This window comes from Camponotus floridanus, unplaced genomic scaffold (genome assembly GCF_003227725.1).
Source record: "Camponotus floridanus strain SB8 unplaced genomic scaffold, Cflo_v7.5 scaffold15, whole genome shotgun sequence".
Classification (NCBI taxonomy): Eukaryota; Metazoa; Arthropoda; class Insecta; order Hymenoptera; family Formicidae; genus Camponotus; species Camponotus floridanus.
Genome location: NW_020229270.1, coordinates 2,070,049 through 2,186,884, shown reverse-complemented (window position 1 = coordinate 2,186,884; position 116,836 = coordinate 2,070,049). Strand labels below are relative to the sequence as shown.

The 116,836-nt window shown below is 36.3% G+C and overlaps 1 protein-coding gene across 4 annotated transcripts; it reads left to right on the top strand.

Moving 5' to 3' along the window:
* The first annotated feature begins 13,625 nt into the window (after positions 1-13,625).
* Positions 13,626-94,640, top strand: LOC105252820 (T-lymphocyte activation antigen CD86). Of its 4 annotated transcripts, none has more exons than XM_025406618.1 (7): positions 13,626-14,821; positions 65,344-65,513; positions 67,994-68,204; positions 68,619-68,730; positions 69,183-69,365; positions 88,877-89,078; positions 94,417-94,640. In XM_025406618.1, exons 1-7 carry the CDS (start codon positions 14,755-14,757, stop codon positions 94,417-94,419), a joined length of 948 nt encoding a protein of 315 aa, XP_025262403.1. In that variant the 5' UTR covers positions 13,626-14,754; the 3' UTR covers positions 94,420-94,640. The 4 variants fall into 4 exon arrangements, 3 of the variants coding, with proteins under 3 accessions (XP_025262403.1, XP_025262402.1, XP_011258710.1); XR_002192621.2 differs by having other exon boundaries at positions 13,629-14,821; positions 69,183-69,361; XM_025406617.1 differs by lacking the exon at positions 94,417-94,640 and having other exon boundaries at positions 88,877-90,117.
* The last annotated feature ends 22,196 nt before the right edge of the window (positions 94,641-116,836 follow it).

The window sequence follows — 116,836 nt, the reverse complement described above, 5'->3', positions numbered from 1 at the left end:
GCTATCGCGCGCGAACGTAATCACGTACCGCTCCTAGAATTTGCCGTATCGCGCGTGTGAAAATTACTATAATCGAAGTCCCGACATAAAAAGGGTTGTGTAACTGCCATATTTTTCGAAAATTATTTCTTCATTCCAAAGGACTATATAGAGGCTGACGTACGATAAGAGACGCACGTCATGAATATTTATACGCTACTTGAATTATTTATGAAGCTGAAAACAAACGCTGATACAATAAAAAAAACATACATAATTAAAACACAATATTTTTTCCCTCGAATAAGTCGACTATTTTCTAGGGATGTGTAATTTTGCAGATGCGTGTAAGAAGGCACGTTTTATTTTTGACAATAAGAAAAGCAGAGTGCGACATTGTTATCGTATCCGCAATAATTCGCGAGAGAGACTTGGCTGTACAGAATAACTTTCTTTCCACTCGAGACACAACATCGAACAGTCACGCCTTTTGCCCATTAATAAATTTACTTAGCGAATAATCGAGAGAGGATCGAGGTTGCACCGTACTGTCTTCGAATATATACGGCGACCTTTGTATTCCTGGATCCGGCGTATATATTCGTGGTCGTGTATATAAAGGATTCTAGGGGAAAAAATTGAAACATTACTCACGCGGTACCATTGTTCTCTTCCTTTCGTGCGTCCCCACATGCAAATGGTAGAATTTTCCATCCGCCATGTATTTCACGTTGAATTTCATGCTGAAGCGCTCTCGATGTAACTTATCTATTATCCGCGTCGAGAATCTCTTTCGTTCCGTTAATGGGCCGCCTAATAGCAATTTGCTTTATTGACTTATCGACAAAACAAAATTAGGATCTCTTTTACTTTTCTCATTCACGGTCATTTATTTAATCGAATTATTTGTAAGAATAGGTGTTTTCAAATAACCAACATCCTATATTTATATAATTAAATTATATTAAATTATATTATTAAATTTTATATATATATATATATATATAAAATTTAATAATATAATTTAATATAATTTAATTATATAAATATTATATATATATATATATATATATATATATATTATTCTTTATTAAATTCGAGATTATTTTTTTGTAATTCTGATGCTATTTCTAGAATTGTTGATTGTTCTTTGTAAGTATAAAAGTGATTATTGTTAATTCAAGTTTTTTAAAATTAATGTTATATTTGAATAAAATTTTTATACTTTATAATATTAAAATAATTTTTTAAATATATATTCTCGAAATAATTTTCAGTTGAGCTATAAATTTAAATTGAGTTAAAAGTTGTTTGAGATTATTTTTAAATTATCGTATTTTTATACTTGCATTAATATAAAATTTAATTAATTTTTTATTTTAAAATTTATTAGAAACTGTTGATATTTACAATTAAGGTTGTTTTAAAATTTATTTTTCAACATTTATATAAAACTCTTGTTGTACATGACTGTATATAAAAATTTGTATGTTACCGTAGAGAAACTATGTAATGAAAAAAAAATAGTAATTGCCGCGCGAAGCAAAACTTTACGATCGTGTAACACGCTGATACTCGAGATTCACGGATATGAGATTCCGGATAAATCGACGATTAAACTTCATATGTCGGTGGTAGTCTCGTCGCTTAGGGTTTAACTCGGTAATAATAACGTCGTCCAAGCCCAAAGTCCCAAAAGTTAACGACGATGTTACACACGCCTGCAAACAGAACGACAGACTTCGCTCGTTTTAAAATTAATCGACCGACCGATGTTCATCGGGGAACGACCGAACTTCCGGACAACGTTCTCAGGGAGGCACTTTCGGAGAATTCCCCGAGGAGAAATGATGGAGATACGGAGAAACGGTGTGATGCGAAACGTGCGACCGAGTAGAATCGTTCAAATTTTCATCAACAACGTTAGGGAGAAAAGGACGAGAGAGAGAGAGAGAGAGAGAGAGAAAGAGAGTGTGTATATGTGTGTGTGTGTGTCGCACTTTCTAAAAGTTCGTCTTCGCTTCGTTCATGCTGCATGGCCGGATCTTGCACCTTGAGAAGCGTCAAGGAGCGCACGCAACGAATCTTTATGTCCTCGGCTATCGCGTTTCCCCTTCATAACATCTCGGAACATTTGTCTTCATTTCTTGCGCCACTCTAAGCAGCGGTACGTAGTTATGATTTAAAGCTGTAGTTTTGCGGCGAAGATGAAGAAGAGCCAGCGGTGGATGCGGGCTTTTGTCGTCGACGACGACGACGACGGGGACGCACGAAGGGAGCCGTTTACGTTGCCGACAAATCGCGAGAGCGTCGACGTAATCACTTTTCGCCCGCTGAAACCACAGCACGTTCCAGCGGGCAGGTCGATGATAATTAGACTATAGCGTGACACGGGAGCCGACAAAAAGTAGAAATCTTAGAATGTAGACTCCTGTCGCTCCTGTATTCCATCTCGATTACAAATTACAAACTCGCGGTCTTTCATTTCGACTAACAATAAGCCGCGAATACAAAAGTGCCGCTTATCCGCGATCTCGCTAGAAGAGACTCACCAGCTTCGGGAGACGCGGATGGAGCTTAAAGAACAGGATCGATCGTCCAGAGATCCTTTATCTCGCGACTTTGGCCGGCGCGATACTTTGTCTCACGTATAGATGCGAGTTAACGAAGGTTTGTCGTTTAGTGTACCCGGGAATCTCGTCGTCGTTATCATACTTGGTATGCTGTTTACAACTTTCCAGTCACGACATGCCTTATTATCGCCCGGGTGATTCCATATGCCGCCTATCGCCCATGCGCGCTGCTTCGCAGGAAAATAACAACCGACACGTAATTCCGTGCATGACACCACGCCTGCTGCCACTCGAGCGTTAATAAATGCATCGTATGCAGTGTGCAACCGTTGTTAAGTCGTAACTAGTTGTTTGCATCGCGACTTTGCGACCTGCAAGGTGACCGTTGCAAACGATGACACGTTTCTCGTAACACGTGAGTTATATAGCTATATACGTGTATGTAAAAATGTATATTGATCATTACCTTATCAATTATTATATATAAAAATGGTAAAGTCTGTAATCTTGCATCTTATAGAGCGGTTGTACAATATATCTTTCAGCAGATTTATAAATTTCAGAGATTCGTAGCTTCGGATTATTTCGAATTGCTATTTAAAATGCTAGTTACTAGAAGATTTAATTAAATTCAATATTATTCGAAAGATTTGAAAATGTTTAAATTAATTGAATTTTTTACGTACATTCAATAAATAAACGCGATTTAGCGCGATTATCTTTGATTATTCTTTATTAATCGTGAAATTCGATAAATTTATATTTTAACGAAAGTAAACTGTTATATAAAATTCGCTATTTATTAAATCATCGATTGAAACGCTGCAGGACATTCGATGCAGGATAAATGCATGTACAACAATTCATTTATCTTGTCACAATGATAAATTTGCGTCAAAGTTACAACGCGATATTATCGAGCATAATTTAATTAAACTGCAGATATCTCGTGACACAAATGACTCGACGTGATATAAAAATAGATACTATTACGGCGACTTAATGATTACTCGAAGAAAATGAATTTCCCGAGTTGTGCGACTAATGGAGATTACAAAATGTATATTCGGACTAAACGACGAGACGAGAGATAGCGGCAAAGTCATCTTGGCGTAGATTTCTCGTCAGCATTGGCGCATTTTTTTTTTCTTTTTTTTTGTGAATCGTCCTTAGCACCCCGACGATCCTGCGAGAAATGCGGTACTTAACGCTGTATTAAAGGCCCGATAACATGATGCTCGAGGAAAGTTGTGATGCCATTAAGATAATCTCTCGCGGTGGTATTATGTGGCGCCGCAGAAGCAGAACGACAGGGCTCTGTGGGATTGGGACATACAGCAGGGAAAGGGAGGTATGGGGAAGAGAATATAACGAGAAGAAACGAGAAGAGGCGAAGAAAGTCCGATTACGAAACGACTAACTCGCAATTCTGAGAAAATTGGAAATTTAGAACGCAATTAGAAATAAAATGTAGAATGTCGAAAGGAGATTTTTTCGCGAGTTTAATTATTCAACTGTGTATCATTCTCTGAACCGCGCAGTCCATTTATTTGTTGTAAATGTCCATGAATAAAACAGGCCAGATGCAAGCATCAAACATTGTAAAAGAGAAAAGTATCTCTTTAGGAATTATATATATCCAATTCATATTTTAATATTTTGAAAATAATAGTTTAATGGAACATGTGGCCAAATGATATATGTATAGTCTTAATTGAATAGTTTAAATTCAAGGATGGATTGATACATAAAGCGTATACGCATTAATATTACTAATGTATACATTAGCGATAATATCGTTTTTCTGATTTAAGCAGGATAATTACATTTCTTATATTTTGTATAATGTTCTTATACATAAAGTATAATTATAGAAATTTTATCGACAAATGAGCTCTAAAAATCTCTTTTATATCATGTAGCTTTATATATCACTGCCATAATTTTCTGCAGTAATATTACTGATGCTTAACGAGCATCTGTTTTTAGTCTGTAGAAGTGGCTTAAATGGCAAACAAGGGAATTAACTTATCCGTTCCGCTACAATTTGCAGTAAGACGGATAAGAAATAAATGGAAAAAAGAACGTGGATAATTGAACAGCTTGCGTGAGGAGCGCGATTGTAGGTCAAACAAAATCGAAGATTAAATTATACCTTTGCAATCTTTACAATCCTTTACATAATTCCAGGTTTACTCGCAAACATCACTTGTGCATTTTCAAACGGCATATTCTTGAAATACCTCGTTGGAGAGATAAGTTTTTTAACATGAAAGATTAATATAAAGACTTAGTTAAAGATTATCGCATGCAATTTATTACTATTTGTTTGAAAAATAAATAGTAACAGTATGATTCAAAGTTGTATAATTGAAGTTAAGAGAAATCTTTACTCGCTGGGAGTTTAATCTGTTACTATAGAAAACACGGCGTGATATCGTTGCTTTATCAAGCCAAGAAAATCTCATATCGGAAATTGTCTGTTGCAAAATGAATTATACGGTACGGGGTTGAGGATAATGAAAGAGGTACGTGAATCGAATTATCCACGAACGAAACGATGCAATTAACACTTAAATGGTATTTTCTAATTATTGTATCTATTTAAAAAACAGGATTAACTTTGAGAACTAATTTTATATATATAAATATATTTATTTTTTTATTTATCTATCTATCTATTTATTTATTTATTTTTATTTTTTTAGAAAGCATACATTACAAAAATGAATAAAAAATAAACAATTAAGGTTAATGTAACACATGAATAATTTCAATTATGATGATTGTTTAATTTAATTTATTAATCATTTCAATTATTCAATTCAGAGAATATTACTGTTATATGAATTAATTATTGAATTTAAAAAATTATATATTGAAAAATTATGATAGTTTGAATCGATAATTGTTTAGATTTGGAATAAAAAAATTGTTCACGCGCTCCATTGACCTTTTATCTTATACGATTTTATATTAAATCAACGAACCGCAAATTTCATTAAAATTTATTATTTTTCTTGTTTATTAAAATATTTTATTAAAATCATTAGTACTTTTTCGTCATAAAAATGATAGTAATGTTATACATATATACGTATATTATATTGAAGTGGTGCGTTATTCGATGTAATATAGAAATATCGTATCGCGATTGTGTATTTATAGTAGAGGCAATAAAATATAATTCATTTATCGCACGTAAAACATGTGCTTTCAGGCGATATAATATTTGGCACATAAATTATTCTTATATAAAATATTACAGAGAAAGAGAGAATACGTACTCACGATTTTACATAATACAAACGTTAAGTGAAACACGTTAGTGCCTCGAAGTAAATTGCTTTCAACCGGAAACGCGCATCGAATTATCAATACAAAGGACAGATTATTATACGGGTCAATAATTACGGGCGTGAAATCTCATCTAATCGACTGCTATTTGATTGGTAACCGTTTATCTTGCGCGATTGAAATGCGATTGCAAGGATTGAATATCTGTATGAAACATTTAACAATACGAAACGTTCATTCAAAATAAAATCTAAATATAGCTCATGGTGCAATTTTAGAATGGTGAAATTTTAAAACTTTGCATACGTGTGTGAGTGAGTGCAAGATGCATTTAATCCGATTAGTGAACATTCAATTCATCATTAAATCTCTACGTGTACACGTTTATTTCCATTTCTACATTAAAATTTTTATTCTTTTTGAGCATATGATATTTATAACATATATTAACATGTCATTTATTGTAACATATGAAACGAGAGAAATCTATTCACGAGAGAAATGTAGAAAGAGTTAAATCACTATCATTCAAACCGAACGAAAAATGGAGTCTTCTTCATCGAGTCGACGACTCTCGACCTCAATTAATCGATTGAATTTTTGTTTTTTAACCGGCACAAAGGCGTGCCAGCTTGGAAAGAATATCATGTATCTAACGCATGCCGATAATTACATGCGCTTGGGAGTACGAGCACTTTAATGGTTTGTTGTCCGTTGAAAATTAATTATTTTACGCCAGGAGCTGGTCGAGGCGTCGGTGAGTATATCGAAATACCTGTAGGACGGGCAGGCTCAGCAGACCGGTGGAAGGAAGGGCAAGGGGCAACAAGTCAGAGGCAGGTAGGGTGAGTCGTACGGGGGTGGCGTGTAGTTGACGCTTTATCGGAAGAGCGCTTTTGTTAGAAAGTCAATACCTGTGAAGAGAGACCTGGGCGCTCACTTCCTGATACGGTCGTGTTAAAAAGTACACTTTAGAGCACGCATAAAGCGCCCGTTTGATTTTTCTGGCGGAAATGCTCTCTTCGGGAAAATTGCGAGCGTCCTCGGGATCTAAGACGACGCTGGAACGACGTAAAAGTTGGAGCGTTCGATTATCGATTTAAGCGACCGCGATTCCGTTGCGTTCTCTTCTTTTTTTATGATGGTAATATATAGGAAAACGATGCGAATCAAATTATCTCGGTACGAAACATTCTACGACCGATCTCGTCGTACGAAACGTACAACATTTCATCCTTGGTATCTCTCAGTGACCGTTCTCAACGGAATCAAACGAATAAATCACAGCTGTCAGCAGCGAGATATTCACTGCTAATGCATTATGTATTTTCTGTTGCCGATTCAATTTCGAAAAAAATATTCCTCTCAAGAATCGCCCTAAGAGGGATTACTCGTGTCTCGCATCGGATCTTTTGCCGGCATCATGTATTCTAAATTCGTCGATGTGATTCGCTATTTAAATTTTTCGAAGAATATCACTGCCGAGAACATCAAATGTAAATACATCCGTTATTCATTTATTCGCAGCGCTGTATGATTTGTTCGTGCTAAAATGAATTATATATACATAATCATTGACCGTTCAATTTTATGAAGTTAAAACAGAGCGAATGTTGACTTTACATCTCTCTTTCTATAATTTCCTTGTTATCGGATGCATACATATTTCCAGCGATTTGAAGAAAATGATCAAATTTGTTCAAGCAATTTTGTTAAAAATGCAGCTTTATGTAAGAATTATACGTTATCACATATTTTAATGAAATATTTGTTTCAATGATTTACAGATATTTTATTTACACATTTTGTATTTCCTAAAACATACCAATAATTTTATTCGAATAACATTAACATTATAACATTAATTAAGATAATATAAATGATTAAGATACATTAATTTTTAATGCAACAAAATAAAAATGCACATACACTCGAACACGATCACGTTCTCCACAATGAGAATCAAATATCTCTTAAGGCTAAGTGAAACTACACAATTTGACCCGCTTGTTGTATTTACTTTTAATTACAATTTACCTCACGACTTTGCCGCTTTTATCGCGCTTGCCGAGCCACCGACCTTGCGTTGAAAAAGTGCTTCGGGGTGTCGCCGTACGCGAAACAGGCACTCCTCCCCCACCCGGCATTAAGCACTGTCGCCGTAGACGCTAATTTAAATACGACAAGAATTCCAGATTTCCTCGACGGAGGGTGAGAGTGGAGCCACTTTACTACCTAATACATAGGGAATGCAGATACGTATCGGACAGTGCGACGAGGAGGCGGTGGTGCGCAAGAGGGACGGAGAGGGAATTGTTTTTGTCATGGGGGCAATGGAAGTTGGCGGGACACGGGGCTGTGAGAAAGAGGAGGGAATGTGGCGAGGGGGTGGGCAAAGAGATGGTCGGGAGACCAGGAGTTGATTCGGCTACGCAGCGCTACCGCGGCCGACCCGGGAAACTCGGACGGGGTTGGTCCGAAAGCTCTCTCAGTCGCGGACAAGCCGCCACGCAGTGATAACACCCTATATAACGCGGGCAACTTAAATCCGATCCGCGTCCTACGACTAGAATCCTGTTTCGATAAGAGCGTAAGTTTGTCAGTGAGAGCATGGCCGTATTAATGAAATCTATTTTAATTGGAATATCAAAGATCGAATTGTGTTGAACGATCGATAATTGAATGTAAGATCCACGTGGTGGGTCGAAGATTCATACGGTTGAAACACGCAAACTACGGGAAATTGCAATTTCATTCGTCTCAGCTTCTTATTCCGCGACATCTCCGATGATGATTTTATGCGCGAGTGAAATGTAACGCAAGCGCCGAATAATCAAGGACGTGTCTCGCGGTTTTGACGTTTTATCAAAAGGTTTGCACACATCGCCTGGTAGTGAATTTAAAGTGTAATTGCGAAAAGCCGTGTTTATTTCATTGAAACGTCGTTATCGCAACATCTATGCCACTTATTATCATACTTAAAATGATAGAACGCTTATCCCGCTAGCTATGGTTTCATTTTCCATATCTTTCAAAATTCACTTGAATAAAATAATGATTCATTAAAATAAAATAAAAATCCGTTTCAATGAAATCTTATAAATTTCTATAATTTTCGTATCTTATATAATCTCTTCTAAATTCTTTTAATATTTCAACTGTCGCAAAAGATTTGACATACATATAAAAAGTGTCACATAAAAATTAAAATTATTTGAATTTTTTAAAGCAAATGTAGATCTCTCTCTCTCTAATGATTGAGACAATAAATGTAAAATTAACTAATCTATGTAGAATTTTTTTTTCTTTTTTATTATTTTCGGAAACTAAAGTAATGCTGGTGTGATAAAAATGAAGCATTATTCAGTTGAAAGGCTCGGACTATGATGAAGAGATAGCGAGACGCGACAAATTTTCCTAGGCACGTATGAAATTCTCTTTGTGTCGGTCGTGCTAACAATATAATGGCTTGGTTTTTGGCAACCATATGAGGCGGGTAGTTTCTAGTTGACCGTGCGAAAAGGTAGTTACAAACTTTATGATTACGCGGCACGAGCGAATTGCTTCATTCGTCGATTACATGCAAACTCGCAGACATAATTCACGAAGTGTTGCAACGAGGGCGGATTGCGTGCAGCGATATCTCGTTTTCAGGATGATTTTATATGCGTGAAGAATACATCACTGTTTTCCACCGAATCTCGAAAAGTTAACACAGCTTTTTTTCATTTAACTTGGAATTATGGGATAAGCTCGTAACAAAATTGCAAAATAGGCTTATTAATTCACGCGATGGTTATGCCTCGAACGAGGCAAATGTACTTTTATGAGAAGGTGAGAATGAGGGTAGGCACACTTATCATTCGGGCGTTTGGGTCACCTCCAATTTCTGACAATTGCGGTCGTTACGGACGGAAAGGAGGTCAACCAGCACAAAGTGCAATGGCACCATACGATGAATGAAAAAGATTTCGCGCTTAATCGTATTAAGTACGCGACGTGTCTACGACACAGTTGTTAAATATTCATAACAACTGGACGCCGAGACTTACAAGTGACCAAGTTATTTATGATTCTTTTATATCGTAATCGAGTATACCAACAAAGTGAAAGTTGCATGTACAAAGCTTTTGGATTGAAATATACTCGCGAGTTTTATCCGCGTTTTTTTTTTAATTCAACAAGGCATTTGTGAGTTGCTGTAATTATTACTGAACTTTGTTAAGCTTTTTTCTGCGCATTATTGGTGAAAATAAAGTCCGAATTTTATCTCATAGCATTATTAACTTAAAAGTGAGAAAAAAGTCATTATTGTTTTCGAAAAATTATTATTGACTTTATGAACAATCGAAAAGTATTTTATCGAACGAGTTACAAAACAAAGATTGCAATAGATTTAACGGATAATCTCGCAGTTTATCCGAAATCCATGAACTACAAAATTGAATTATGTAGTTAATTCGCGAAATTAATTCTTGTTTCAATTCTTTCATTCTTACGTTCTCAAATTAATATTATCATCTTTGTTCTTCCCATAATTACGTAACGCGTTTCATGTAACTATTCTCACGTGGGATTATGGTTTGGTTGGCTGTGGCGAAGGGGACTGACAAATTTCATCCTCTATAGTTCTTCACAACCATTGTAACCGTCGATTGGTTGCAAAGTTGTAACCGCGTGTGTCTTAACGGCCGGAAAGCTGCCACGTAACCGTCGAATTAGAGCGACGATGAAAGACCAATTCCCGGGTAATCGAACTAGCTCTCGCTTCCCGTTAAGCTTCCGTACGAGACGTTATATTGCTTCATCTCTCGAGTTCGACAGAAATTCCCGAGTTGCGTTGAAGCGGAGCAGTTGGCTTTTTCTCATCTCCCCTTTAACTTTCTTAACGTCGAAGCATCGTTCGTCAGAGTTCGTTCATTCGTTACGCAGGAATAATCGAGAGAGGATATGACGTATAACCTCTCTCGATTATTCCTGCGTAACGGATGAATGTATCACGAAACAGCGACCATTTATTATCTCAATAAATTTCGATAATTTTGATCCATTAATATAAACTATAGTATTGTTTAATTATTCTGCGGAAATTTAGAAAATAGATACGTTAATCAACGTATTCGCTAATGCATTTAAAACAAGATATATATGTTGGCATAATACGAATCTAACGCAAATGTGGTCATGCCTCTTGTCGTTGGTTTAGTACGCCTTCCGTATATTTCCGGTTTCGTACTACTAGCCGAATGTGCGGCGAGCTATTTAAACTTTCGGTCAACGGAGAAGTAGTTAAAGTTAGGGAAATTCGGATAACGCATGTGTACTTTAATTAACACGCATACGTAGGAAGTTCCTCGGTTATTAAGTCCTGTCGTCTGGAAATTGGATGTACAAATTCAGCAATGCTCATCTAGTGATGCTATATATCTACATTCATACCTGCATATATTCATATAAATTCTTGATTTGTCATGAAATATAGTCGTACAGAAATACAAGCAGAGAACGAGCTAATATCAACGAATGACCTTCAATTATTATAATCTTTTTTTTGGCAGAGAATAATTGCAGCATTAATTTATATTTACATTTTGTCAAATTTTATATTTCGAAGTAAAACATTATTTTGAAAAGCGGTTTATATACACACATTGCTTAATACTATATAAAGCTTTTAAATTTAATAAAATTCTAAGATTCTCTTTCTTTTTTTTCTCTCAGAAATTCCTTAAAAGATTAATAAAAATTTTTTCAAAGGGTTTTTTTTTGTTTAATTGCAATGTCTCTAGAAAGAAAACAAGCTTAAATGATTCCAAAAGCATGATATAACTGATTACCGACGTACACACATAGCAAAGTCCATTAAAATCTTAAAATCTTAGAATTTCGAAGTCCCGAGACATGTCGTAATCGAGTCACTCCATGGTCAATCTTAAACTACTGAGTTATACGAGTGACTCTGTGGCACTCACGCTCTGGCACTTTAATCCGAGAGACTTGAGAGTGCACCTGCTGGATGGTATATCTCTCCGGCTGTGAACTTCGGGTTAGCTTGCAAGAGCGATGGGCGTAAGAAGGACGCAGGGGAAAGAGAAGAGGTGGTAGACCCAATTACATCTCGTTCGTGCAGAATTGGACGAATACATACAAGATGCTTAAGACGCTTTAACTACCTCGGGATTTGTACCCACATTCTAACTGTCGAGGATTCGTTTAAGTATCCTATGCTGGACTTTCGTCAGTTGCCAACGATTGCCATCGACTCATAAATCTGTTTCCGCAAACTTTGACAGTTTTCTGTTAAATAGTCTTTGCTTAATTAGAATTTTCGACTTAGATTTAAACATGGTTGCTTTAAATAATTTTTACGATTTTATTAATTCAACTATTACAAAATTGTTTGCCTGCTTTTTATTTACTATTTATATAAATAAAAAGTCCACATTTACATGTTAATACAAAAAAATTACTCTATAAATAATTAATCGATCGAATGTAATCAATTGCGCATTTAATATAAGCAATGTTCTCTTTATCTTGCAGGACGCTACAGATACAAAAAAAGCTATCTTTTTCTGAGAAGATAACGGATCGTACCAGATGAAATCTGAACAGTGATGAAAGAAATTCTATGAGATTGAAGAGCCAAGATTAATCGGCTGTTTATGTTCGTCACTGCCTCGCGTTAATGGAGCGCAATCTGTGCAAAGGGATACGATGACACGCTGCCAGCTGAAGACGAAGGCTTCTTGAGACAGGATTAGAAGGCCGCCTAAAACCCGAGCAAACTCCTGTCTTCATCTTAGATCAATTAAATCATCGATGTAAACTCCTTGAAGTTTCAAACTTCGCGTACTAGATTCTGTGTCGCGCGCAAAATCTAGTTCAATCACGTGCGATTCATAAATCTGTGAAAATTGAAAATTGTGATTTTATATATTCACGGATTCGCTAAAGAAGAAGAAAATTATGGGAAAAAAGACTATCTAATCAAACTCAGATGATCAAAAGATCGTCTGCTGAAGACAGATTTACTCTATATCTTACGAACTTTTGAGAAGTCGATTGTCGCGACATAAAGATTTCGTAAACGATGTTCATCAGTGAATTAAAGCGTGTATCTGGGCCATAGTTTGGACAATCGATAATGCCAGGTCGTAAAACTTCACGCGAAGCACGCAGCAGTGTCTGATAAATAATGCAGCTCTATCGGGTTGGTCGATGTTCCAGGGTGTGAAGCAAAAAACGCCTTTGGTGCTGAGAGAATCTTGAAACGTCTTACAACGTGAATTACGGACATTGTGTTGTGCATCGATTTCGTGAAGTTGACTTGGAGTGCTTGATCCTCACACAAACTAGAGACGAGGATTAATAAGGTACGTGTATCCGAGATAAGTGATCGTGCGTGCTACACGAGTGCTCGAGAAAGTGCGAATTTCTTTAATTTTTTTTACAAACAAGATTAATTTTTTTTCATCGATTCACGTCATTGCGAAAAATTCGTCAGTAATAGTAAATGGTATAGTGTCGAATCTGGAAAATATATGTCGGTATTTTAAAATCGTGTCGTTTAACGTGAAACACAGTATTTCATTCAAAATTTATTGTTTGACGTGAAAAAAGCGACTTTTCATGTTGACACATCGATGTCAAACGGAACTCGTATTATAACATATAAATCGTAGTATATGAGCAATTATAAAAGTAAATCAGAAAATCGATAATTAAATATAATAATTTATTATTTAGATATGTAAAGATGTTTAAATTATAAACCTCGCGATAATTAATTTTTTGAATGTGAATTTAGAAAAATCGAAAGAGTCCTCTTCCTCGCGGAAACCATTATATGAATCTGAAGAGTGGCGCGTAACTCATAAAAATAGAAACATACAGCGAATAAACCTTTACCTTTATAGCTCTAATTATCGAAGAATTCTTTCACGGATATACAAGAGTAGAGTCTTTAAAATCACGAAAATATACGAGCGTGAGAAGAAAACACATCGCGCGAAACTCTCAAAGCCGCTCTAAATCCGAGAAAGTCAACCTCCTTTCGCGTTGGTGTTTCGACAATTCTGGGCGAACCAGAATGCGGGCGGTGCCGTGTGTGCTTCGTTAAACTGACAGTAATCGTCAACCGCGTGTCACAAACTCGTACGTGCTAAAGCGAATGTTCGCAAATTAGATTCCGGCGATGCACTTACGATGACGTCGTTTCGTGATTTGAGCACTCGAGCATCAATGCACATGTGAAAATTGGACTCGTCTTTCACAAGCACGATATTGCATTACGACAGGAAGAAAATCGCGATAAATAAAAATTGGATAAAATCATTTCTCCAAAAAGATAGTTCCCGCACATATTGCATGGAAAGAAAATCAGAAGAACAATTATTGCTCATCCATGTAATAGTATGATGGTCGTTATTAAAGCATTTGGGCATTGATAGGTTTGTCGATTCGTTTGAATATTCTACGAGAGGAGTATCGATATAGAAAGATATCCTTGCAAAAGAGCGTTATCGAGGACTTGTCTGGAAAGAACATTCGATCGAGAAGTTTGCGCGCGTGGTCGCGTTCGCGAAGAGTTATCACTGGAAAAAAACGATAATCGACCGATAGTCGACGATTGTCGCCGCGGGGCAAATGGCAAACCTTATCGGAGTCATGTGATATATCGCGCGACGAGACGAACGAGTGGCACGATTGGCTATGAGAGAATGACGGTGACGTGTATGTCGTTTACGGATGTTGTTCAGTGCCGGGATGCTGTAGTGAGTAACTGTCAGTAAAAGCGACGCGAGTGCGGCACAACGAGATCGTTTTCGTCGTCATCGTCGTCGTCGTTATTCGCCGGAGAGAGTGAGAACAGAGGCCGACATCACTCGGAGAAACATCCAGCATGAAGGATCATCGAGAAGGATGGCTGCGCGCCGTGCTGCTGATAACGTTTCTCTCGCATCAGACGGGTGAGTGCAATCCCATATTCGTTATTATTGCATCGGCCTTTTTTCACGAGAATCAGGAATGATTGAGCTACGCGAGATTTTTTTATGTCATCTGTCGTTTAATCGCGTCTCTCAATCGTAAATCCATTTTTATGAAACATAAATCATTTTATGATCAGTTCGGGAATCCATCTTGAAAAGAGCATAATAATGGAAAAGTCTTAATAGCCTTGTATTTTTTAAAGGTAGATTTGAAATATTAGAGAAATATAATTTCTTTAAAAATATTCTTTAAAAATGAAACATTACAAGATAGGAAATAAAAGACACGATATAATAATATAATTAATATTCTAGAGTTTTAAAATGTTTTTTTGTATTATATATAATTTATACGCATTATTTTAGCAATGTACATAAATAGTAATTTAATAAAATTTAGCGATTAAACGAAATAGATGATTATATCGATAATGAGAATTTAAAGTCAGAATTTTTCAATAATTAAATATAAGTATAAACATGTTTCAAGCGTCTGAATATAATTCTATGAATAATTTAGTCCAATGGTTTAATGAATATTTTTTATTATTTTTTTTGTTTTTTTGCTGGCTCAAATAAATTTAAAGCAGTGCAACGACACTGTCACTCATTCGAACAAAACGCGAATGTGTCTGTAAAGTGGGCCACACCGACGCAACGTATTGTTTTCCAACACACATATATGTACATTTACATGGCCATGATTATATCGAAATGTACATCACGAATAAAATATTATAAGGGAGATCTAACTTTTCGACGGAATATTGCGATTTAATGAGCCACGAATAACCGATAGTTTTTATAGGATATAGTTTGTATTAACAACTTCAACGCACCACGTTTTTTATTTTGATGGAAATGGAAGTTTGTTCTGTGAAATATTTTTCTCGCAGGTGTCGATAATTATTTTCGACGTTTAATATCTCGTGGTTTTTAGTTGTTTAGTTTTAAACCGAATTAATCCATCTCGACCCCGAAAAGTTATCGGTCAATTATTGTTCAGTTATCGTCAGTTATTTATAATCCCAGTAGAGTCTGCGATTTGAGATAGTTGAGCTCTTCTTTTCTTGAAGAGAAGAAAAAAGGAAATATAATCGAGAAAAAGATCGCGTTACTGTAACATTCTGTGTGTAATAAGATAAATACTAAATGTCACCCGTTTATAATTATGGAAAAAAGAGAGGAATAGCCGTTCATAGTGCAGATATTCTTAAATACTGCAGGCCACTATCAAGTTGATTTCCATACAATGAATGGACTTCATGAATAAAGCGCTTTAAGCAAGCTCGCTCGAGATCGTTCGGCGAAAGGCAGTCTGCCAATAATTTCAGGATGAACTCTATCGACGTACCGAATTATTCATAATTCACTGTATGTATTCTGAATTGCATTAAATCGAGAACAGTCAGTAAGAGCAATGAACGATTTGGCTGCAGGGACCAAGAATATCGAATTATTCTGAAAATCAATCAAATTGTTTTTCCGCAGTTTCGTTAAATAATGTACGTGTCATGATTCAATTATTCGACATTTTCTTTCCAAATAGTTCAAAATTCTTTTTTGTTTTCAAATGGTGTAAAATTTGCTACTAGGAAAATTTCCTAAAGAAGATATCGATCGGTTGTTATGTTGGACATGTAACGGAAATTTACTCGTTTGTCATAAACATGCTTCGCGAGCTGTATATAACTTATTACCTGAATTTTGCTACGTCCAAGAATGATGAATAATATGAGGCTATAATGTTACATACACACAACACACACTGCCGTTGTACGGAAATTCTCTTTACGGTATTTTCCTGTATCGCGAAATTGCATTTCGGGTAGAAATTTCTATCGGATATTTTACTTTATTATGTTGTCGAGAACTTATAGAGAGAAATTAAGAATACACTTTTGATATTTTCATGACGATCTGTTTAAGAATTAATTAATTTATCATATATTTTTTATGCTGGAAATGCCGGTTGCAAAATTAAATATTGAGATAAATTTTTGAGCTCGTTAGATCTTAGATAGCTTTATATGTTTGTATATAAATAGAAAAGTCTCTTGGCACGACACCGTTAAACCTCGAAAAACTACAAACCGAATTAGACATGCTTTGTAATTAACGCGTCTTGGTTCTGCTAGCTGTTAGCTTTGGGAGAATAAACATCGCCCGAATTAGTAGAACAAATTTCTCTCGTTTCCCGGCGTTCCTCTTGCTCTTTCGGATGGCTTTCATCGTGTACTACCTCTAGTTCGAGAATCGAGAAAAGAGGTGTCTGGAAATTTCATCGAGGAGCGCGAACTTTCTTACGAACGTCACGGAAAATTGAATTTTTAAGCGACAGGTCATTTGCGAGTAGTCGACTAACTCCAACTTGCTCGTTGACTCGCCCTGTGTGTATTTTCCGATTTCATTGCGACTTCTGAATGTCGCTATTGAACGTAGGCTAATTACGCTGTTACTAGTTTAAACAATCCTTGGAAAATATTGTCGTGATTCTGTACTTAAGTTCGTATTTTTCAATCGCTTTAAAATTGTCTTTATTTATTCGCAGAATTATTATTATAAATCATCATAGAAACTGCATATAAAAAAGCTACGGTTTTTTCTAATAAACCCTATATACCGGTGTAATTAGAATTCATTCGAAAAAGATATTTCCATTGAAAAAGGCGGGAGAAAAGCTAATATTTATCACGTTGAAATGAAAAGAACGACAATTCATTGCACAATGAGAGACGTAGAAATATAAATTGCTCTTTTATATCAATGCATGAAATTTGCATCAATCTACAAACAATTATTTTTATCCCGCGATTCTCGTAATTTACCTTGGCCACTGACACATTGATAAAACAGACAAGACGCGCAGACAAGAAAATCAATTTTGTGAATGATATTCCTAATTTTGGCGATGTTATTCAAATTTCTTCCCGTATTTTCGATTCAGTGTAATTTCACATAATATTGTCCGACCAAATCGATTGTCCGATATCCTTTTTGACGAGCATCGTGATCGAGAATTATAGATATCGAGCGGATGTGTAACACGTTTGTGGAATGCGGTTGATTGTAAGTCGGGAAGCCAATTTGCCAAACTCGAGTTCGTCGCGGATGGGCGGCGGAGGAGGTACCGCAAGAACGCCGCGGTGTTCTATTGAAATTGTAATCGATGTTATTATATATCTATCTATCTACCTGTGCTAGAAACCGCGTATCGTGGATTTACACGTCGTGACATCGTCTTTAAACGAGAGAACGTTACAATTAATTGCACGCGCTTTATTAAACATCGATATGACTTAACTTTTGTGCATTCGTTGAACATATCGTAAATTATTATTACATAAATCTTAAAAGCATTATTAAATTGAATATATCTGATGTTTAGTGGCCGTACTTTGCAAATGGTATAAATAGCAGCTTTATTTAATAATTAATTTCGTGGTTTACATATTTTATTCAATATCTGGATATTGAAATAATAAAAGAAAATATTTGAGTAATTAAAATATTTTTTAAATAGCTTTACGATATCTATTAGATATTTTGTCGTCCAAGTGTTTATTGCAATCATACGTTTTGTCAATAATGACATAAATAAAAATTTTTAATTTCTTTTATCGTCAAATATATAGAAATATGGTGGCTCTCTGGGACATTCTTTGTCTATATTCCACCTTATATCGTAGCAAATGCCGAAAAATTGAATTGCGGTCGGCACGGTCGAGCAGTAAATCGAAACTCCCCGCAGAGAGCCCGGCGCAATCGAACAGACGAACTACGGTAGAGAGAACGTAAACCATTACTATTGGGCTTATCAAAGTGATTCACGTGACTGGCCGACGGCATTATGCAAATGAGCCGTAAAATTATCGTAGCCTTTAGGCATCGCCAGACAAGGGGATAGCTGAACTTTCCGTTATACGTGACAGAGCATGTTACTGCAACTATAGCAACTATAGCCGATAGTCGCTTCAGAAGACAAAGATTATATAATAATTCTCCGTTAGAAGATCGTGTAAGCCGAGTTTGTCTTTGAATTATGATTTAAAGTAGCGTTCAAGTGCAATATGAATCGCGCATCGTAACGAATATTCAACAACACGTGTATTTAAAGGTTAATATTGTTTTTCATCAGAATAAATTATTTGTTACATATTTGTGAAGCATTTTTTCAGAAATTATTTTCTCAATTTATATTATATTATATTAAATTAAATTTTATTGAATATATATTAGATTAAAATACTAAAGTAAATGTTATGAAAACAAAAAATATATTTTGCGCGAGATTCTGATTTTGTTAATTGAGAATACAAAAATCGGAAATAACGAGCGGTATTTTTTTCGATGTTACAATATAGCGACGGAGACGATTGATGATTTAGTCAAAACGGATAAATGGTGGCAATCTCCGTTCAGTATGGCTCTTAGCGAGTTATGAGAACGTCTTCGTTCTCCTTAACCAGGAAGCGAAGTACAGGAAACTGGAAGCGATTCCTCCAATGACCATCGAGAGTGTGTCCGGCAAATTTATACGCGCAGACAGTTGCTGTAACGAGAATGCGCACCTATATCAATCCTCAGAAGGGATTACACAATGGCCGAAGAGAGCAATGGCCCTAAAATTGGATCAAAGATTTTCGATGACGATGCTGCAATCGAGATTGCGCGAGCGCGGCAAAAGGATTTTCCGTCATAAAGAAAGACGTTGGCATACATGTGGGATGCTTACGTCCCTTAATGCAGCCATTTGGTATACGACCGACTTTCAATTATCGCACGATAATATCATTTCACAGTTATGATACTGTAAACAGAAGAATCTTGATACGCTCGCATATTTCATGTTTACATTATACCGACTGATTGCGTTTAACATCAGAATGCGCAAATTTATATTTATACGTTCTCGAGCAAACTCAAGCGAAGTAATATTGCTGTATAATTAATCGTTAAGGGGCAAACTCAAAGGCAGCATAACTCAACTCCCGCGATAAATCCGCTCGTTTGCAGTCGACACTCGCGCAAATTACAGTTCATTACAGTCCGATGAATCGTCCCGCATTTGCGTGAATCGCATTACAACAGTCTCGGGAGAACTCACGCGTGGCGTTTGTAGAGTAGTCGCTTGAGATACGCTCGCGCGCGTTGCAGTTAGACCACAACGCGCATTTAACATTCGCCATAAATACGTAAATACGTGTGCTTTGTCGCAGTCGACGATAACTCACACCACCATAGTTACATTTTTTGGATAAACGTTTTTTGGACCCTGATTGATATTCAATCGTCTCCCATCGCACGCAGTTTTGGACAGATTTTGACTTTTTCACGGAGCAATTTGAAAAATTTCTATTTTCCAAATGAATTTCATTTGTATGTTGGCAGAAATTTTGCGAGCCTTTTACACCCTGCAATGTAGATATATTAGGAATTTTTGAGAGAATTAATAAACTAATTATAAAATGTACTATGTGTCATTTTGATTATGGAGATAATTACGAAGAAACTAATTTTCACGCTTATACATATAATACGAAGATTAAAATGTAATGAATGACCAGATTACAAAGTTAATTGGATAAGTTAAATATTCTTGTAGATAAATTGCGTAATATTATTAAAGTTGCACAGAGCCTAAGCTAATTCAAAATTATATTTATTCGTATAGGTATAATTCGAAACCAACAGAATTTTTTAACGGCATTTTGCTTAACAGCATTTATGGAAATCACTCGCTAAAATTTATTGCGCTAGTTATAAATCCGGCCTCTATATAAAATAGCGTTAATCGATAATCAATTCACATTAGCATTTTCGGATTAAAGTAACTGCAGTAATATTTGATTCTGGACGTACTTAAAACGAAAATCCTGTGTATTTTTGCGCTGTAATGTAGTACTGCTTGATCTAATTAAATCGCTTCGTTTATTAGCGTTCAATTACGACTACAATTTTATTACATTCGACCGATTTTATGCCCGATCTTCGGGATTTCCGATATCCGGTGAAGGAGACGAACGCGTGCACTGTTATGGAAATATCAGAAACCTCCTTCTCCTCCTTTTCTACCATATTAAACGCGCCGCGGCGTCGTAAAGTATTGACGGCGTAACGTAATGCGAGAAATAAAGTGCGTCGTATTACGGTTGATCCTTATAAACGACATGAAGCTTTTAGATCCTTGATATCCGCAAACACCACGAAAGTCTATACTAAATATTTCCGCAATTTCTGCGCTTTCTGTAGATTGCAGATTTTTCGGCGAATGTATAAAATCGTTTTGTGTTTATCATATAAATTCAGTATTTTCGAAAGAAATTTATGTAGCTTATATTTTTCTTATCATTGTCACGTGAAACGTAATTGAATTTTTCTCTCTCAAAGATTTAAAGTATTCAGAGAGAGATTAATTTATTAAAATCACACTTAAGTTTCGATTATTTATAAATTGAAAATTTATCAGCAATTTAGCACCGAAATAACGCTTTTCATAATTTTTTTATCATATTTGTTTTAGAAAAAACGTATGATATTTGCGATATTTTATATTTATTAAAAATTGTAAAGATTGTTTAATTAATCTTTTCAGCTACAGCAGGATGTGCCGCGATTTTTTGTACTGATTGTGTAAATAATATTCTTCAAAACATTTATTATTTAATTAGTCAGCTACGCGATATAACGTACGGCAATATAACATGCGCGATATCGCGATTGAAAAATTGCCACGAGCTATTAAATATTCCCGTGCGCGTTCTCCATTTCTCGGTCTCGGATGCGAAAATGGATTTTGTTATAAAATTTTAAAAAGAACACGCGTTGATTATGCGCGAACGAATTGTTGTTTATTATTCTTTTTGATTTTCCACCCAGTTATTTTTTTATTCGTTTAATTTTCGCTTTTTAGGCGAGATCGATCTCTTTCTCGAGAAAAGACCATTGGTGGCGAAGTGTCTGGTGATTTCAAAGAGAAGTATAAAAACGTAAAGTAGCGCGAGAAAGTTCAATGTGCATCGGACGAGAGAGAGACTGAGGAAATTTTCTGAAATCATCTCGAGATATTCAACAGCCGGCGTTTTTATTTCGCGAAACTTATATACTATACGTCGTGTGCGTAGCTTCTAGGTAACTTTCACGCGGTTTATAGCGAAATGTTTTCCGCGAGATATCGTTGGAGCTTCACGAATTCTTCGCCCGTGGATTCTTATCCTTGAAAATCTTAATCGAGAGTCGGCTGTACGAGAAAAAAAAAACCAGAGAAGCTCGGACGGTCATAAATTCGCCGCGAGCGACTTATCCGAATGCGACGAAGATCTTGCGCAGCATCCTCTTCTTCCTCGACTTCTCAGGGATCATCAGCCATATCTCGAGTACCATCCCCGGAATAAAGTTCCCGAAATACGGTCCCGGTATTTCTCAGTATTGATGCAATAGCTGTTCGGTACATCTATAAACGTACATTCCCGCGCTTCTTATTGAGCCTGAAGAATGATAACGATTCTTGCGGCATCTTCGAATCCTTTGACCCGCTTTCGGCCGAGCCTGTCTCATACCACGGAACTCTTCACCGTACAAGGAGTGAGCCATATTTTGAATTTATTTCCACACCATCTCGTAGCGACTTCCGGACGCGAACTTTCCGGAGTTCTCACAGGAACTCGATATAGCGGAAAATTGCTAGTCTCACGAAAGTTTTCCTGGGATGTTATCCTATGAGCGCACGACTGTCCTCCTTTTATTCCAACTCTGAAATCGATACGATTGTTTTCGTAACAAGCATAAATTATTGCAAAATTTCCAGAATATTTGAAGAAATTTTATCTTTGAATGACGTTTATTTTGGAATATGTTACAAATTCAATGATTTTAACATAATTGATTCTATTAATGTGCGGGCATTTTCGATAAATTTTCAAAGTTGTATTGGAAATAACATACATTGATATTTTGATATCACGGATACATTATTTACGGAATTATTTAGCAAAGGGCAAAATATTGAATGGCACACAAACGTCGTTTCGTTCTTTTAGCGATAATTTAAAAATAATTATATAACAAACAAGACAGAAATATTCAATTTAAATGAATATAGCAAATAAAATAGAATAAAACAAAAAGCGATTTGCTTTGTATGAAGTTTTTTTGCATACATTTTTACAGCTAAGAGATTCGATGTAGGTAAAAATTGCTTCTCGTGTGAAGATCTCTCGAGGTGCATTTTCGTCTGTGAACATAATCTTTTGTTGCTGATATGCAAATGTATAAGAATTTTTACCACGATCTCTCTCTTCGACTATCGTAAAATCGTAATAAACTTTCAAAATTCAGGATTACGCGGCGGTTTTTACGCCCGACAACAAAGCGATTCGTTAGTGCGTAAAATAGAACATGGGAGATAATTGCAAAGCTGCCTTTCAAAGACACCCATTCTACTCTGGAATTTTCTCAATCAAGGAAAAGAAAGAAAATGCAGGTGACTAGTTTTATCGAATTTAGTAAACAAGAATGAAAGCAAAATTTCATGTTAAAATTATCTTGGTTGAGAAGAAAGCTAAAAGGGATGAAAAATTTAATAACAATGTGAACTAGCTTTTGTAAGTGCATTACGCGAAATTCAACTGTGAATTTTATGTTGTATCATTTTATATTACAGCTGAGGTTTTTGTAAAATTTGTGCTAACGAAAGTGCACGCGAACATATTTTTATTATGTATTCAGTAGTTTCTCGCTAAAATAAAAGACAAGTTACAAATCTGCTTGGAAGTAACGTCAACGCATTACATGATGTCAATTATCGGGAATTCTCGTCGTTATATAAATAGCGTCTATCGGTTGCTAATTTTTATCGCGTTAGTATTGAAACCCGTGATTAATGGAGCACGATGTAAAGGCGTTACATAGACTTCATTATAATATAAGTCGACAAGAGGGGGGAAAATGGGTCACTGGCCGACGTGGCAAATTCAAGATATTGTAGAAAAAACAAACACTATTTTTCACAATGAACAGCGTGCCCATTATTTTAAGACTTTTTTTTAGACTATTGTACTCGCCAAAAAAACTAGGTTGCTACTGCGCGCGTGTTGGCGCAATAACAAAACTGAAAGTCCAGTAAATTAGAACGTGCATTGGAGTATATGATCTGGGGATACGTTTCATCCCGTGAAGACCGAGTTCTATTTTCAGAACAAAACTCGCGTCTCTTTGATGGTTTTCATAATAGCGGCAATGGGTCCACATAACTTTTTGAATTTTTATGAGCACCCTTGCTATAGAGATCCTTGTATTTGTTCCACAGGGAATAATATATAGGCCGCGTAATAAAAGATCGTGAATCGAAATGTACGTTGAATTATATTTATTATATGAAGACAGAGATACGCGAATTACATAAAACGCGTACAGCCTTGTATAAAAATATCCGCGTGTATCAAGAAAAATGTGTAACTTGAGTCAAGTCATGGATCGTTTTAACACAATGTTTGTCAGCGTCACGTGTACTCTCATTTTTTCTCTCTTCAATCATATCCATTTATCGATCAAGATAAAAACAGCAGTCCTCGGCAGTTATTTTGATGCGTGATTAGATAGGCTTTATAGCTTCACGATACGTATTATCCATTTCATTATTTTTGTAATACTTGAAAATCAAAATAATTAATATATGAATATCTCAACTTTAAGTTTGGAAATGCTGATCATATTTTGCGTAATATTTCTTTCATCAATATATGCGAAAATTAATGCAACTTTATACCACATCAAGTGCATGATTGACAGTAAAGACTCTGTAGAAATGTACGTGCATTATTCATATTCTGTATTATTCATATGTGTATTATTCATATTGTGTATTATTCATATTCTAAAAATTTTAACTTGCTGAGAAGCATTGTTAATTTTCAAATTCTCTGTTTTTGATAAAATATTATCGATTTTTATCATTTATTTTTCCTATAGAAATTATTGGATTTTAATAAGAAAGAGGTAGAGATAAAGAGGGAAGTGAGATGTAGATACTTTTGTAATTTTCTCATAATTCAATGCGCAAAAATAAAAGTAATATTTCTCATCGGCATGGCTTTTGTGAATATTTCTTTTGTGCTCTTACATTGTTAGCGCCATTGTTAGAGTGAGTTAATTCGCATACAATTGATTTTTGTATAACGTGGGCATGTTGCGTTATGCTCACTCTGCTGTGAAAGAAACGGATTTCGTCGGATTGCGTGTAAACGATGAGCTGCATTTTCACGAGAGCTCGATTCATCGGTTGGTAGCACTTCTTTATTCGTTAGTATGTGGGCGATAAAGTTGGTTAAAATTAAATTGCTATCGAATAGGATATGCTGTATTAACTGTGATAGTTTGAGATATTTTTTTAAAGCGAAGCACGTTTTATATCCATCAAAATTGATCTTGCGCGTGGTTAATCCTTCGATAGATAGATATTTAACTTCAGGTAATCCCCTAGTATGTTATAGATCGTTCGATGCCTCTATTCTTGAAAGATTAAAAATATCAACAGAGAGGAGGCTGAAGTCTACATTTAATTAATTCTTGCAAAGATTGGAAACTAACACAATATCTGGTTATAAAATACTGGTTATAAAAATTGCATTTTTAAATATAAAAATAAATGTTCTAGATATATAACAGATATTTTAAAGCTAAAGTAACAAATTTTTTCAAGTGACCTCTTGATCATAAAGTTTTTCACCCGGACTCGGCAAAGTCCACGAAATTTTGATTTTCTCCTTTCCTTTGTATTTTTACTACATCATCCGTCTTACATTTTTCAAGCAACTTGTTGACACTTATGCAAATGTTGCGACCGCGTGCGCTACGATGCATGCAAGTTTTGTGCTTTGTCATTCTGCAGTAAAAGTTGCAGAGTCGGCGAAACAATCGTTCCACGAACGAAGTACGACAGGTGGCCGGACACCCTGATTTCATTCCAATGTTCGACACCCGTTTTCATGCTGTTTCGTACTTCGCCTCGATTTATGTGTCTGTGTATGCGCGTTGAATCTTCTACGTAAGCAGAAATCTTTCCGTGATATTTGTAAATTATAGAACAACAAAACGTGCAGACGAAATTCAAGTCTTTTCCACAAGTCTTCTCCGAGAAAACAATCCTCCGTCGGCGGAAGAAATTTCTCTCCGATACTGTTATAAAATGATGAGCGAATTTTTCAAAGTGCATGCGCGATATGTTGCTTTCGTCGTTGGTAAACGAGGAAAAATGCAATATTACTGCACTTGTTCCGCGTCGCGCTGCGCCGCGCTCTCTCGCTGGTCGACAAATTTTTCAAATTACCGTCGTAACGCATTGCTCTCGGTCGACGAGCGGAGACGCGAGAGAAGCGGTTGAAACGCAAACATATTTTTTCGCGACTTTTCCGCCGGGGATTCCTCTGTCGTCGTCGTAATCGTCGTCGCGCGGCGACAAGCGTGCACGTGTAACGAGCAGCGAACGAAAAGATTCCGCTCGGCGCGTTCGTTCTCCGTTATATACATAAAAAAAAAAGAGAAGGGAATGTAAAAATAAAACAAAAAAAAACAAAAAAAAAACGGATGTGTTTTATCATGTACGGTTGGCAGCGTGCCACGACCACACACGCACGACCTCACCCCTGCGGTATTTGTTAGTTTCCGTCTCGTTAGGCGGAAAATCTATTTCTTTACGTCGGTATTGTGAAAACGCGAGTTGCATCGGCGTGCATCCGAGCGCGCGGCCGCCACCCACCGCGCGTACTTACATAAGCAAACGCGACGAGTGTTTAGGACGATCGGTTTTTTTTTCTGCCGCTTCTCTCTCTCTCTCTTTCTCTCTTCGATCTTTTTTGACTTTTTTTTTTTCGATTGACGACCACAAGCCATTTGGATTTTAATCGAAAAGCTGGGATTTATGCTATTGTGCGACGATCGCGATTGTTCGCGCGCTCGGATATTCTATTATCCGCGCACGCGATAATACACGCCAAATATAGCGCGCTATTGTGCTAACGCTGCAAGCATGATAATAAAAGAAATTATCGTTGTCGCGATCGCGCTGCCATTGCGAAATTAATTGCCACACAATCGCCATCTAAGGTGTGCTTCAAACTGTTAATATTTGCTCCAATATAATACAACTCCACGTTTGAAGATATTGGTTTCCATTACGTGGAAACTTTAACTTTTCTACATGTTTGTCTACATGTTTTACCTAACCTTGATTATTATATATATTTCTATAATAAAACAGAATTATCTTATAATTTTAAAAAAGATCGGACACATACACACATATATTTATTTATATAAACACATGAAATGAAATATTAATATTTATATTACATTATTTTATATTCGCATAATTCCGTATATCCATTAGTTATTCAAGCTGTCATATAAAAGAACCATACGCGCTGTAAAAACATAAAGGCATTATATAAGCCCGTATATGAACTTGGTACACAGAAGCTTATGTTTTGTCGTGACATTTAAACAAAACCAGCGACTATTTTATAATTGCTACAAATGTTTTGTTCTCTACGCTCTGTATGCTTATCATTTCGCACAGCGTTCCCGCACACATGGTTATAAACATACTGTAGTGGTTTTTACTATGCTAGTGAAAATCCATAATACGAATCCGCGATCGGTTACATCGAGATAGATTATCTCCACGTCAAAATCCGTAATGATATGCGAGCCAGTGAAATTACCATAGACGCGTAATTGAATTTTCTACCGCGTGCCGTTGTTAAATTATCTCTCTTTCGACCTACAAACGTAACAGCCGTTACCGGCCGAAATGAAATCACGGTAAAATCATATCACTTTCACATCAGCGTACGCGTTCGAGGATGAAACGGGACGCAATGTCCGCAGGTTTTCCAAATATTGCACTATGATGCTCTTTTTATGAATATCAGCAACAACGTGCGCGTTTGATTTATGCATCCTTTGCTTTCATTTTTGCGCGCGAATGTTAAATATTTGCACGATACACACTCGTAAATTCTCTATCGAGGAATAACCAATATTAATTACATTAATTAAATTACATTAAAGAAGCGTTAATTTTTATTTGCATACGGTCACGTTTAAATAGCTGCGTAAAATGGAGAAAGGATGGGGAACGTGCGAGAACGCAAATACTCCTACCATCAGAATGTGCGATGGTTAAATGGATCGCTCCAGCAGCGTTCTCAGAGTTAGCTAATAGTTTGGCATTAGCTGTTTACTTCGTTGACTTGCATCGCGCGATATTGCATGCATTGCGCATCGAACTTGTGCATCTGCGGCGCGGGAGTATGGATTACGATTGTTTACGTGACACACTATCAGAAATTATATCCGAGCGTCGTAAAGTAACAGGTTCTCCAGGCGCATAACTGCATGACGAGCATAGTCTGTAGCTCGATACCGCCCATTGCGTCCGTTTATTGTGTCGCGTCGCTTCGGGCTCAAAGCCGTATGCAGTTCACAGTGGAGTGCATAGTACATGCGGCGCTATAATCCCGAATAGGAGAGATCGTTTTAGCTAGAGCAGGCAGACCGCGTAATCAAAGGGACGGCAAACACAACGGAAACAAGAGAGAGAGAGAGAGAGAGAGAGAGAGAAGGAGCGGGATATAGAGAGAGACAGAGCGAGAGGAAAATGCTGAGCGGCTTTTGGCCGAATTAGTATCGGTTATCAATTCACGTAAAAAGGATTTCCGTCGGTAGAACGCCGGCATGATAGAATCGATGCGGTCGCGATCGGTTCGCGGACCCGGCCGGTGAAATCTTTTTATCCAGTTATAATAAATTAACGCCGCGATCGGTGCGTTCCACTCCTCGCTCGGTCTCGTCGTGCAATCAGCAGTCCCTGGATTTTAACGATGTTATCGAGAAACCGTGATTGAAGTAATATTTGCTCGCCGGTTATTAGCAATTAGTCGGCATCGTGATTTCCCGACCGAACTCGACTCCTCTAGATTAGATATTCAACCGCGCAGCGGGAAAAAATGCGCGTGCGTCGAAAAACTTTCGTATCACTTTGTTATCTTTGATTTCCGCTTGTTAAGGTTTTATCGCCAATTTTGTTCCGAAATTATCTAGTGTTTTTTTTAAGGATAAATAACATAATCACACACATTTCATTCAAGTTCCTTAATCACTTCTATTTCTGTTCAATGCTGTCAAATTGAGAGAAAAATTATTTTCTGGTGATAAGAGAAAATTATATATACGTTCCAATTCAAATTTTCCTCAGATTTAATTTTATTTAAATTAAACAGAGTTTTTCTCCCCTCTGGTATAGTATCACTAGAAGTAATGGCGCCATTACTTAGGTCAAAGTCTCACGCGCGTATCACGACTATAGATCCGTATTCAAATGCCGAATGGCGGTAGTTTCTTCTAATCTACAAGAGACCAGAGACAAGGTATCCCCTTTTAAAAGTTTCATGCGGTCATTTATACTAGTGCTCGACTCGTGACGTATCTTGTACGTACTTCCATTTCTCCTCTCTCTCTCTCTCTCTCTCTCTTCTTCTCTCTCTCCTCTCTCTCCTCTCTCTCTCTCTTCTTCTCTCTCTCTCTCTCTCGATATCGGTTCAAACATACGATCTCCGGAATCCGTCTGGTATAAATATTCCAAGCTGAGTCTCGGGTTCTCTCGTTGCCGATGAATCAAGAAGAGGAGAGAAACGGCGGGTTCTGACAGCGCTTCAAAATAAATGTTCCTCAACCGCGTCTCGAGCCGGTGGCTCGTCTTTCTTATTGTCGGCTGCTGAATTATGGATTCGCGTCTGTCGAGAACTTATAAGAATAAATACCGCGAATATATATCGCGTCACTCTCAAGTGCCGATCTCTCGGCATAGATTCGGCCTTGTGAAAGATTAAAATCGGAAACCGGATGCTCAGCTACCGTCGAAATCCTTCCCGAGATATTTCCGGAGACATTTATTTCTTACCAATTCTGTAAACTGATGTATCGTATTCCAAGTACGTTTTGAAAGAGCCGGAAAAGGAAAAAAACCTCGCGCGAGAATCGCGGACGAGGTACGCGATTTGACGCCGATATTAATGGGCCACGTGTAAGCGGTTAGCGAGGAGCAACTGCTTTCCCATGGGTCGCATAAAAGTACACGTTCAGTAACGGCGCCGGCGACCTGGACCCCGCTTGGATCGAAGTTGCGTAATTAATTCCGTCCAGCACGCGAGCTGAATCCTTTTAGCTTCCCGCCTCGTTTACGTCCCTCTCCCCCCCCCCTCTTCCCGGTACGTACCCCAGCGCGATTTCCGCGAAAAGTTCATCGTCTCTTTACCGCTCGTAAATGATTAAACCGCTGGTTAGCACGGTTATTAACCGTCCTTGTCGCAAGTTTGTCTCGATCGAGAGCGAGGGAAAATAGGGCGGCGTCAGATTTCCGTGAAACAGTTTCTCGATTATTTATACTCTCGCGTCCGAGTATACAATGTGGTCGCAATATAGTGTCGCTCTACATGCGGATTCCTTGACCCCTTACTCGATTGCCTTTGATACTACGCTTTTCCCGTGTAAATATTATTACGTAGCTGATCATCGAAGCGATGTTTTATCGTTACTATATAAAGCTCATTGTAGCTGATCAGAAAATAGAATAGTGTAAAGACGTATGATTCTTCAGCACTTTCAAGAGAATCTGTCTAGAATATAATGATATATAATGAGAAATTGAGGATAGATGATACTGCTAAAAATGAAAATAATTCGATCGTTTATTGTCTAGACGATTCGATTATAAATAAAAATGGAACAATAATCTCAACTTTTTTATAGAAAATGAGATTAATTATTTCTTCAATTATTTAAAAAAGCAATTTATGTTATCATTATGTAAACAATTTTGTATCGTCTCATTCGTTAATTTGATCATTTATCATAATTATTATGATTAGCATATTCTGTAAATCGCGTTTTCTTTTAAATTCTTATTACATGGTATTTAATAGATCGTAAATCAATTTCGTGTTAATTTATTATTCTGCTAATCTCTTCGTTTCCTATGCTTAATCTTCAACTATCGCACTACTATTGACAGTCGTTCGTTTGCGTCCACTGCTCTACTCGTGTCGTGCCCTCTCGAAGCGTCGCGTGCTGTCGTCTACACGCACCTGTCGCCCTATTTTATTCATGCGATCGCACGATGTGAATCTACACCGGGTAGAGCGGGCAAAAAGACGAAGCAAGATATGCGTACGACATTCTATATATCAGAGTAGAGGGTAGTGCTTAAAACACGACAGTCGATGTTTCTGTCAGAACATTGAAATCCGTAAATGAATGGAGAGTGCTTTTAGATTGATTTTATCTCTTTTAAATTGCACCGAAACCATTTAAAGCTAATAAATTAGAAAGCTTATTATTATCTGCGATGTGCTAGATAACAAATTACAATTCGTTCTAAAATATAACGAAAGAAAAAATTTTATTGTACGTATATGTGTATATGATATAGAATTTAGAGATAAATCGACATGTCCGGTGTACGTTTCTAATTTATAAAAAGAAATTCTGCATGAAACATATCAAAGATAAAAATTTGTTCAAGCTTTTTTGAAAACTAAAAATAATATATGAATTAAGCTTCCTTTATATGACGTATGATGAATATTAAAGAGATTTAAAAATCGTAAAAAGTTTTTGTCTTATTTGAGGTAAAGTATTTCAAGTTGCGTTTTTTCGGATCAAAGACTTCGGTCGAAAATGCATCTGGCGGAAATGCAGCTAAAAGAAGTCTCGTCGAAACGTTTCGTTCTTCCTTCGCAATCGTATTACGCAATTCACATCCGAGAACCAAATCGCTGTTATGTAAACGATGGCCGGCATGGCGAACTCGCGAAACACCTGCGTAGATATGCGTTTAGCGTGCGTCGCGTGCCGACCTCTAGGCGAAACCAGGCTTCTTTGTTGGTTGCTTTCCCTTCCCTCCTTCCCTTCGGCTCTCCAGGAATCTCACTGACTCCTCTCCACTCGTACGCTTTCCTGTTTCGCGCACACATCCAGACCCGAGACGTCAGATTTACCTCAGCCTTTACTGCAGCTATCCCATACAATGCATCGAATTTTTCTCCGAGCATGCGGAAGTTGAGCTTTCACAGATTTCCGTACGCACAGATTCCCCTTGCTTGCGCATTCGCTATGGCGAGAAATAGTAACCTCTTGGATTCGTTCGATTCCTTTACTAGAGAACGCTTTAACGTTACAAAAGAATATTTGTCTTCGCGTTGTAACACGCTCACATATCTTGCAACAAGCTGAAGCTATCCCAAAAAAACCAAACATTCAACTTGCATTTGTGAAAGGAGATTTTATATACAAAAAAAATACACCTATGAAAATAAATCAATATTTATTCAATTTCATTTTTAATCTTTTTCGAGATTTTCATATTTAATTTTCAACGAAATTTGTAGCAAAAAGCTAAATTTATAAATCAAAATCTAAATTTTCTGTGTAATGTTTTTCATAAAATTCTAATATTCTCCAGTGACATTGTCATTTTCGTCAAGATGCAAATGAATTTATCTCGGTTTGTTAATTTAATTATTTTCGATATTGTTCCAATTAAAAGATAACTAGTACTTTATTGAGGAAAAAAGAGAGAAAGAGTTGGTCGTAGCGCACATAAAGTATTTAAGCTTACATAAAATATTTAATTTTGAATACATTGCTTGTTTGCGTGTTAACTCTCGTGTCGTCGTACTTTATTATAGGTCCAGAAAACTTCATGTATTTTACCGGGATCAGCCAGGAATCGACATGTGTCGCGAGGTCATTGAATATTCCATCGATTATTTAAAGAGTTCGAATGGATGAATTAAATACGTCTGTATGTTGGAGCTCTTAACGCTGTATTGTATGCGGAAGTGACAAGCTGTTCTATTTGCTTCAACTTCAATAAATACCAATCGTTCTTACGGTAAACAATTACAGAAATAGTTACAAATAGTTCCCAATTTAGCTAATTTAGTTAATGCTTTTTCAGAATTATATGACACAAAAATCGTAATAATCGAGAAACATTTATTTAAACAAAGGGAATTTCACAGCTTTATGAAATATTTAATTTGACAGATCTGAAAATTATTTGTATGCAATTTTTCTACGTAATTTTTAATTAAAATTTTATTTACGATGTAACTGCCCAAAAATTTTTTTCAAAAATATAGTAAAAGTGTTGGCACGAAAAATAATAGCGTGAAAGAAAGATAATTTTATGAATATTGTAGAAAGTGTTTTTATTTATGAGTAATGTAAGTTTTTGCTTTCGCTATGTGTCTTTTAGTCTTTTTTAAAACGTATCAAAGTATAAAGAGGGTTCACGATAGAAACAAAAACTTTCTCCTGAAAGATGAGGGTAGAGAGGGGGGAGGAGAAAATAAGACGAACTAAGAACTCGAAGTAGGTTTCCGGAAACGAATATACGCGTTCTGATTCATGCGCCAGCGATTCGAAACTGGTTTATGACGAGAGAGAAGAAACTCCGTTCTTTCTCTTAGAAGAGCAAATATAATATAATATCGAAGCGAACGCTCGAATCTTGCTTTCGTAGATTTCATCGAAGATTTCATAATCTCATTTCCTTTGCATTATTGAAGTTGAACATGCATGTCACGTACGCTCGCATCATTGATCCTTCAATCCAATTGTTCAATTCGTGATATTATTATTTCCCAGCAGAAATATCCTTCGAACAAAATTATGATTTTTATAAATAATTTTTTCAGTGATATAAATTTATGATTTATAATTATTACATAATATTATCACGATGGCATACAAATTGCTTTACATTGGTATAATTTATTGGATAAAAAATATTGATTAAAAAAATGATTCGTGCACTTCTGAATTAATACAATTATTTTATATGCAAGAACATTACGCAACGAATCGAAAATAATTTGGTGGCAAAAAGCAGATAGTCAAATGATAATGCGATGACAACGAGTTGACATTACGACGATTGAGCAAGCGGGGCATAGAATGCCACATTATCGGTGCACTGGTGTCAAGAATCTTTGATCCTATTCCCGGGAGGTTAATAGTTTCTCGATAAACTTTCCGATCGCCAACATTTTTCGGAATAGTACGAAAGACGTGACGTGCTGAGAGCAGCACGGAAGAGAACGTCGATGTGACGATGCGCACGAACGAGCTGTACCCGCGGGGAAAATCGTAGATACACGCCCGTCGATTCTCGCTTTGGTCCTCGTAGCAATCAGCGACGAATATTTTCCGTGGCATACATTCGCGCTAGAATTTTGCGTATTTCTCGTCATATTGTGAAAACTTGTTGCTCTGATATTGTGCAATAAAAAAAAGAGTAATGTATTTTTAATTTTTGTAGCATTTTATATGAAGATACATCAGGGAAAGTCGTTCTTTTATAAAGCCAAAAAATTTCAAAATCTTTTTTTTCTATATGAAATCTGTTCAAATTTTTATAAAAAGTTAAATGTAATTTATAGTCTTTGGATACGATTTTTGGCTGAGATATTGTCTGTGGATATATTTTGATTGTGCTAGAAGTTAAAGTAAAAAACCCATCCATGAAAATTACTGAAAGCAAAAGTCTCGTTTATATTTGGAGCATCACCTGGTGCTATCATTGAAAGTGGATAAAGGCTCGAGTATCGCTTACGTGAAAAAGGGAGTCCGTCTGATTATCCTTAGCCGGACGAAATGTCTCCTAAGGGATATCAGATCGTTGTAGATACTGAGAGATTTAATCCAAATTCTTCAAATACGTTGAAGGTCTAGCTATAAAGCGAAATGGCATCGATATAAACTACAAACAAAACTTTGCGTCTGAAATAATTGTTACTATATAAATAATATAAATAATATTATAAATTATTATATAAATAATATTATAGCTTAATCAACGTAAATTATAGTAACAGGAAAAATGAGAGAGAAAATGATAACATCTATCAATATCTTAAAACGTTCATTTTTGTTTGAAAAATCATGGAAAAACTGCTCTGGATACTTTACTTATCAAAATTTATATATTTAAATGTATTCACCGTTGTACTTATCATAGCAGTTAACAAAAGCATAACAAAGATCAAAAGGAAGGGAAAACATTTCTCTTTAAACAATATAAACTGCGAAACTTCGAAGGTCGACTGTCATTTTGGTCGTTTGTCATTTCTTAAAGGTATATGAAGCGCGAGTAAGATACATGTGTCTGGTAAGTTTATCGCAGTTAAGCAAGTTAGAATGAAGACGTGGCTGTTTTTCCTAATATAGAAAAATCAGATCAGTTGATAAACATCTTTATAATAAACACATGAGAGAAAGAGAAAGAGATAGAGAAAGAGAGAGAAAAAGAACAAGAAAAAGAGAGAGAAAGAAGGAAAGAGAAAGAGTCGAGAGGTGATATTATACGAGATGGACGGAAAAAACGCGTGAATCTTTATTGTTTGATATTGGAATTGTGCGGATCCTCTAATGGCACCAAAAAAATTCCCTCTTTTGAACTTCGTATTGTATCTGGTCTATTGAATCCGCGTTGGTAGTATCATCCCGATGAAAAGAGGGCTTACTCCAATTGCTTTAGGTAGCAGGGCGAGGCGTTTCCTAACGGCCAAGCCATTTTCTTCAACGACAGCAGGAGTCGATTCGGATGCTCTGGACAGTGAGATCCGATGTCAGAATGCTCAAGTCGATTCCATTTTCAGACTAGACGTAATTCGACCTTCTCATGAGAGAAGCGTGCGAGAGATGTTTAGACGTGGAGTATATTTTCAAGCGAAAGACATACGATCTGTATCACTCGATGCATATATGATATTGTCTTTACATTCTTTTTGTAGGTCAAACGAGCGCTTATCCGAAAATGTACTTTTGCAACTTGCAATCAGAGTGGATTTATTTTTATAAATTACGTTAAATATATATATATATATATATATATATATATATATATATCTTATGATATTTTCGATATTGATAACGTTACAATTTGGATCAACTGGCAAGAAGAGCGAGCCAGTTGGAGATACAATCGACGCTAAATAACCGATTAATTATCCGTTACGTAATTAGACGCTGACCGGCGTTCTGGCTTTCACTAGCGCAATTCGATTTATCATAAATCAATATCCGCGGCGTATGGACTTAATGGCTTTCCGATGCACGCCTGCCCAGAGTCGGCCATCTGCAACACCATCGTCATAAACGTACGCTGACTCCGCGTCTTGCCAGAAACTTGCTCGTGCTTACTACTGCGGTCGGTGATGGCGTAACGATGGCGGCTGGAAATACCGTCGTGCATTGTGAAATCTTAATGGACTAACGACTTCCTTCGATCGCGCACCAACACACGACACCGATCTAAATTCGGATCGATGGTCGCGATGACGCGATTGCCGTCTTTCCAGAAACGATCTACGATCTCGTAGGGTGGAATATATTAAGAGTGATCGTCGAAATTCCTACATAGCCGCGAGCATTCTGCACGCAAAGTTTGTTGTTTCCCGGAAGTTTGGTCGACGAAGCGCGCGTCCACCAGGTCGCCAAGTTAAACGCGATTAAATTTAATGCCGGCCTGGTACTGCGTGTTATTTGAACACGTGATAGTCTGTATGGCACACAGTTGTGTGGCGAAAGCCGGGAACTCTTCGCGATTCATCTTGAGCAGAACAAAAGGAGGGAAGATATTTTGCGCGAAATATGCTTTCCTCCGTGCACACGTACGTCGATTTCATATGATGATTAGAATATTACATATCTCTCGCTCTTATCATATCTTATCATCTCTCTTCTAAACCTTTGCCAAATTTTCCAATTGCCTTTACCAGCGCGCGACAAACGCGCGGAGAGAAGGCAAACATAGATATCTCGATGTCTCTTGAAAGACGAACGATATCTTCGTAGCGATAAGAGAGCCAATCCGGACTCGACCGGAATTCGATGGTGGAATTCGAGCCCATTTCGTCTTCCTAGCGAAATGTAATCCGAAGTTCTCGACGAAGAGATCGCGGGAGAAACTTTCGATCTCGGGACACGAACTCCCGATCGTGGCGCGAGTTTCTTCGGGATGGCTTTAAATGCTCGGAAACTGTTAACGATTAAACGATTATCGTAACAATCGTGCATTTCTATAAGAATTTTGGAGGGCATTCCATTTACTATCATATAATGCTGTATCGCTAGTTACGAAATTAAATTTTAAAAACCCGCAATAAAATGTAGAGTGATTTTAAACGGTTTAGATCCATTAACAATTGAACAGTTTTCACGAAAATATAAATTTTATTACTTCCATTGTTCTAGTACTATTGTTACAGAATATAATTACTTTTCTGTGTAACGGAGCTATTCAGAAATTATTTCGCGCTCACTGCAATATTTATTTCATGCAAACGTTTCACGAGAGAAGTTGAGAGAAAGATCATAGTTTCGAGTCTGAATTTCGAAATTAAATTGCTAAATCGCACGTCACACGCTCCGTCAGTAATGATCGAAAATGGCAGCACGTCGCTCTTCTTCGCGATAACGTCGTGCAGAGAGAATGTGTATACCTGTATGCGTTTAGCGAGCCTATGCATTTAGAGTGCACATACTCGATGGAAACGACACTAGATGGACCATCCGATGTTATTTTCCTCGCGTAGTCAACTGTCAAGTTGCATTTGCGATTCTCTTCGACTTTCATCCCAGGAGAAGATCCACCGCGTCGTGAGACGCGTAAAATTTTGAAAATTTTGAAACAACCGCGAAAAACCTCTTCACGGTATTCGAGTCGCAGATGGCGAAGGGATGGACGGATAACGAGAGCTTCTTGGAGATTTCTCGCTCGCGAAAGAGCGGCGATCGATAAGACAAGCCGAGAAGAGCACGCAAATCGGCGGACGAGGTCGGCGGAATCAGAGGGGAAGACAATGGAAAATCGCGGAAAAGTGAAAAAGGGACGAAAATAAAAGTGACGATAGATATACTCTCTCTCGAAGTCGTTCTATCCTCCGGCCTTCATTCATTCTGGGGAATGTTTCATGGAAATTGCTTCCGCCGCCGACGCGTCTGCTCTTTACACCCGGGACGCTCTGGCCTGAATTTGCATCGTGACTTTATTTCGCGAGGAGAAGCGGCCTGTATCTCGCTCGCTTTAACAAGCGGCCTTCGTCTCGTCCGCCACGTCAGGACCAGGCCGATGAGGCTTATTCGTGCCAACGAACAGACTGTAAAACAAACGGAATAATTTGTCCTACACTTCGTTAACGCGTGATCGTACTTTTCATTCTCGCGTGTTCGAACAGCTTCTCTTTCATGATTCAATAGCGCTTATTTATTTTTTATCGAAATTGTGTTCGAGGCGGGACAAGAAAGGCGACATTAGGACGCTTCGCTTTTTACGACTCTTGACACGAAATACTTGTATTTACAGCATCTTTGATTTCAACATCTTTACTTAATCTTTTTTTCAGAGGTATCCATCATAAAGTAACACAAATATGTACGTAATAGTACAGTTTTAAAAAGTTAATTTTAAATTTAAAATGCATTAAATTTTTTAATTTAAAGATTTTTCATTTCCTTTGATGAAATTGAATAGTTTTACTTTAAATAATTAGTTACTAATTTAATATTAAATGAAATAAATATTTTATTTCATTTCAATTTAAATTTGCTAAACTAATTAATGATTTATGCAGAGAAAATTCTTTAATCGAATATATTTCGGATAAAATTTATCGATGTCTCTCTGATCGGCTTTTCGCGTGTTATCCAGTATTAATGAAATGACGACTCATTAATCGACGTGTCGCTGAATGAGGACATACTATATAATTATCAATAATTTCATGTATATAGAATCATGTTTTAATAAAGCATGCGCAATTAAATCAATCGAAGTTAGTAACCATACCACCGTTTAATTATATGTAAAACAGTTTCAATACCTATATGAAATTTGAAATTTGAACGTATTTGAACGTAGAATTCAAAATGCGTAATTCCACATTACAAGATTAGCCGCATCTATTATTTAATAATTCACATTAAAAAAAATTTATACATCTAATTTTTTCAAGATTTTATAAAAAGTATCAACTTATTTAAAAGACTAGAAAAAAATATATAAGTAGAAAAGAATTTAAACTAGATTTAGAAGATTGGAAATAAGCAAGAGAAAAATGGAACACATACGATTGATTGTTGCATTAAGAATAAGTATGTCACATCGTCTTTCGTAAATAATAAAAATCTTCCGTATTTCGTGTACATACGCCTATGGTGTTTTGCAGCTGCAGCGAGATTTCATGGCACGGAATGCCTATGTGCTTCAACGGAAACAGGAAGGCATTGAATTTCTCAGAGCGAGAAAGCATGCCGCGCTGTCTTTCTCGCGTATGTACGTTGGAACTTCCTGTTGTTTCCCAATCCGAGTACTCGCTTGGCATTCGAGAGCGACGTGTGTAAGATGGAAACGGGCGGAACAATTAGGCACGGCCATGGAGAGCGTGGAATGAAGCGGCACGAGCTCATAAAGGCGCCTTGACGGTGCGCGCGTGTGCATCCCTTGCGTGATTCTCGCTGATAACGCCGACGAAATTTCCCTCGTAAAGCATGCGTATTCACGGCAGTCGCTCGGAAAGAAACAAGGCTTCTCTTTGAGTCAAGGGGTTGGCCTCGTACCCTTGTATTTGTATCTTCGCGATACGTTTTTACCTCTAATGAAGCTGTCCCGGACGCATCGAAACTTTGTTGAAATCGAGATTTCAACTCGAGTTGCTTCGACTTTTATTTTATTTTTTATCATTATATAAATAACAAAGATATTTTACAAGCACTTTAATTTTCTTTAATTTTGACGATTTTTTGGTCATACAAAGAAAAAATTAATTTTATGTCGCAAGACAGAATACTTGAGAATTATGTCTCTTGAAATGTCTGACTCGTTATTGACTTTTATCACTGTTCTGTATCTAAATTAGTTGTGGAGGCGCAACTCGCTATACTGAAGCATTCATAAAAAATATACATTTCTTATTTTTTATATATATAGAAGATATATGAAACTCATTAAACTAAATACTACAAACCTTGCTTCTTTTGCGAGAACGAAGCAGGACAAAGCTCGCTGCGCTCGTACACAGCACAGGTAATTAGACGCGAGAATGGAGTCGCACAAATATGTATAAAAACGCGTTTTCTCGAGCAGGGAAGATCTCTATCGAGGTTGAGGGCAAGCGACGCGTTGCAACGAGAAAGAAAATTTCCGGAACAAAAACATGTGTTCAAATTAATGAAGCCTCTCGGAAGAGTTACCTTTACTATTTGATGTGTACATTTTACGACCAGCACACGCAATCGCGGTGTGTATCGCGCGTTGGGCATGAAAAGAGGCTTCGTAAGAGCGAAATGATTCATTATACCGGCATTCCGCGGTTACGTTACCTCGTAAATGCACCCGCATTGCCGATGCCGACGAGTTACTTCGTGAATGTTTCAAAATCGATGGAAATGCGTTTGGAAGGCGCGCGCACACCAGCTAGCTCTATTGAAATAGTGTTGTCATTTTGCGGTGAATTCTCTGGTGATATTTGCATGTATCGTGGTCAGAAGGATTCATTTTTTCGGGTCGTGCATGCGAAAAAACATTTAAAATCGGTTTAATTTCAGTCGGTTTAACAGCAATGCCGTCGCATAAGCGTAGAGTCACAAAATATTTCAATCATTCTGTTATTTATTTATATCAAAAATATGGGAGAAAATCTATATATATATATATATATATATATATATATATAGATTTTCTCCCATATATATATATATATATATATATATATATATATATATATATATCTTGAAATATCTGACTCGTTATTGACTTTTATCACTGTATCTACGTATATGTAGAAAGTAATGCAATTTAAAAACTTTAAATGTAATAATTTTATTCAAAATTATTCGATAGAAATTATTATAGATATAGGTCATTTGATTACGAAATAAGCTAAATGTATATGCGATACTATGATAAAATATCTCTTCGAGACTTTAGAAATACAGCCAGAAGTTTGATGGCTCATCAAAATGCAACGATAATCCTGTGATAGAGAATATATCTGCGCGCGCGCACACGCACAGCAAGAAGTTCATTGGCTGGGCTTAATTACTATAAAAGAATCAGGTCGGATCACAAGGGAGTGCGAAGAATAATAAGAAAGTTTGTTGCGAAGTCCCATAGTTAGTCATCTCGTTCTGAGAGGAATAGAAGGGAGGAAAAAACCCATCGGTCAGGATATGCAAATGTTCAATGTAACTAGAAGTGACTGTCGCCTCTATTGGTTCGTTAATCGAAGAGAGACTGCTCTCTATGAAGAATAAATTCATAAAAGATAATCGAAATTTCTCGGTGTCGCGAACAAATTAACAGGTGCTATTGTATCAGATTAAAGGATTAAGGGATTACAATAAAAAAAATTTGTTTATTTTTTCGCTATCATAGCTGAATCTTTGCCGTATTATTTTTATTATATCTGTATTATTTTTATTATATCTGTGTCAATCAATAAATTATTCAAAAATAAAAATTTTTTGAATAATTTATTGATTGACACAAATATAATACAAATAATAACACGAGGAAAATTATAATCTAATTAAAACTCCAGTTATGAGGCCGTGTAAATTCCATAGTATTCGAATGATATTATTAATGAGGTAGTTTGTGTACTCGAGTTACTAGTGCAGCGAATGTGGTGAGCATTTTTCGAATTGAATCAGTTAGTCAAAAATGTATATCGATTTTATTTTACATGAGACATAGATACTACGTTGTATTTGTGTATTTATTTTATTTGAAATGCCAAATAAAATGGTATTAACAAAATATCAAATGTTTGAAAGTCAATTGTAAAATTTTGCATTGCATATAAAACAGTATTAATATAGTTACAATTAATATTGCATCATGCAGATTAATTTTAAAAAATTTTGAGAAAAATGATGTTGAAATTCGGAGGTTAATTTTGCTCTTTTCTCTCTCCTATTTCTTATTAATACAGTATTTATAAATTTCAAAATTTTCTCTCTTTCTGTGACATAATATTTGAAAAATAATATTGTCGGAAATTTATTCACTGATAATGCGTGAATCGATAATATAATCGATCTAAATTTCACAGAAAATTAATATTATAAAACTAAATATACAAATAAACTAAATAAAAGTATTAATACTTTCTCATTATTTTCATTATTATCTTTAATGATATGAAACTTATAAAAAGCCATAAATTAGATAATTTTATAATAAACGTGTCTCAAAGGGCAATAATAAAACATAATTGTAATTGCATTGGGACACCAGTCACGTCTTCAGCCAATACTTATTTGAATGCATGGAACAAGATATCTCTGACTGAGTGTCCTCAGATGTCAAAAGGAATCGTCTGACGAAATAGACTTCCTCACAGAAATTGAAGGAGATTTATTATGAGATGTTTTTTTAATATCACTTTCATTTCTTGATTTTATAGATAAATATGTTTTCTCTGTGTGTTACATCTTAATTCTTAATATCTTTTAATAAAAATGAACAAATTTAATAAATATAATTTAATAATTTAATAAAAATAACAAATTTTATACATAAAATATTTAAAATATTTAAAAATATTTTCATCTTTTTATAAATATTAAATAGATTCTACATATATATAAGAATTCTACAAAATTATGTTTAATGATATATAGATTAAATTACTAACATACACATAAATTATTTGTTAGAATTATTTTAATCAAATTTTTTTATTTATATTTTTTTAACGCAATTTTTTTAAAATTACGATTTTTATAAATATTCTTTTTCATTTTATATGAAAGAAGTAGTTTAATCTTACCTATTTATTGACATCAACATTTATTATTTATTGTAATCTTAAAAAATAACCGCAAAAGTATGTCGAACTATTCTAGAAGCTCTTCCGTTCGCTTTCGCATCGCGATAAACCGGTCAGAATATTATAATTGTAATTGCATTGAGACTGTTTGACACATCCAAGTACCTCAGAGCGAGGCAGATTTCTCGAATAAGATTCGTCTATCGCTACCAAAGGGTATCGCTTGGTAAATAGACTTCGACTAGGTTCAGTGAACGTGTAATAACATCTGCAAGTCTTTGATGCCACACGATCGAGCCTTCTGCATCCGTGTTCTTTATGTAACGAACTCTTGTTTTCGAATTTCTCCCCGATCGAGCGCAAACGAGAATATTGTTTACCAGAATATACGTAATTTCGTAGATCTCGGAATCATATAACAAAATTTCTCTTGTAAAACAATTTTCTTATAATCAAAACGCTGTTACTGCCTCCATCGAAGTATTTTTTGTATATTTTTTGTATATTTTCGAATACAAGATTATTCAAAAATATACAAAAAATACTTCAATGGAGTAACATCCAGCCGTTCAACTTTCGCGACAGATGATGTGTCGCGAGCATTTTACGAAAGCATTTCGTAGTGGTGTACAGTTACTCAGAAATGGAGCCAAACGCGACACGGTAGCGTGGAAAATTAATGTCCGCGGAATCGTGCATTCACCGATGCACGGAGCTCGTACTTACAGCCATGCCGTATTTTTTCGATGCAGCAAACATACGGCGCGCGTGATAGGGACACGAATTTATTCGCGCGCGCTTGCAATTAGTTGCGCGCTCTTTCATTTTTCACGTCGCGCGCGTGATCGATCATTGTTCACTTCACCCGGTGATCTCTGAAAAACTGATAGAAACCTGCATCCATCATCGATCCATCGGGAAACTGTCGGCGAGGCGAGGGACCGTGTATGTCAGCCGTAAATAGTTTTAACGCGAGAGAAATCGCCGGCGTGCGTGACACGATCGGTGCATCTGCAACGCCGAACTAGTTGATCGTTACAGAAAGACTAACTAGTTTGCGATTATAAATGAGTTTCAACATATATTGACGGGCGAAAAATATTATTACTAATCAAATATTTTATTATATAATATAACGATAAGCATTGTAAGGTAAAATGCTTTTGCAGCTACATCATTCAAGTAGGCTTCCAAGTATTTTTATTAAATTTTATGTACATTTCCGTATCGGTTATAGATTTTTTTAAATATATATAATATATTAATTTAATATATTTCAATATATATAATATTATTTTAATATATATAATATTCTCTTAAATATATATATATATATATATATATATATATATATATATATTTAAATAGAGAAAAAGAGAGATGGGAGAAACATGGGTTTGTCCTTTATGTTAAAAATTTGTTCGCCGACTTTCTTTCTTTCGTGCTTCTCTATCTTTTTCTATCTTTGGAATTAATTTCTTTAAAATTTAAAACGAAATTTTGATGACATTAAGTTAGTCTCCATCTTTCTCTTAATCTCACAATCCGTATGTTCCCCGAATACTAAAGTGGAAGAGAATTGGATAGAGGAATTGAATTGTTCACATTTATTGAATCTCTCTCTATATTTTATGCGATCGGTAAAACGTCATTTTCTGACATTTGATATTCGTACACAATTTAAATGTACTCCATTTGATAAATTGAAAAAATATATATATATAATATACGAATAAGAAACAACTTTGAGAGCACGTATCCAAAGCTTCCCTCACATGTAATCTTCAAATATTAATCGCCTCTAGCTGATTGCATCGCACGTTCGTAGATCAGAGCTCCGTCGCGGTCCAATTTTCTCTGTGGCAAACTAGAGTCGTCTAGAGTTGTAAATGTGACTAGGTGCAACGCGTGCTTGTGTTGCAAAGTTCTGGATGCGCGGACGAAGTGCTCGCGAAGGGTCAATTTCATTCGCGACTGTCTGTCGAACTCTCAGAGCACTCTCCGTGTGGCTTATATTGTATTAGCGACACATCGCTCGGCGGATACCGACGACCGTAATACGATTTTACGGTCACCGAGCCGCGAATACGATTTGTCGGCCGCGAAAGAGGACTTAAACCAAAGGATGACTCGGCTCTATCGCACTCCTCTCACTTGCGAAATTGTCGTTAAACGTAAATGTAACCGTTGTATTATCGGGTGGTAAGCACAACTAACTGAAATTTCCATTCTAGCTAAAATTCCGACGGGAAACGTCACTGTTTGCAATGGCCCGAGCGTTCTCTCGCATTTACGCGGTTATCCTGTCGGTGGTGCTTATTCGATGGCCAATAAAGGCCCTTCTCGCACTGACAAGTTCCGCAGCTCGCCGTACTGTCTACTTTACATACGGAGAATGAACTTGACGTTGTAATGGATGCGTTGCGCGAATCTTCAGCAAACGCGCTATTGATTCTCGCCGCGTTGAATCCCGAAAGGCCACTGGCCGCTGTGACTAGAAAAGCCGACCTCAGGCACGTGGTAATTTTTGAGATTGAACCTTTAAAGCTACGAAACGTTCCACTTTTCGTCCTTAATGCGAAATGTCGCATTAACTTTAGATTCGAGCTCTATGATTACGATATTTTCTGGTAAGAGAGATGTATATTCAAAGTTTTTGCGAAATATAAATTATTTATTTATTTATTCGTAGTATTTTATTCTAAGCAAAATGATTGTTTTCAATTAGGGAATTATACATTAGGCACAAGTGAAATGATACGTAGCTTAACGAGAATAAATGACAGAAATAACTGGGAAAACTTTATCGTAAGGATTTACGAGCCATATTTACAAAAAGTTTTTTTGTTCCATTTTCAAAGAATTCATCCTAAGTTTATACCTAATCTTTCAAAATTACTTTATTTACGACCAAAGTACAATTGCATAAGAGAAAATATGAGCGTATTTTATTTTAAAGTATGTCAAAATAATGCATGTGGCGTCTGAGGATCTTAAACGAAATACAGAGAAATATATTTTGTAGAAGAAATATAGATAAAAAATTGATTTACGATATATTTATATCATCACTAAATCCTTATATACGTAAAAATACAGTGATTATGATGCGTTAAACTGCAATTTTAACAACTCCTGTTGAGCTCGCGACTCTGTATAAATATCCCTTTTTTCTTTTATCACGTTGCCAGAAAGGAACATAATAAAATTAAATTACGTCAACGGCCATTGCGGTCTTCCGGGACGCTACCTTCAATTCCCGGACGGAATGATTTAATAGTAAATCCGCGTATTTAACGCCACCGGCGAAACCTTTGATCTCGCATGTGAAACAAATTTTAATTCTTGCTTTAATCGTCTGTTCTTAGAGAGATGGTGACGACGACCATTGTTTCCCACGAAAACCATCGTTTTTAATTACCGTGTCGCTCGTTAATTTTTCCATCTCGGAGCCCCCTGTGTATCACGCGTGCTCGATAATGGGAATTTCGGGACAACAGTCCACTCTTTAGCGACTCTCGTCCGATCATAAAACGTTAACCGCACGAAACCTCTCCGTGTCTGATCGTTCTTGAGAAGGATAATTGCTTTCTTTTAGCCTTAGCGCCGCGAGCCTTATGCTCTCAGCTCACGCACGCGCCCGCTCGCCGAGAATTACGCCCTCCTAAATTTGTACACCATCTGATTCCGCTTAATTGCCCAGCTCTAATTAATTGCGTAATTTATCGAGTGTTAAGATAAACCCCGTGATTTAATCCGGCAGGAACATCGGTTCGCCGCGAGAACACTCGACGGCGGCGGAAATCTGAAATCTACTGGCGTTTCATCGATAACGTAAAATCATGACAGTCTCTCGAGCGAAACTCAGAGTGATTAATAATATAATAATTTGTTCTCATTTCGTGTCGGCACAGCGTGAAAATATCATGAGCTGAATCTCGAAACATTCCAACCGTATTAATAAGAGTAGATTAAGAATGACATTTGTTCAAAATAAATTTTCAACCATTAAGTTAATACACATATAATCTAATGAGTTGTGTAGCTTTCTTTTAATAATAGATTAAAACGAATTACGTTTTTCGATATCGTATTATCGTTCTAAAGAAGGACAAAGATATATTTTGTAACGATTAATAATATAATAATTTGTTCTCATTTCGTTTCGGCACAGCGTGAAAATATCATAAGCTGAATCTCGAAACATTTTGCGACCGTATTAATAAGAATAGATTAAGAATGACATTTGTTCAAAATAAATTTGCAACCATTAAGTTAATGCACATATAATCTAATGAGTTTTATTAATGTAGCTTTCTTTTAATAATAGATTAAAACGAATTACGTTTTTCGATATCGTATTATCGTTCTAAAGAAGGACGAAGATATATTTTATAACGTCTTAAACTTTTCTCTGCGAAACAAAAAGATTCTTCTCCTTAATATCTCGCAGGAACAATCGATCCTTCGGCGGAATTCACGGAGATGTTAAATCTCGACCCGCATAGTCTTACCAGACCGCTCGTTAAATTTCGCTAGCTCCGTGGAAGATCTGAATCTGGCAATGTTCCAAGTCTATATTACGGTGAGATGAAGCGAAACGAAATAACTCCAATGGCGCGGGATCCGTGTCATAAAGCTACTCCATCAATGACGAGTAGGGATGGACATTTTGAGATCTTGAGGGTAGAGTATGTGTTTATACATAAAACCGCGAGAGCCTATCACATATACACACAATATGCAAATTGTCGGAGTAATTGAAAATACATAATGTATACTTTAGAGAAAAGAAAGTATCATGTTGAAAAATTTTTCATATTTTTTATGAAAATTAGCTCAATTAAATAAAATAAACACGTATTTAATCTCTTTATTCTTTCGCGAAAATTAAGATCTAAATGCAGAGATAAAGTATAAGTGCACTTTTGTCGAATTACACTTCGACCACGATAAATTATGTATATAAATTATGATAAAAGTATCTGCCGTGCATGCGAGAGAGTGAGAGAGGGGGGGAAGAGAAAGGGAGAGAGAATCTCCTCGCAATAGTTTAAATTGACAACGTGATACCGGCATGGTTAAGAATTCCGCTTGTTAAAACGGAACTTATCCACCGCTGGAATTCCGAGCTGCCAGAGGCGTAATTTGAATTAATAATAAATGTAAAGTGCTGCGCCGGTTCTAGGACAATTCGACTGCGGTATTGTGTCGGGATTAGCAGTGCGAAAGAATTCTGTACAGATATATAGAAAGGTTTATCTCGTACAATTTTGATTACGCAAATGTATAAATTATAAAATAACGATTTGGCTGTATTTATATCGAATTTTATATCTAATTTCTTAACGTCGTTACCAATTTTCGACCTATTTCGAACGATGTCTCGCGTGCGTTTTTTATAATAGCTGCATGTTTGTTAGATAATGAGTGAACTTTCGAATTTTAATGATTGCGCTATAACAATTTGCTATAATTATAAATTAATAGCAAGAATTAGTCAAGTTTTTTTAAATACTTCTTTAATTGATATTTTTATAAGTTATAAGTAGAAACTCTTTTTTAAATTTTGCTATAATTTAATATTAATTAATTCTAAAAGCAGTGCTTGAAAACCCAATTTTATTTTAAAAAATTGCACATTTTGAATAATAACTTGGTTCTCATACAAGCACATTTTGAATAATAACTTGGTTCTCATATAAAATAAATAGGATGTTATAAAAAAAGACTATATAATGACTCGAATAGAATTTTCTATTGTTTTGTTATATCTTTGTGGGAAAAATACAATCGTTGATTATTAGTTGATACAATTTACTGTTGCACATGTACATACATTGAAAGAATGTTGTAACAACACGGTTAAGCGCGACCTCGAAAACGAAACGTTAAACATTTGTTAGCAGACCATCGGGATGTTTACGTGCAGAAGTTTGCTGCAAAAAGATACCAACTGTTGGCGGAGCAGAAGTTATAGATTTCTCTCAGCTTCTGAAAAATAACGAAGGAAGAATCGGCTTTCTCTCTTGAGAAATGTTTGTAGGTCGGAAAAATAGAAATCGACTAGCATCTGTTAGGATTTCTCATTTGATATTTCCTGCTTATTATAACAACAAAACATTTGCCTCAGTTAACGTTATCAGAAATACAGGATGGTCGTAAATTTTCATTTATATGCTTCACGTAATGCAGCAAATTTTTTTCAGGTTTGCACTTTGTTCATCTCTCTCTCTGCAAAAAGTTTGTTCGTCGATTAATTTTCTCGACGTAGTTACAAAGTCTTCTATCATTCTGTCAACACGAAATCAACCTAATTTAGTGTAATAACTCTACTTTACGGAAGCTAACGTTTACGCTCGACGAATAAAGGTAAGAATAAAAAAAAAATCGCGTTAAATGCGTGAGAATTACATTCCAACGTTGCACGTTCAACGACCGAGAGAAAGTCATTCTCGTTCGCGATCCGAGGCGTCGCGACGTTAAATCACGGATAGAGCGGGTAGAGAGAGAACGTACGACTCACCCCCTTTCTTTGGTCGTGAGCGAAAAAAGGTGAATAAAAGCAGAGAAAGCCCCGCGCGCTTCCGTTTTTCGCGCTCAGCACGACTCCGTGTCCCACACAAGGGCCGATTACTGATAAGCTCCGGGCTCTTCGTGCAACGATCGCGATAAGGGAATATTCGAGCCGACTTTAACACCTATCGTAGCCTCGCGAGGGAAGCGTATGCACGGTATGTGCCACGGTGTATTACATGCAAATTCTTCGCTTCTCTCGCGAGAAAAGGTTTGCGCTTCCTCTGACCGACATTTTATTTGCTCAAAGCCGAATCAAAGAGACACGTCGATCCTCAGCAACTGCAGTTCTCTCGACCGCGCTGTGTCGGACGTCGATGTGTGCGAAGACGGGTCCTTTCAAGGGCTCCTTCGCATAAGGATATTCCAGTAATTACATTTACGCAAGATAGGATTGCTCTTGCGGGACAGTCATGCGCGTCTTATTACAGGCCGCATTCACACTCTGTATGAGGACGCTTCGCAAGGTGTAATCCGGTCCTTCCCTAATTAGAAACGGCTTATAAACGCACATTCGCGATCTTCGTCAAAGAAACGCGATTCGGTTCAACGAATCCTCGAAAAAGGCAAAAGTCCCGTTAGTTTAGCGTGAATGAGTTTCTTGCGGAGTTTCGCGCGATTTTTTGCCGTCTTGCGATGCGCTTTTTGCACGTAATTCATTTCTTAGAACCTTTTAAAGTGCCGTCGTTACTAATATATATACACTCTTACAGATTAATGTCGTTACGCGATAGAATAGTGATGGTCCTTAATCGAAGGCGAGCAGCTCTTTAAATCACTAAATAGTTTTGCAAACATAATTAAAAGTCTTTGGAGGTACCCGACTCCTTTTCTCCCTCGCAGGTAACATTATTATTCTGTCAGGGCGTAAGCCATCAAAATAATCAAATACATTCGTTAAATAAATTGGTGTGACAACATCAATTCTGTATCATCATGACTGCGCTGAAAAATATTAGTGAAAAAGGTACTCGAAGCAGCCAACGGCAGTCAATGCATGTCAAATGTAACTGCATTTTTTTCGTTTAACTTGCGAGCGAAACGTTTGCTATTCGAGACGAGTGACGGGTATGAGTAAAAAAAGGAGAAAAGTTAGTTAACTCACAACGAAATACCGTATTCCTGCGCTAATTTGTCTCTATTGTGACCGCTCGTTAACGACTAGGTGTTACGTCAAATTACTCCGCTACATATCGTATTTCCAAAGTGTTTCCCTTTGTGCCGCTGCAATTAGTCCGTCACGAAATCAGCGAAACGTTTTCTCTCTAACATTTAACGGTACGATTGAATTTTGAAAGCGCATGAGAAAAAGAATCTCTGAATAGCGGTATCTTTTAATTAAATTAAATTATCGCAAGCAGATTTTTTGACGCATCGTAGATCGCACATCTCCTTAAGCTTCCTTTTCTGGAAAAATATCTTTGCATATATATATATATATATATATATATATATATATATATATCTTAATAAAACAGTTTCTACAATTTATAGTCCGTTAACATTATCTGATATCTAGCATCGGGGTATCTTATTGCTACACTTGTCAATAGTTTATTTTATTCACGTGTAGCAAGCGCGCATCTCAGGGGGGCGCTCGCAAGGGCTAGCTGGATACTTGCCAACCAGATTGCTGGCTCAGCATCGAATCGTTGAGATACCTTGCATCGTAGAGAGCATCAACGACGTTACCTGCACGATTATATAAGACGACCGCGATGTCGATTACCGTCGTCGGAGTTTCAACCGGAGTTTCGCAAGCATAAAGTAATGAAATAACGCGGTACGACATAATCGAGATATCTCGCGCGGGCGTTTATCTCGCGTTTACGATTCGGTCTGCAGCGGTAATAAAGTAGTTCCGGTACGTCATACACAGAGGGAGGAAAAGATATGTAACGAAGAAATCGGATAAACAGTCGGAGAAACGGCTGCAACGTCGTAAAACCGCCGTTTTCCCGGCTTGCGCTGACGGAACATCGATTTACACGTCGCGTCTTGGATGTGGCATCGCGATAGTTTCGCGCGAACGACCGAAGAATCCACTCCTCCCCTTGATTTTCACATTGACTCCTGAGATTGAGCGATTTGCATAATTGACTTTGAACGCGAACACGTGGATGTTGCTGTCAACGCCAACGCTCTCTCACGATTCTTCCCGCGAACGTATCGATCCTTTGTCTTTAGCGAGGCAGACGCAAACAACTTTATAAAATCTGTATAAAATCTGATAAATTGTACATATATTATAATAATGTTGTAGTAAAGAGCGCGGAAAGATAATCACAGTGCAGTACAAACGTAACATTGCAATAATTGGAGCGAGATCTGTAACGATGCTGATATAGACAGTTGCAACACAGTGCAACACGAATATATTCAGTTAATGATATTGAGAAAACCATATTTGTATCACAAAGAAAAAAATGTGCTTTTTTTTGCCGCATGAATAAAACTTTACAAATTATTTCTCGCTATTGCTTATACATTCCACGATTCCAAAGTACGCGCGAATTTGCCTCAACAGTTTTACGATAATCAATGATATATCGAAAATGGTGACTGCGTATAGCTTAACGGTAATAAGAAAAAAAAATACATTTTGGCGTACTCGCAAAATAGTTTCACAGCTCTGCTCGCAATGATTTCAGAAAAATGTTGCCAATTGCCGCGATACGTTATATTGAATTTGTAATACACCATGGCAATTACGCCGTTGCCTCAAGCGTAGATTTTTCCTGAATTTTAACAAAATAATTTAGCAAAATTGCCCCGCGACAGTTTGTTATGGACGTTACATTGATCTCGTGACCGTGTAACATTCCAATTATCAACATAACTTTTAAAGTCGCTAAAAAGCTTTTAAAATTACGAGATACAACATAAAAATATATATAAAGGATTTAATAACTATTTTTTAATTTAAAGTTTACTGCTTATATCAATCCTACATATATATACATGTAATTACGTAGGAAGTATAAAACTTTTCATATAATTTTAATTTTGCGATATAAATATTTTATAAAAAAATATGATATTCTTTTTACAAAAATTTTTTGTACTGTTTAAAAATTTAAAATAAAGTTAATATTATTTTTTTTAATTTAAAAATTCACTAGCATAATTCTTGATACTGATACGCTGAAAAAAGGGTCAATAATAATTGCATAGTAAAAAAGAATTATAATTAAAATTTCTATTTTTATAGTTATTACTATTATAATATTATAGTATATTAGCGCCTAAAATAATTACATTTATAGTAATTATTTGTCTTATTAGTGTAATCAAAACGGTATAAGATCTTTATGATGATGATACCCCCAGGAATCTTACTAACAATCAAAACAAACTCCAATGATATGAATCTAGATACTATCTCTCGATTCATTCTGTAATCTTTATGCTTAAACTATCGAGAAGTCATATAGCGATATTAAGAGATTGGTGAAACGAAAGATATTAATGAAAACAATTTTCTTCTCCGATTTCCTGAAAGTACGTTTTGCCAAAATACGTTCCGCTTGTAATGCTTCAATCGTGCTACTTTGTATCGTTTAATTTACTTTTAATGAAATTTAGCGAAGACTTTAGAGTCGATAATTTTCATATTATAATCACAGTTGATGAGGAAGTTGGTTCTTGTCTGAAAGACCATTTATCGTAACTTTGATTATCGGACTTTCGCAAAGTCAATTGGAACCATTCAATGTTTGCCGTCGAAAAGTTTTCAACAGATTAATTGGTGATAAAAATCGGGATAATAACGTAATTTGTCGAGATCAAATTAACGTCATGATAAAAATCTCGAGAGAATACTTTTATTAAAGTTTATCTTGCATACGTGCACGATTATAATGTAGACATATCATTAGACAACAATATACATATTTAGCAGCAATCTTATAATATAAGAAGCAATTATGTCTTTATAATTTTATAATTATGCTCATAATCTCTACAATTTTATAATTATAATCATTTCATACCGTAGAAATAAGGATAAATCTAATGATTATTCTGCTGATCTTCTCAAATCCTATTTTATAAGATTCTGATAAAATATTCTTACAAGATGCTGAATCTAAGGCAGACATTTACGTAGAATTTCTACTCCCTAGAAAATATCAAGAGAGCGAATCCTTACGATGGAGCGTTCTTTAGAAAGACGCTCCTCTCTTCTTCGATCTTAAATTCGCTATTTGGTTGTAAGGAAATATCAAATAAGAAGAGAGAAACAGAGGGGGTGTCGATGAAGTCTGTAGAGAAAACCCGTGTGCAGCGTCAATGAAATCGATTTTGCCTCGGCGCGATTATTCGACGATCCGATAGATCGTAGCATCGTATCTTTATATACACAGCTCGATATTGAGCTTAGAGATAAAATCGCGTTTACGTTAACCGCTTGCCTCTCGGAAAGAGCAGACTCGTACGGCCACGTTATTTACTCAGATTTTCCGGAAAGTGGTATTATGAAGAGAAGCGAAAGATCGGTGCTTGTCTCGTTCGCTATACAAAGCGTGGTAATGACGTCAAGATAGAGATGTCATCGTTGGATTTTTGAATTTTCGAAACTTCCTTGTTTATCTTTTCAGTCATTTCTTTCTAAAAATTTTTTTAAAAATTATTAATACCTCTCTCTTTATTTCTTCTGTACGTTCAACATCATGTCATATCAAATTACATATATGTTACATTTCATCTACTATTAATATCAAATTATTATTAATTTTGTGATGTACGTGACTCTTTATATGTCATGCATTTCTTTATTTACTAAAATATTTTAAAATATAATATTGCAACATGCAATTTTAATTATAATTATAGGAATTACCGTTTTCTATTTGAAGATACTGAAATAAAAAGAAGCGCTTTGTGACATATAATATCTATATAAATAATGAAAGAGTAAAATATATTTTTTACTCTCTCTACGCGCAGAGAAGAATTCGTAAGCGAGATCGTTTTGAGAAAAATTTCCATCGTTGCAACTGCATGTAACGTTTGCATAATCGTACTCATTCTCGTACAATCTTTTGCGTTTCGACGTGTAGCGAGCGACTTTATCTGCGCCTTAGTTTAAGAATATATCGGGTGGCTTCCGTAAGCGAGGCACGTCCCGAAGCAACTTATAATTGACCGAAGGTTTGTCCGTGACAGTTCTCGTTTCTATATCTCCCGTTCGCCTCTGTTCTCCTCGCTCCCTTCTACCCCCTCACGCTCTCTTTCCCCGCATCTTTCCATCACTCGACCTCTTCCTCCATCTTCTCTCTTCGTGCTACGAATCGACGAAATTGCTTTGCTCCAATAGACATGACCCAGGGCACTTTGCCATGGCAATTCCCGATTACGTCTTTTGATCCTTTTTAAAAAAAGCTTATATAGCCGTATTAATGATTGATCGTCACAGTAGACTCGTATTTGAAATATCGTACGTAATGTTCCGTATTTTTTCCTGCTACTTAAATTATCAAATCTGATTGCTGGAAAAATATGAAGATTTTTGCGAAATTTATTCAATCGAAGTTCAGTGAACATTGAAAGTCATATCAAAGTGACGGGTAAACTTCCTGCGATGCGAAAGTTTTGCAATCGTAAAATCGCAATGACGAGATTACATCGCAGCTATGGCAATTTTACGGAGAATTTTTTACGTTATCGCAGCACTTTAATTTGACATCTGCTACAATGCGGCACAATGCTCGTAATCTTGCCGCATGCTCTGCTGCAGCGCTAAATGTGGCTGTACATTTTTCATTTCACGTTGACCCAGAAATGCCAATATTTTTCAATTTTTTATTAGTTGTTTACAATAATAAATGGCTGAATAATTAACAATATAATTGCAATATAATTGCAAGATGCATTTAAAATACACTTTTGTTCTACATGATGATTTTTTCGATAAAATATCTATTCGATATATTTTGCAATAACGTTTACTGAGATGATTACTGCAAATACAATTACATTGAGAAAATTATTTATATTGTTGCTTCGCATCGATATGTGCAACAGCAATCAAGCTTTGCTTGAAAAAAAGAGACATTCAAAATTAATGAAGATTTTCAGGTTTTCGATAAGAATGTTATTTGATCGCAATCGAGACCTATGGCGAGTTTCATAGATCAATAGGTGCTTATCCGATCGTTTGCACAAAAACCCGTGTGCCATAAAGTGACAGTGCGTCATCCGATGTACGATCATCAAAGACACGCTTTTTTTCACGTCACAAAGATTAGGGGCTGCTGATTCAGTAACGAGAAACTCTCGTGTTCGGCGCGATTAATGATATGTAACACGCAACGCGCTTTGCAGGATTTTGATTCTCTGGAATTTACATTATTCGACCAACAAAAATTCTATCGGTCGACAACTATTGAAAACGTTATAAACCTTACACTGATCTCTGTGAGATGAAGAGAAAAAAATTGTTGTCAAAAGATTCTTTTGTTAGAGGCAAGAAAGGGAATAAGAGGGAAAGGGAAGTTAAAAAGGGAATTTTATTTCTTAAGAAATAATTCTCCATAATTGAGTCTTTTAAATATTGTTTTACACTTCTTCTTTATAATACGAGACGCGATTTAATATAAAAAAAAACATTATCTTTTTTATTATAAAAAAATTTGTCTTTTTTTTTCTGGACATAAGTTTTTGAATTGTTAATAACTTGTCAGAGTATCTATCGCGTGTTTCACACACGTGACTTCGGATTTTCTCTAATCATATAAAATATAAGAAACAATCTTCCTATTCGTTATGCAATAATACACACGTAATTCTGGGCGCGGCAACATCGTTTTCGCCGATTCTAATGCGAGCTTGTGACGTACAACTCGTGTAATGAGGACGCGACCGTATTCGCGAAATTTGCAAGGCAAAGGAGCACGAACACACATACGTACATTTACTTACGCTCAGACGACCAGTATTATGACTCTCACGGATGCGAAACCTCGTTTATTAAAATTCCTTTCGATCGGAGGGGACCGATGGGGCGGGCAGTGTCCTCCTCCATCCTTTTCCGCGTTATTGAAAGCAATATTTTTGACGTTAGCCATTATCGAGGATCCAAACTGGAAGTGTGTTACCGCGAACATGGACGTTTTGCATAAGCTTGCGCGCCTGATCGAATATATGTACATACATGCGCGTGTCAATATGGATGGAGGATCTATTATATTTGTCTGCCCCTCCGTGTCCTGTCCTCGGCATTGTTACATAACTGAAAAATGCAATAAATCTTGTACTATTATTATGATTGCATATATACGCTGAAACTGAGTTTTCATCGTTGGCACGCGCTCCGATGGAAATTCCAGAGAATCAATATTCTCAATCGATCGATTTTATTATGAACGAATCGATCTTAAATTTATCTCATTAATATCGCCGACTCGATCGCATTCCGCGAACATGCGCTCAAATTTATATGCGCCTTCTATGCCAAATTTTATTGGTAGAAGTTTGATTCAAGAATGAGAGCTAATCCATCTTATTTCTAATGCGCAAAATTAAGAAGAATAAATGACTCATTCTATGAAAATTTTAGGATAACAAAAAAAATTAACGACAAATATATATTTGAATTTACTATATATGAACTAACTATTTTCTTTTTTCTGCCTCTCTTTTTCTCTTTCAAAATTCATACATATATGATAAAATAAAATACAGATTTACAAGACAGTTAATAAGCATTTGCGGAAAATATAATGATTGTTTTAACTCGAGAACTGACTTAAAATGAACACATATGTGGTGGAAGTAATGAATAGCATTTCGGTCGGTCGCTATCGATATGTATCAGATCGCGCTTTAGATCAAATCCGCATATTCGGTTTAATCCGCACATCGATCAAACTATAAAACTCGCCATTAAATCCGTAAACAATATTCGTCCCGTGCATCATTTACTATCTTCATCCGATTGTCCGCGTTTGTTCTGTGTCTAACGCTTTACACAGACATGAACACAGATTTATTACATGCCTTTCGTTATCGTGACGCGCTAATTCGCCGAGGATTGACTTTGACATCGCGTCCCGATAACGCGAGATCACCAATAACCACTAATACTTTGATTCGGCAAATCTAATTATTGTCGTTTTTACATAGATCTCGTATGATGATAATTTCATAAATTACTTGTTGCATTTCAACGCGATAGCGCGATACATTTATTCGATGTCGAATCGATTAAATTTAATCAGATGCAAACCCAATTCAAAGTCTATTAAAAATTTTGGTGCAATTATCGCGATCTCATTCCTTTTCGACGTATATAGTTCAATCGATACAGTTCGCGTGAAAATTTTTTCGTCGCTTTTCGATGAAAAGATCATCTCGTCACGTAACCCAAAGAAATCGCGTTGCGGATTCTCTCGTCTCTGTCCGATCTGCGGGATTAAGTGGATCGCGGTTTCACACGCTCGCCTCGAAAAGTATTCGCGATCCCGCGGCTTTGCGTACTTTTAATTACGGCGGCGCGGCCGTGTTTATCGGATATTCCCTTTGACGCAAGAAATTGGAAAAGTTTCGGACGTTTCCATTCGACAAGCGCCCGAAAGTTTGCGTATTCGCGGCCACTCCACTTACTTAAAAGCGACCCCTCACCACCGACGTCTCTGTTTGCGAACGACGGTACCCATTGCGGATATTCCGCGCTGTCGAAGTTACCGTTGCAATAAGAGATGAATTCGACCGAATCCATTCGCCTGGAATCGTCCTGGAAAAGAATCCCCGGATTCGTTTGGTCCGGAGAGGCCGGTCCTGCCGCGACCAACATTTCTGGCCCGCGCGATAAGGAGCTTAACTTCTCTTTGGTCTACTTTATCCTCGAGTTCGTAGCGAGAACGTCGACTTAAACACTTGAAGTTGATCGCGCGAAATGTCCCACGATAGTCCAGACCCACTATGACGGATAGATATATTTGTATGCGGCTTAATTCGCAAATTCATTTCAATTCATACATTTTTATATGCATATATCTGTTACAAGTAAGATAAAATGTTTATAAACTTTTCATAATGTTGATGCCGTTTACAAAGATTCCATATTGAATTATATTTTCTCTATAAAACATTTCTCTCAGCATGTTACAGACATTTGTTTTCATACCCAGATATCAAGCTAATACTCTATGAATGAAGGCGAAACACCTTGTTTGCAAAGTTATGCATTGAGTTAATATTTGATAAATGGTTGCAACAGAACACTTTATACCTAATATTCCCTTCGCCTATCGTTGTAGAGTCGATGACATTGGTGGTTCTTGTTCCATGATATCAAGTTAATGCTCGTTGAATAAGCGTCGAAATTCAACCACGTAACATCTTGCTCGGAATATTCTCAATTCACAGGATGACATCGACTATTTGACGTTGTAATGAGTTAAGATTACAGGGAAAGTCAAACATCTCTTCGTTTCATTCAGCGAACCGTGGGACATGTTCGATCTCTCTCTGCTTCTCGTTGTCGATTCATTGAAGAATCTCGCGCGATATCATCGCGCTTCGACCGATTAACGGCTCGTTTGAATTTAATGCAAATGTAACGCGGGGAGCGATGACTGGCACGTGCCTTTAATGGCGCGTTCGCGCGTTTAAAATTGCCGTCGCGTGCCCCCGCAAGATTCTCCTTCCGGAGCGGATCCGAAAGACGAGCTACTTTAGCTACTACCGGTCCGAATCTGCATCGTAATAAGTCCACCTTCGGCCAGAAACGACCCTTAAATCGCTGATAAATGCGCGGACACGCGATGGATACGGGAAGGGGCGAGAAGAGAACGAATGCCTGGGACAAGCGATGGTCACGACCACCCGCAAATTTATGGACGACATCGATTGCGATTGCGCGACCGGCATACGCATCTTCGTGCAATATATTCACCTGCGTACACTTCGATTCACGCCATTCTTTATCAATTTAGACGCGGGAGCGACGACGGCGGAGATTCTTTTATAAAGTCGCCGAAATTGTCGAGACAAATGGACGAGTTGGCTCGTATAATATAAATAGCCTGCTCTGGAGAATGTAATAAGTGAGAGATAAAATATTTCTCACGCGAATAAAGATTCACTTATACTAGCGAAAGATATGGAAATTTATATTTCTCCAGCATCGAATCTTAAGATTGCAAACACGTTGAGAGACTAAAGTTAATAAGTTATTCCTCTAGTTTATCTTCTAAATTTATTTTCCTAATGTAATTTGCAAATTAATGATTTGTATGCGAAAAATATGAGATTCACATCGTTTATACATTACACATGATTGCATTACATTTTATTATAAACGATGATTACGTAAAAAAAATGTGAAGTTAACTAGCTATAATAATATATTCTTATGAGTGAATATATTGTTCTACCTCTATATTGATATGCATATATATAATTTGTTTGTAGATGTTTGTAGATATCGGCTATTACTTTGAAATGAATTATTCGAGTTCAGGAAACCACAAGCATTTACGAGCATTGCTTAAACGAAAGAATTAATCTACCTTCACCGTTTCACTTTACACTCTTACTCTTCTTTTAAAACGGCCGTTGTTCTTCTCAACTCGTCGAACTGTAAAACTCCCGTGAACTCATCTTATACCGGAGCGTTCGTAAATTTACAAAATAGTAAGTAAAGGCTCGCATTGTTTTACGCGATTTTGTTGATATATATATATATATATATATATATTTTGTTGTATATATATATATTTCTCTTATCCATCTTTCCTAATAAAGCGCTTAAAACTGTTCTTGTCGCGTGGCACTTTGCCATTTATGCCACTTTGCGTCAACGTTTTTAATTATACTTTTATTTTTTCATGAATTTCACATCCTAAAAATGTCGCTCTATAATTTTACTTTCAACTTTTTCGTTCTTAGCTTCCGGAATTTTGGACGTACTTTTTTATTTACGGACATATTTTTTAAAACTACTCGGTAGATTCGCATCCTAGTTTATGTATATTCCAAATTTTAAAGAGAAATAATTTAATGATAATTAATGAAGGTTTTCAAGAAATTGTATATAATTATTTATTTAGAAAAATTTATAAAAAATTCGAAATTTCTTAAAATAAATAAATTCTAATGAAGAAAGAATTAATATAGAAAGAGAAAAAATGAGAAAGAAACAGAAAGATTAAAAATAGTTCAAAGTTTTATTAAATTAAATATTATATATATATATATATATATATATATATATAAATTTAATTTAATAGAAAAACTATAACTTTAAATTACATTAATCAAATCGCTATATTGATGTGAATATTTAATAACGAGAAGATTTTATTTTTTGAAACCAAACATTGATAATACTAAAGGTTTTCGAACATAAACATTAATACTAAGATTTCGAACATAAACAACAGTTTAGTGGTACAAGGTTGCTGAAATGGGGGTTGTTGTTATTGCGTGACCTAAGAGAGATCTGAAATATTATTCAGTCAATTGTCAGCTTTCAATCGAAAAGGATTTGTGCGAAGGCTAACTTATACGAAGAGCAGTATAATTCGGTTTGTTTAAAGAATTTAATAGAACTTAAATTTAATTTAATATAATCTCTGTCTTAAATTTAATTTAATTTAATCTCTGTTATATTGTGTGTATATGTATAAAAGCTCAAACAAAAGATATTAAATATTACGTCATACAATTACTTTTATATACATTAAAGGAACAAAAAGAGATCGATTACAAGCTATCTCTCGCCAATGTCGATTGCACGCAGCGCTTGCAAAAGTAATTGTGTGACGCAATATTTAATACCTTTCGTTCGAGGGAAGATGCGTTGCAACCTCGACGTAATTTTCCGATATTGCAAGTCGATGTAATAAAATGAGAAAAACGGGAAGGAAAAAACGTGCTTGCCTGTCGGTGGGTGGAAGAAAAGCTCCGCTTTTACACATATGGGAGTAGCGTTGGAAAAGGAACGAGACGACATGCAGGGCAGAACATAAGCCACTTAAATTTTAGCGAGAGGTTTCGTATTACACGCAATACTTGCGACGAATACTTTGGTGATATTTTCAGGGTGTTACCGCGAGATACATTCGCGAAACTTTATCGATATTCTCTAATTTTTAATTGAAATATGTGTGTTTGTTCCACATTCAATATTTTATTATCTTATTAGCCTCAAAACAAGACGTTTTTCGATGAAAAATAATTTTCTAGATTTATGTGGGGCTATAATAATTTTTCTCTCCTTTTTATGAATTTTTAAATCCTTATATAATAATGATATTATTTAATGATAATGTTAAAAATATCGAAGCTTAGTTTATTTTAACTTTTTTTAATTTCTTTTAAGTCTGAATTATTTTATTTCCTCATAGAAATATTATTGTTATATATTGCGTAAAGTTAAAATATATACTGGATTTTTGCTTTAATGATGACAATTGGTATTCCATTTATTCGATAGATACGCCATTATATTGGTAAAGTTAATCGATGTCTTCGAAAGCGTAGTGGTTTTCCACAACCACGATGTTATTAAATAACTCGTCCGGATTAATATCGTGAAATGGAGCGAGTTTTATGAACTTGCAACGCGAATGATGAATTTAATATACATCGAATAGATTACTATACCGAGAAGATTTTATTTTTATAGAGTGAAATATTTATTTCATAGTTTTTTCGGGATTACTATTACATACGTTTATTCGATTGCACATCTCTTTTGGGATATTTCCGGTCAGAAGATAACTCTATAGAAGCAAAATGGCAAAACCAGCGAATCTTGTTTGGTCTAGAAAAACGTGAGTGAGTGTGAGCAGAGGCGAATCCTTGCCACATCCTTAAATAGAAACTTTTCTCTCGACTTTTTCTGGATCTTTTTCGCGGGGAAAATTTCGCGCGTGTCTTTCGAGCAGACACGTCCTGAATCCGAAGACACATAGCTTCGTTCGAGTTCTCCACGCGACTGAACAAGCTGAGAGGCCGGGAACATAAGCTACTTGGATTTCAACGAGGAGTGTTGCGTTACTTTCGCGAAAAGCAGACGCCTCGACGACATTCTCCGCGTTCCTCGTTTCGTAATCTCTTCGAAAGGATTGCTTCCGCGTAGCTAACAAACACATTCGAGTGAACGTCGCGTTTGTCTTGAGGAACTAAACAAACGAATCTACCTCGCGATAAACGCTTTTCTCTGTTTCTCATTCTTCGTCTCTTTGGAAACCGCGTTTCTTTGCAAATATGTAACGATCGCTGATTTTCTTTTTTTTTAGCAAAAGTTTATCTTTATTTTTGCGATATCGCTACCTTGAGCGTCTTTGAGAAGCGATTGCAAAATTCTTTAAGCGAAACATCGAAACTATTGAGAGTCCTTTGTATACTGAGCTTTAGTTTTGCATTTCTTCGATTTCTTTTCGCGGGTGCTAGCTGCACCAGTTTCGTTGGAAATGGAATAACAAGAAAATAGTTGAAATGTAACTTTGGGAGACCCCAAGTTTTTGCATTTGAGTCACTGCACGAGACGTAGTTGCCGTGACTTGGTTTTACATCTCTAACGAAAATCAAAGAAAAACCGTCCGAGAAAGAAAAAATTTCATTTCTACGATTTAATTATACTGTAGCTGAAGTGTATTTTATACAAAACAAGGTGGAAATTGTTTATCTAAATTTTTAATTAACTTTACACTATATATCAAGTCACTCTTTCGTAACAATTAATATGAAACTGTATTTATTGTTAACCATTATTTAATGAATAATAATTTATTTAATTTGTTTTATGCACGCGCGCATAAATCGAGATTGTAAAATTCCACGTGGTATTTTAAATTAAATTCCTGTGTGTCCGTGACTTATTTTGAACAGTAGTACTATATGTTAATCGAAGTAGGTCGACACGCATGCGCGCTGATACACGTGAAAATATCTGGACCATTGATGTTCGTCATCGGATTTCTTTCGAGCTTCACGTTAATATGGAAATGAAAATCGAGCATTGACGAGACTGATAAAAAGTACGACTGAACAAACGGAGAGGGACGGCCATCGACGAATGATTGGTTTTGGCGCCGCGGGCCATTAGCAAACACCTGAAGCTTCTCATCCTGCCAGAGTTCCTTTGCCTCGAACTTTCCGTGGAGAAAGAAGAGCACAGTCGGGGTTAACAAACTCATTCTTTCCGAACTCGCTCCGACCCGTCCTATAGTTTTTAAATGTTTTTTGCCATCCACTTTCATCGTGCCGGCTGCAATCCGACGAAAAACCCGATTAACAGCCTGCGATTGGAATCGGTTGCTTTTTGCCCCGCATTGTGCAACTTTCCGGTATTTCGAGGGAGGAGAATATCGGCGGTTCGATTCCGCATTCGGGAATTTCCCAACGAATTTGCTTTGAAATGGGAGAAATTTACGATTGTTAATTTGTATAATGTATCAATCGATTGCGTTTTGCGCGAAACATACTGATACAAGCGGAATTATTACGCGTTAAAAAAAGATAAGAAAAACGTTTTTCTAGCGTTTCTTGAAAATGGCAAATATTTCTAATATTGGGGGTAAAGTAACCGTCATTAACTTTTGACAATTAATTTTTACTTCGTCAAAATATTGATTACATTACGCAATATATCTAAATATAAAATATTTGATTAATAATTAAGACTGGCATTATGACGTAGCCACCGTGTTTATAAAGTATCAACGTTAGAATACAAATTCTTCGGTAGCATCCCTTCGTAAATTTTCTCACTTTGCTAAGAGAGACCTCGTATAACGTACATAAAAGGTTTCTCGGACGGGTTTTTACGTCGCCGGTTACCAAGAGTATCGTTTTCTCGGAATAAAGTAATCAGTGAGACGAGCGGTTGGAGAGAGATGAGGGTGTGGGCTGAAAAAAATTGATGAGGGACTGTTGCAAGGAATTTTACGCCACACCGGCAGATCGTTACTTTGAAAAACAGCCGCACTCGAAAGGATGCTGTAAAAAACGCGTCTCAAAGTCTATTAAATATCTTTAATGAGATGACGATATTGTATGGTATATCAAATAATATTTCTTATTATATCTTTCCGCATTCTTCTTTATATCCTATTCTTATCATTATTTTTTGCAGTTATTTCAATCTCCTCGACATTCAATTTGTTTTTTATCCGATTTCAAATACGATATTTCAGGAATAAATGTTAGCTTCGAGAGACTATTCACGCCCGACATAAGGAATGATAAAAAATTGCACAAGGATAAAATTGCATGGAAGATATTAGGAACGAATATTCTTTTTATGTTTACATAACTTCTCTAATGAACGATGTGATCAGTCTATCTAAATCTTGCAATTCCCAGGCATCGATCGGATTTTCGTTCCGGCAGAAATCTCATCGCAAAGATGTACCTTCACCTAATATACCAGAAACGAAGTAGAATTCCCGAAGGGTGTTCTATTAGAGTTCGTTCGTCCGTTCGCGGCAATCGACGTCTCAAACAGCGTCCCGGATCTGAATTTCTGTATTCGTACTGGCTCAGTCCAGGTTCAGCTTTAAACTCAACCGGATAAACTCGAACTTATCCCGGTAATGAGAACTCGTTCTTCCGTTGAGCGAGAAAAATCGATTTTCTTATGAAAGCGCGGTACAAGGGAGATTTTATGCGAGCTAATAACGCTTCGGTCACTTGTCGATAAAATTTTGTTTTTGTACTATATCTTTTATCGGTTTATCCATTTATTTATCGCATTATCGCATCGATATTGACACAAATTTTGCACAATTATTGATATGCTATTAAGATATCTATTCTCAATTATACACACAATTTAATAATTCTCACTATAAGATATTTTAGTATAATGTGAATTCTTTTTTCTTTTAAATTTAATATCGAATAATTAGCTCAATTAATTAGCTTCTGTTATTCAATTCTCGCTCTCTTCAATCTTTAAAAGACTTGGTTATTCAGGACTTTTAAATTTTACTTCAACGCCAATGTTGCGCGACGTTATTTTATTGATGGCGATGATAAATAAATCTCATTAACGGACCTTATTGTTTTTGACAGAATGCGCGGCCAAGAACGGGAGAGCGGTGGTGGAGCACCATCCGTCCTCTTACTGGGAGCAACCCTTTAGTCAACCTTACTTCGACAACACGACAAAGAGGGAGACCACAACCACCGTCGGGCAATCCGCTTACCTACACTGTAGGGTGCGCAATCTTGGCGATCGCGCGGTAAGTCTCAAGTTTCCTTATCAAGAGCTCGTCGTTGTAATAACAGTGCCAAGTTCGGAAACTTAGCATTTTGCTGCAATGATCGCGAGTCTGTTAAACATTGCAAACATCTAATGATTTCGATTTTGAAGATTATTCTCATGGGATATTCAACTTATATCGCGATGCCCTTGAGAAGATATTATTTTTATCAATTTTGACTTTGAAAAGTATTTTTATATTATTTTTCAATTATATGAATGTAATATTTTTTCACGTGTGTATTTTCCGGCGTTTTATCTCGTAAAAACATGAAAATTGTTTGTTTTTGTTACTTTCGATTTTTAATGAACTTTATTCTCAAAGATTCGTTTTATAGTTGATTTATATTCTTGCAACGATAATATCATATTATTATGTCATTATTATTTACTTCTTTACTATTCCACTCATGCATGGGTTTAATGAACGCTTGCTCATGAAAGGATTAAAAACAAGATAACATACAAGTACAAGTTGACAATACAAGATCACAAAATGCCGTAAAATGATTTTGCTTAAACTTTTGACAGACAATAATCTTGCCAATGGTGTCAACGGTTTTGAAAAAAACCAATTAACCGATTAATCCGCTTATTAGGTAAATTATGTAAAGCTCGGTGAACGCTTTAACGCTTGATTATACGTCAACAGATTCTCGCGGTTAAATTTTGTCCTTGCGAGGGGGCTGAAGCAACCACAAACAAATTTGTCATTGTGAAATTAAATCACTCAATTATCGCGAGATCTCCAATTAATCTTCTTATATCGCACAAAGTATTTTTTTCTAGATTCTATCGCGATCGATTCTTCGCTGACGTTGATAAATTTTCGTACTGGATTATCCGAAATCAAATAGTTATATGAATTGCCGACGAGACATTAATTCGCGATCGTTCTATGACAAACTTGGCTGTTCTTTTTGCTAATGCACTTGTAGTTCGGAGTTCATTCTTCATTTATCCGTGTAATGCGACGTCACCTCGCGCTTTTACAATAACCTAGTTCAGATCTTTGCACGCCGAGGCCTTTGTAACTCTTTTTCGCAATCTTTTTTCTTATAACCCTTCCTTCTCCCTTCCCGTCTATGCAAACTTTCAGAATGAGTATAACTTTTCACAGTCCAACGCGCATACACTTTCTTGCACATATTTAGAAAGTTACGGGAGAGACATTAACATATGATCTCGTTAATGTCGAGGTATTTCTGGCTATCGCACCAGATCTACCATCGCGCTTTAAAATGTCATTTTTTAACGAAATTTTATTCGAGAAAAAAAAAGTAGAAAAGTTTATACTTGATGTTTTTAAATATTTATTAAATGAATACAATCAAATTCTACGGTAGAAAATTACCTCTTTGTACGATGCTTTTAATATTACATTGCTGCGAGAGAACAAAAGAGAGCAAATTTTTGCGAGGAAAGTAATTTATATTTTTTTCTTTAATAACGTCCAATTTTTTTAAATAAAGTAAACATCACCGCTCGTATTTTGTTAACTTCCGACTATTGTTCGTACTTGGACAAAGTGATAAAATGTGGTGTATAAGCGAACGTTATAAAAGATCAAAAAGGAGTGAAGTATACTACATAAAAAGTACATAATCGCTCAGGGACTATACACACACACACACACACACACACACACACACACACATATATATATATATATTTTTTTTTTTTTCGGACAGTTTGGTAGATGAACGTATGGTTCGGACCACTGTTTAACCCGGTATTCATCACTCGCCATCCTAATGCAAAGTAATTTCGCGGGTAGGCGCATAGGTCACTCGGGCGAATGGTGACATTACGCGTTATCGGCCGCTGCTCATGCATCACCGCATGACGCACAGGAACCCGTCAGAGTCCAATCACCGATCGTAATCGCCGATAAATCAAATTTCTCTCCCATCCTCATCCCCTCTCCTTCCCTCTCTCCCAACGGAGCCCCTTTTAACTCCCCCGCGCCTATTCCGTTCGCCATTCACAGCCATCGGTCCTCAATAACGCGTGCACCTATGCACGTACACGCGTATGAACGCTTATATCTGCGATGGTAAAATCAACGTGATCGACGCAGATTACACCGTTGCGATCGCGTTTCGCCTGAGGTTAACTTCACGCGCAAATTATGGATTGTCGCATAACAATCGCTATCAGTCAAAGGTTTCCTTTCCATACGTGTAATTTAGTTGCATTCACGTGTGCACGATATCATTTAGATAATTGAAAATTTCGCGATTAAGAATTTAAAATTTTTTAAATCTTCTTTTCATTCATATAGGACGAATTATGCAATTTAGCAAGAGAGATCTTTTCTGTTTCGGTATTGTTGCAAGTTTGTGAAATGTACGTTAGAAACGTGAGATGTGAGTTGCGTCAGGCAACTTGTCAAACTTTCTGACTCCATGTCTCTTTGGTGTATCTTGCTGCAACAGCAGGTGTTTCTTGATTGCACAGGTCTCATGGATCAGGCAGCGGGATTTACATATCCTTACTGTCGGCATTCTAACGTACACAAACGACCAACGTTTTCAATCGTTACATAGCGATGGTAGCGACGAGTGGACTCTGAAGATCAGTTCGCCGCAAGTGCGAGATAGCGGGATCTATGAGTGTCAAGTTTCGACAGAGCCCAAGATTAGTCAAGCTTTTAACTTGAGCGTAGTAGGTACGTACACGTCTCTTTTTTTTAAAAAAAGTAAAAAGTTGTGAAATAAATTATACAATCGAGATCGCATAACTTTATATGTATAAATTATTTAAAAATATTAAAAGTAATTTCCTAATATTTTATGTTCGCGTAATTTTCGTTGATAAAAAATAAAAAGCTCATAAAGATAGATGTCGGGATTGTGTTTTAAAGCAATTACACAAGTTTCATACTGCGCTCCAACGCTAGTTTTCGAAGTTTATTTCCTAAGTGAATTTTTAAGCGGCCGTTCTCGACGCAAGTTAATTGCAGCTTTGCGACAGTTTAAGGAAAATTTGTGATCATACTTTTTGGTTCGGGCTTTACTCGTCGATTCGGCCGAGCGTACTTTGGCCAAAAACCACTTTAACTTTGTTCTATTCCCGTGTGCAGTCTCGAAGGCAAAGATCAACGGCAATTCAGAGCTCTACATCAAAAGCGGGAGCGACATCAATCTGACCTGCATCGTACTGCAAACGCCGGAACCACCATCCTTCATCTATTGGTGAGTTCGAACGTTCCTTCCTTGACGATAGCGCGATTGAATTTGTTCCACGTATATTTCGACACGGCCGAGTTTTGCGAAATCCAAGTTTACAGTGACCCCCATTCGATGGAATTTACTTTATCGAAAAATTTCAACATGGATGCTCGGTAAAACGAATCTCGGATAAAGTGAATCTTCGACGGAGTTACGCTCCTTGAAGTTATGATTTTTAAACTATCAGATCTCTCGCAAATGCATTGATTCTCATAAATCCTCTCGTGTCTTTTTACATTTGCTAATCTAAAAACACTTACATCGCGATATCCGTGCAATTTACTCATATATACTTTATATTTGATAACTTGGTAATAAAAACAAGCATGTTCAAAAACAGCTGTTTTAAGATTTATTTTATTTTATATTCTATGCTATACTAATACTAACAGCTCCAATTATTCGCAATTTTACAGGTACAAGGGCGACAATGTGATAAATTACAGTCAACGCGGAGGCATTAGTGTCGTGACCGAGAAACAAACACGAACGTCACGTCTTCTGATCAGCAAAGCGTTGCCAGCCGATTCCGGCAATTACACCTGTGCGCCATCCACAGCCGAGTCAGCCAGCGTCCTCGTCCACGTGCTCAATGGTGGGTGAGTCTTGTATGAAATCATCGAAATATTTATCGAATAATTATTTGCCGAATAAATTTATAATTATCCGAAATGACGCGATTATTCTCCGTATATTTTTTGCAATAATATCGACATACTGATCTATATTTTATTGGTCTTTTGGATATTTTCGGATATTTTCGGATATTTTCGGGTATTTCCGGGATGTTGATATTTCAAATAAAAATTTTAAACAGTCATATAAATATTGGCAGCTCTCAGAAAATGCAAATGTAAACGTTACAATTGCACGAGAGAGATATTCAAACGTCAAGCGATATTTATAAGAATATTAATGTTTCTCTATAAAACATTTTATATTACTCATCCGATATTTTCGGCAAATTATCATTTTCTGATTTAAAAGTATAAATGTCAGTATCATAGAATAAATTATCAACAATTTTATAGCTGTGGATATAAGTTGATAATTTCTTAAAATTTATTTATACATCGATTACAAGATATGAAAGAGTAACATATAATCAATTGCGATATTTGCCGTTAAATTTAACAAAGGTTTTCATAAGCTTCGCCAGAAACGCGGAAGTATAAAGTCAATTAATTAATTCCAACAACTTTGTGCGCATTTTAATCAAGTTCTTGGCGAAACATTTTCAATATTACTCAAGGAAATTGTGAATCGCTTGAAGAGACGTTAAAGAGAAACAATTTCTATCGTGTCTGAATAAATAATACATCAGCATAAAATGTGTGTGCGCGTACATGACGAGAAAGTTTAGACGTACATTCGATCCCGACGCAGAATCGGCGAAATAAATTGAAATTTTCTGCAGTAGAAGCAAGCGGTAGAATCATAAGAAGCGAAATTAAATCGCTCGACTGCGCGTCATCGATTTTCTCTTAGCTCGCTCGATTGCAGAGTGCAATCTGATTTACTTCTGGTTTATTTTACGAATCTTGCATATTCCTTTGAGCGAAACATGTGTTTGTAAATTACGTAATTCGAATCATACAAGAATCTTAGAGGAATAAAAATTTCAATTTATTTTAAGAAGGGAGGATTCAATAACTACAATATGAGAGAGAAAAAGATTCATTACACAAGTTTAGCAATTTTAACAATTTAACTTTCTAGTAGTTGTAAGAACATCAATTATTACGCATCCTCGTAGACGGAATTAATCTCGCGTTTGCCGTTATTCGTAAGAGATTTACAAGTAATTACTGCGGGGAAAGCCGAGCGAGAACTTGCCGGAATGAAACTCTCGTCAAGCAAACTATATATATACTCGCATCTAACGACAAACTATGAAGTCTCCAACTAACTCTACCGTTCCCTCATGCCCTCTCACGTTTGTGCGCGGAGTCATCGAAATTAGGTCCGCGGCTTCATTTGAGAACTAATAAGTACGACGTGATGGTTGAAAAACATTGGGGAATGATCATAACTTTGATTAAATCGCGCACGAATAAATCATCCTGTCGGAATTATGGGATGTAATATATCCCCGAATTTCCCTCGTCGAACAAGTCGATTAAATCGGGGGGTATCCGACAGGCGACTTATTAATAAGGAGCGTTAATCGAACATCTGCGTAACGTTGTATTTGTCAACTTCCCCATTGTCTCCCTTTCTGCGTTGCTCGTCCCTATATTATCAGACTTTTCTTCGGATCCAACGTAAATGGGGCAAGAACGAAATTACAGAGCCCTGAAAGGCCTGGTCATTTAATTCGGCTGATTCATCGCCCTCGTCCAGATAGTTATCGCATTGACCTCGGACGCGTTCGCAAAATCGCGTACAACGTGCGTACCTATGGGAGCTTAGAAATAACAGTCGGAATTCATCTCTCTGACATGGATCTTTTGTCGGCAGTTATATTGTCCACTGAAAATACATGAGGGGAGAGAGGAGGGAGTGAGTCTTTACAAAAGCCAACAATAGTCTCGTTTTATTGCGTCAAAATGGCTTTCCGGGTAACGTCATTTAAATTGTCGTAACGGACAGAAATACATTTTTAAAACGAAGTGGCAACTATGAGCGTGACGGGGCGTTGACTTTTTTTTCCTTTTTACGACGTTTCACCGAGATTGCCGCGGAACGAGTACACGTTGACAACGGCATCGCGGGGAACGTTGTCGTCGGGAGACGACGACTACAGTTGGACGAACGCAAGTCGTACGATATCTCGATTGCGACATCTCGCGCGCGAGGCGAGGGAAAAGTCACGAGAGTGAAACGCAGAGTAAGTGTAATCTGACTTTACGGACCGGGCTGTAAATCCCATCGGGGGTTCGAGGACAAGTCGGGAGAAGAGTGTTCTGCCGATAAACTAAACGGTAAAGGCTGTAAACGCGCGTCGTCGGTCGTATTGCGTCGCGTCGATGCGCTCCGCTCAGCGCGCAGCACTCTTGATCGCGCGTCCCTGCGTACAAGCGGCAATAAACCGGATATTCTTGTCGAGAAGGATGGAGCGGGACGGGCAACGGGGAGGAAAAGGGTCGGCTCCTCTTTATTTCTCGACGATGCGCGGCTCGCTGCGCAGAACGCCGAAGAAATAAATCCTTCGGACACGTCTACCCTTTTCCACCTTCTCGGACTCAGGGGGATAAATCAGTCGAGATATTGTCCCATGCAAATCCCTGCCTGGGTTACCCGCTAAAGTGTGTTTTCTCTTTCCATCGTATATACGTTCCTCACGTCCGCATGTCTCGTCGCAGCACGCGAGCACTCCTGAGATATGCACGTCAAGAGACTGCACGTTGTTTGAGATTGCGCGAACTGTTATACGTTGGGTAATATCTTTCTCTCTCTCTCTCTCTCTCTCTCTCTCTCCCGTACTTTGATTTCCATGCGGAACTTATCAGAAATAATACCGCAGTTATCGGAAGTAATATCGCAATTATTGGAAGTAAATCGCGGCGAGTGTATTTGGGACAAACGTTTGTGGCCTTTCAAAGGTTTTGGGTGAACGCCTGAACTCTTTCAGCGTCGCCCCTCTTAGTATTACGATTGTTCTGTGTATTTCTTGAATATAAAATGTAATGTTAATCGCGGGAGACACATAAATGGAAAAAGTTTTAGAGTCGGCGACCTGAACTGAAGTCGTAATTAGTTTAGACCGACTTGCAGACAGAAACGATTTTCCGCATCGCGATTCTTTCTGTCCGCGATCTCTTCTTGCGCGACCAAAATTTCACGCAGCGCGAAAGGATTGTCGAGAAATGTCTTGTGGGACACGGCGCGGAAACGTAAGTCCGCGTAATCTCCGCGGTACTTATCAGAGGACTTCGTTACTACGTGATATACCGCAATATCCGCGAGTTAAATTGTGGAAGTTACAGGAAAGCCATCGTATATACGCGGAATACGCATTTACCCCCGGCCACAGGTCTGAGAATAGTTATACATAATAATAGTACCGCGTGTGCGCAGAAACGTGGGCAAAGACGCGAGTAATATATATATCTCCCTTTGCATTTCAACTTCGACTTCCCTCAGGAAGACTTTTGATCAGAACAATATTACGAGAAGGATAACGTTGGCGCGGAGATTAAAGTGCAAGATGGCGCGTACAATGCACGATCTTGTAACAACTCATGTGCGCGTAGCCCGCGATATTTTAGTAACGAGTTTTGAAGTGTTTAATAACAAAGCTTGCGGGCGCATTATGCGTAATTAGTTGCGATAGAGAGAAGTACGTGCGTCTTTGAGAGAGTTTCGTCCGAAAGAGAATCCCTATAGATAATCTGAATATACGATGTAACTCGCTGTCGGTCGAAATATCTGTCAACGCGCAGAATGCGATTCTGCATCGATGCATCACGGTGCTACGCGTGCGATTTTGATTAAATTATTTCTGCCTTGCTTATCATTGCGCATGCGGTCTAATACGCGGGATGGATAATTTTGCGATTGCCTCGTCGAACAATATTGTTTCTACGAATTTGAATTTTAACACGTGACGCGCTGCCGCGTTTTGCGATAATTGTAATCACTAGAATATAGAAGCAGAGAAAACAAATCGTTTTATCGAAGAATAAATAGGATATGACATAAAGGAGAAAATAAATAAGATTCAGAAATTCGATATATATCAGGTAATTTTAATGTATTAATTTCTATAAGTTAATCCATAAAAAGTGGAGTAAGCACATATAATTTAATTCGCTCGTTCCAGCTTGATAATGACGCGTTTGTGACTTCTAGTAAACAGAGCTATTAATATTTATATGAACGTCGTTAGATCGGTAAGCACGTGCAACTCGCGCGAAAATAATAACGTGCAATTTATCAACGCGATCGCAGCCGGGATAGTAGATGTCGATACATCTGCGCGACCTCGGTTAACTTTCCAGCAACCTGAAACGCTGCCAAGTTCTTCGGCAAGGCGTAGAACAATAAATTATACATGCTACCCGTACCCCCATAGAAATCAATTATCAATTATGAGACGGGTTACTATAAAACGTTTTCTCTTTTTACGTAAATACATGCGACGCGAATCATAGCTCTTAACGCTTGTTTAATAACTATTAAACTTGATTAATAATCAATATAAGCATTTTTTAAAAATATGGATCTGTAGATAATTTGAAATGAAAAATATCGTACCGTTTAAAAAATAGAAAATAATTTTTAAAAAAACATAAATTTGATGAAATGAAAAGAAATGCAAAAAATATAAAAACAAAGACAAAAGTAATAAAAATAAAAGTTTTATAAGTATCATGTTTATGCGCGACTTAAATCTAGTTAAATCAGAAAGGAAAATTATTATTCATATTTATTTTCTATTATATTTTTACTTTATGTAAATTTAAAAAAAATATTAAAAGTTATTTTTGAAAAAAAAAACAATGTTTTTATATTTTTAAGCACTCTTAATTTCGAGTTTTGTACGGCATTGTATATAGAAAATAAATTATTCAGAGATATTTTTCCAGAGAAATTGCATGTGCGCACGTCATGCAAACTTTACAAAATCTAATGGAAACATTTACTTGATGAAGTATTTAACAAAATCATACCGCGCGTTATATAACATTTTAATTTAAACATTTAGATCGCCGCTTTTATTGTATAATATTTTGTGAACTGTTTTTCAACAATTATTTATTTTAAAACTTTATTAAGTTCACTTTTGAAACAAATTTTCAATCAAAACATTCAAATAAATTGTCGCGACGTAACAGGATGTGTAGAAATAGAGGTACATATCACTATTTTAGATTCGTGTCCAACGAATTCGTGTCCAACGAAATATGTTATTTCTGCGAGAGCGGTGTTTGCGGCCTTTTATCAGGATGCCGTTTACTCACGTATCAGAAATTATTCTAAGACTATAAGGGTATGTAGATATCCGCAAACACCTCGTACTACGTGGAACGATATTTCCACATGACAGCGTAAGAATTTATCAAGACAACCAACACGATTGCCAAGGTAAACAAATCCTCAATTTGCCTCGACGAGCAATCGAGATGACAGGACCGACGCAGACGTAAGGTTCTTATGCACACGATCGCGTATGTTCAATCGTGCGTATGATGCGCCTTCGAAGCCGATCGTTGGATTTTAGTCCACCAAGTATGGCGACGAAGTGGAGCTTGTCAGGCTACACTCGGACGTGACTCCCTTCCGACAGTGCGAGAATAAGAAAAGTTTCGCGATCAAACGAGACGAAACTAATACAGAGCCATTATCGGGAGTTAACGGCATTCCGTGCCGTAACTGCGCACCAGGATTTATTGTCTTCCGTCTACGATGGCGAGCAATGGCGGGCAATGGCAAACAAAAAGAGGGTATAGCGATGGAAAGAGAGAGAAAGGGAGGATAGGTTGAAAATTCTTCCGCTGCCATTACCATGTCAGATTTGTTAGATGGACAATGAGGTTCAAAGAGGTTCATGTTCCACTTCGCTTCTATTTATCTTACTGCAAGACAAACTTTCCACGAGGGTGCTTCGTCGCACCTTCCTTTATACGCCATCTTGTTACTTGTCAGTCCATTTCTTATGTGTCAACGTCTTCGAATTGTAAAAACGGTCAATATCTCATGTTTTGGCTCGGAAGCGAAGCTAGAATTTTATTTGTCGAATTTTTACGGTTTTATTTTATTTTATATTTAATTAAGTTTGCACAATCGTTATTGAACTTTATTTCATTTTTCCGAGCGACAATAATCAAGAGTTTCGCCTATTTTTCTGCTTGACATCGATCGATGTCGGCATTTACTTTAGAAAAGAATGTGCCATCAAGAACAATCGAACTTGTCAAATTACAGAAAGAGAATAATATAAAAATGATTTATATACTGCTTGCGTTGAATATTCTCGTGTTACTTTAATTCTCGTATTACTTAAACGTTCCGTGTAATAATAATCAAATAACAGAGGAAGTTTTTATGTTTATTCATTATTAGCATTACAATTAGAAAATTAATCATTTTTTTACTTATTTAAAACTTATTTAAAGAAATTGCAAATTAATGTCGAGCAAAATGGCTCGTGCATTTAAATTAAAAAATTGGCACCTCTCGTCAATCTTAAACTAAAATATTTATTGAGCTTTTTGATATTCCAGTAGGCAATATTTGTATAAGCTTATACGATCTCGCCATCAATTTTAGAGATCGTAAGCAAGGTCGAGGAGCGATTCGCCATCCAGTGTTGAATTACGGTAAGTTTACGGAGACGAATTATAGACTCCTCGATTTACCTTCGACCCTTTTTTATTACGTCATGAAATCGCATCGTAAATACGGTCGCCTCGTTTTGAGACATGGTACGTGCTGCGACTGACAACGAGTTATTGGCAGTTTGCAGAATAGGGATTTGCTCAGCGCGTTCTGCCACTCGTAATCCCTCATTCTGTCGCGAACTTGATCGACAGGCGACATTCGCGACGCAATAATAAGACGATTTCGGGGAGCTTCTTCGCGCTCGTTGTTTTCTGTTATTTCTTGAGTGCTGAGAGTTTTTGTAAACATTAGCCTTAACTTTCATTCTCTTTGTTACGCATAAAGACATATGTTCGAGACATATACTCATCATTACCGTCATTTGAAAAACGTCAAAATAACATCGTGACATGCAATTTTTGATACATTTTTTATCGCCTAACGATTTTTATCACGGTCGAGAGAGTGAATAACAAACAAATATTTAGAACACCATGTAATGAATAAACAATTAATTAAAATCAATTTTATAAATATATTTAAAACATAAAAATTCGCAAGATATATGTTTTGTGTTTACGCGCGCAGAATATAATAATTTTCTGGAAAAATATGCAAACTTGTAAAATACACGCAAGCATCATTGAATTATAACGGGGCTTATAATAGAGGGGATTATAGGAAAACGGTTTATTCGCGCCGAACATTTTGTAATCTCCGATCGTGATTTGACGCGGAGAGTGCGAAATACTTGTCGAGGGATGATAGAGTTAATCTCCGAGTGTTGCCGCGTACTTTACGTTACGATACGGCTTGCCCATTAGCGTAATCTTCTTTTAAACTTTTTAATGTGCCATTTCTTATTTTATACATCTGTTCCGTTTCTTATTTTACATATCTGCGACAAAAAAAAGCGAAGTAGTCTTGCTATTTTGCGCAATTAACAATCCATAATATTTCAAGATTTACTCTGCTCGGTCATAAAAATGTTATCTCGCTTTATATTTTATTATATATGATATTTTTGCGCAAATTTATAATTTTTAGATATATTTTATTATATTTATATTTTATACATATATTTGATGTATTTCCTTTTTATATATTTATTACCATTTATTGTTTAAATTTTATTGTTTTAATTTTTTCGTTGTTAAATTTAGCATAAATTTTTTAAACAGCGTATCGTAGATGGAAAATGGATAATGGCTCTGAACTTGTTGGCCCATGTTTTTTACGCTGGATATCGATTTCTACCACACTTTGTTTCGAGTGGTAGCGAAACACGACGATTCCGCGACAGTTCGAGTACTGTTGGAAACACGCTTTTTTCATTAGCACCCTGGACTACTGCCATGATTTTGGCCCTTATGAGAGTGAGCTCACGGACGGTGTTACGGGAAAACAATTTGTTTTCCACGGAATTTGCCGCCGCGGATTGTGTTTCGATACCAATTGCGAATCGATCGACGCATTTTCGGAATAATGGCGACAATCATTTAGCTTTTCTTGACACGCTTTTTTTATTATCTCGCTTCGTCATTACTCTATCTTCTATTTTAAGCATAAGTCAATGTGGGGACACGAATTAAAGGCAGGGCGGGTCTATGTTCGATTTGCGTGCGAGATAGTCGTTACGAAATAAGCTAAGTGATGGATGAAGGTTTCTGATCGGAATCAACGAATCGAGGTTTACATTTATCAGCATAAACCTTGGTATTTTTATATCGACCGAATATCCGATCTTTTGATTATTACTAGAATTATTCAAACATCTAGATAATTTGCTAGTGTCTGCGAATAACCGAATAATAACGTCTATAAAGAAGACTATTAGAAAAGCTCGCGAATTTTGAGCAAGTCGTATTTCGAATAGTTTGTGAAAGTCGTGACATAAATAAATACCAATTAGCTAGAAGAGTATTAAAGCTAAGCGAGGTGCCAAGAGTATATTTACACGGCCCAATTAAAGTTGCTTCATCTCGTCGTCGTAACGATTGCAGACGTAGTTAAGAAACTTTTACTATTTTAACTTGCCCCTTCGGTTAGTCCTAGAGATCTTTGTATCAAGGACCATCTCGTTTTGGTACGAGGGGAATTAGCCGGTCTGCTCTCTATCAAACGATCTTAAGACACGGCATCGGTGATTTAAATTTATGCAGCCGCAATTTTGCCCGCAGACGCGCTTACGAAACTCAGAAAAACGGAAAAAGCGTTTGTCGATAACACTTACGACGATGCTCTCTTCGTTTCGATAGCGCCGTCCGTTTCGATAATGCTTAAGAGAGGATAAAATTCTATCCCTTGGTACAGCCTTGAGGTCGTCCCTCGCACGGGAAACGAGAAAATAGAAGACGTAACGAGCGACTTTGAATATCTCTTAAAAGTTCAAGTCGTCAATTTAGGGGATTGTAGCTTAAGACGAACGTACAAATTGTGCAGGATGTTCCAGTCTTATTCCGCAATCATTTAGAGAATACAAAAATTTTTACAATTCATAAAAAATTCTGAAGGAAGGTAATTTTTTAAAGACTAAAGTAGATTAGAGAGAGCTCTTGGAAAATATTATATAAAAGAGTGATATATAAAAAAGAATTGTACAAGAGTCGAGCATGGTTTCAAAGATATACTGATATTTACCTTACATTTACCTTACGTCGACGCTGTACGAAGGTAAACCACGGTTGGCTTATCATGTACATGTTGCCGGTGCACCAGAAGGAACGCCTACGACGCGTTGAAAGCAATAAATGACCGTGCTTCAACGCTGACGCTCGCATAATTAAGGCCGGGACATAGCGCGATAATGCAAAATCGGTTACTATATTTTATCGTTGAGAAATGGGCCTTGCTGGTTCCGATCATGACACGAAAGAGCCTAGTTTTATGTTTTCTTCATTCTCTCGCCATCTGATTCTATCAAATTCGAGAACGCCGCCTTTTTTACAGTATTGATTATATAATACATTACTGCATAATACGTTGTATTTTATATTATTATATATTAAATATTATATAATAATATTATTATACATATATTAAATAGAGAAACATACATAGATTTTTGTATCGAAATTATTCGTGTAAATTAGTTTCGAAACTTATTCAACTACAATGCTGACAAATTGGTAAATCAAATGATTTATTTACATCAATTTATCGCAAAATACCAATACCAATATAAATATTAAAGCGATTTATTAATACTAATTTGACGTATAGAATAACGATCTAATGTAATAAACTTCAATTTATCGATGGCATCAGTGGAATTAAAGGGGAAATGCGATGAATGTCGAAACAAACGGTTATCTTGCCGCGCCCATTGCATTTCACCATTAACTCCCGCGACAGGAACGCTGATCTGCTTAATGTCAGCTGTTGGACATGGAAGCAGAGATATTAAAAGGGATAAAGGCAAATGAAAACGGCCATTGCGCGCGCAGCGGATGGATGGGAAAACGATAACCGGTAACTGCCACCGAATTATGATATCGTAACTTGACATTGTTATCAATAAAATGTTTCGAGTGCATTCATACTTTGTCAATTAATAGCGATAGATAGGAGAGAAATATTTCCTCTCTTATATTGACGTACGAGTGATCCTTTGATGCTATTATCAGGTCCCGATTCATTTCTCCCATCCATCGATCGCCATCCAAAGAACATTTCATCGCTTTAACGAACCATATTTATTTCTCGATTGTTGTCGATTTGTTCTCGCTCTGATTTAATAGGATTGTTGCCAATCTGTCCTCGATTTGATTTAATAGGATCAAACGTCGAAATAAGATTGTTCCCAAAGCCATCGCTACTTTTACATGATTAAAATTGTTACAAGATTAAAATTTTTAATCTTGTCATCACATTAATATCTTCAATAATAAATCTCTCTCTTTACTTTTAAAAGAATTTTTATTTTAAAAGTGTTTTGATAAAAAATCTATTCATTATTACCGTCGACGAAATTGGAAAATTTGATTTCTGTGTAAATTTATATTATTCTCTGCGTACGTGTATCATATATTACACATGATACTTTTAGATATCTTTCTAGATAGAAACATGTTTTTATTTATGAAAATGTGCGTCAAAAGATACTCGCAAATATTTATTCATTAAAATTGTGCGCATCCTGTAATTTTACGCTCGCGAATTTTGTGAAGGGTTTTTCGTTGCAAAACACATCTGTCATCGGGGCGAATCGCGACCGAGGAAAACATCGAGCCCGTAAAGAAAGATTGGACGGATGATTTCGAACTGTGAGCCACGCGAAGCGAAACGAGCGGAGCGAAGCGAATGCGCGAGATTAAAGGAGCAGATAGAGAGGAACGCAAAGTGTAAAGTGTACGCGGAGGCGTGGAAAGCGACGTCGATATCCAGACGAGGAGTTACCCAGGATCGGCGAATTCGCGATACAGTCGAGGGACGGGGAGGGAGGGGGTAGATGGAAGGGGAGGGTTCCGATAACTAAACCAATTATCCCGCGATACCGATGAGGAAGTTTTAATCCGTTCGCCCGCCATTGTCGCCACCGCGGATTTTCCGACGTGGAGAGCTTTTTCTTCGAACTATCCCTTCGCGAATCTTTCCGACGTAATTTCCTTTCTTCTTTGTCCATCCTTCGTCTTTAAACGATCCACGTCTATGACCGTTGAATTGTTATGATCGATCTACGTTGTGAACTTTCTCGTATCGTTGTAATTCAAATATCTATTTGATACATTTGACACAATGGAACGATTGTACACTAATATTCAATGAAATGAAGCACAAAGGGATTTTACTAATTTTGTACAAATTTTGCGAATGGCGCAATGTGTGTCAGAGCTTTTAATTTGTGAAAGTTGAAACCAAAAAATTCTTTTTTACGAAGAGAATAATTCTCGTGTAATAAATAAATACTTATTAAAAAACTCATCACAAAGATGGATAGATGTATCCTATACATGACATGCTGTTCGTTGTTCGATTTGTTAATGTAACGGGACATTTGACTATTCGTCAATCAAACATACGGTCAGCATCCAGCGATACCAATGAAACGCGTTTGCTGTTTTGGCCATACCGCAATAGCTCAAATTACGCGTATGTGCATTGTGTCATTCGATAACTGTGAATGCGATACGTCGACAGATGTTCTGAAATCTATACCCGAACTCGAGCTACAGACAGCTCGCTTTTGTGCATAACGCAATATTGTCGAGAAGTCAATGGCAGATCGATAAAAAAATTACATTTTATTGATACAAGAAACAAAAACAAGACCTTCCAAAAGGATTTTATCCAGTCAGGATGAAGGTTCTTCTTCAGTCTCGAAACATCCGACATTCATATGTCATTCTCACTATTCATAGTTGAGTAATCAAACTTCAATGCCGCCGCGAAATATCCGACGATCTGGTCAAAATAAGTTCGATGGAGATTGATTGCTCCGACTATTTGTGGCTTGCGCTAAGTCGCCAATCGGATCTATCTACGTCCACTCGTGGCGCAATGCGCGAAATTAGATCTTCGTTCCATTACATCGCGTCGAACAAAAAGAATTCCGCCAGATGCAGCCACATTTGTCACGATTTGCACGAGGGGCAAATTTTCTCTCAAAATCTTTCTTCGCGATGTCATTGGCACATTTGGGGATGAAATAATAGCGAAAATGAGGATAGATCGTGGAGAAATATTTTATTATTCAATAACACAAAATTCTCTTTTTATTATGCTTCAAGTATAATTTATCAAAACGCTATTCTCAATCTTAATTTAAGTGTTATGAATTTCAATATTGTTATTTTCAGCAGAGCGCTTTTAACATTGCTCTACCACTATTCCCAGTGGTTTGTGCGGTTCGGAGAACGTGACATCTGTGACATCCTGCTTTGCAATCATTTCGTGCAACGTAATGTATGGTGCAATATTGAACATTTCTTATTTCGATTTTCGCGTACGAATATATTTCGGAATATTTGGGGCATGTTCTTTCAGACACGTGTGAAATTTAACGAGCACGGATTTACGAAATACCTTCGTTTAACTGAGATATACGATACGTATAGACGAAAATTACGTATGCGTTTTTTTCTTTTTTTTTTTTTTTTACATTTCGATCTGCAACCCACGCGTGAGCTCTCCGGCGATTTGTCCGGGTCGGAGCACGGTATTTTACGTGCCGCGATCGATTCGCGGCGGAAACTATTCGCACGCGCAATTCCGAGAATTCTTCGCGTTAACTACAGCAACGAACTTCCAGCGGCACGGCAGTAACGATAATCGGGGAATCTGGGAATCAGTTTCTCCCATTCTTCAGTACTCAGCGGCAGGAGAAAGCGCCGGATTTTACGTTTTCACGTTACACACAGACTTTATTGTCTCGCCGAAATAAATTGCATTTTGCAAGGTAATCATTCCTCTGAAGGAAATCACCGATCCGTAACTTACATTTGTTTTCGACATAAGTCTTGGCGATTTTCCTCGGCTTATTCAGATACGAAAGATATCGGCTTTTGCAACAATGCACGGAAACGTCATGTCTTATGACGGTTTTCTAATTGAGTTTCTCTTATTCAGGCGGAAATATTTCATGAAAATTGAATATAAATTTTACTTTCTCACGATCAACTACGTTAAAATATCACGAGCAAGGATTGCAAGATTTCAAATGGAGCAAGAGCGATATATTTCATTTCAATCATTTCAGTATTTTAAAAGAAATTATGTGCTTATATTTTTTATTAAATTTCCAATCTAACTCGATATTTTAATACTTTAATTCAATGATCAAGGTGAAGAGGGAGACTCTTCCAAGCTCGAGTTTCATCGGACGTCACGTAGATGACCCACCCTTGCGCACAGTGAGCGAACATACGCGCATTTCGGGATTATCCGCGGGAATGAAGTTAACGGCGGTCGGATTTTCCTCCTTCCTGGACCCTCGGCGCTTGCCCCTTTCGAGATGAATGGCCTGGAGAAGGTCAACGCGGGCGTTACGAGCTCGTTCGCGACGTAGGATGTCCTCGCGGTGGGTTACATTGTATTAACGCGCCGCCTATTCGTCGTCGGGCCGGATGTTCGCTCACTAATGTCGCGTAAAAAACGGGCAATAATTCTCGGCAGCTGCCTTGTATAAGAGAGCGCTCCCCCCAAACCCTCCTTCTTCTCCTCTTCGTTGTTCTTTTCTTCCGTTCGTCCCGGCACTCGCGCTGCTGCAAATCAGGCCGCCTTAATGGGATTACCGCGGCGCAACCCGCACTCGCGATGTAGCGGGGAAACTACTTCGACAAGTTTTATGATCGAGATTATTTTCATAAGGGTGGTTAGGTCCATACGGCGGCCGGGAATCGTCGGGTACCCGCATAGGTATACACGTAGGGAGGCAGAAATATTTTACTTTCAAGGACGAGAGAAAAAAACGTGCCCCCTCGAGGCGCAGGCTCGGAAGTTCAACCGTGATTTAAGCGACCGTACGAAAGGCGGCACTTCGAAAGTCACGGAGGCACTAGAAAAAGCAAACCGAGAGAAAAAGAGTCGAGAATAACTCGCGGTTTATTAAGCAGCGTGTCGCGATTAAGAGAAATTCTCAGCGCTGTGCTACGCTCAATGTATTCATCCGACCGACGAAATTCCGAGCTTGTGATAACACCGAGCACGCGCTTTGATTACACTTTTTTATTACTCGGAATACTGAATAATAATTTTTGGGAAATTAATTCATACGTACACATACACACGCGCACGCGCGCCTTTGTGTACGATGCAAACAATTCATTAATGTAAAAAAAATTTAATGTTAATTGCATATTGACGTGAAATTTTTACGCGGTGATTACATCCCCGGCAACGAATAAAGCTGACCGTGTTTTAGCGCGTCAAGGTAATTTCAAAAAGCATAATTAATGTTATTCAAATATTGTATAAAACATTATTCTGGTTGGAATGTTAGCATATGTCTTTTAATCGAAATTCTATTGTGAGCTTTACGGTAACTTTTTTGTAATTTCTGGTAAATGTCGTTTGACTCGTTCTCGTCTAACTCAATCCATTTAACTGATAATTATATATTTTACGTATGAGAGACAATGCAAGTGTCGTGAATGAAATTACGCCATTTCGCTTGCGCGCAGCTAAAACGGCTGACTTAAAATATAGGATTTCACTGACTGTGCGCAATTTCACCGAAAATTTTCGGTTGCTTGATTTCGCCATTACGTCAGGTTCACATGCGCTACTGTCAGCGAGATATCACCGCCTTCATCAGTCACGAGTAAACATTGACGACAACTGATTTGCTAATTGGTACCATATATCTCTGAGCCTAGCCTTTGAATATCCGGACACACATAGGATCGCTAATACGGCCGCAAACAACGCCGGTAAATTGCCAATCTCGCGATTAATCGAAATCGATCGAATCTTTACCTGACATTCGCTATTTTAGATGTCGAAGATTATTTTTTCGATCGATCGTTATATCATATAATCGATTATTTGCGTTTGTAAATTTTGCAAAGATTTAAATTGATTAAAGGTACTCTTGAATGTTTAAATAATATAAATCTTAGAAATTATGAATTATTACTCTGTAAATTATGGATGTTTAATTTCATAATCTATTCTAATTTATAAACAAGAGTCATTTGATGAAAGGGTCTGATGAAAAGTTTAACTACATTTAACTATCTATAATATTATACGCCATTCAACTTAATATCGCTCGCTATAGTCAAACGATAATTGCATCTGCGTGTTGCGGCAAGGCACACCCTTTCGTAACGAAAGTAATAGGATTTCCGGCGATTTCGTATAACGTTTATTATATTATTTGCATAAAACGCATTTGCTCTAAAAGGACCAAAATCAAACGGTGCTCAAGTGACCGAAAAGCATACACGATATTTCTATTACGCACGTTTGATTTACGATCCAACAAATCCGACTGCGCAAAGTCAAAATTTGCGAATTTATGGACACGTTCATAATTACGCAGAATTCACGTTTGGCGTGAGAGAGAAAGAGAAGGAGACAAAATCTTCGATGTGGCAAATCAAAAAATCGCAAGCATATAAATCGACGTCGATATCAGGATTAGGTTTTCTTTTCGCGATGCGATTATATCATCGATCGCAGGTTAATCTATCAACGTCAGTCGCGTTGCTAACGCTGATTCGAGAGCTCGGCCAATATCACATTGAGTAATATTACGTTACGTAACTGGGCGCGTAACGGTGGCATATATTAAAGTGAAACAATTATCGCGTCTAAATAAACAATAAAAAAATTTCCATCGGTTTTCTCGAGATACTTAGGGAACCGTAGCATGTAACAATTTTATCAGTGCTTTCTCGATATTTTCGCTCTTATTATTCGACGGCTTGTATTTTTTATAATCCAGGAATAAAAATATTATCGAGATAGATGTTGGAAATTCGCCATTTTGTTGTTCCACGTACATATGATGTCTCGTTCAAGTTTTGTGCAATTTATCTCCGTCGATTTTCGCTGTGGTTTATTTGTTTATCTGTCTCGCATCCGTGAGTACGCAGCAACGATTACGCTTGTTAATATTAAAACGCGCTATTAGCATACCCGCGGTACAAAATTGCTATGTATAGATTGCAAAAAAATACGCGATATATTCGGATTAATAATTTTCCTTGTGTTTATTTTTTTTCTAAAAATATTAAATATCGTAAAATAATTAAATGATACTCCGTTTTGCGTAACAATGTAATACTATTACGAATAAAAATAATAGGCTGCCCTATTTTCTGAAGACTCTTGCTTCACTCCGGATTCTTTCTAATATAAAATGTCTTTCCCTTAAAAATTTCTTATAAAATCTTTTGCTTCAGTTTTTCAATCTGTGATGTAAAATGATTTTTTTAGCTTTAGAATTAATCAATCAAGTAATCGCGATGAATATATGATATCATATTATTTTTCATGAAAATTGTGATTATTATTTTTTAATTTCGATGATACCGAAAAGCAAATTTCTAGATTTCTAGATTGTTACAATTATTTTTTAATGCTATTTTATTAATAACATGCTCCAAAAAATTATTGCAATTTACAATTATTACAACTACTGTATTTAATATTTTATTTCCATCGAAATCAATAATACAAAAATTTTGGGAAGAAAACTATCATGCAAATAATTATTCTGAAAAGGTATAATAATTTTCATTCAGTTACAGTTTTTTTATTATGTGCCAAGTTATATTGCATGAAATTATATTTTCATCACACTTAATGATGTTTATCGTGATGCTTTTAAAGGAAAGCCTCAGAAAAACTAGAAAGGAATTCATTTATTTGTAGAGTAGTAAGAGGAAGATAAATGAACGATGTGACTGACTCTATATATACCCTCTTGTATAATAAATTAAAATCCTAAATACAACCGCAACGCGCCATGCATTTTGTGTTTGAACTTATGTAAGCACTCAACGCCGGCGCTGCGTTACATCAGCATCTTGTAAGAGCGTAGAATGTATCGTCGATGCCTCTTTCCATCGAACAACCCTGAGCAGTTTTATCCCCCCCTGCTGTCGATTTACTTCCGCGGGTCGCCGCTTCGCGAGTCGCTCACTCGCTTCTTTTTCCTCTCTTTCCATCGCTCCCTTTACCTTCTCCTTCTCTCTTCTAGTTTCTTTTTTTCCCCGAGACGCTGATGCTCGTTTTCGCTGAAAAATGAGCGCTTTTTGCGGCCGCGCAGTCGTTCGTCGAATTGCGAGTCGTAAATTAGCTCGCGTTCCAGACGAACGTCGGGGCGGAGGGAAAAAAAATACGTTCCAACGTAGAAATCCATCCCCTCGAATGGATACGCTCAGAAAAGAGGGAGGGAGGAAGGAAGGAAGGAAGGAACTGCGGTAGGTAGGTGCACTGAGGTCGAAAAAAATTCGACCTTTTCGCTCAAGTGAGCGCGCGCTTGATCCCTTTTCGTTGATCTTCTAGCGCGACGTCTTGCATCAATCTCCGGTCTCAGGTTTTATGTTCTCTAGAATTCCATCAGCGTAGGACAAGCGGTTGCATAGATAGCTACAGGTGAAATTTTCTGAAAAGTTTTTTGCCAAAGAAAAATACGGTTCGCGTGCACGCTTTCTGAAAATTTATCAGTGATATTTTACAGTATTTTTATAGTATAAATTGTGCGCTTTAAAAATTTTGCGAAAAAGAGACTAGAAAATTTAAAATATCTAAATCATTATTAGAGAGAGAAGAATTATATAATCCTACTTTCGGATTGAACATTTGATGCCACATTTTCTTACTTTATCCTCCAATCGAGATATAATCTTTAAATAACATTTAGTTTGATTGGTGCCAATCCTAAGTTCATTGTAGCGATATGACTAATTGTTCGTGCCACGCAAGGGAAAACTCCATGTAATTGCAGCTAAATATTATTAAGAAACTGCATAAATATAACGCACTTAAGTATCTCGCGTAATGAACTTTCGCGATATCCGCGCAACACGTTGCATTAATAATAACTTCAGTATTGTGGCTGAATAAGACACTTTACGTTACGTTCTCTCTACCTAAGAACTAGGAGAAGAACTCTCGTAGTTCGACGGCAACTTCGAGCCACCGATAAGTGATTACTGGTACAGCACCTGAGGGTTCTCGCGTAAGGTTCTCCAAGGATCCGCTGTTATAGTTCCTTCCCCTCCTTCCTCTCTTCATCGTCTCGGTGAGTTCAGTTCACGGAAGGTAGTTCTAATATCGTAGGATACGCGCGACCTCATGCTTACGCCGTTACGCCGAATGCGCTCGTATCAATGCAACTTGGTTACTGCAAACTCTTGCGAAATGCGACGCGGAAGCGCCGCTGGCGTCAACATTTAGTCTGAGTCGCAGTTTCTCAGGAATCTCGCTGTTTCTTGCGAGCCATTCGAGGACAAATAGTAATGCTATTGCAATATCTAACGTAAATGTCCGCTTGAATATTTGATTTATCCGAAATCGATACGCGGCGCGACGGAGATTTCGACTTTGCCGTGGGTGAAAACATTTGGCCTTACGTCTGCGAAAGGGCACGAATATCTGAGTAGAGATCTCCAGTTTTTTTCGCTCCGCTATCATTATTATTTCACTTGTATCTCACGTTGCCGGCTTAAAATTTAATTGCGTCTGTTGACCTATTTTACAAACGATAAACTTACTCGGAGATTGAGATAATAATTTGATAGAGAATTAATTACACATAATTTAGATTTTGATCAACAATCAGCCACACACATCCTTCCATTTATTACTAATTAAAGCACAATTCATAAAACGAATTATATATAGATATACGAAGTTGCACATGCTTCGCTCATCGTGATATTCTCAAATATTTATGTGTACTTATAATAGAAAATAATTAATATACAAACTAATGTGTTGTTAATTTCGCACAATTACAGTTAATTATTCCTGATTATTCTAATAAACGTTAGTATTGCTTTGATTATCATACGTATGCGGAATTCTATTCTAATACAATGCTCTCGATAATGATACGAATGCATAACCACATGCAATTAAACCAATTCCGTTTATTTATAACTTTAATTTTCTCGTAGATTTCATCTCTTTTTTATTCGCGCTTGAATCGTTAAAATAATGATGGATGAAACATATACATCAAATTTGTTAAAGAATTCATGATTAAAATAAAGAGATCGGAGATCTCTCGTGAATCGTACCGTATACATTCTTCTCATGCAAGTTTCTCAAGGAACAGAGAGAACGAAGCGCGGGCGAGGGATGTAAATTTTCCATTCGCCGCATCCCCTACCGCCTGCGTCTCCGTCTGCAAAATAATTTATGTGCATGCGGCTTTCTTGGGTTTCAGGGGAGCATCCGGCGGCCATGCAACACGGGAACTCCAGCAACAGCGGCGCGGCCACGAGGACACTCGCGTTACTCCTGTTGCTCCTGCACGCTGGCTCCTTCGCGAGGTGACTGGTCGATCACGAGGCGCTGCAGTAAGAGAGTACGGCCGATATAGTTTCACCCAGGCGAGATTGAGGGAACGACTACGAGGGTGGTGTGAGGTTAGTGAGAGCAGAAGGGGAGGGACGCACCATCCGCGCGCTCACCACCTGCTGGACTCTGTATAAATCGGCTCGATCTTCTTTCCGCATTACGATCGCTGGAGTAGCAAAGTGCGCGAAGGGAGGCGAACGAGGAAGATGATGATGCGCGGGGACTAATGGTAAAACGCGCGTAAACAGTTTGTCAACTTTGCTCTCGCTTTCGAGTGCACGAGTCCAGTCGGTTCTGTCCGTGGTTTCCTCAAGCAATCTCCGTGTCCCGTGCAATCGCGCGTATTCGTATACTTATGCGATGAGGTACATGCTGCAACGATCGCACGATCGGACTTTCTGTCGACTGCAAAGCGGTTATCGAAAACGACAACTCGACGATGAATTCGCGAAGATGCGGCGAACTTACGACGAACGAACTTTTGCGTGAACGATCGAACTTGGAGAGTAGCGAGTGTTCGAAGGACCAACGAACCGAGTGATGCGTTTCGACAAGAGCGAATGATTTCTCTTACGTCGACATTTGCGACGACGGGATTAGCATTTCTATCCCTCCGCGCGTAGATTATATATGAAGATCTATCGAACACAGCTGACTGTCATAGATTCACAGAGGTAAGAATCAACGTATTTTCGTCCTCCGGACCGTCAGACCGACCAGCGACCCAGATAGTTTGGCAAAACCACCGTAGGGAATTCCACTCAATTTCTGGTCGCTGGATGCGGTATCGCTTCTTCCTCGAGGAGGACAAATATTTTGAGGTTCGTCGGACTTATCCATGCTCGCGAAAACTTCCGGGATATATATACGCGCTGCGTCATACGAATGTCTCATAAAACGCCGGATGTGCACTCTGACATGCTGAAACTTTGCGTCGACGGCTCGGATGCAATTTCTTTACAATTGTTTGCGAATCATCTTTTGTGTATGTTACAATTTTGTAACAATACAAGATTATTTTCGCTACTAAAATATTGAGATGCTATATCAAAAATTCGTATTTTAATTTTGACGAATCGTATTTTTTCAAAATACACAATTATTACTTTACGCACATATTATATTTTTATAAAGCAGCTAATTTTGGTTTATTATTATTTAAGAATAGAACAAAATAAATTATATTGGTTAAAAAAATTATATACGTTATAATTGGAGGATCAAAGTTTTTCTTTCAAGATTTAGCATTCTTTTTATTAAATTCGAATTTCGTCGAATAAATATTTTCCTCGATCGTTTCCGCTTATTACGGACTAGCAAACGAAATTGGCCATGACAATAATCGGTTTTCGCCTTTCGAGAGACGAAAAAGCGACTGAAGTATCTCTGAATTATGCGGCACGGACCGCGCGAAATTCGTAGCTCGACTAAGGTGGACGCCCGCAGTTTCGCCCGACGTTCCATTTGCATCTCAGAACGCGGAATTTACGAGGCCGGGGGTCGTCGATCCACGCTGTGGTCACGGGACCGTTCGCGTATCCGTGTGCGCGTATGATAGACCCGATAAGTTATATAACTAAGCTCCCTCTCTCTCTCACTCTCGATGTACCATCGTCCGCGAGAGGGAAATATCGGCCTGGTCGATATAGGGTGAGCTGATATATAGCTGATATAGCTGCGGTCTCGATTATGCTAAGGCAGCGCGTTTCCGATTCACGCGTTTAAATGTTAGTTTTACGTATGACTATTTTCTCTCGTAATCAAAGCTGCTCAATTTTATTTTCATTCTTAGTTTTTATTGTTTATCACATTTATAATATACTCTTTTTATCTCTACTTATATACATAAATTGCACATTGTTAATTTATCGCACTTCATACACACACACACACACACACACACACACACATGTATATATATATGTGTGTGTGTGTGTGTATATATAATTAATTGCATTCCATCTGAGATGATCGTGTCACCGATCGGACGTGCGGTTGCAGTTAGCAATCAGCTGACGCGCCCGGAATGTTCTTCGAATAAAGTTCCATTCAACGTTGAGTTGCGGCATCCGAACAGTCCGTCGACGTGGGAAATATATCGGTTACGAAAGTGACGGAAAGTTTTCTTCGGAAAACAGACGCTCGGTGATCTGATCAATTCGATACGTGCGCTAATCCCTCGATAGGATCTCGTTGACTTCAATTGAATAAAAAGCTCTTAAATCGCAGCCTTGATTAAATGTATCTGAAATCTGTATTTGTGAAGTCTCTCTGGATATCTTGATCCGACCTATTACCGTTGAGATTTTCCATCGCCGCAAATCGATTTCATTCAAATTATCGCATGTTCGGCTGCACATCCGGCACACGTTTTTAATCACATCAAGATCTCGCGTCACGGGCGTGGGAGTTTGCACGTCGATCGTAATGCTAAGCGGATAGATTGACGTAAAGGGCTACGGCTACGAAAGCGAGAATAGGATTCCCGAATTTCCGGCAAAGAGGCAATGCGCGTAGACGCTCGGATTTGCGCTCGTTAAGATAATGTTAAACTTTAAGTGATTAACAAAAGTCGTATCGTACTGATCTATCCGTGTATACGTCTCCATAGATCTCCAATCGCAGTGGGTCGGTCGTAGCATATAGAGAAATCCGAGGCGTGTTTGCGAACGTAATGTAGGCCGACATCATTCCGAATAATAATTATTGCATACTATTTTTAAGAGACTTACATGGCGTTGCTCGATAAAATATTTGAAGTTAACGAAAAATTTATAATTGGAAAAATCGAGAAGAGGTAATTTGTTGATTGTTTATCTGGATTTATTTTGTATTCGTCAGTGAGCGAGTAGAAATACAAATAATGCAAACATACCGCGATGCATCTCGTATACATTGCATTTGCTGGAAAAGTATCAGATATCTAGATAAACATAAAAACAGCTGCTGACTTTATATTTTTGTTTATTGTGAACAGTGTTGATTAAGACTTTTTACAAAAATATATTTTATTTATATTATGTCTTTTATTTATATTACGTTAATTAATTTAAAAACTTTGAATTAGACTCTTAATAGAAAGACAAATAAAAACTTATAGATCTATATTATTACTACTTACTATTAGACACGCTTTTACGATAAAATTATTATATAATTTTATTGCATTTTTATTAATCTGTGGCAAGTGAGTTATATTTTATTTATAAAAACTTAGATTTATTATAAATAGAGATAAATACATCTCTTTCCAAAATGTATTTTTATTGGTACATCAAATAACAGTTATCTAGAAAATTTGAATTAATTTTCACAATAAAAACATAAATTAAAACAATAGATTTCGTTTATTTCTATTACTTTTATTTTCATATCTTGAAATTTAAATTATCTTCTGCCTTCTCTCTCTCTTTCTCTATTTTTTATATTACGTCGACTGTCAAATAAATAAATGTCACATTGACAATATAAAAATTTTGTAGATAATATAACAATAAAAATAGAAAAAAATTTCCTCGATGGCGTTGTTTGCTCTATTTTTCCATCTGGCAAAAACGGTCTTCGTGTCGAGTATCGTTTTAGGAACTTGATGTACGTCGGATATGCATTATCAGCAGCACGATCGACCCATGAATAGCCGTACTGTACATACTTTTTTGAATGTAACGATAAATGATCGCTGTAACTCTATTCGACTAAGAACCACAATGCAATTCTTACTAATTTACACTCTTGTTAGATCAATCGAGTGCGTCAACTAAAACGCAGTCGTTACACGAAACTTTCGTCATCAATCAACTATCTCGCGATGATTATGGTTTGAAAGAAATTTTGAAACACGTCTTTGTGTGAGTTTTTCCGTCAGAGGAAGATAAAATATTAGAAGAAATGAAAAGCTTACATTGTAATATCAATTATCAAATTTAATTGATATTTCAATTGTTTAATTGCTATAATGATCGTGTTGGGCAAAATTAATTGGTGTACAAATCGAGATAAACAAATTACTCATTTTTTGTGTGACTTATTAAATCCAAGATTAAAAAGCGATTTTCGAGGAAGGTGATTAACGAAGATACAGCACACAGTACACAGCCTTGTAAATAAAAAAGGATCATTTCCGATCATGTCATTTTTATGATTTACTCGTGTGAATCAGAAGTGCGTAAAAAGGATGCAAAATCTGTCATTGAAATCTCTCTTAATTTGACGCGATCAATCTTTTTTCATTCACATATCATTCACATATCTTTTTTCTCAGTCTATGCAAAGAGCCACAAAAATACAAGATTTACTTCAAAAATTCTTCCAAAGAATAATTTTGCAACTATAATAATTTTCCGACTACACAGTGGAAAAGCTGCTGTGAGATAATTTTTGACTTTGACTAGATGCGACAGATTGCGATGAAATTTTGCGCACCTCTACAGGCGATCAAGCAATCTCCGTTTTGACGAACGAGATGAGAAGGCGCGACGTGGTTGTATGTTCCTGGAGAAGAGTTCCCGACGAAACGATCGTCGTCAATCACGAGAACGAACTCTGCAAAATCACCACTACCACTTTGCACACACACACACACACACACACACACACCCTGTCTCCCTCTTTCCACACTCCTTCCATCCTGCCACACCATCCCTCGTGCTTTTTTTATACGCCAAACGAGATCTGTCCTCGTTAGTATTTGTAAATGGCTTTCGCGTACGCGCGAGGGCCCCGCTAATCCTGCTTCTGTATATTCCGAAAAAAAAAAAAATATAAAGGCGATACGGACGCGGGCAGCGATTAATTGACTCGCGTCCGAGTCGCGAATGAACGTGAAGGACTGGTAGAGAGTAAGTTTAACCCGATTGTACGAGATCAATTACTTGTTAGCACACGAGCGATCAGCGTACGCTCTTAGCGACACTACTCGAACGATGTTAAACTAACAAACATACCGTTAATGTATATATATATAAACGAGCAGTACGACTTATTGTTTATGTTGGATCCAATTGTACCAGAATTCCTAAGGCAATTAAAAGAGAAGAAATAACGATTATTTGTGGGAGACATACGGAGATTCTCATTCCGCGAACCTCTACCCCGGCTGACTATGACGCATTGATTTTTTTCCGCCATTTAAAAACCTGCACGCGAGAAATTGGATCATTTATTTGCATAACCTTCCGCATTCCTCCATTTCCATCGCATTTTTAATTGAACGATCAGATTTTTGGTCGAATTCATTTTACAGGTTTAACTCGTTCTGGATATGATACGCGGATTGATACGTTACTGTATTATGAAAAATCTCTCTATATCCCGTAAATTAAAAATGCGAATTTTATTTATTCTATTTATTTCACGACGTGTACTTTTTTATTCGTTTATTTATATTCCGTTGATATTGTTTTTCAGTAATGACGGACATATTGATGCATTCATCTTACTACAACTGCACTACTACGCATCGAAATATCGAACGAACCTCTATCCTAGTTATCTCTCCTGAATCTCTCAGAAATCTCATAACAGCAATTTCCGAAACACAAGCATAAGAAGAAGATGAAAACAAGACCCTGACGAAAACAGGAACCAGCCTATGTCTTAACCGCTGCGCAGACCGACTTCGTACACCATAGGTAAGTATTTCCTCGTCCTTTGTTTACGAATGTATACTCTCAACATGATATATGGAGGTCATTTGCATCCAGTCTCATATACAGCCACTGTCGATAAACAGCGCTCAGTATAGCTGCATAAACATGCTTCCCTATGTGCGCCCCGATAGGTACGTCGGGCATTCAGGTGTGCATGGTCGATGAATACACACGCTGGCCGTTCCTCATATCATCTTATGTCGTTCCTACTTAGTGGCACTTAAGCGGATACCCCGCAACTTGCGGGGATCCATTGAAGCAAGGTTGTTGGCCAGGACCGGTTGCCAACGGGAACAATTTCGATGTAAGCCTCTCCCCCCCCCCCCCAGTTGGGCGCGACCAGATTAGAATCGATCTAGGTCACCACGTGGACACGCTAGAGGAGCAAATATGATTGCACCTGACGTTAATCCGCTCAGCGTTCATGTCCGTAAAATCAATCGCGATTTGCAACGTAATGTCCGCAAGCGAGAACTCTTTCTCGATATCTCTTATCGAGTATCCTCTTGTTGGCGGTTTTATAAAAATAGCTTTCGGGATTTTCAACCGAGAAGTTAAATATTATTGCACGGCTCTCTCGAAAGATGGAAGAACGGTTTGTTTTTTCTGCGTAATATTGTCTGCACGATTTTTTGCATTTTGAAAAAAATGAACAATCAAATTAATAATTTTAAATAATAGAATAATAAGATTTAAAAAAAGTATTAATTCTACATTCTAATAATTAAATTAATTATATATTAACATATAAACTTCTCTCTTTCTCTCTCATGATTTTATAACCACAGAAACAAAATTGTAGAAATTGGAGACATTTATCGAAAAGGCAATAATCGACTACAAAAAGGATTTAAAAAACCGTATTTTTATATTTGTACGTTAAGCGTGTGAATATAAAGTTTTCAAGTTATTGAGAGGTATTATGTACGTTTATCTAGACTAAAGTTGTTATTCTATAAAAGTCTCAGTTTATATTTCAATTGAATGTACCTAATAGAATGCAAATTTATCATTGAGATGTAGATGAAAATATATTGCTAAAGTTTCTCACTCGAGTTATATATCTCCGTTTGATCGAATATTATGATGAATGTTAATTAAAATAGCGAATTGGTTTATTCTCGTTCCTCAGCTAATACAACGTAATGTTTTATAGCTGGCATTTGTTGGATTTACCAGTTTTTATTACACTTCGTAGCGCAGCAATAATTCAACTTTAGCTGACCGCGAGTGAGGAAAAGCAATCCACGTCGATTCCACTCTCGAATCGTGTTTCACAACAGCCAACAACACTAGCATTAAATCATAGTAGCTTAAATACGTTCGTAAACAAGTGTCATAAAGAGCGAGAATACAAGCAAGCGAGAGAGAGAGAGAGAGAGAGAGAGAGAGAGAGAGAGAAGAGAGAGAGAGAGAGAGAGAGAGAGAGAGAGAAGAGCAAGGTTTTTTCAGGATGCACCGCAATCGTAAATCCACTTGGCTCGTTTGCTTCGTTCGAAATTATTATTAATGCGCGAATGCGTTGCAGCACATGCTGAATTTTCCAAAAAAGCTTGCAATGCTACCGTAATCCGTTGCGACAACAGCATTTTATGATGTCGCTCTTGCCGTTGTCATGTATTGATGTGAGACGTCACAATTAATAATTTTCTCGCAAAACGACAGCGGTATTAGAATGACGATCGCAGATGATATATCAAGATAGCAAAAGACAGATTGTGCAGACTCGATGATTTAATTCATCCGCAATATTCTTTATACGCAAAGAAATTATGCATTCAAACCAGCTGTTTAGCTTCATGGAGTTGCCAGTCGAATTATTAATGAAGTATTAAAGCAGGAGATGTAGCATCTGATTAGGATTAATTTTTCTTTTAAATTTTGTGATATTTAAATAAATTTAATTTATTTTTTACCGAGATAAAAAGTCTGTTTGAAGTAGCATTCTTAATAAAATTTTGCCACGAGTGTTCTCACATTGTGCATTTTCATTGTGTAATATTTTCTTTCTTTGTATAGAGAAAAACTTACATTTCTTTGTTTATAATTTTTAAAGAAAAAAGATCTCGTATCATAGATATATACGTTACGATTTTGTTACTCTCAGAATTGCGAAATTAAAAAATGCATATCTTTAGACGAGTTTCAGAACGAAAAATATTAAAGCAAGTAATATTCTTAATGTATACAACAACGTCCTCAGGCCAAGAGTGACAAGTCGCAACCTATTTTTCGTAGACGGTGCCAGGAAAAAAAACACGATCTCCTAGCAGTTTCACCATTCCAGAATTGGACGTAGAATATGACATTTTTCTTCTACAAAAAAACTATCTTATATTTATGCTTGTAATTATTTCTCAATTTTTACTTCTCTCGAGTTTGTCGCTTATTTTCTGTAAAAAATTTAGTAAAAGGAAATGGAATTGCATCCAAATTAATTCATAACTCCGTGGATGAAATTCGCAAAGATTATCAACATCATTAATCGAAAAAGACTATCGGATATGGGAAAGATTCCTGAGATTGCAAGGACAGTCTCATTTTGCCGCATTGGTGCGGTTTTAGTTCTAAAGTCAGATTTGAGGGTTAGTTTGATCTAAGATACAGTATCGTGGTCTTTTGATCTATCTGAAATGCTTGCATTTGAGAAGATGCGCGCTTGGCATTCGCTATCGAGTTAACATCGCAATAATGGGCAGACACGTGGTGTGCTATACCCGCACGCTCGTGACTATACTGTATTGTATGTGCACGAGGTAATTATGTGAACAATGCACATAATACACGTATGCGCGAACAAAGGATATAACTCTATACAAAATTAACCTCCGCTAATTATATATCCTCGTATCTTTCGTTCGAAGACGAGTGAATCTAATAGTCAGCCTTTGTTATCGTAGCATCGAAATAATATTAAAAAGAAAAATAATAAAACGTATTAAACGTATGAAATGTTCATTCCTCGTCTATACCTCTAATTATGTCTTACATATTTTCCTCGTTCTACTCTGTTTCAAATTTAATGAAGATATTAGCTGCGCGAATAATCTTTGCTTTTTTTTATCCACAGAGATGTAAATTATTAATTTCGGTTATGAATTTTATTCATAATGTACAATTTGTACCGTTATCAAACAATCCGGAATATCGACGTCAATATTCATATTCGTGTCGTGCAAGTTCCCGGAGCATGCATATAACTATGAAAATCCACGTATATAATTCCCCCTGTATAACTCCTGTAATATAATATCTGGAAGTTTGGAATACCGCGTTTAATAATAATTCACAAACGTATTTTGAGTTCAAACTACCAATGAAGGGGAAAATGATCTTCATTAACATTCGCTTATCGATACATATTGATTTTCAATTTTACAACAATTATCATTATAAAATATTGTCTGATAAATATGTCCATAACATATAATAACATTTTTATATTATTATATCATATATTATATTACAAGAAGTGTGCTTGAATTTCATATATATTTATAAATAATAATATATGTATTTTGTTAAAACATATTCATGTATATTTCCTTTTATTAAGATGTATACAATATAAGATGTTTATGCGTAATCTATTATAAACATTTTATTAACAACAAGACATTTTTATCAGCAATAAATTATAATATTTATAATAATTATAATTTATATTTATAATAATTATAATATTTATTAGAGTGATAGGCACTGCCAAATGTCACTTGCGAACTTTTCGTAAAAAGGAATTATTTTATAAAAGCATCAAATTGATGGCATAATTAAGTAGGAAACGTAATTGGGTCGGCATTTTGTTAGTTAAATATTTAAGTAACCTATTACATAGGTTACGCATACGCATCTGACGCATAGACAATACATTTTGCATGCGTACGTATACAGGGTTCAACATTTTGATTTAAAGGCCTGATTATTTATCATCGTAATTAGCACCGGAAAACGAGCAATGTGAAAGTCGCGTAAATCATATTGTATTGAGTTCTTTCAGAGCAAAAATTCCAATGAAATTTTATTATCTTTTTTTGCTTATAACATATTGCTCTTCTTCATTAAATTCTCAATTAAGCTCCCGATGAATGTTCATATTGCGTCGCAGATATTATACATTATCATTTGCAATCAAATTATAGCCAAATATTTACATATAACGCGATTGTTGATATTCAATGAATAGATTCATTGGTTATTGCACTGTCCGACCTTTTCATATATCTCTATTCGATATACCAAGAGTGATAATTAGTGGTCCGTGGTCTCATTATGATAATATGCGCTTATCAGCTGCTCAAAGCGGTCGAATAGCAAAGCGTCCCCCTCTCGTCGTCGGAAAATAATTAAGTCGAAATTCCAAAATAACGTTTCGCTCGTGGCGTATGAATATTTTATGTTTCGCCGAGCTGAGCACATGCTATAATTCGCACATAGTACGTAAACTAGGACTCGCAGCTTAGAGCGAAACGCTTTTTCTCGCTGAACATACAGTTTTTCTCCGTTACAGAAAGCACAACCGGATTTATGCGCCGCATTCTCATACGTTGCAAATCGTACGCGTAGTTCGTCTCACATTCGCGCTTTTAATTATAAAAACGCAGTGTGGCGACGGAGCGAGGAAACGTTTTACGGCGAGCGGATAAAGGATTGTAATCTTGCGTTGGTTAAGTGCGGAATAAATCTGCGAGAACTTTCTTAAATGTCTTTAGCTACAGAAATACATAATTCAAATAAGAGATTTTCTTTATTACAAAAATTATTTTTTTTTTTGAGTATTTATTGAGAAAATTTTTGAGAATTTATTGAGAAAATTATACACACACATATATTGAAGCCTGCATTGCAAAAATTTGTATATATGTATACACACATATATAAATATATTTTACAATGGCTTCAAAGATTTATTCGAATTGAAAGAATTAATGTATTTTCGCAAGAGCTAGTTTGAATTGAAAGAATCAATTATTTTTCTATAATAGAATTACTATAATAATTTTCTTATGAATGCTATTAGTTCCTTGCAACCTGTCGCGTTTTAAGCGACATCTTCAACTCGTCGGAGAGAGAGAGAAAAAGGAAATAGTGAGCGTATTCACGATTCCCGGAAGCTGCCCGCGGAATATTCATGACGCGGCGACGTAATCCCGAGCGTGAGAGCCCGGGTGTATCCTCGAAGACTGTACTATGCATATTCCGGAGACGTTACGGCATTAGTCAGAGAGTTACGAGTAAAGGCGCGAGCCTGTTTATCCGCTTGTCCGTTACGACGACAATTTCCGCGAAAACCGGAAGATCTCTGAAATCCGCTTCGGAGGCAACTAACTCGCGACATTAAGTAGCGAGAAACGAGATCGAAGGAGATCAGGAATGCTGTTCCGGTGGGATGCAGACGCGACTCGAAAAGCACGTACACTCGCGATATATCGCCGATGCTAAGATCCGGACGCTCACGTCGCTCGATTCGAGAGAAGGGGGCTTTTATACGAGGAGGCGCGTATAAAAATGGACTCGCCGTAAAAGTGCGGTGGTGGATGAAATCACAATTGCTTAATGAATTTGCGGGGGGAGGGAGGAAAGGGGAGCGTGGTGGAATTGGGGTCGGCGCCGCCTAAACTGCGCTCGCATTAGCTCGTTACCCTCCCCTCGGAAAGAGGCTCCCTTGGTGCACGGTGAAGAGAGAGGGTAGGTCAAAGCGAGGAACGAGTGAGAGACCATTACACCGAATTCGCTCCGGAATTTGCATATATAGCGCGGGACCGCGACGAGATCGAGGGTGGCCGCTGTGGGACGAGGATAAGTGCTTGTCTTTGAGCGGCTCAAACCTTAGGATTATTCAATTAATGAATTCATTGAACCAACGAGGGCAGCCTCGAACGGCTGCCCTTGGTATCTCGGGCTAGATTTTGCACGTAATATGTTTTAACTGCGCCGTGTTTACTGCAGATGAAAGGGAAACTGAAAAATTCCCTCACTAGGTATATAAAAAACTTTAATCTCATTAATTTTGCAGCGTTTTATATTTTACGTTTTGCCCGCTTTGTAATTAATTGTCCGCTCGTTAATTAGTTTTTTAAAATTTGATATCGGATAACGTTAAAAAGTAATACATCGATTATATATTATTGTAAATTGATGTATGGAAATATATCAATTTACAATAACTAATAATATTATCGGATAGTCACGTATGTACATACGCATACACGACTTTGAACATAAAAATAAGGTGAACAAATAATCCATTTCATATGTAGAGTGTAATGCACAAACTAATTAGAAATGAATTAATATATATTGTTAATTTATATTAATTAAATGAGGAACGCCAAATAAATATCATTTAATATATTCTTCAACATGATAATGCTCAATTAATAATGAATTTACATTAACGTTTAATCGAGATTCTGGCAATTGACAAGTCGTGTAACGTACACGCGTAAAGACTCCGTTAAATCGTTTGTCTAGTTTATCATTTCTATAAATTATGAAAATTTGTTAATTGTTCTCGCTTATTATTTACTTCGTACGTGATCAAAGGTGCAATATGATGAATGTCACGAACAGAGAGGCAAATTTAATTTAGCATCGTCTAATTTTAAATTAATTATTTATCGACTTAATATTATTGTCATTATTTTTACATCCAGCATATAATCACGTCTACCTGTTATTTATCAGACAAACGGAAGCATGCGTTTAAATGATAAATACGCGTCACGATAAATAACTCAACAAAAAAATGGTTTTTGTTGAACTCGTATTTTAAGCTCGCGAAGATAAATCTCACGCAAACTATGTATGCAACTTTTTTTTTGTAAAGAATAATGATCAATAACATAAACTTTATGTACATCTAATAATTTATTTCAAAATATCTGTCTAACCCTATTAAATATGTACAATACTTTAATCGACATATATGACATAATTCATATTACGAGTCATCAATTTCTTTAATAGCGTCATCGATATTACGATGTACAGAAATTACGGCACTCGTCGTATTGCCTTTTACTGCTTACTCCGCGATTAATTTTATATAAGAGTCTTTTTATACCAATTTGCAAATCGTTATTTATATATTTCCTTTTTACATCTCTACAGATATGAATAAAATAGATGCTTTCAATTATCGAACAATGTATGTGTCGCGTGCATCGATACATGTGTGAAACCCGACGAACTGATAATTTCTTTTTCGAAATTGGCATGTACATTCGGAGAGTTGGGTGCTTCAACAATGCCAATGCGCGAATTAGCGCGGTTCTGCATATATCATAACACGGCTGTAAAAGCCGTCCGGCGAATATCGTTTAATCGAACGGCCGCGGCGTGAATGTTCATTCAACGCGGTAAAATTCACCGTATTGAGAGACTTTTATCTGGTAATTACGCGAAAGAACATAACCAGCTGGAATTGCCATAGCGGCTAAATATTGATGCTTTGCGCCACACGATGCACAGCTGGTGATACAACGATTACGCATTTCGTCGCTAATCGAGAGAAAAAAATTTTATTCGCCAAACAACGTGTTTCAAAATTTGATATAATTATATTTGATATGTAGTTTTATTTTTCTTTCACATAGCTCTTATTGTTTAAATTATTAACGTCTGCATTGATTTAGTGGCAACAAATGTATCAATTTTTTCTTATTGAAATATAAAGATATAAAGACACACACACACACACACACAAATACATGTCTCTAAAAAAGATTTAAAAAAAATTTAAAGACATCTCATCGCCTTTAAATATTTATAATGGTAGCGATTGATTTTTTGTGCTGAGTGTTAGACGATGAATCGCGATAGAATTGAAAATAGAATTCTATTTATAATTTTAGACATTGCATATTTTCTCTTCGTATGTACGTGTGCATTCCGATACATATTTCATGTGCATGTATGTACATAAATGTGTCATACGGGTGAATTTTTTGTCTTTAAATGTATGTATTTTTTGTTTGTTTTATATGACCTATAAAATTACAAATAGAATTTTATCCTGAATTTTATCGCAAATTATATATAATAGATTGTTCAAAAGATGGCTTCTATAGCTATATATTATATACATATACATATATATATATATATATATATATATACATACTTCTATATAATATATAATTCTGGGATTCAAAATGACTTTAAAATCTATTTGAAAATGCCTCAAACAGACTACAATGCAATGTTAGATTTATTTTCTTATATATTACGCGTGCGCAATTTTTTATTATCCTTTCGTTATTCAATATATACGATACAATAATCGATTTAGTTATATTTTAAATCTTGCTTTCTATCGCCTTTTCTACTACCATCTCCATGGAAAAATTTCACGACGAATATAAACCTCAGTATTTACCACGCGACTCGGCTAGACGGTAATATCGTGATTGCTTCGGAAAAATTGGCTTACTCGTCGAGAGGACAGATTATGTACACAGATACATGATGGCGACGAGAAGGAGACGGAAACGGAGAAACCAATTAGCATTTAGACGGGTTTCGCAAAAAGCAGGACGGATGGGAATCCGACAGGAAGGGGATGCGGAAACCACGTCTCTCGTTCTCTTCCGCCTTGCGCGCGGCGTTAAAGCGGATCATCGAGAATCAACGAGACGATCCAGAAAGAAAATCTTCAGCAACCGCGCTCTCGCCACGAAAACCGATAGTCTTATCTCGTTTCTGATTCGCGATATAACGTGAATTATCCGTGGCAACGAAATGAGAATTCTCGCGAGTCGGCGACTCGGCGGAATCAAAGGCGCAAAGCAAGCCAATCACCCATGGCGGTAATAAGTTGCACAGGCAATTAAGTTTTAATCACTCAGCAAATGGTGCAGGCATTGTACTTTTGAGTATAGCTTACGAATTTCGTTTTATAGCTACTTCAGTAGCACTAACGTAACTTCTTTCCAGACGTGTTTTTATTCAGCAGACAATTAAAACGCTTTATAAGACTGTTGTCTTCGAAATTGTCACATGTGTCATTATATCAATTTTGGATTAATATGACAGAATAAGAAATTTTGTTTTATTGACTTAAGTATCACGACTGATGTGCTGCCGATATATTATCCTGAAAACTTGTTGTAAAATTTTTACCAAATTTTTTTGTGTTAATGAAAAATATGTGCTGTAAATGAAAATGTACTTGAAATTAACTGAGTAACTGAGCTTTTCTTCTTCTTACAAATTAAATGAGAAATTAGATTCAACGAAAAAATTAATTAAACGAAATACAGTATTTTGTGAAATTAATAAATCGCGATGTAATATCAGCGAAATAAACATTCGGGATATTTCTTAGCTTCGTTGCGCGTTTGCCTAATTAACGTATAGCAATAAGGAATTCGTACAATTATTCGCAGCTGTAAATGTTAATTACATCGAGCGCCTATAAAGCACTCTGTGTGGATATGATAAGCTGGCTTGTCCGATGGCTATCTTAAAATTAGCCGATAAATATTTCGGCATTGGCCATTAGATTCACGGTGCACGCGCGGCTAAAATCGGCGCAAAAAGGACTCCCTATTTAGCACCTATCGCGACCGATACAGCACGCAAAATGGTGTGCAAAGTGCATTAACTTCTACGGATGCAAATTCCCAGAACTATAAATTATAACGAAGTAATTTCTGTACTGACCACGCCACGATAGCAGAAGCGCCTTGGGAGCGAAACAGGGTAATATGAATCTCGAATTCCGCGTGCGGATGCATGAAATGATTTGAATCGCGCGGCCGTCGCAGTTTACCATTATATCGGCGCGGAGTTAATAATTCGTTATCAGAAGTTACTCGCATCTCGATTCGCCGAACGAAGAAAATCGCGGTGAATCGATTCGGTTGCGTCTGTTAATTATCTCTCGTCGCAGTAATTTGCGCTAATCGCATTCCCTAGCCATCGAAATCCAATAAGCGCGCGAGAAGGAACGAAATTTTGTTAGAAATTTTATTTTATTTCATATTGTCGTATCATATTATTTGCATCGTGATGTCTATCGATATCGAGAGAGGAAGTACATATTTCGCACGTTCATTCCTTGTCTATAAAATCGTGCGTATAGCATCGCGTACATATGGCGAGTTCATAAATTATGGTGTAACCTAAGCGAAAACGTGTTACAGCGTGGCAGACGCGTTTTCGCATCCGCATTTACGATTTTAGAAGACGAGAAGATGGCAATACGTGCCTTGCATTTAGACGGGAACAAGAAAATTATAGCGCGCGCGTAATGTGGCGAGGGGTGCCCTACTTTTGTTGTAAATACAATGTTTTCGTAAAATGGCCGGCCTCGAAATTGTCCTCGAGAATCCTACGTTTTTCGAGGTGCAGCTCGTAGATTGCTATGTAAATGTGGCGGTAAAACGTTCCCTCCCCTCAACTGTCAGACGAGTCGTAAATTCGCGAACAGACGGTGTCACGATGCTCGCCCCACTTATCTCCCACCAATGTAATCGAAAATTTGCGAGCGGGATACCGCGTAAATTTCGTCCGATCGAGATGGATTAATTCCCTTGTTTTTTAAAAATTGCACGCACAGATATGTACATCATTTATACAAGAGAGATGAAAAACCGTGCGATGTTTTATGAAACCTTTACCTTTATTACTCGGCAAAAATTACATTCAACAAAAAATAACAATATTAAAAGCAAAATGCGAAGAAAAATCCACGAAGAGAACACATTCCTCTCTCTCTCTCTCTTTAAAGAAATAAATATAATTTTCTCTTACAGAGAAAACTCTTTTATACTTGAATCAAACGCATGGCGCTCTTACGAAAATATAATATAATACGCATATAATAGAATGCAAGCGTTTTTTAATATCCGACAATTTTTAATTATTACATTCAGCCGCGCGCGCGTTTCCCGTTTCGTTTCCGGAAACGGTGTAGGAACTCACTAATTGCAGCACGGAAATCTCGAGGATATTACAAAAGTTACGCCGTGAAAAATTACACACGACAGCCTTAACGGGATACCTACATTTAAATCGCACATACGAGACGCATCGCGCGTTTCGGCTACGATAATCGGATATACATGGGACAAACAATCGAACACCAGCGATTCATGGTTGCAGAAATGCGAATATGCGCGATTCAGCACACGCGGTCGCGGTCGTACTCGACCCGAATATTTAGTTAATAAGCAACGCCCAATTGAAACTAAAGTGCCCGGGATACGAGTTGTTACGAGTGCAATTATTCAGCGCATCGACACTATAAACTGTGCGCTTGTTGTTGTCTTCCTACTCAAACGAATCCGATTTCCGTTTGATCGGCCGTCCGCTGTTCGAATCTCGTTATTGACGAGTCATTGGCCGTAACTAAATGCCAGGAAAAAGGAGGAACGGAATATAATTCTCATTAGAGGGATTCGATTTTATGATTCATGCAAATTTAAATGCAACGCGTTGTTGAAAGCTCAAGATGTTTATTTGTTAAATGAATATTTAATCTTTATTACGTAACCATACAAATTTCAATTTAAAATTTACATATACGATATATCCGACTGCAAAAAAATTCATATAGAGATAACTATATAAAACTTGCTTTATAAATTACTGATATTAGTCACAATATGATCTTTACAATTTTTTTCTATTATATATGTCTTATAGTTTTTTATATATCCATTTTTTTATATATCCATTTAGTTTTATTGTTATTAAATAAATTTGCACGGATTATCTTATGAAACATGAGAAAAGATATATTTTTAGGAATGATTAAATTGTTTTTATCCGAAAACCGGTTTTATCGAATTTTTATATATTATGCAAAAAAATTGCCAAAAGTTGTTTTTCACTGAAATATTATATCTCAATTTGGATGTGATGCGTATACGCGTATGATGTTTGAATGTACATATATCGAAAATGTTTTATTCAGCAGCATCGATGATGTATAACCACATCAAAATTTCTATTTGTTTCTACATATATACAGCATATTGGACGGAATTAATAATGACGATTGTTTGTTATCTCTCGCTAATTATCACAGTTCCCGAGTGCTTAAAAATTGCGATCGTAGACACTTGTACGATCGAAATCGTGCGATCGATGGAACGTCAAGTTTAACTACGGACTCATCGCTGTTCGTACTACTTGAGATTGAATGCTTGTCGAGTGGTCTTTCTCGCAGGCCTTTCTGCCGGATCGCACTTACTAAATAAAGCATTACTAAAACAATGCAAGAAGCCAAATAACAACTGGGACGCGTTATTATATTTGTTCAGAAAAGAAATTCGCCTACATCTAATTGCTTATCAAACCGAAACAAGAGCGCAGGAAAGTGAGGGCATATATCGAAATACTTGCGCGATGTAAACGAGAGTGCGGAACGAGCTCCCGTTATACCGGAATCATAATCATGGCCTTAATTAAAAGAGCATTAATTAAAAGCGTGCGCCGCCGCGAGTCTGCAATTAATAATGGTCCAATTTGTTCTCGTTACCCGACAACGCGCGGTCCAGCGACACAGTTTACTCCTCTCGCTTTTACAATGACAACGCGCTGAATACGCATAAATGTTACGAAAAATCTCATGTGTTATTTTGTCTCGAAAATATTTTTCACGTGTGGAAGTGTTTCTTGGTCGATGGTAACGTCGACTCATAATCGATTATCGCAAACATTCGATAATAACCGAATTTGATTAAATGTCAAAATTTTCTTCGTTCAATTTCTAGACTATAAATGTAATTTAACGTACGAAAGAAATTACTTAATGCGCGTACATTCACGACAACCATGTGTGCCTATTTGCTAAATTGGAAAGCCGGCGATGCATCGTTAACAGAGAGGAAGGGAAGAGGAGACATAATATAATATTGACATAACATTAAAATGCGGGCTTCCATTGGCTATTGTTAACAATACAATAGGCGGTTTATATTCATGTGAGATAATCTCATGCTGATAATTACCGATGAAGCTGTATTGCGATATGGAAGTGGGATTATAAATAATAGAGCAATGAACGATTCGTTATAATCAACGATATTATGTCGATTCGTCGCAATATAACGCAACATGCATTCTTTTATGAACAATAGCAATGTCATCGATGATATGGTGATTCAATCGCCATATACGTTTTCAAATACCGCAATATATACAAAACAGTGACATTGATTTTGTTATGGAAAGTCTGAAGGGAATTATTAATATTTTGCGGTTGATAACGAACGATAATCGATGTCAATCTGCGGTTAAATTAATTCAGCATTTGATTTAAAATGTCGAATATAAGTATTCTCTTTATATTCTTACACTTTAATATATAATTTATGTAACTAAAAATTAAATATTAAAATGTAGAGTACAAAGAGAATCACAAAGTACAATTATTATGTGTATAATAATTATTTTACGGTATTTTTAGCAATCTAAAATCAGAATATTAAATTTTAAATTAATAGCATTTTTAGTTAAATTATCTGTAATTTTATGAGAAATACAATTTTCCGGTGAATATTTCGCGGAAATTCTGTAGAGAGGTGAATGACGAAGACACAGCTGGATCATAAATTCGGTATGTTCATTTCGGAGGAAACCCTAACATCTGCCTAATTAAGTGCAGCTTTATCTCTGTTGAATACTTGATTTTCTCGCAAGAATTTCGCGCTATTCTTAAAATTAATACTTATCCATGCATAATTGTTTGATGTCTCATCCAGCCTGTCTTTTATTACGTCACATCAGAAAAATATAAATGGCACCGTGAAACATTATCTCATTTGAATCGACCTGCATCAAATGTTATACCATAGTGTTCTTCGGATTCATAGTCAAAGTAATTTAATCAAATTTTGTACAATAAGCAAAATCAATTATATCTAATTGCAATAACGCAAATGACTCTATTTATCCTTTAAGCATAGGAAAATGAAATTTACACGCGTCATATGACATCTATTTTTTTATATTTTAACCTTCAATTGATATATCAGATGTAAAATTATACATTTATTGTAATTTATATTATGCATATTTTTGAATTATAGATAATGTACGGAATGCTAATGTTAGTATTTGCGCAAGGAAGTAGGGATTAATATTCACTTAATAATTCACGTTATGTATGAAATTATATAGCTGTTATAGAAACTTACCTTTTACGTATAATGATATTTTTTATATTTCCATCTTCAAAAATGGACTTATATCGTTTTCTGCGAGACACGCGTGAAAGATAATATTTTCTCGTATCTTCCAAGAAGCTACAAGACAAACGATACGTCTTTTTACGACAGTCGGCGGTCGCGTTACTACTGCAGAACATTGCCATTGCAATCAGCTGGAACGGGCGACTGTAACCGCGAATCCTAGTAGAATACGCCACGAAGGGAAGTCGTTGTAGCAAAAAAAAAAAAAGAAAAATTCACCGTGTAGCCGCATGTAAATGGATTGTTTTAATAACTCTGAAAGCCGCGACGCGCATCGAAGCGTTGCCATCAGAGTAAAATGGTTTTACACAAACAAGCGTGAATGCGGATAGCGAGGGCGTTTTGTAGCCTCTGAGAGACTGAGAGAGCCACTCTTGCGAGAAAGAGAAAACCAAAGTCATCTCATTGACGAGAGTCACTCGCGAAGAATGAACTTTGTCTATGCATGCTCAGAAAAATCTCCATTAATCTTTGATTAATACGTCGCAGTTTTCTCCGCGCGACTTTTTCTTAACAAACTAACCCTTAGATTTAAGAGCAAGAACACAAAAAAATTATGTATGTACTTCTTTTACATTTGCAATATGTAAGATAAGAGAAAATATAATAGTAAAAATGCAAAGTTTTTCACAAGAAATATTTACAAATTTTTTTTTTCGATTTTAAAACCTAGTGCATTTATGAAAATCTCAGACATTTTCTTTTAAAATCACGACATGGAAAGAAGAATTATGAAATATGAAGAAAATGGTCGATTCGACGACTGAAGATATCTAGAATTTAGTGACGTAAAGTACAAACGATTTAAGACAAGAGGAAACTATGAAATACATACGATTATATGTTTGTATAACAAAATGGAAACGTTTAGAAAAAATGGGATTCTGTGAATTGCAAATGCGTTATATATGCACGGCGTTCCGCAAGTTTAGAAATTCCGCTTTCTGAATTGGTTCAGCGGGCTTACCATGGTTTAATGGCAGCCGAGTGTCCCGTGTACGGTCCACTTTGCAATATCGCGTGTTCAGCTGTGATAATTAAGTGTTACGGTTCTTGGTTCGTTATCCACTTAGTCGCCGCAATTACACGCCGGATTACGCCGCACATTCGGTAAGCAAAGTAGCAATTTGTTCCAAAGCACTGGCAATCCGGATGAAATATGACACTGTGCGGCTGCGTCGACTCGATTTTAAGACTGTTATTATCTGAGATTCATTATTTCTCTTTCTATTGAAAATATTTGCCAAAGATATTGCTGCGAGAAAATATTGTTACATCATTCTACTAACGAAATAAATCATTTATGGAAATTTAATTTATACACAAGAAGGTATAAATTTTTATACAAAAGAAGGTATAAATTTTTATGATATACGAGCATGCGTGTACGTAAATGTATATATTATATTGAAAAGAAAAACTTTTATAGAGAGCACTATATAATAAATATAATAAATATTTTATAAATAATTTGTAAAATATTATATGTTTCAAGAAATAGGATATATATTGTAGATGTAAATATGAATAAGAAGAAATAAGGGTAAGAAATGCAAGAGTAGTATACAGAAGAATATTTTCTATTTAATGTATACAGATCGAAGATATAAAATATTTGATAGACAATAGACAGCTTTAACGATTACTGTATAATATTCAAGAATAGAGATTAGCCTTCCTTTTTACTCTCTCTCTTTCTTGTGAACAATGAAATTATTAACTATTTAGTTTATCAATGGCTTATAAACATGTATAACATTAAAATCCTGACTGAATTAAAGACAACAGCGAGATTTTATATATATTATACACATATATATATATATATATATAATATATATATATATATATATACACATATACATATACATATATATACATACATATACATATATATATATATATATATATATATATATATATATTTATTATATTATATTTATAACAGCTAAGGTTCCAACTTTCGTGCTATTTACGATATTGTTATTCTCTTCTTTGATTTAATAATCGAATGACTTTTTGATTCTGTCCGAACAAGATTAGCAATAATATAATCATGATAATAATTACTTACATTATATGTCAAAAGAGTATTGAGGAAGTGGCGAACGTTGCTGTTGCGCAAAATTGATTTTTTTTTGCAATTTTGTTTCGTGGAATATTTCATGTGAAGCTTAATAACCTGGCTTTAACTACATAAAATATCGAGAGATATTTATACAATATTTAAGAGCAAACACTCATCGACAGATCTTGGAGAGTTATAATAATTAGCGTAATCTACATTTGCCAAAATCAAGCTTATTCAACAGTCATCGTCGCGCACTTGAATCTTTACATAATATGTGATTGATACTTAGTTAACATTTACTCACAACCAGCTGATGATTTGTGATCGATTAGTATTCGGCTTACTTTAGTCAAAGGAACATCATTGCACACTTACAAATACACATCACACGCAATTTTATCCTTACACGCTCACTTTACCATTTACACAATAATGACGATATTTTTTAAATAAATATTAATGATAATTGTTCACCAGAAAAGAGAAATCAAGCAATCTTCTGTACAAAAATTTCAATTAGAAGAATCGGAAATAAATTTTTGACGTCCTAAGAAAAGCAGAAGAGAAAAATTGCATCAAAAATATATAAATATTCGAGCTATTATTAAGCGTATATTAATTTAAATAGTTTTAAATCCTCTGCTTTTGAGTATCTAAAAATTTGAAACTTTGCATAGAGATAATGGAAGATTTTAAGTAATTACTATATTCTCTTTAAAAAAAAATAAAGACAAATTTCCAAGAAATTTTTTGTCTTATTATACATATCTTTAAAGTAATTTTTATCTATTATGTAATTACATCGTTGGAATAACAAGGAACATAAGAAAGTGAAATCCGCAGATATCAAGACGTTCTCTTAAGAAGTTACGACTAGAGATATGCACGGAAAGATTTAAAGTGGGAAAAGAAGAAGAGTCACGGATTTTAAAGCCCTATACACGTTCTCTTTCAACAATACGCTCCTCGTGCTTTGAGTGCTACTCAAAAAATAGAACGGAGAAAACTTTTTACTCTTGCGGTATTTCCCTACCGAAAATCCTTTCTATCGTGAATCTCTCTAAGCTTTCGTAAGCACTTAACCCGTACAATCGGAAATAGACGAAAAAGAATCCCACAAGGTATATAGGTGAACGTAATACAGAATGTTTCAAAACCCACGTTTTATTCGTGTGCGAAGATGCGTGATTTCTCAAAGTTTTCTACAAGATACCTCGAAGAGATATGTCTAAGAAATAATTCTCTATTTGATTACAAAGAATTTTAAACAAATTGCTAAATATTAAATAATTGAAATATACGTTTGGGAAAATTGTAAAATTAAGAGATTTCTGTAAGATTCAATCTCGCTCAACTTTTACATTTGCATTCCCTTCATTAATTTGTGCATACTACAAAAATAATTGTGGAAAATTGTCATAAGTTTTATTCTCTTCTGTATTACGTTTACGTTTACCGATGAGTAATTCTTTAACTTTTTTAATCTTGCGAAAATCTTATCGTATTAAAAGATATTATGAAATATATCTGCAAAACATTTTAATATTGTATGCTATCGCAATTGGCGATTTAGACTGATTAGTTCTCGTTGCAAGATAATTAATAAGTTTAATCGAGAAAAAATAAACAAAGAAACAACACAGACAATTATATAGTGCCGCATCGAGATATTAAGGAATGAGGTAACTTTGGTTAAGACAGTACTTTATAGTACCCGCAATTCGTAATGATTATATCCTAGTTTTTATAACGACACAATTACCATTATGGAAGTTGAAAGATCATAAATCGTGTGATTAAAGTACAATAAATGCTTTTAATGTTTAGCTCGATTAATTCTACGTTCAGATTAATATTTATATTATACAAAGACTGCAATTTGCTTTGTGAGTTGATAATTTTGAAGTGATTTTTTTATTCGGACATATTTTTCACGTATCTTTTTTAGAAAATATTCGTGTAGAATTATAAGAGTCGAAATTTCTATTTTTAATACTGAGATATCTTCAATTATTAATGTAGTTTTTGCAACCGCATAGATATGACAAACGCGTTAGCCACGTTTTCCATGCAAAGCAGCTCTCATCAAATATGAATCAAGCTGTTGCTTTTTGCGTTATAAATCATGATGCAAAACTGGATTACCGTGAAAATAAAGAATTTAAAAGTTCTATTTGGCTCATCAGTCATTGATTAATGAAATTTCATTATTTGCATCTGCATGAAAATTACGCAGACTCTAAAAATTTATTGACAATTATAAGTGTGTCAAGTCTGCTGTACTTTTTTGCTGTTTTTTTTTTACGTACACACATAGCATTTAAAACAAGTCTCGATGGAGACGCTATCCAATAAGCTGTTGTCTTATGATTATAGCTTATTTCTCAATAGCTTAAAAGTACAATTGTAGATAAGGAATATCGCGCTGTGTGCTTCATTAACGCGATGAAATGGCACAAAATTACAATAGGTACTAGGTGAGTACCGCGTCTTTACACTGATTCCGAGAACGGAAATCTTAATATCCCACCCGTCGTTAGCTGGATACAATAAAATGACATATCTTATTTGCATTTACGCGATAATGCAATGTTACATCTGCGCATTTTATTACATTAATAGTAATCGCGTCGATCGATAATCATCATCCTCCATATAGCGAGATCTATCAACAACGATAATGGCTGCCTAGCGCAACGCATGTTCAATATGTAACTAGAATTATATACAAGGAAGTGTACGTGACACATATCGATATCTATTATAACGCTTACGTGAGTGTCACGGTATGCCATGTAAATACGTATACATATATGTATGTGCGAAAGCATGCTAATAAAATCCGCAACTTTTATCTTTGAACAAGATAATTCAGAATGCTTAAAGGTACTTGAAACACGATTGCCGAAACAGAAGAATTAGCAACTTTATTGGCACTTTGAAAGAAAATGAATGATGTGGGAAAGAAACACGTTTCTTATGTAACTGTATGATTATAACACATTAGTAATTACATTTAAATGATATCAATTATGTATCAGTCTAATAATTAAATCAGCAAATTATCATTAAATTGATATAAAAATTTCCTTGTAATAACATGAATATTTGTGTTAATTATTTTAATAATATTAAGAAATATGGGATTTTTACAATACAAGATAATATTCCGTGAAAAAAAGAATAAATTGTTGAATATATATAGTAATGAATTGGAGATTATATTTGAAGATTGACCAAGAATTGTCATAATAAAAATTTATAAAAAATATTAGCCGACTGTAATCCTATAATTTTGTACACATTCTAAAATTAGAAAATATTCTTCTATGTTATACGATAGAGCTTTGTGATGTTTTGTGAACGAGCAAGTAGAAGACGAGAAAAAGAAAAATGCAAGCTTGCAAACGCTTAGGTAACTCTATTATACGGCAATCGAATAAACGTTGAAGTATTCTGAATTTAATAAATCTTTCAAACATGAGACATCTCAGAGTTAATTGCTCAGAGTTAATTAGTATCTGCTATCTGCTCATAATCTTAATTCGTTCTTTAACACTATCACAATTCGGACTATGATTTGAAAAAGGACATGGAACTGTTAATTAGAGTTGCTCTAATAAAAATTGCCGATCGATTTTTCACTTATCGCGTAATCTTCTCTCACATTGGCACAAGACTTGGATAAAAAATGAACAATCTCTTCGAATGGTCAATAACTTTAAAAGCTGTCCCAAATTATGCAAACGTTCAACAACAAACAGAAATCTAATTTAAAATTTGAATTTGTTTTTTAACTTTTTAAATTTATTATAATTAAACTGTCTTTTGATATAAAATACTTCTCTTTAAATTATTAAAATAATTTTTATACTTGCTAATTTTTATAATTGCATTTTTCGTTTACGACATATGTTATATGAGAAAGAAATTTAATAAATTTGTTTCACATATAACATATGTTGTAAACAGAAAATGCAGTTATTAAATTTTATATATTAAAAACCACTAACATTCATCTAATGTTTTTATTTTACGGACCATGTATATAACTACTGTAGATATATTTATTTTACGGGCCATTTTTTCCAGTAGAAGGGGTTTTGCGTTCCTCACTCTTGGCTTGGAGCGTTCGCGACGATGCAACAACGCAGTCGTAAGAGGAACTGGTATTAAAATCACAGAGAAAACAGCGACAATACGCGGTCGGAATAAAATCGCGGGAACGCGAATTGTGCATAAATTTTAATATTTTAAATACAGTTATATTATATCGGTGTTATGTCGAAAGAGCGACGAATTTTGAAGAGCCAAGTATTTTTTGAATTTATATTTATATTTATATAAAAAATTCAAACAAACTCGCTCTAAAACACATAATTACGTGAAATAATTTGAATTGCACGAATTTTCTCATAATGCATTTTAAACACGGTTTTATGATCGAATGAGATCAGCCATCTGTATTAAGAAGTATCACATGCAGTATCTCGAAATTTATAGCCGCTTGAGCGAACACACACACGCGAAAATACTTGGATCCTAAAGGACATTAATTATTATTACGATATTGATTGTGACAGTGATATGCTCCGTCTAATTGTAAAATTATCCGCAAACATTCGGATTCGCGAATTCTGTTTCTCTACTTTTTCTCTTCTTCCTACAATACCTTTGAACTTTCAATAGGGAATACTTGTCTTCTCATTGGACGCTTTGTAGTTATCAAAAGAACCTACACATGAACACAAGATTCTGGAATAATTTTCGCTGTTACAACGAACGTTTAACGTTGCTTGCGCAACATGCGTTTAATTGCGTCAATTAAAACACTGATGGATTCCACAAGTAAGTCGCAATTTGCACGATTAATGTTCTTAGGCTATTTCATAATCAAAGGATTTTGATGAAAGAAAAATATATTTTCATTCAAAAATTTAATTAATTAGTCAATTGCATTAATCAATCTAATTTAATGCGAAATTATTAATTATTAGGGGCTCGATTAACCGTGCAAATTTAGAAATACTCTCGTTTCGTGTATTCTATGTCTATAGATAATAGTATCACATACTGAAAAGTAAGAATGAGCGTGCAAATCATAAACGATATTTCCCGGAGATATAAGATGCACACATGATCTGCGGATCACACCCGGAGATTATAGTCGCATCGACTTTTAACGATAATTTGATAAGAGTAACGGGAGAGGAAAGTTCAATATATTTACAATTAATTGGTCGCACGTCGTCTTCGAGCGGCGCAGGCGTAAAGGCAATGACGCAAGGAGTCGCGAAAGGACATAGATATTCGAGTTTTATCATTTCGATGAATAAGACACCCAATCGCCATATCATACTACAGGATTTACTCGGAATGCTTTGAGAATAAACTCTGATTGCTTACGTGCCGCATGTGTTTTAATATCAACCCGCATGGCACGTCGTCTTAAAATATATACTTGCACTACTTGCGCGTTGAAGATGTAAATGCGAGCAGTTGAGATTTTGCTCATCGCCTTTTTGAAGAGCGGCACTTCGAGGAAAACCTTTCATCATCTTAATTATAAGTGTGTGGTCCGCACGCGATATATAGTTTCCACATTCCGGCTCAAAAGGATCGTATACACCTCGCACGACAGGAATGTCAAGTATGCTGATGCAGAAACGCATCCAAAAGTCTCTTAATAAACGTAAAGTTAAAAATATATAGAGAGATGTGTGTGTATATATATATAATATATATGTATATAAATTTTTCGCGCTTAAGATTTCTCGCCTCCTTTTTTAGTGCATTTTAACGAAGAGAATGTTTTCTTTTCAAACTATCTGATCGTACTTTGCTATACATATATATATAATATCGAATAAAAATATAGAGGCAGACCAGAGACATTGATTTCG

Excerpts from the sequence above, each read along its gene's own strand:
- LOC105252820 (XM_025406617.1), top strand. The coding sequence starts at position 14,755 with ATGAAGGATCATCGAGAAGGATGGCTGCGCGCCGTGCTGCTGATAACG. Across the intron at positions 68,205-68,618 it reads TTTTAACTTGAGCGTAGTAG|TCTCGAAGGCAAAGATCAAC; the intron begins GTACGTACACGT and ends TCCCGTGTGCAG. Across the intron at positions 68,731-69,182 it reads CCACCATCCTTCATCTATTG|GTACAAGGGCGACAATGTGA; the intron begins GTGAGTTCGAAC and ends GCAATTTTACAG.